This window comes from Mauremys reevesii, linkage group 9 (assembly GCF_016161935.1).
Source record: "Mauremys reevesii isolate NIE-2019 linkage group 9, ASM1616193v1, whole genome shotgun sequence".
NCBI lineage: Eukaryota > Metazoa > Chordata > Testudines > Geoemydidae > Mauremys > Mauremys reevesii.
This window is the reverse complement of record NC_052631.1, coordinates 41841285-41985463: the sequence shown is the minus strand read 5'-3', so window position 1 is coordinate 41985463 and position 144179 is coordinate 41841285. Positions and strand designations below refer to the sequence as shown.

The following is a 144179-nucleotide window of genomic DNA, read 5'->3' as shown; positions in this document are numbered from 1 at the left end:
ATTCTTTGGCATTTTTTCACCTTTTTAAAATGTGCTACCTAATGTAGAAACCAAGGAATCCATCTAACTGATTAAAGCAGTATAGGCAGCATAAGAAAGCAATCTTTAATATATCTTGAACCAGCTCAGGTTTTTTGTTTGGTTGTTTTTTATGGAGTTGTTTTTTATAGACCAGCCGTATGTATCACATGGATGCGAGAAAATGTGAATTTTAAAGCCATTAAATAATTCAGTTTTCCCATTGTGTCTCCTACAGTGGCTTCTGCTAAATGCTGTACTGTAAAAATGTGCAATGCTCAATAATCAGCTGATTGTATTCATTCATTTTACATTCCTATGATACATTGATTACACATTAGCTGGGATAGAAGACCTGTAGGGTTCCTGGTAAAGATCCATAATGCACTTTTTAAAGGAATACACACAGAGTAGAAAGTGCACCAATATTTTTGGTTTGTTCTTTGCAACATACTTACCTGTAATTAACTTGTTTAATTGGCAGAGACAGGGAAATTACCTGTAATTTAAGTATATCAAATATAGAATATAATCTCACTCCTAAATCACACCCCATTAGATTTCATGACCAGTGAGAACACACATAGTTTAATAGCCCCACATTCATTAATTTGCCTCACCAGTGGGTGGTGCAAGCCTGACCCTGCTGAAATAGTACCGTGACCCTTAATAGCTCCATTCTTTTGTGCTCCCTACCTTTGGTTCAGAAATGGAACTGATGGTTAGACACAGCAGAAGGCACAGAGTGGGGATCTATTAGCATTACATACTTAGGAGAAAATTACTTACCTGCTATTCTTAAAGGATAAGAATAGTCTCTCACTCCTGGAGACTGAAAAGATGGAGTCTGGTAGCATTGATCTTCTGCACTGCTAGATACTGGTCTCCAAATAAATGTGCCCTTAATCAGCATGGACTTTTGAGTGCTATAAACATCAAGGTTTGGAATGACCTTGAATGACCACTTCAGCTGCCTTTAAAAAGGCCTGGATAATTTTATGAGACTATGGAAATTTATATTGAAACTACAGGGCGTAAGCTGATCACCTGGATGGGACCAGAAAGAACTTTCTCCACTATGTACAACACTGTAGAGATGACCAGATGCATTATATTTGGGCCAGGCCATGAACTCCATTTTTTTGAAGCAGCATATACAAGACTTGATGCACAATGGTGTGACCCAATATAGCATTTCCTGATTTTCTTTTCTTCTTTGTTGTATTTGCTCTGCTTTCAAGCTGGCTAATGGCGAGGACCAGCAGCATTGCAATTCTGCAAGGAGGTGCTTTAGGGCTGCTATGAGTGAAAGTGACTAAGCTCAGCATGGGTAAAATGCTTCCTTACAGAACACTCTGAAGAGAGCAGGTGCATGAAACAGAATATTAGCACCGACTCTCCAGCAGTTTTTAGTTGGGGAGGAAAGACCAACCATATGGAGCCTGCAGCAGGTGATGTCCTGGTTTCCACAACCCTGGGATAGGTACTGTAGTGTTTTTACAACAGGGATGAACCCAAAAATGAGTTTGCTCCCCTTCACCGAATGGCAGATCCTGAGGAATGTCTCCAGGTTTTGTACTGCACTTAGGAGGGCTCATTCTGACATAGCAGGAAGTGGAAATTTAATTCCTCGGTACAGCTGTTAGTGGAAGTGAAGGACTATCACAAGACACCACACCAGTAGTTACTAACATACTGTAGGGGTGGAGCAGGAATCTCCAAAACCCCTCTAGCTACCTACAGCTTTGACTAGTATTAATTCATTGATCAACAATTTATAGGATTTAGGACTGTTGTTTCCCCTCTCACTACAACTGGGGGTTTAAACACACAAGCCTTTTTGTCTTCCTTCAAGTGTTTCCCTTAAATGCAACCTACTGCTGAAAGGGGAGGGATAGCTCAGTGGTTTGAGCATTGGCCTTCTAAACCCAGGGCTGTAAGCTCAATCCTTGAGGGGGCCATTTAGGGAACTGGGGTTAAAAAAAAAAGTCTGTCAGGAGATTGGTCCTGCTTTGCGCAGGGGGTTAGACTAGATGACTTCCTGAGATTTTATGATTCTAACACACCCTATATGCAATTGTGATCATTGAAATCCTGGCCAGCCTTTCAGAGATGTAATGGTCTGTTTTACTCTAATAATGAGAGCTGAACAATTGTCTGAGCATCCTCTCACGCTTTCACCTTCCTGTGAGGGAAATGATTCAGTGAACAATCTTTTCATTCAGACACTTGGAAAATTGTTTTTACCTTGTTTATTGTACCTAAACCTACTGGAAATTGGAGCACATGGGAATAATCATCAGTCCCTAAGTGCATTCTCCTAGCAACATGCAGCATTCTATACATACCAGGCACCTAATTAATAGTCAATAAGATCTGTGAATTTCATGGTTGACACAAAGTTTTCCGGGCAAAGGAGAGTCACATTTATTTATATTGTGAGCACATATCACAAAAATTCAAACAAGCTACAACCAGCAATTAGCAGAAATCAATCTAGCCCCTACCATTTAAGTGTCTCTTGGCTGACAGCCCAAATGAAATAAAATCCAGGGCAAACAAATTCAACAGCATCCTAAAAATCACCAAATTCTCATCTGGGTGGGCCACACAGCGTGAATTCCAGAACCAAGGGACCTTCACCAAGAATACCTGTCACTCACCCTCTTAAGTAGTTCATTCCTGAAGACAGCCACCAAGAGCATTCTCCAGGACACAACTTCATCTACGAGGTGAAGAGGGAGCAAGGGGCTTTGAAATTGTTGGCTTCCAAGTCACAGTAGATTATAACTACTTCCTCCACCAGTAATGATGCAGTGCCAGCTTTGAATGACCAGTCATCCCCTTCACTCTGCACTCACTTTCATGCCACCATTAAGCATGGAACCCCCTTCCCCAAACTGAACTGTAAAAATCTCTGTGCTTCCCTTCTTCAGATCCCTTCTAGAGACCCAGTGATCCCTCACTGCCTATGAGGAACTGGCCAACTGATAGGGTTAATAGGTGTAATTGCATGGTAGAGGGATTAAAATGTATTGTGATAACTCTCCCTGCAGCTTTCCTATGTAGCGTCTCTCTTCAAAAAAAATGAAACTTACAAGACATGTGCCTATCACAACGCTAACTATTTTTATGTCTGTTGTATCCTAATCCTTTCATTTGTTTTTCTCCTTGGGTCTTTTTAGACTTCAGGCTCTTTGGGGCAGAAGCTGCCTTATGGCATGTTCTTAGAACACCTATGCATAGAGGGATTTGGGGTGAGGTCTGGAACGAAACCAAGGGTGGAGTGTGGATCATGTGTGAAAAAAAGGTTGAGAGCCAGGGCACTAGAGTATGGTATCTATGGGGAAAGTAGCTATCTTGGTATCTACCCCCACCAACACCAAGTATGCAAGCTAATTGCACTGAATGAAGATTTAGACATTTGATTTTATTGAAAGTTGTGGCACAGTGCAAGGTACATCAGGCATACATTAATATTCAGATATACAGTAGTGTTTATAAACACTTTCACCTGGCACACCAGATCAAAGCCAAATTGTCACCAAAAATCTCAAAGGGGCATTCCTCAAGGAGAGCTTTGTTGGGGGGAGAGAAGCTATCAAGATTGTTTTTTATCTATAATGGCAATTACTTACCGCTCTCCTTGTTCTCAAGCAGCTGAACTATTTGTTATGCAAACTTTAAAAAAAAAATCCTTGTAGGCAAACCCCAAATTTAGGAACCGTCTCCCTGACAAGTGAACATTTTGGAAAACTGTGAGAAACTCAAAAAGAGATTAAGAATAATGGAAACACTCATGCAACCTTAACTATAAGGGTCACTAACACTCCTCTTATTTCTGTTATTTTATATCAAAGATTGTATACAAATGCGAGGAGGGTTCTGAAACTAGGCTCTGTAATTGCAAACTGGACTTATATTCCTAAGGGGAAAAGGGCAAATCTTGCAGACAGCCTCTTCAGATCCTGATGCTCTGCAGAATTCAGTCTTCAGGGACAATCTTCTAGGGCTCCATTGGCAGCCGAAAGATCTTGTATACTAATCAGATGCCTTTCAATGCAGCAGCAGTGTCTCCATCATAAATAGGCTTGGCAGAATTCAATGTTTATGTTTTTATCATTTTGACGGATAATATCGATGTTTATTTTTATCTATTTAAATTGTCATTTGTTGAAAATCCTGGGAGGGTCAGACAATAATTATGTAATGACAGTAGCCATTAAGATTGAAAAAGTTAAAGCTTGATAACCATTAAAAAACAATTTGTCAGCATCACATATCAAAATATACAAAGTAATTATCCTTCAGTCAAACTCTACTAAGTTCTCAAGCAGCATATTTCTTACTTTGTCTCCATGCAATTTTTGATTATCATAAATGGAAATATATTTTTGTTGGTTTGTGTGTATTTGTTGACGTTGACATTTACCGACAAAAATCTAATCTTTCCAAGCCTAATCATAAAGACAAGTTGTGGGAGGACGGGAAAGAACACTGGGACCCTTCTAGGCACAATCTGTTGCCAACCTGTGTTTTAAGATGACTGGCCCAAGCTCTATGACATATTGGTAATTCCTTATTGAACAGCAGGGATAGTTTCATAGTAAAATCTTCAGGTCAAGTGGAATAATACCACAGTAGTTAGTAGCCAGAAGTGCCAATACACAAACACTGAAAAAGCAATTCAATACGCTCTGTTTCAGCTAATTGAATGAGTTCTAAGAGTCAATGGATGAAACAAACAGTAATAGGCAGCGGTGTTGCCTTTTTTCCCAAACACCACTACCCTGAATTTAGCATTTCTGTGCAAAAGGAATGTATTTTACAGTTATTTTATTTAGCGTGTGCATAGTCGTCTAGCCAAGCGATGGCATCTTCAATGGTGTGATGCAGTTCTTCTAAGCCATCGCTGAACCTAGTCAGCAGGCATTCATCAACAATGTGCGTCATCATCTGTGTTACGCTGCAGCTGCACACAGGGCTGTCGTGAAGGCTCAGTGATTCTGGTTGGCTGTGCAGAGACCTTGCCAGTCCAAAACCTGTTCAACAAGGACCATTGGCAGATTGTGGGGTCGGCAACGAGGGACCAGTTGAGGATTATAACAGATACCCACTCCTCTTGCCAGAGGGTTTCCGCCCTAACATCCTGGCATGGTGCATAATGGGCAACGTGGCAGCAAATGTGCAGCTGGTGCTCTAAAAAGGTCATTGTGCAGCAGCAGGCTAGAGTTGGTGCGTGCTTTATCCAGTAACTTGCCAGTGGCCACCTCTTCTCTGATATGAAGAGGAGTAATATTGCTCAGAACTGGGAGCCATGGAAGTGGAGTTGGACGCAGGGTACCGGAGATGATACTCATGGCAGCATGTAACTGCTTATCCACCAGTTTGGTGTGTGACAATCAGCTCCATATTTTACAGTGCACAGTTTGAAATCAAATTGTCTGAAATAAAACCTTTCATTATGGGCTTATTTGACCTTTCCTCAAAATATTTTAAAAGTATAGTAGGTGGTTTAATTCAATTATAGAGAGGGAGAAGATTTAAATGCCTTGCTTGTAACTTCGATGCTTTCTGTTTGTTAAAATTCATATTTAGTGAGTAATGCCATTTTCAGGTTACTATAGCAGCAAGTTCCATTGCCTAGGTGACAGAGCACTTATGATGTCAACACTATCCCATCCCCCAGAGTATGCACATTATCTAATTTACATTTCTTGGACAATTGTCTTCAGAAGCAGATGTGTAGTTACAGATCATGGACAATCTCAATAAAAAGTGATATCACACAGTTTAATACATTTAGAAAGGATATTTTTAGTACTGTACCTAGCAATTAGTAGTAAATTCAAATTGAAAGAACTAGGCTAAGATCCCGATGACTAAAGAGAATGCTTTAAAGGGTGTAGATGTGTCTTAAGATATCTTATCTGGTTGTGGCACCTTCGGCTTCTTGTTATGCAGCCCAAATCTGTTCCAAACACAGACCTTCCTTTGGGAAAAGGCTTGGTTAGAGAGTGAAGTGCCATGATCTCTCTCCAAATGGCACACTTTACAAAAGCTGCAGACATTTCAGCATGCAGCTCCCACGGTCAACATGATAAACTTTTAAGTTATTCTAGTGTGTCCCTGTGATATCAATTGTTGTACAGCATGAACTAGTCCTAACCAAACCTTTGACTTTTACTAGCAATATTTTCACTGGTTTTAGGGTTCTCAGTGACAAATACTGTGCAGTTTATTATATAAGCTGTAGCACTACTTTCAAGTTTGTGTATCAGAATAAAGATGCCCATACTGCCTTATAAATCCTTTCACAATCTTGATCCAGGCAGCTCACCCACTGATTTGGTTGTTTTTAATGCTCACCAGCTCCTACAAGAGCCAGTCAAGATTTGGTGTAGCTTGTTTAACATTTGCCAAAAGGCCAAAGGGGCATCTTTTTGGTAATTTTCTCCTCCAACAATCTCAAAGGAGTTGCCACTTACATGCTTTTAAAGTGCCCTGTAAAATAACATTTAAAAATGTATTTGTACTCTTTTCTTTATTAAATGTGTTTGAGGAAAATTTTGGCTTTTTGAGGTTTTATTAAAATTAGAAATTCAGGCCTATTCTGTTTTCCCTGGAAGATTCTGTGGATGATCAAAGAACATTTAGTATGATAACTGACATGCCATCTAAATGAAACCTAAGTGATTTTAATATGGTTTTAGCCAGACTCACTATTTTAGTCAGTCTAATATTTTTAGACAGACTGTTTTAAAATGGTTTCTCATTTGTTTTTGCTAATGCCTATATAACTCAAATATCTGAAAAGCACTTGGGAGAAATGGTGTCTTTGTTAAAAAAATATAACATCCCATCTCTTCAATTAAAGGCTGAGAAGGCTTATGTCTGAGATTCCCAACAATTCACCAAAAACAAGGAAAACAGTCATGATTTTCCTGATATTTTCCATTGATTTGGGGTTGGGAGGCTTTTTGTTGTTTTTAAGGGCAGAAAAAAACATTCTGGTTAATGAAAAGTATTCGAGCTGCTCTTTTATGCCATAAAGAAGCTAAAAAGAGCACAAATCCATTCCTCCTCATTAAAATTAAAAGCAATGGCTCATTTATTTTCCATTTTGCTTTAAACACCTAGCCAGCACTGCAGTTCTCACTGGTATTCTACCTCTTTTGTGCAGCACCTGATGAGGAGCCATAGGAGCTGAAATTTCTCTGTTAAATGTTTCCTTTGCCCTTTCAATATAGCCCTCTTATTCAAATGCAAGAGAGCACTCTGACCTTTAAACACCACTTCTTCCTCTTGCCAGGCATGCATACTTGAAGTCCCGGTCTCTCCTTGATTATTCTCTTCTAAATGGTAAGGGATTTTTGACTTATGTTATCTAGGCACAAATGCAAAAATGCCTAGGTTCCCTCTGAGCAAATTCTCTACTCTTTTACTGTACACCCAGGTTACAGACTGGTCCAGATCCTGAGCCAGTGTAAATTGTCTTAGCTCCATTGATATCAATGGCTGTCTCTCCCCTTTGCAAATGAAAGTGGTGTTTATTGACAAGAAACAGGGTGCTCTGTTCGCAGAAGTCTTTGTTCTGAGATTTCCCACAAAGAGAAATACATATATATTTCCTTTTGCGGGAAATACACCACACACAGCATAGCTATGTCTATATATAGATCAATATATGGCAAATAGTCATTTTGAATTTTTCCAGTGGATTGAACCAAAGAGAACAGGATGTGTGTGTCTCTGTAATTAATAGGCCAAGGAACCCTCTGCATTTTGGGTGAAATAACATCTGTAATCAATAACCGTAACATTCCTCTTAAGTCAGAAGATTTCATACCCAAGGTCAGCATGTTCTTCTAGGGAACAGATTGACTTTAACTTTACTGAATTTTAAACCACAAGTGTAATTAAAATGTCTAACTTGTTTAGGTGAAACATTCAGAACTTGTGAGGCTAAGCAATGCTGCACTCAGTGCAAAGATAAACAAGATAACACTTTGCACTTGCATCGCTTCCAGGATTCAAATTATTTTAATTCCCTGCTAGTTTTATTAAATATTTAGAAATCAATCGAAACCTTGACTTATAGTTCATCTTAACTGGAAATTCCAGAACCTGTAAAAGCCGTAGCAATACAAATCTAGACATTTTGTTTTATTGGTATCATGTCTGGGGCCTTAACCCTTAGGTGCTACTGAAATATGAATGGAATATTCAACAACAACAACAATACTACCAGCCAAGTTCTCAGCAAGTATTCCTGGAGGAACACTGTTGGACAAAACAGGCTCCTTCTATCCTATATCTAAGCTCTGTGGAAGCTTTAAAATTGAATTTGCAACAGAGGGCAGCATTTCAGAAACAAAATCACATTAATTCCATTTGGTTTGTCTTTGATATGGCCCCTGCCTAACAACTCAATCTGCAAGGTGCTGAGTGCCTTCAACTCCCAAGCTATTGGAGTTGAGACTACTCAGCCCTTCACAGGATTGCACCCTAAGCAAGTACATGTTGTTTCAACTTTCATTATTATCATCCTCCACGGTAAGATTGGACAGCTGCTCATCTACTGAAAGCTGAATGAATTGGAAGAATACCTTTATGACAGAGTAAGCCAAGAAGAATCTATTTGTAGTCTGAAAGGTCAAGGTCCAGTCATGAGAAAGTCCAATAGACAGGGGTAGAACCTTCATATTTCACAGAATGACAAACAAGAGGAGGAATTTTATTCAGCTGCTATTTTGGTGAGGAAGAGTTGTAGTACAGAAAACTCCAAAGAACATAACATAATTCCTCAAATACAGCATCAAAGGTGGCCCATAAAGGAAGAAAAACAAAAACTTGGACTTGTGCCATTTTTGCTTCTTTGTGATTTATACAGCTGGCACAAAAGGTTCCAAAAAGTCTCTTCTCTCTTCCCCTCCCCACCCCCCCGCTCCCCTTCTTGTCTTTCATATTAGAAATGCAAGTCATGTCTACAATGGAAAACTCTAGCTAAGGCAAGAGTGTCAAACACACAGCATAAGACGAGATGGAGAATGTGTGCAGCCACTCTGTACAGATCATTAAAGCTGCTGCACGTAGTCATAGCAAGTTGTATATTGTACTAGCAGGGTTGTCAATTTAAAATATTAGTACATTGGGGCATTTTAATCCACAAAACACTGGGGAGCGGGTTATTGAACAAGAAAAATGTGGCAAAAATGTATCATCTTTAGAGTAATGTGCTCTAATAAAAGAAATGATGCCCTCAGGAAATTCATATTCATCCTTTGGCAAAGGGTTGCAACCCTCTGGATTTGGGATAAAACTACAGATAAATAAAAAATCTCCTTTCCATTGCCACTTACAATGGCATTACACTAATTTACACTGGCTGATAATCTGATCCGTAGTTGGACATTCATTGTGGTCTGGCCTGTGCGTAACACTTCCAGGCCTGCCTAGTGGAAACGGTCTCTCTCTCAAGGAAATAAAGAATTATTTTCTCATCCATTAGTAGCTCCTAGACTATTGGAGGAAACAAATTGGCCAGAGTGGGAGGACTGTTCACAGAAAATCCAAAGTTAACATCATGGAAAAAATATCAAATATGTATGAAGCAGAATGAAGTAGAAACAGCTATAAGGTTTTCATGTGTATGTTCATCTGCTAAAAACACTGCACTTGTTAAGTTTCTTTGAATACTAATAGGTATGACAGGTTTTTTAATGTGCTAATGTGGGTTAAGTCAGACTTGTCTGAGTTTTCAGTGGAAGATCTAGAAGTGTGGCGCTCTAGGTTGCCTAGGGAATTGCATTCTGTAATTATTGTTAGCCTGAAATATACCAGTAACTGGAGACTGTACATTGAGTTAAATGTTTCCCTAAATGAAAATGGCAAGTTTATGTTTGTAGAGCCAGATCCTCAGCTGCAAAAGTGCTCTGGAAGTCAATGAAACAACACTGATATACCCCAGCTTCCACAGCAGCTGGGGGGATTGGGTCACAAGGGCACAGCGTGGAGCCCTGGGAAGAGCATAGTGTTAAAACAGCTGGTGTACACAAAAGATTGATCTTTACACCATGGGCCTCTCTACTCTTTCTGCCCCTACCTGCACCCTGAAATGGTGTCAGGACTGGCTGGTTCCCATTTGCAGAGAGTGGAGAGGGAGGAAGAGAGGGGGCTCAGAGAGGCCTTGTTTCCTCACTTCAAATGCTGGAGCAGGCCACAGGATAGTCTGGCCTGAGAGGGTACGATGTTTACACTGCAATTAGACACCCACGACTGGCCCGTGCCAGCTGATTCGGGCTCACAGAACTCAGGCTAAGGGGCTGTTTCATTGCAGCACAGACAGCTAAATTTCTGAATTGTTTTTACTATTTCACTGCAAAAAAATAACTACGTTAAAGGACTGTTAAAATTGCACAAGTGAAACACTCAGAAGTTAGGAAATGCCAGAATGAAGGTTCCCTGTGCAACCTTAGCACCCACCCACTCGTCTGTGCATTATGATGACAGATTTCACCTAACATAACATAGGAAGCCTGTGGCAGAGCTAGGAATAGAACTGTGCTTTCCTGGGTCCCCAGGCAGTGCCTTAACATAAGAGACATCCTTTCTTTTCATGTATTACTCTCCCTCACTTGCTGCCTAGCCAGTCTGTGGAATGATGCAGTGGCGGAAAAGCTAGGGGGACAGAAGGGAGGAATAAGCTAAAAGAATAGTGACTCAATGGAAGACTAATTGGGGAGGGGAAAGAAGGGTGGACACTTACCTGTAGCCTTTTTATCCCCATTCTTTCCCCCCCCCTTGATATCCTTTTCCTCCACGGAGATTGATAGGTCACATGCCAGTTTCAATTTGACCAGATCTGTGGGAAAACTTAACACAGACAGCACCTCCAAACACACTGCCACGGCTCTTGCCTCCAGGTGTTTTCTCAGACTGTGAGAAAAATCTACTCAGGGAGACTCACCTTTCTTAGTTTAATGAGTTATTCAGTTTCAATTAATAATTATTTTTAGGCACTTAGGGCAAAACTTTGCTAGCAAGATACAAACAAGAAATTCACGGACATAACTAAAGGACGTACTTTTTGAGTATTAAAATTAATATAACCTAGCTGTCAATGTGACAGGATGGAAATACATATATAAGAGAGATCACAATTGTTACTTCACAATGAAAGCTGATATAGGAGGTGGCTGCTTTCAATTATTTTTAACAATTTATAATGACTTCCCTACCCTAGTTTAGAAAGAAAAAAATGGTGCTTTTTAAAATTAAGTTAATTAACAGGATATGAAACACTGCTCTGCATCTAATTCATCTTAATACATTTTAAAATAAAATTAAGCAAAATCACAAAACAGATGAGAAGTGTGGAAGTCCTCAGAGCCTCAGTTATTATTCGTGGCTGCTTGTTGGGTCTCCCACCTCCCCACTGTTGTGTAAAGCACAATTCTTACTCATCCAAGCCATACTCACAAATTGTTTGACTTGGTAGTGGTCAAGTGGGTGCAGATGCGGCCTCTTGGCTTGACTGCTGTTGACAGTTCTGATGTGTTTCTGCCAATTGCTGTTGCGGGCTGCTCTGTCCACTGATGTTAGCTGTATCTGATCTGTTACTATCTGTCTTCCTGGCCCATAGCTGCCAGCTCCTGTCTGGTGCATGGGCAAAGCCAGATTTAGAACGCGGGTGTTTCGGTCTCCCAGGCCTGTGTACAGTCCACTAAACGAACACTGCTTCTCAGCTGTTACCAGCTTTTGCCTGTTGATGCACTATGTGGAATTAGTAAAGTGAGTACAGTCTGGGCAAGGATTAAATAGGCATGGATGTGCACTCTTACTCTAGATCTCTTCTAGGACGCTAATAGGGAAACTTGAACTTCCAATGCCAGTGGTGTACTTGTTTTACAGTGAAGCGAAGAATTTCAGTCTGCAGGATTCTGCATCTTTCACTTAAATTCAAACCATTTACAACTATTAATTAATTATTACCCGGTTGGATCACAGAAAGCCCATTGGGAACTGCCACCTGATGTACCAAGACTACTTCTGCTCCTGCTTTCCTGCCCTGGGAGCTCAGGACTCCAGCACCCTGTCTTGTTGTGCTAGACACACCAGTCTGCTCCAACCCAGACCCAGGGTTGGAACCACATGCTTAACTGAAAGTAACCTACAGAAGTGTTCCTTTCTTTAACACTCAGATGCCCAACTTCCAATGGGGTTTGAACCCCAAATAAATCCGTTTTACCCTGTATAAAGCTTATACAGGGTAAACTCATAAATTTTTCGCCCTCTATAACAATGATAGAGATATGCACAGCTGTTTGCCCCTCCCCACCAGGTATTAATACATACTCTGGGTTAATTAATAAGTAAAAAGTGATTTTATTAAATACAGAAAATAGGATCTAAGTAGTTCCAAGTAGTAACAGACAGAACAAAGTGAATTACCAAGTGAAATAAAATAAAACATGCAAATCTAAGCCTAATACAGTAATACAACTGAGTACAGATCAAATCTCACCCTGAGAGATGTTTCAGTGAGTCTCTTTCACAGACTGGACACCTTCCTAGTCTGGGCACAGTCCTTTCCCCTGGTACAGCCCTTATTCCAGCTCAGGTGGTAGCTAGGGGATTCCTCATGATAGCTGCCTCTCTTTGTTCTGTTTCACCCCTTTATATATCTTTTCCATAAGGCGGGAATCCTTTGTCCCTCTCTGGGTCCCCACCCCCTCCTTCTCAATGGAAAGACACCAAGTTAAAGATGGATTCCAGTTCATGTGACATGATCACATGTCACTGTAAGACTTCATTACCCACTTGCCAGCACACACATATACAGGAAGATTTACAGGTAAAACAGCCATCTGCAGTCAATTGTCCTGGTTAATGGGAGTATCAAGATTCCAAACCACCATTAATGGCCCACACTTTGCATAATTACAATAGGCCCTCAGAGATATATTTCATATTTCTAGTTTCAGATATAAGTGATACATTTATACAAATAGGATGACCACACTCAGCAATTATAAGCTTTGTAATGATACCTTACAAGAGATCTTTTGCATGAAGCATATTTTAATTACATTATATTCAAACTCATTAGCAGATTTTCATAAAATCATATAGAGTGCAATGTCACACCCAAAACTAGGGCTGGTTGAAAATTGTCTATCAAAACAGTTCTTTCACAGAAAAGTGGGTTGTAAACTACAAAAATCTGTTTGTGAAAAATGCTTTCCATGGAAAATTTTAATTTTTGTTGAAAAACAAAAAACAACAAGATCAAAAAATTTGGTTACAATTTTTGGTTTTTAATTTTTCCAGCAAAAAGTCAACCTTTTCTATGAGGAGGAGAGGGAGAGAGAATCATTTTCTGGCCAAGTCTACTCAGAATAATCCAGTAAGGTAAGGAAGAATTTTTATCACCATTTTAAATAAAGGGAAACTGAGGCACAATGGTTAAATGATTTGCCCAGGCTTAAACAAGATAATTTCTGGCTCAGATGAAAACACAATCCAGATGTCCTTAAACACTAAACTATAATTTCCCTCTATGTATGTGCAATCATACTGCTGAGGAAATGGATGCAGCTCCATAGACTTTAAAGGTACTGCACTCATTTACACCAGCAGAGAATTCAGCCCATACTATTTATGGATTAAGGACTGTAGCATTTAGCCCAGAGATAGTAATTTACAAAATGTATTAGTACTTAACTACCTGTATCATCTTGTTTTCAGTGTAATCAGAATCAATGAGGCCTCTTGGTTACAAATATCAAATATTAATGACATTTTGCTCAGGCTATCTGACCTTTTGCAACAATAGATGCCATTTCACCAATTTTTGTTCACACTCTTGTATGAGCATAAACTCAAGCATAATTTTCTTTGCTCACTGAATGTAGAAATCATGATGGTATCTGGAGCAAGTACATAGACAGCAAGTACATGGACAGTGAATTTAAGAGAGAGGGAGAGATGGCGCCTTTCAAGACCTAAATTATCAAAGATAAACATGACAGAATTTTCCTTTAAGGAAACACTTCTTGAGTACTTATTGAAAAATTCCATGCAGGGTAAATTTATAACCCAGCCATGGACAAAGCACAAATAAATGGTATCTGTAATCCCAAAATTAGAAACTAATACCATTTTTAAGTGAGAGGATTAAAAGAAATTATAAAGATGTTGACATCAGGCATAATGCGGTTTGGGAAAATCTCTGCTTTTTATTTTGTTGTTGTTGTAATTTTTCAAAACATTTCAAATGTTTGTTAAAATATACAGTAATAATTTATGTTTCTGTTTTTAAACATATACATATTATCTTTGACTTGAATTATAATACTTTGTGAAACTGAAAAATTCTCAACTATGTTCTTTATTGAGCAGTTTGTTAAGTAACATTACAGTTACCCCTCTGCTTGAAAAAAATTCCAAATAGAATTATAATACAGTAGTATCTTTTCTGCAGAAGTTAAGAACTTCTGACAGGCCTAGGTTGACTTTACATTTCCAAAATCAAAGCAGAGCATGTCAAAAGTCTTTTATGTTTGACATATTGTGTATTCTGCACACAAACTACTGTTTAGCCTTTATACTAAAATGTGTGTAAATATAGCAGCACCAAATTAAGAAATTATATAATTTATCTTACATTTATTCAGATTCTTATTTTTTTTCTTATTTTCATGTTAAAACATGGTGAATGATACATTTCTAATTTACAAGATGAACTTTTACTTGTAATCTGTGTCAAGCTCTATCTGGATGAAAACGGAAATTCAATTCAAACACACAAACAGCGTTAGTTTTCATCTTTAAAAATACTACCCTAAATGTGCTTGTTACAAACTTTTTTTTACTTATCAAAACATTTTGCATTTAAAATTAACTGACTTATTAAACAAAGGAAGTATTATCTGTAGATAGTGTATTGAACTGATTGTTCTGGTTACCATGTCTGGCTAGATTGGCCTATGCGTGGAATTGAGTTTTAGTTTATGGTATGGTATATTTGTATATTGGCATCTAGGAGCCCTACTCATTGACCAGGAACCCATTGGGTAGGTGCTGTACAAATATTGAACAAAGACAGTCCCTGCCCTCAGGCACTTACAGTCTATGATGGGCCTGATTCTGATTTCACTTGTAAATCAGGAATAGCCCCACTAGATTCAATGGCATTGTAGTTGTATAAACCTGAACTAAGTGAAATCAGAATCAGGCCAATAGCATTAGAGTCTACGGATATAAACGATAGCAATGCCTGTAATCTAAATTCAAAGAGGGAATATTGTTACTAATGTGTGTACAGATCAGATTGAATAGAAAGTTGTTGAATGCAATCTTATCAAAATATTTCATTGAAAACTTTCCTGTAGGAAAAGGTTTCAATTTTCCAAAGCAACATTTCAGAGTAAACGAAGTTTCATTCTGACATGTTGATCTGGAATGAAAATACAAGTCACTGATACTGGGGGATGGCATTTTGGGAAGGGGATGTTGGTTGTTTTTTCCCCATGTTCATAAGCAATGTCCAAAATGCAGATTTCTAGAGGAGAATGAGTTTTAGTAATGTAAATAAAAAAGATAAACCCAACAGGAAACTGACTAAAAGGTTGGATTTGGAGATACCGGACCAGGTTAGGTGCCTAAATACCCTTAATCTGGCCCATCACTCTTTTTACAAATCTCTTCAGAGGTGTTCTTTTCTTGTGGTCTTTTGAAAGGACAAGCTGAAGTCACCACTACAGTTCTCAATTCTAAGAGTCTTGTTTTGCTGAATAAATGCATAGATCCTTGTTTGCCAGAAGCTGGGAATGGGCTACAGGGGTTGGATCACTTGATTATTATCTGTTCTGTTCATTCCCTCTGGGGCACCTGGCATTAGCCACTGTCAGAAGACAGGATAATGGGCTAGATGGACCTCTGGTCTGACCCAGTATGGCCATTCTTATAGATGGGATTTCTTTCTACAAAGCCCTTTGAAGCCAAAGCAATGGTGTTGATGGGCTTTGACTCACCTCCAGTAAGAGCACAATCAATTATCTAATTTCATGAAAGTCAAACACAGGAGAGCCAATGCGCATAATGGGAGGAACATTCCTTGGGGCTGTGTTGGATATTTACAAATCTTGAAAAGTTAGCTAAGAGTAAGTGATTTTAAAAAGAACACCTGTTTTTAGAAGTTAAACAATGGACTACAGCAGGCCTCAGGGTCTACTACATAAGCCTTCAGAAGGACAAGCAGACCCTAATAGCTCTGTAACGGGTTGGGGACTCACCACCGGGCACCTCCTGCTGGTGACTCTGGGAATTAGCTCTGTCCAGCAGAGCGTCCCCTCCTGGTGGTGTCCCATCCATCTTTCTGTCCTCCATTGGTGTCTCTGGACCCGCGTTGCTCTTTGCTCAGCGGCATCCTCTTTGAGGCCACTGCCCTCCAGCAGTGCCCCTCAGTCCATCTGCACCCCCTTCTGGGGGTCATTGATCAGCAGTCCTACACCCCAGCCATCATGACTAACTGCCCTGAGTCCAATCCCTCCTGTCAGGGATCTGGCGTAGTACAATGGCCGCTCCCTACGGCCAATGGCTGGGTGTGCTGCAAGGGAGGCAGGGGGGGGACCAGGCCCGCCCTCTACTCTGGGTCCTGGCCCAGGGACCCTCTGGCGGCAGCCTCACTGTCCTCCTCCTCTCCCCTCGTCTGTCTGCTTCCCTGGGCCGCTTCCCCGGGCCGCTTCCCCTACGACCCCTTGCACCCGCTAGGCCCTTCCCTTCAGGGCCTGCAGCCTGGCAGCTATGGGCTCAAGTTCTCTAGCCTCCCCAAGCCTGGCCAGCATTGCGCTGTCCGCGGTGCTAGTCTCCACCTTTGGAGACTGACCCTCCCCTGTCAAAGGCCTGGGACAGACTGACTGCTCCCTTCCTGGGCAGCCTTTATATATGGCTGAGCCTGACCCTGATTGGCTCCCTGTCTGCGCAGGCGCCCTGGCCTGCCACAGCCCATTCTCACAGGGAGGGGGCAGTCCGCCCCACTACGCACCCTCCCCCTTAAGAACCCTCTCGGGTGTGTGTGTGTGGGGGGAATTCCCTATTGCCCCTGTGCTCCTCGCAACTGGGCCCTCAGGGAATCTCTTTCATAGCGCAGGCCCTCCACCAACTGGAGCCACCTGCTTCCCTCTTCAATTGTCTGGGTCCCCACCGTAGACTTCCCTGGCCCTACGTGGGTTCCCACATCGGCCCTTTTGGCCCTTGTGTGGGTTCCCTGGTTAAGGTGGCGCCTCTCTGCCCCACCCCCCTTCTCTCTGGGGGCCTCAATCTGCACTACCCCTTCCTGGCGGCTAGTCCCAGACTGAGCCTTAGCTTCTGACACTCTCCCTCTCTGCCTCAGGGGGCAATGCCTCTGTATGTGGCCCTTGGTGTGGCAGTGGAAGCACCCTGGGTGGCTTCCCCCTGCCACGGCCACAAAGTTGCTTTCTAGAGACAGAACATCTGTGCAAAACTCAGCCTGACTCTTACAAAATAAGTACAGGGACCATAAACGAGAGGAATCTGGGAAACCTAAAGCACAGTCCAAACACAGAGGCGAGACTGAAATAACTGTTTCTATTCTCCTATCCAAAATGTGGGTATGAAATACATTAACTGAAGTTGGCAGGAATGATAAATTACTGAGAAAGTGATGAGGAAATTCTGAGTAAAACCCTGAGGGTCGGTGTAGGGGTGGGAGAGAAGAGCAGGGGCCAAAGACAGATTTTAGTTACCTCTCAGAGAGCAGCCTCTCTCTTTTTCCATTTTGGCAACACTTGGAGAGAGAGTGAGTGTGTGAGAGAGAGACTCAGCATCTGTTTAAGAAGTCCTAGCACCATCAAGTCAACACTGCCACATCAGCCTTATCTCTACTTCTCCTGGGTTTTTTTCATCCCCCTCCTTCCAGGGCTTGAGTGGGTGGCAGGGTTCCCCCTTCCACACTGTTTCATAGGGCAATTTACCACCCTCTGCCCCAGGCTTGGTGCAACTGGGGAAGAGTGGGGAAGAGTTGTGCTATTGCTCATAAGTGGCAATGGAAGCCACCCTAAACTCTGGAGTCTTTAGCTCCTCCCCTCCTGAATGGCATGAGGTTTGCTGGGGTGTGTGGTGGTGTGAGCGAGCTCTTCGTGTAGCTCTGATTGGTTGCTCAGTTCAAAGGTGCAGGCAGCCGAGCAGAGAGGGTCTCTCCCTCCCTCCTCCCCCGCCCTTAGCAAATTTGAAAGCTGAAGCTTCTCCCAGCATCATGAGACAGGCTCAAGCCCCTCACTTGCAAAAGTTGGCAACAGTGGGCCAAAAACATGTTATTACTGAACACAGCAGTACAGCACCAGTCCATAAAAGGGAACTGCAAACAGCAGACCTATTAAGACCTGTAAGCATTGAGGTTCCCACTGATTCAACTTCACGGGGAAAACAATGCTTCAAACCTCTTTCCCTCCATGCAAATCAAAGTCACTGTGTGTATAAACTTTCCATTTGTGTCCTTCAGCTTCTGCTTTTCATACAGGGGATCTATCACCTCATATTAGATTATGTGCTTTCCAAGTTTCTTATTTTTGAATATTAAGTCATAGGGGTAGAATAGTAAAACAGAAGTGCCACGCTAACACATCCCCATATATTTCAATAGGACAAAAAGCATCTGGTGCAATATAAAGGAATCATCAAATGGCAAAAACAACAACAACAATAAACCTTTCTTGGTGAACAATGAATTCAAATTTTGATCACACTGCATTAGTACAAGGTATGATACTTAACATTTTGTCTCCAGCTCTCCTATCCAAATGCCGATTCTCATTTATGTACAAAAACCTAAAGTGTATTGAAAATGTAATACCATAAAATAAATTAATTTCTGAACATTAAGAAGGAATTAATGTTGTATTATTCCCTATATTTAATTTACTTAACTACTTTTGAATTTCCCTGTGCTGGCATGCTACAGAAAATCGGGGGGGGGGGGGCTTCCCTGTTTTTTGCCACTCTTACATAGGGGCCTCACATACCAAGTGTGCAGAAATTAGTCTCTGCTTCTGCAACACTCAGGAGATCCAAAGGAGTGGAAAATCTACAGCTGACTAGAGGCCCGTGGACAGTAAACAAAGCGGCACAAAGTGACCAAATAAAGTCCCACTTGTGTGCACCTAACAAGCACAAGAAAAACTTTATACATTGATGGGGTGGTAAGTTCTGCATCTTCATTTCAAAGTCCCACTGCAGTCTGCCACCAAAACAAAAAAAAAAGTGATCGTAGAGAGCAAGAGAAAAATGAAACTTGCACCATTACAGATCAGCTAATTCCAAAGACCATAACAATAAGAAATAAAAATCACAATTAAATGTGAATCTTAGCAACTTTATTGGAATCCAGAGACAGAGTGAGTTGAGGCTAATCCTGAATTTATTAACTTTATTAAATAAATTACATTAATAGATACAGAGTTACAGAAAGTAAAATAAAGCATGATGTTTATGACAGCTGCAGTTAAACCTATGAATTTACCATGGAATATTTAAAGTTTTATCAAATAGCAATAATCAATCCTTGTTAAATCATTTCACAAGTGGCGATTTTAGCAAAATAATATTTTAAATACAGAAGAGAATTAATTACTAAAATGAAGACTCTTTTCATACAGATCACTGTTCAACACTTAACTGACTGAACTGTTTTCTGCAATTATTACACTTTGAGCTTTTTAAATGTTCAAGGGATCCCTAAAGTGCTCAGGGGCCTGTGCAGGTGCTCAACTCTTGAGGGTCTCTGTGAATATAAATTCTGCAGAGCCCTCTTCATCCCACTTTGGAATTAGTCAAAAGAGTAAGAGAGGAGGTAACCTGGCAGGCCTGGGCCCCTACTGATCTTACAGTTAAAACTCTGCCACTTTCTGAAGAGAGAAGTATAAATAGTGTGCACAATGGCAATATAGGCTCCTCAGTGCCCTCTTTAGGGTGGCCACAAGGCATCGTGGTTCTTTCTTATCCTTTCCAAATGGTTCTAGCCAACAGACTAAGATGGCTCTGAAGGAATGGTAAAGGTTACGTTTCATAAATTAAACCCAAAAGCTCTGTCCTGCTATTTTTACCAGAATGTGAAAACATGATGCACAAAGCATGCTTTATAGCAGGGGTGGGCAAACTTTTTGGGCCAAGGGCCACATCTGGATGGGGAAATTGTATGCAGGGCTGGGGCTGGGGGTTGGGGTGTGGGAGGGAGTGTGGGGTGTAGAGAAAGGGGCTCAGGGCAAGAGATTGGGGCAGAGGAGGGGTGTGGGGTATATAAGGGGGCTGAGGGCAAGGGGTTGGGGTGCAGGAGGGGGCTCAGGGCAGGGGTGCAGGAGGGGTATGGCCTGCGGAAGGGGGCTCAGGACAGGGGGTTGGGGTGCACAGGGGTGCAGGGTGCTGCAGGGGGCTCAGGGCAGGGGGTTGCAGTGCAGGAGGGGTGCGGGGTATACGAGGGAACTCAGGGCAGGGAGTTAGAGTTCAGGAGGGGTGCGTGGTGCAGGCAGGGGGCTTATGGCAGGAGTTGGGGGGTGGGGTGCAGGAGTAGTTCGGGCTGTCTGCCTGCCCTGTCCCAGGCCCCGCACCGCTACAGGAAGCGCTGCAGCCCCTGGAGAAGGGGGGGTGGAGGGCTCCGCATGTGCCACCCTTGCCACGCCTCCAGGTACCTCCCCAAAAGTTCCCATTGGCTGTTGTTCCCTGTTCCTGGCCAATGGGAGCTGCAGGGGGTGGTGCCTGGAGGCAAGGGCCTGGGGGCCGCAGGGATGTTGGGCCAGCTGCTGCTGAGAGCGGCGTGGGGCCCGTGGCGCCACGTGGGGCAATCTCGCAGGCTGGATCCAAAGCCCTGAGGGGCCGGATCCGGCCCGCAGGCTGTAGTTTGCCCACCTCTGCTTTATAAGCTGATTACAAAGACCTTTTCTTGGGAGGCCACACATACTATCAGATAAGATGTATTATCAGTGTTCTCTCACATGGCAAAGGTAGTTATAGAAACAGGGAAAGGATGCAGCAGGAAACTCTTCAATCATCGGTGCTGTGGTTCATCAACAATTTTCATTTACTATGACTAATTACTTGAGATTCAGTTTGTTATATACTACTGCCTTTTAGCAGCATTTAATAGGTGAGAGATATGAGTCACTTTGCTGAATTTATCCTTCCAATGCATTTAGGTGCTACAGTTATAAACCTGAAGAGAATAAAAAAAAGAGGGGCGGGGGGAGGTTGCTACAATACGTACAAAACTTACTAGATGAATACTTAATATTGCTTTAGAAACTCCATTAAGGAATTAAGTTAGTTTAAGTTTTATTCACTGTGTGAGATTATTGTATGAATTATGCTGGAAGTATCTCATAATTATGGGGATTTCCAATTACTCTATGCTCTCAGCATGTATTTCCCTTCTGCTTTTCCATAGTTCCTTTTCATTCTTTTTTCCTACTTTTTAGTTGGGGGTTCCATCTTGTCCAGTTGTCCCTACGATGCAGGAAAGTTTTAACAAAACTCCAAAGCATCTAAAAATTCTTGAAACAAAAGCCAGAAAGAAATGATTAAAAGCAGTAAGAACTGAATTACAAAATCAAAGGAAAAAAGGATTGTATACAGATTCATTTATTCAAATAAACCCAAGGTGGTTTAAATGCTCTGAAATGGACACAATCTCTGAAAAATAAAACTGGGGCAAAAGCAACGACTTATAGCAGCTCTAAAAATCACAGGCAACACCAAAGGAGTGCTTAGCCAGGAGCTGGCCCAGGATGTAACACCAAAAGAGTGCTTAGCCGGGAGTCGGCCCAGGACGTAAGAGACAAATGATAAATAATGACTATAATATAATGTAGAGAAAATAACTCTGACGAGCTAGTTAAATTAACACACTACCAAGAAAGATAAATCACACAATATTACCAAAACATGCTACCTCCAAGATAAGAGGTCCAAATTTCCCCATCACAACTCATACACAGCACAGTTCAAAAATATGAATACAAAACTTAGCACGACACTGTGAAAGAACTGACATATATTACAAGATCAATGGCAAAAAAGAATACTTACACTGATTGATTGATTCCAAAACTGCCAAAGGAATCTCTTTAAAAATAACCAGCAGCTGCTGCAAAATATTTTGTCTCCAACTTCAAGTGGGGAAGAAATCACAAAGCTTGGCTGCACAGTCCCAGGCAAGCTGGGAAAGAATGCAAAGGGCCAGGGCTCTGGACATAGTTTATTTGGATGGGGAGGGGGCATGAAATTCATCAACGTCATTGACTTTGGAATGCACAACACCCTTACTGGTTCTAATCAATTTTACTCCAAACTGCCAAAGGAACCTCTCTTTTGGAACTTACCAGCAACTGCTGTGGAACGTCTCGTCTCCAGCAGCGAAGCGGGGTAAAAGCCATGAGGCTTGGCTGCGGAATTTCAGACCGACCGGGACGGGAGTGCAATGGGCCGGGACTCTGGACAGAGTTTCTCGGGGGCACGACAAATAGTGACTGAGGAGGCTTGTACCCTACTTACAGGGTGTTCATCCTGACCAGTGGGTTACAGTAGCATAATGTCAAGAGACTAAAGGGTAGGAACTCGATTCCTAGTTCACAGAGGTCACTGTGCCCAAATTACTAAAATGCCCCTAATATCCCCCCTGTACAACAAGGAGGGAGGTAACCTAGACCCTGAGTTACAGGGTGAGAAGGGGCAGAGATCTTGCCCTCAATTACAGGGGGTGGGGGTGGGGGTGTCACACTGCTCAGGGTTCTAAAGAGCTCAATATCCGCCATAAACCGCAGCCAAGTGATTTACAGCCTCCTTAGAGGATAGTCACTCTCACTAGCCAGCCACAAGACCTTAATATCAAGAGACCAAAGGTGCCGACTTGAACCCTCATTACAGGGCAGTCAAACAGCTCAAGGTACCAAAGAGCTCAATATTCCTCAGAAGTGAGGGGAAGGCAACATGCAGCCTCATTACATGCTGGTCGCTCTCACTAGCCAGCCACAAGTGCATAATATTAAGAGGCCAAAAGTGCCGACCTGAACCATCATTACAGGGCGGTCATACAGCTCAAAGATATGTCCCCTGCCTAAGCAAGAGGATGGCAACTCTTACCCTAATTACAGGGTAGTCACTGTGACTAGCTGAACAAAAGAGCATAATTGCAAGATACGAAAGGAGAGAGACCTGAACCCTGGTCACAGGGTGGTCACACGGGATATGGTACAAAAGAGGCCCTAGGCCCTCATTACGAAGATGTGACCCTAGTTACAGGGTCGTCATGCTGGCTAGACTGCCAACGGGGCACAATGCCAAAAGGTCATGAAGGTGGAGACCTGAACTCAAATTACAGGCAGGTCTCAGTACCAATGGCACTAAAATATCCCTAATCCCTTATAAACAAGAGCATCTCTATTACAGGGCGCTCCATTCAGATTAGCTGGCTACAGGGGCCTAAGGCCAAGAGACCAAAGGACAGACCTTCTCCTGAATTGCAGGGAGTCAACACACCTCAAGGCACCAAAGGCCTCAATCTGTCCCATAAAAGAGAAAGAGGCTCGTGAAATGCACCCTGGCTACAGGGTTGTCATGCTGACTAGACTGCCAACAAGGCATAATGCCAAAAGGGCATGAGGGCAGAGACCTTACCCTCCAGGGTTCCAAAGAGCTCAATATCCCCCACATAAGCGACAGGAGCATGACTTGCACTCTAATTACAGGGTAACCATTCACCCTAACCAGTTAAAGGAGCATAATTCCAAGAGGCCATGAGAGCACAGAATTGAACCCTAGTTACAGAGTAGTCACACTGCTCAAGGTATTAAAAGGCTCAATAGCCCCACATGAGCCGAGCCTTAACTACAGGGAGCTCACTCTATCCAAAGTCCCTTTCCTTTTCCTCCACCTACAGTGACTTGCTTTCTTTCCTTCTATTTTCTCGCCGCTTCTTAAAGGCTTCTTTCTTCTTTTCTTTCTTGGAGGTGCTGAAAAGAGAGAGGTTAAGACCACCCTGGGACAGGGTTCAGCAGGCTCTGTGTCCCCAACACAACCTGAGTGTGAACGAGCGAGGCGGCCTTGTTTTCCCTGAGTCTGCACACAGCCTGGAAATCTGCCTCCAAGAGAGTTCCATGGCATCTTCATACTCTGCACTGGGATTCCATCACCTCCCAAGCCTCCCCTGGTGAGAACACTACCTAATAAAGTCCTACTTCAAACATAAGATCTCCAGATCTTCCTTTGACAACTACTACACTAAGCTTCTCTAAATCATTAATACAAAGTTAGTAGAGGTCAGGTGATTAAGGCAACTTTGAATTAACTGACATCTATAACTAAGTCAGTGACTAAAGCAATATTTATGCTTTCCAGCCTGAGCCTCCACTTCAGTTTTTTCTAAATTTGCCTGGTTCCCCATTCATCTCCTATGTCAGCATTTTCCTTCTTCAGCCTGGGATCCCACAATTGCTGTTGTGTTAGCATTTCCCATGCCAGCCTGGGTCTCCATCCCTTCCCCCACCTTAGAACTTCCTGACTCAATCTGGCCCTCTGCCCCTTCCCTCTCCCTCCTCACCACTAGCCCTGTTCCAAGCTGCTTCAGTGTTTCCTGCCTCAGCGTTAATCCCATTCTCCCCAACCTAAATGTGAGCCCTGTACTCCCCTGCCTCAGCGCTTCCCACCTCATTGAGTCCATATAGGGTGACCAGATGTCCCGGTTTTATAGGGACAGTCCCGATTTTGGGGGCTTTTTCTTACATAGGCACCTATTACCCCCCACCCCCGTCCTGATTTTTTATACTTGCTGTCTGGTGACCCTAAGTCTATACATCCTGCCTGCAGAAAACACTGAAGAAGAGGCTGTTGGGGTTGCTTCAAGGGGCTCTTGGCCCCCTTCTGCCCCTTCTCAGGCAGGGGAAGAGTGGAGAGGAGCGAAACTGCTCTCTCTCCACTTATGAGAAGGGCACCCCTGAGGAGCTGGGCTCATTAATTCCCTCTGAGCCCTGCCCTCTAATGGACAGAAGAGGGTCAGAGAGCTGGAGGAGCATGGCCTTGGGCAGGGGACTCCATCTATCCCCTTAGGGGATGAGGCAGGGGCTCCATGCCTGGGCCCTGGGCCAGGGTGGCAGCAGGGATAGCCCTGTGCAGAGGTGTGAGGGCAGAGCTGATCCTGATCACCACATCTCTTCCTGCAGACAACCAGGCCATCGCCTACTGCCCCAGCATAGCTGCCCACCCCACCTCTTCCTTCAGGACTAGGCCATCCCATGCTAGCCCAGCCCTCTACTTACAAGGACTGGGCCATTACCCATTGTGCCCTGGCACTGAGCCCATCCTGCATCTTCCTTCAGGGCCATGCCATCCCCTGCTGTGTCCCCTTGCAGTCCTTGATTCATTTGGGCAATGATGATGATGGATTCTGGAAAATGTCCTTCGCTGGCCGTCCTCTGGGGTCAAGTATGACAGCTATTGTAACTGTGCCCTGAAAAATCAAAAAGCTAAGTGTTGTACTCAAGGATAAAAGGTATCAAGTGTATTTAGGATATAGAGGTAAAATATAAGAATTAATGTTTTAACACAGAGCCTACAGAGCTCAGGCTTGTATAATATTTACCTTAGCCAAATTAGCATTTAGGATAAATTAGCTATATTGCAAAGATAAATTAACGTAAGTAAGTTAATAATTAAACTTGCTGCATTTGTGTCTATGTCTGTGATATGCTGATGTTTTGAAAATATCGGCTAAGTTTGGATAATAATGTCTATGAGAGATCAGTAGACACCAAAACATGACTATCGGTAGCAGGGGTGAAATGTCAGAGACTGTTACTGTGGTGATAAGGTGACATAATTGCTAATGAATAGAAGAGAAATAAGCTAGCCTATGAAAAATGGGGCACCCAAAAAGGAGTGAGGTGTGGAGGTTCAAATAAGGAAAAGGAGTTAAAACTTCATAAATATGGATGAGCCCCAGTTGGTGTCAGCGTAACACATTATAAAAGCTGAAACCTGGCCTGCATGCCTTGGTGGTGCTGATCATGGCGAGAATAAAGACAAATATGTCAGGTTTTTCCACAGGGCATGCCGTAAATAATGCAAACACAGTGGAACTTGGTTTATCTGATGTAATTGGGACCGGGGCCAGATCGGATAATCAAAAATTCAGATAATCAGCAGAATGAGCAAAGAGGTTATTTTAAGCTGAGGAGTTGCTTTAAAACTAGCTGACCCCTCCCAGGCAGCAGGGCTCAGACTGCGGTAACTTGCTACAGGGGGCCATGAAGCTGTGGGGCCCTGGGCAATTGCAACAAAAAGGATGAGAAACACTGTGCGCTGGTGGTTTGGTTAATACAGAGAGCCAGATAACGGAGGCTTGGATAAATGGGGTTCTACTGTACTAAAATAAAAGGGATAACTGGTGCAAACACACTGGTAGGGCTACAATTACACATCACAAGTGAAATCATAATTACACGTTCACCACAAATTTCAAGTAAGGGCATGGAAAAAGAGTCTTTTCCCTTCTCCTCTCCAAATATATATTAAAGGTGAAATTTTGTTTTGGCCAGAATTAGCACATCTCCACAAACATGGGCCAGTGGAGACTCGTTTCTATTTATACTAGTATAGGAAACAGCTGAAGCCCATCTGCTCCTGTTCTTTACCAGTGCTGAGCAGCAGAGAGAGAAAAGGAAAGCCTTGGCAAAATATATATATATTACTCCTACCAGGTTCCTTCAGCACAAACCCTGCTCAACTTATTCCATCTAGAAGGTTGAATGCGTCAGTCCAGAAAACCAAAGCTGCTTCTTTTCCCCTCCAACCTCACTACCAACTTGTAAGATCCTGGCTAATTTGAAGCAGTTTATTGGACTAAGCATCCCATCATGCAGATAGGGGCTGATCCTGCTCTTCTTGAAGTCAATGAAAAGACAATAAGAGCTGGATCTTACCTTCAAATAGCGCTACAAGAATGTGAGGCGCTTCCAGGAATTAATATTGTACCTTAAAACTTAATGGTATTTCTGCTGTATTTGTATGAGAGAATTTTCAAATGTTCACTGTTTTGTCACTGTAGTACTATTTTTTTTAAAAGGTACCAGAACAGATACTACACATTAAATATTAGTCACATGCCAAATTCCATGTTTCAAGATTCAGTTGTTTTGAGTTATTTCAAACATATACAAGTCACAATAATGAACAGGAAATGTATTTTCTCCTTTTCATAATTAAAAGGTCAAAATGTCTTTTTGCTCAAACTTTCCAAAATATTCACCTCTGTGCAAAGATCAAAAATGGAAAATGTGTGCCTCAAAGGTGAATATTTTAGTAAGTTAAGGCCTTTGAAAATGTTGTGTTAGCAAGGAAGTGGTTTGCAACCTTAACAATGACATTTACTTGCTTTCGTGTTTTAAAAAGAAATATGCACCACAGGTCTTAGGAACACTCATACCAATATCTGTTTAGCGATGGGCCTAGGCCACAAAGTTTAGATCTGGATCTGAACTTGTTTGGGTTGTTCCAATTCAGGGTTTTGGTTCAGTGTCCATCTCTAATTTCAGTATGTGAGTGAGTCTGTTCTCTATCAGGAAGAGATGCCATTTTGATGCTACTGTTAAGCAAGGATTCTATGTAATTGAAAGTACAGTAGGATTGAGACACAGTAGCACCATTAAAAAGCAATTTAAATCAATTCTAAATTATTTAATTTATAATTTGATTTAATCATTATTAAATCAGCCATTTTCTTTTCAATTATAGATCTTCATTTATAACTCTGAAGCTTCCTAATGTCCAGCGTCTTCACAGTTTTCTTTACACTTGTTTACAAATCTAGCTTGATATAACGCGACACGATATAACATGAATCTTGGATATAACGCAGTAAAGCAGTTCTCGGGGGGCCGGGGGAGGGAACTGCGCACTCTGGTGGATCAAAGCAAGCTCGATATAACGCGGTTTCACCTATAACACGGTAAGATTTTTTGGCTCCCAAGGACAGCATTATATGAAGGTAGAGGTGTATTTATACTGTTTGCAAGGTAGCATGACAAGCATCAGACAGGACATAACATTTTCAGATGCTGAAGCCAATTCTTTCAATTCAGCTGCGTAGGAAACAGACACCTTCCAACAACAAAGTGGGTATTCACCCACGAAAGCTCATGCTCCAATACGTTTGTTAGTCTATAAGGTGCCACAGGACTCTTTGCTGCTTTAACAGACTTGGGTAACCTAAGAAAGCTCTTTATGGGAAAAACTGAGAAGGTGCATAGCCACAGTTCATCAGGAAGTAGCCACCACACTGAGTGGTCCCTCTCACCCTTACTATCCTAAAAACAAATCAAAGCAACATGCACTTACAAGGAATGCTTACCAAATACAATGCAGTCTCTAGTGGTCAGCTAATTCCTGTCCATGCTAAACAGTAAAATAAATAAATCAGATTCAGGTACTGAAGGGAAGAACATTTTTTTGTTATTTGTTTCACTGGCAGGCAAAGCGAGAAGAGACTTTAATGCAAGGGGATAGTCTATTTCCTCTCTTCTATTTCCAGTCTGAGGCATCGGAACCAGGTATTTCTTAATTTTAACCACCTAGATTTTGGGTTAGCTGGCCACAAGATCTGGGGTTTAGCCTGCTGGTCAGAAGGAATGAGGATCTAGCATTCTGATCAGCCACACCCATACTAGCCAGCCTCACTTTATCCAATACAACTCTCAGAATAATAATAATAATAATAATTCCAGATCTGAAATATTTTGATTCTACTTAGCTCTTCAAAATGGAAGCACAGCCTGGAACACACTGAAGCCACTTTGAGGACACATGAAGAAAGTGACCAACCACCTCTTGTTTTTTAAGTGCTTCCTATGGTTTGCAGTCATAAGCAGGGCCGGCTCCAGACCCCAGTGCGCCAAGCGCACGCTTGGGGCGGCGTGCTGCGGGAGGGCGGCAGGCGGCTCCGGTGGACCTCCCGCAGGCATGCCTGCGGAGGGTCCGCTGGTCCCGCGGCTGCGGTGGACGTCCCACAGGCGTGCCTGCGGAGGGTCCGTTGGTCCCGCGGTTGCGGTGGAGCATCCGCAGGCGTGCCTGCGGAAGGTCCACCGGAGCCGCGGGACCAGCGGACCCGCTGCAGGCACGTCTGCAGGAGGTCCACCGGAGCCGCGGGACCGGTGACCACCAGAGCGCTCCCCGCGGCGTGCCGCCGTGCTTGGGGCGGCGCAATTCCTAGAGCCGCCCCTGGTCATAAGGCCAGATTGTCCTCTACACTGGAAAAGTACAGGAGACAAGTTTTTATATGCTGAGTTTTCCTATGACTTTTGCACAGCTTTGCCCCGTATGGGCAGAAATTTGGCTCCATACACCCTCAAATCCCCTACACAACAATGCATTCTGGTATCACAGCATTCATGATGAGACAGTTCCTAAAGAACAATTTTTTCTCTTAGAAATGTACTAGACTTCAATGTGTTACTTATCTTTTATAAATCTTCCCCAGAGTAGTCATTCACAGTACCCATAGATGAGCTTCATTCCCCATTTCTTCTACAAATTTCTCCATCTAAAGATCAACAAGAATAAGTTATTTTGTGTGCAGAATAAATAGTGTCTTTTCATTACCTACCAACTTAATTTAAAAAAGTCTCATAAAAGCTCTCCAATGCTTTCTTTTCATAGAAAATTTTCATAAAAATAAAGAAACTAAAATACCATTCTGCTATTCATATAGCAGATACATCAGTACAAATTTGTTCAAATTAGAAAAAAGAGATTCAAATGACCAGATTGAAGTACTATAAACTTTACTAAAAACACATAGAGGGGTTATTGCTTTGATGAGTTTGAGGAAATATTTTGCTCTGACAAGATCCTTTATTTATAAAGACTGGATCTGTGGTTAGTATAAAAAGAGATTTCAAATTTCTACAACACCATCATGTTTAATATGCAGCTAAGTAGCTGATGCAGGCACTTACCCAATTTACTGTTTCCTCAAAACCTTGAAATGTACTTTTGCAAGGGGGTGTTGTTGGAGTCAAGCTCTGAGTGAAAGAGAGATTACACGAACTCCAGAGCTACATGAAAGTCTGTTTATTTGGTAGTAGAGAGCAATATATGAGGAAAAAATGAAGCAACATTTCCATTTGGCCAAACTATTAATAATCCAAATGACAGAAATTAAAGATGAAAAAGAGCTAGCTGTTTAGTTTACCTCTTGTCAGGGCAGGATTCTTCCCAATTGCCTTTAATGTAAAACAAACAAAAGCAGCAATAGAAAAATGTATTTGGTAGTCCAGTATCTTGTGATAGTGCCAGATTTGCAAAAGCTGGTCTCCCTTTTTATGATGGCAAATATGGGAGCACTGAGTTGCACACCTAATTTGTGCCATAATTATGCATGTGTGTAATTATTTGGGCACAATCATTGTCACATGGATGTCTGAGTACCTGACCTGCAGGAGCAATTAGATATTTAGACATCCAAGTAATGTTAATGCAGGTATAAATAACTAGGCTGACAATTTTACAGGTGAAAAAAAAAAGAGGCTGGTACAAGCCAGAAAGAAAGTGCTGGTGATTATTCTTTAAAACTAACTTAAACACAGCACTAGAAAATAATAGTCCCATATTAGTAGGAGGATAGACTACATGGTTTTAACAGGTCTTTTCCATCTCTAATATATCAGACACGTCAATTTAACAACATATTTTTGGCAAATATTCATTAAAATTGTATTCTGTCTTGGTCAGTGGTGCAGTTATTAATTGAATTATATTCATTTTTTTCTGTCACTACAGCTGCTAACAGACCAACTGAATTATACTTACTATACATTAAAAAAAATAAAAATCAAACATTTGTCAGTCCAAAGGCCATGCACCAGAAAGCCTTTTAAACTCTGAAATGTCATACACCATCCTAAATACATTGTCAGTGTCTTTTGGAAAAAGAAAAACAGTTGAACACCACCATTCTAATGCCACTGCTGGAACAGACACACGATGATCTTTGTACATGGGAGACAATATAATCAAATAGAGATTCAGATAAACCATAATTTCAAATATTCATTTCAAGAGAATATTAAGAGTGCTAATGTCCACTATATTTCCATTATAGACAAAAATTATGTAAGCAGTTATGTAGTCAACCAACACAAATAGTGGTGTATCCTAGCTACTAGGGAGCACCTTAATTCAAGGCACTGATGTGCAATAATGAGTTGCAAGACAGAGCTTTATTGATCATATCTACACTAAATGAGCATGCACATGGCACTGAATACATTCCCAAACTCTTCTCCCATCATTCACTGGGCTCAATGCAACACCTGGAATAGATTTTCTGAGGGCAGACTCTTCTATGGCTTGTCAGGAACTGGAAGGAGCTACCCCCAGGGCATTATGAGTAGACAAAACAGATTTGATTTATTCAGATGTTCTCAACGGGCTAAAAATCAAACAAAAATACTTCATTAAAACCAGTCCTTATAATCATCTGCCTTGATTATTGCTGTTTGGTAAATAATGCTCATAGGAGAAAGAACACTCACCAAAACATGCCATTTTCTCTGCTACTTTGGATGAGCACAGGAAACTCTCTTACTCTCAATTTTTCAATTAGAATTTGTGGAACCAGAAATAGCCCCAGCATATTTCTGTTATGTTTGCATATAACCTACCCTTGTACAGTTTTATGAATCTCTTCACTGACCTATTTACATTTCACTGGCCTTCAATTGAGGTCCACACTGTTAGGCTGAGGAAAACATTTTAATATTTATTCTAAAGATGTTTATTAAAGCCACTGTCTTGGAATGGGTCTCTGAAGAGTGACCACTTATTTTTAAAGGAAAGTGACCTGTTTATCTGCAGCAAGACATTGATTTCTACCTTGAATTTCCAAAATCATTCTGTTCATTTAGGATTGATTTTGTTAGATCTTACATGGCAGAGTCAGGCCTGTCAACATTTATTGGAGGCCTCCAAGGAAAGCCAAAGTTGTTGCAGGAAGTGGTATTGGCAATTTAGAAGGTGTCATTCTCCTTCTAAATCAGGACTGTCCCAATGCCCAAGCACACTATAAAGAAATATTATGATGCTAGAAGTGATGCCTTGCAGATGAGAGGCAAACCCACAGTCCTGGTTATTTCTGGTTATTAAAGAGCTTACCATTTTCAGAGAGGATCTACAATGAGAATCAAGGGCTCTCAGCACCTCTCAAAAGTTGTTTGGTACCTTCCAGAATCAGTCCTCACACTAGATTTGATCAGAGGAAATACACATATTACATAAGACAAAGAAAAACTGAGGAAGTAATGGGCTTAGAAATTACATATAGGGTTTAATTTAAAAAAATATTTGTTTTTATCTTGCTGTTCTTCCCTACTGTTGTCTAAATTTATATTATCTTCAAATTCTCTAACTATTCTTATAGTTTATTGATACTTCAAGCTACTGTTTCTTTTTAACTCTCAGGTCAGCATCTGTTGATTATCACTCAATTTTAGTTCCCAGGACAGAGGAAGCATATGGAAAATGCAGAAGGGAAGGTAGGTAAAGGGGAAGGAAGGTCAAGTGATCAATAGGAACATACTGAGAACATGAAAAGAAAATTACACAAAAAGATGTATACATGATTCCGGTTGCATACCCTAATAAAAACTTTATGGACTATTAATATGCTTAACACGTGCACACAGATTTTTACTTACAAGCATTACTGGTCTTCACAAAAGCTACTGATGTGGCTTGATAATTAGGTGGTTTCTGCCAAGCTTTTGCAGATGTGGAAGATTTGGGGTGAGGATGTGCTTTCGTCTGTCTGGAATTGACACAGCCTACAGAAAGAAGGAAGTTTTGATAATTTATACCTCTAACTTCCATAATATTAACTATTAGATCGTCAAATCCACCAACCCTACAGCTGATGCTACAGCTAGAGGGCAAAATTCTCTGGTGGAACTCCCTGCGACAGATATGGCAATTTCCTGCAATATCCTTTAAAAACCTTATTGAATTAAGTTTAAGTATCTTTGGAGTCCATTGTATTAAATGCAAAGGTTATGTATTAGTGGATCAAAGGACTATGTTGAACAATGTGGTATACATCATCTTTTGGGACAATACACATAAAGTGGATTTCCTGGGAAATATCGAGGTGGTGGTGAATGGAAATTCTCCACCTCAGGTTCTGCAAAAAAACAGCCTTTTTAAGCTATGCTCTGAGGAGTGGGCCTTTGTCTGCTGATGACCTGTCACACGAGGTCAAGATCAAAGGCTCAAACTGCATAAAGAAAAGACTGATCTATTAATGTGTGTGCTTATTCTGAGCTAAGCCTGTATGAATGGGTAACCACAGAAAAAACCCTATATGAGGTTTGAAGGACTGATTTCCACCAGAGCCTTTGTGATCTCTGGTAAGTTGTAGGTTCTTTATTGTTTCAATATGTTTCTTGCTGTAATGCTGTCACCTTAAGAATAAATGTGCTTGCTTTTAACAAGCCATGTGGTAACTCATAACCATGGGCAATTGCAATGTTTGTGGCCTTCTGAAGAGAAAGCAAAGTGAAGACCTGGCCTGTTTAGGCAGTCTGACTTGCTGAGAATATCACAGTATAGGCAGGGATCTGTGCAGCCTGGAAAACCCTGGTCAGAAGGGAAAGAAACATGGGGCTCTGCCCAAGAGACATGACAGCTGAGGAACTGGGAACCTTGTGGGGGGAAACAGTTGCAGTTGTCCTGAACTGTGACACTCCCTACCACCAGAAATGGGGATGAGCCGATGGCTCAATTCTGTCAGACCAGGGGTTCTGAAACTTCATTGCACCGTGATCACCTTCTGACAAAAATTACTACACAACCCCAGGAGTGGGGACCAAAGCCTGAGCCTGCATGAGCCCCACTGCCCTCGGTGGGGGGACCAAAACCCAAGCCCAAGGGCTTTGGCCCTGGGTGGTAGGGCTCAAGCTTTGGCTTCAGCTCCAGGCCTCAATAAGGTTAATGCCAGCCCTGGCAACCCCATTAAAATGAGGTCGCAACCCACTCTGGGGTCCCGACCAACAGTTTAAGAATCGCTGTATTAGACCTTGATTAAGCAAGGTACTTAAACACATGCCTAATTTTAAGGAAACAAGTAGCCCTACTGAATTGAACCATGCTGACTAAAGACCTTACATTGCAATGCAAAGCGCATCTCTTGGCACAATCTCTCAATAAAATAGCCTCAACATGGCCAGAGAACTTTCTTCACCCAAAGATATCTTCCCCTAAAGCATTCTAAAGCACTGGGGGAGGGATAGCTCAGTGGTTTGAACATTGGCCTGCTAAACCCAGCCTTGTGAGCTCAATCCTTGAGGGGGCGCATTTAGGGATCTCGGGCTAAAATCTGTCTGGGGATTGGTCCTGCTTTGAGCAGAGGGTTGGACCAGATGACCTCCTGAGGTCCCTTCCAACCCTGATATTCTATGATTCTATGAAAAAGATGCAAACTAATGGAAGGAGAGGAGACAAATAATCAGCTACACTTTCTCTCTCCAACTAGGTTCTCAGTTGCACCCATCTTCAGAATGTCTTAGTGCCTGACTAGAGAGTAACTGTCCCTAGTCTTTGCCCAGATACTCAGCAGGTTAAAAATATCTAGGTGATAGGCACAGTAGAAATACATAGCTAGACAGCTACTAAAAATAGGATGTGGGGAAAGGGCAAAGGAATGAGACCTTTTGATCCCAAACCTGTCAGCTTACTCCTCTTTCACATTAACTAAATGAGAGAGTTATTAATATATTGTACATCTTAGATTATGATTTGCTAGGAAAGGAAGAAGCCAAATTTAAAGATCAGCCACAAGAAATATAGATTAAGAATAGCATCACATGAAACCATATACTACAGCCAAAACCAACATAGATGGACTAGGAGAAATACAGTGAAATATTAGGCCTCAGAAAATCTGTAAGTTCCTTACAGAAAGAAACACTGCTGTACTTCTTTATGAAACTGCTATTACTGAATCATTGTATGATGAGCTAAATAAGGCAAGATGGCAACTGATTGCATTTCTTGAGCATTCATCCCTTAATGACCCTGCAACATTTCTAGTAGGGACACATTTAGATTAAACACAGAGAAATGGGCTGGGTGAGCATTTTTAGCATATCACCGGCATATTTGGATTGTTAATATGGGATGGATTTCTGGCACCATACCACATTATGTAACTTATCTAAAGTGAAAGTCTAACTTGTGCACTCATTATGAGGCTATGCACTCTGTGTCCAAAAGCAAACTTTATGCAGGTATCTACTGATAGGAACATGTCTATCACAATCAGCTTTCCTGCAGACCAAAAGCCATGCAAGCAGAACAACAGGAAAGAAGTTTAACATGTAAATCCGGATATTAATATCTTAGTGAAGTCTTTCATTGAGTTACTGAGTTAACAAGAATTGATAGAAGGCTCGTGACTGGAGGAAAGCTAACGTACCAATATTTTAAAAGGATAAATGGGCCTTTATAGTTATAGGCCTATCAGTCTCACATCAATCCGGGCAAAATAATAGAACAGCTGATACAGGACTCAATAATTGATTAATGCCAATCAACCTTGGTTGATGGAAACCAGATCCTGTCAAACTAACTATCTTTTTTTTTAATGAGATTACAAGGGAATGGTGTTGATGTAATATATTTAAACTTCTATAAGGCATTTGACTTGGTACTGCACGACACTTTGATTAAAAAAATAGAAAGATATAAAATTAACATTGCACATTAACTGGATTAAAAGCTGGCTAACTGATAGGCCACAAACTAATTGTAAACAAGGAATTCTCATCGAACAGATTTGTTTCCAGCGGGGTCCTGCAAGGATCAGTTCTTGACCCTAACATTTTTATTAATGACCTGGAAGAAAACATAAAAAAGTTACAGCTAAAGTTTACAGATGACAGAAGAATTGGGGTGGTAAATCATGAAAGGGACAGGTCACCTATAGAGCGATATGGATCCCTTGGTACACTGAGTGCAAACAAACAGTATGCATTTTAATAGCACTAATATAAATGTATACATCTAGGAAGAAAGAACGTAGGCCATACTTACAGGATGGGGGACTCTATCCTGGGAAGCAGCATCTCTGAAAAAGATTTGGAGGTGTGGTGGATAATCAGCTGAGCATGAGCTCCCAGTACGATGCTGTGGCTAAAAGGGCTAATGTGACCTTTGGATGCATCAACAGGCGAATCTCAAATAGGAGAGAGGTTATTTTACCTCTGTACTTGGCAACGGTGCAACCACTCCTGGAATACTATGTCTAGTTCTGGTGTCCACAATTCAAGAAGCATATTGATAAATTGGAAAGGATTCAGAGAAGAGCCACCACAAGGATTAAATGATTAGAAAACATGCCTTATAGTGACAGACTCAGGGAGCTCAATCTATTTAACTTAACAATTACAGTTTATAAGTACCTACATGGGGAACAAACATTTAATAAAGAGAAACATGTAACAGCCAAATGGCTGGCCGCTGAAGCTAGACATATTCAGATTGGAAATAAGATGTATATTTTTAATAGAAAGAGTAATTAACTACTGGAACAATTTACCAGGGGTTGTGATGGATTTTCCATCACTGACAATTTTTAGATAAAGATGAGATATTTTTCTAAAAGATCTGCTTTAGGAATTATCAAAAGTTCTATGGCCTGTGTTGTACAGGAGGTCAGACTAGATTATCACAATAGTCCCTCTTCTGGTCTTGGAATCTATGAACCTAAGAAAGAGCAGGAAGCAGCTGGAAGAGGTTGGGGGAGAGGAGCACTGTCCTTCCTGCTGACCAGAAGAATGGAGGGGGGTAGGCAGGGGTGGCTCCAGGCCCCAGCACGCCAAGTGCGTGCTTGGGGCGGCAAGCCACGGGGGGCGCTTTGCCAGCGCCGCAAGGGCGGCAGGCAGGCTGCCTTCGGCGGCGGGTCTGCTGGTCTGCCTAGAGCCGCCCCTGGGGGTAGTAATATCCCATCCAGCCCCAAAGAACCCTCTCTTACCTGGACTGGGCTTGCACCCATTAAATTTGCAAAAGGACCAGTTTTCCTCATGACCTACTGTGGGCATTAACCTACTCACCCTTTTTCCCTGAGGGTCCGGGAAGGACATTTTTCCCTTACAGTGAAATTGATGGAGGCCAGTGGGGAGAGGAAGGTTTGCATTCCCCACAGAATGTCTTGGACTCAGGGGTTAGGTTCTAGCATTGTAACTTAGTATTTAAAACCCATGGCAGATGTCCAGTACAGGTACTTCTTATGAAAGGGATACAGTTATCAGAGAAAGTGGATCAGAAAAGGATTTGAAAGAAAGCATCTCTTAAGGGAGTTGAGGGAGGTTGGGGGCCCTACATCTGGAAGCTGACTCCCTCCTTTTAGAGCCCCTTTTTAGCTCAGACAAAGGCAGAGCAGCAGGGCACCAGCATTGGGATGGCTGGGACCAGGTTGCAGATTATGCAGAAATGATTAAGGAATGATGCTGCCCTGCACTATACAATTCATTGCCAGGTTTTCCCAGATATTTTAAGAGAATAAACTTGCAGCCTAATTAAACCACATCCATTGCCTACTGTCTTTCTTCTAGAGTGGTCAAAAAAGTTGTTCCTTCTTTGTTCATTTGTGCTCATCTCAGCGATGCACAGGGATAAAATCCTGGCACTGAGTGATCCTGCTGATAAATGGGATAAGAATAACATGTTTGCTATGTGAAATTTAAAAACCAAAAAGCACAAACAAATCATAGCTCATTCATGGATAAGGCCTTCAGCAAGAGAATATGGTATATGCCAATGAAGGTGTCCCCAAGGTGGACAAGGTGGGGAAGGGGGGAGAATGAATACATAGATGACATGCAAGGTAGTAAATAAGTAATCCATATTTCTAATTGCCTTCTAAATTTTTCTTCTAAGGTGAAACTCCCCAGGTCTAGTATGGGGCCATGGAAAGCCCTGTGTGAGTGATCCCAAAAGAAAAAATAAGCAGTGGGTTTTCAATATGGTCATGGATATATCAAAACTGTCAAAAATATCCAGAGTCTGCAGCAGCCCCCTGCATACCATGGAACTAAGCTCCATGGTGGCTCTCCCTATAGAGGGCAAATTATTGTAGGGGGATTGGGTAAGTGGTAGGGGTCAGTCGCCACTGGCCACAAATCCTGCACAGTGAGTGTGTAGAAAGCTATGTCTGCTACTAGACCACAGGATATAGTAACGGACACAGGCTGGCTAGGCAAGTGCTTCAAGTCCAGCCTCTGGGCTGGGAGAAGGGAGGATTCCATCTCAGTCCCAATATTTGTCCTCCCTGTGCAAAGCCTGTTTACTTGGGCTTTGGGGAGAGTCGTGGTGGGTACCAGAATTTCAGCCCTACTGACTATTATCCATCTAACATCACTTTTCTCACAAGGAAGAGGAGATGACGACAAAGAAAAAGGAAATGGCAGGGAAGCTCATTAAATCCCCATAATAGCAACCCATTTCTCCTTTTATTAAAGTCACCCTTTTCATCTGTTTTTAATTAAAATATAAAAAATTAGAAATAGATTTGATCCCTTAGAATAGTTACATATGCTATTTCAGAAGAAAGTTCAGTTTCTGGGGTCCAGCTAAACTCCCCATCCCATTCCGCTATCAAAAGTTACATGCTATACATGCAACAAACCGATAGTACATATTTTCATATTTAAAATATTAATTTACTTGGCATATCGTAGATCTATCTTCCCTGTAGAATCTGCAGTGCATTTAGTCTGAGAGATCCAGTCACTTTCTCTACTGGTTATTGATTCATATACCTGAAGCTGAATATTTTGAGATATATAGACCATCTTCTTGCCCACATCAGCAGAGCTTGGTCTTTGTACACATTGTGATCTAGATCAGGCAAACAAAAATTGTTGGAATAGTATATTTCTTTATTTCCACTGACCCATTCTCAGAAGCTAATATGATTTAATACTATGAACTGACAAACATACCGCATAGGTTTGTCATTACAGCTCCCAGTAAATGGAAAACAAACATTTAACTGAAATCATACCACTGATATTTTATTAAACTTTTTAGACATTTATTTAAATATATAATGTACTATATATGTGGAGACAATAGACATTCAATGAGCTGCAGAGCCATATCAAAGAACATTGAACCATGGTGATAGCCGCGTGATAAATGTTATGAACTAATTAAAAAGTTTGCAAAACCTATTACATATATCCAGGGAAGATTCTAAAAAACTCTGTCAGTTAGCTTCTCTGGGTTTAGAAATTTTGTTGTGGCTCTTCAAAAGACTGTATGCAGATTCCTCCCACTAAAGTATTATTAGAATAGCTGAATTCTCTCATGTGTGGAATCATCCCTTTCATTATTAGACATTTACATCACAAATTATTAATCAGATCACTTCCAGCTTTCCTTTGGGTAATTTGGCAAATGAAAGCAGACAGCTTGATTCAGATATTTGTTCACACCTCCTGTGTGTGCACATAAACTCAGATAACATTAGCCTTATTTTGAGAGGAGACTATTATTTCTCATTCAGTTACTGTAGAGCAAATTAACACGTACACATGGAATTATACTGCAAGTATGTAATGAATCTTTATTCCTTCAATGTTAGTATAAACGAGTACTGCTTGTCCTTGATAACGAACTGGGGAAAATACAAAGAGACACACTGTATAAAATAGATTTGTTTTAAAGCATTAATGTTCATTTAGAAGTCAATTAGGAAATACACACACACACACGTTAAAATGCAGATTTTATTAAAGCATTTGATATACTCTCTCATGCGAGGTTAAACACAAAGGTCATTCAAATTTGGGAACAGAGGACAGTCACATGGAATGAAAACAGACTGAAGGAACAAAAACAAAGGGTAAAGATAAGCACCAAACTATTGAATGGAGGGGTGCATCAGGTGGGATACAGCAGGGATACAGTACTTTGTCCTGTCATATTTAAAATGTTCTCTAATGATCCAGAAAAGGGAGTAAATTGACATTAGTAAAATTTGTAGGAAAAATTACATTTGGAGACATTGTCAACATAAGTTAGGACAGAGCAATACCACCTAGTTCTCAAGAAGACTAAAAATGTGGCAAAAAAAATACTAAAAGATTCAACTTAGAGATACAAATTAATATATTGGGTAAAATGATATGAAACATATGTTGAATGGGAGAGAGCAATATCAAAGAAAGTAATGCCAAGTAATATAGGATTTTGAATTTTTTTGTCTTCTAATAAGTCTACAATGTGACATGGCACCACAAAAAGACCAAGGCAATTTGAGCCGCCTACACAGAGGCGGCGTATGAAAACAGAACCAAGTCTCTCTCAGTATTACTCTGGCAACACCACACCTGGAGTATACACTTGGTATCACAATACCAGAAAGATATAAAATTCAAAGACTGCGTGGTATGAAATTCAGAAAAGATTAATAGGAGCCAATAGGTTCTGATTTATAAGCAAGGCTGGATTTTAATTGTCACTATCAACCAAACAATCCTTTATAAGGTGCTAGACATGTTTTCATTGCACACCTGAAGAGACAAAGAACTTCTACTCACAATGTTAGCTTGTGGGAACTTTACTTTGAACTATTTCAAAAGGCTATGTATAATTTGTGAATAACTTGCTTTTATTAAAATTGGCTGTATTTTGGAACCAGTTAAATGTTCTGGAATGGCTTCTTCAGGGAAGTTTTTGTTCACTTGGAAGTTCATTCAGTTCTAGCAATCTTCATAGACACAAATTGCCTGGTTTTACATTCCTGCAGTTATCATTTAGCAACGCAGAATAACACGAGAAGAATATTCTTGGTCTGTGGACTACCTATGCAGAAAGACACCTAAATGCAATACATTTCCAATCTGGACAATATTACGCAAGAACCTGAGAAAATAATGTTTCTCTTTTCACTGAGTCCAGCTGAGCTATTTCTTGAATTTCTTGCATATAAATTCTAAGGTATGCTTTCCATAGGACACTGTCCTGAAAGGTTGATATGCTAGAACAGATCTGATCCTCCAACTGTAAGTATATGAAGCCTTGGCAGAGTTAAAATCTCACTGCTTCAAAGAACTTTGCAGTTGGCAGATTAAAAACAACCATTCTGCTCCTGACCAAAGCTTCTGGGCACAAACACGAGGGTATTTTCTGGCTCTCTACTTAGAAGCCTTCCCTGTGATGGTTAGTAAAACAGCAAAACCCAGTATCCTGTCATTCACATGCTGAGCTTTCACTTGGTCTTCCTCATACTTCAGATGTATGATGTGCTAACTCATTAACGACGTTTGATGTTTTATGATTGGAACAATGTCACATTGTTGGATGCAGCAGTCTCTTGGCAAGAGATATAGTCAAACTGGAGGGGGGTTGGGGGAGAGGAGGAACATTCAGAGGGGCGCAATGGGGCCCGAGCCAGCCCCCACTGGGGCAAGGAGGAAGCACCGGCCAGCCTGGCTCTTCCCCCAGCTCTGTTCCGGCCTCAGCCCCTGGCCGCAGCTCCGGCCCCGGATCCCAGTCCCAGCTGTGGGCCCTGTTCCCTGCCACAGCTCTGCTCTCAGCCCAGGATCCAGCCCCTGACCACGTCTCTGCTCCCAGCTGCCAACCCTGGCTCCCAAGGGGGCGCGGACAGATTCCATTACGGGAAAGGAGGGACGCGGCAGAAACATTTTGGGGACCACGGCTTTAAGAGGTTATTGTTCAAATAGACATAAGAAATATTTTACCTTTGGATGCTAAAACCTTGAATTACAACATGCTGAAGAGCTAAAAAAGGCATGCCTACATTCCCTTTGTAGTGTCGCAAACCGGGACTGGACTGCAGCTGCAAGCTGAACCATGGCTGGGAGCAGAGCTGGGGCAGCGAGCGGAGCCAGGACCGCAACTGAGGCCAGGGCCGGGGCAGAGCTGGGGGCATAGCAGGACTGGGTGGTGCTCCCTTCCTACCCCCTGTGGGGGTTGCCCTGATGTTCCTTTACACTCCCTGTGGGGGGTGCACCCCCAGTTTGGGTTCCACTGGTCTACAATAAAGGACAACCCAGAGAAAGCAGAACATGACCTTGGCTGTGAGCCAGAATAGCAGCAGGAGAAAGTCCAGAGGAATCTCCACGCTGGAGTTCTTTCACAGGCTGCAAATTCAGAGCAAATGTACATAATGAAAAGGTTTTGGTCACTGAGGCAGTGGCAGGCGGTGGCACATACTGACCTCTGAGGGAGAGAAGACTTGCCATTTGGCTACCACTGCTCTAGAACTTCAATAAAAATAGTGAACAGCTAAGGACCAGAAAGCAGGAGACTAGAACAAAAATCCTAAGTGAGTCTAACTAGGCCTTCGTTGAAAGAGCCTTTTTTCCCCCAGTGAAGGAGTAAATACTGAAGTTTGGCTGAGGCTATGTACGACAAATGCACAAAACCACCATGTATCCAAAAACTTGGGTGACATCCGTATTAGAAAGTTTCTTACCTATGAAATAATCAGAAACAAGCTTCACATTTGTGATGTGCTCCATGCAACTTTTATTCTGATTCTTAGTGATTCCAAACGATAAAGCCAATTCATTCAATAAAAATCTGTGGAGAACACACATTTTAAATTAATACAAAAACCTCAACCTCCCGTCTTCTCCCGCCTCCTTTCGCTATCTCATCCAAATACTTAAATGGAAATTTTCATCCAGGCACCTAAGAGGACACCTGTCCATTTTTAAATGTCATTCCTTTAATTTGTGATTTTTTATCTATAAATTATTATAATATACTGTATTTTAAGGGAAAAGCTTGATCCTAAAATTGAACCAATATAACCTAAAAGGATCTTGTGTGAGTAGATTGTTGACCAAGAGTTATAACATGTTGAATAATTCTTTTAATGTGACATGAATATGCTGCACATGGAAAAAAACAATGTAAAAATAGATTTTCCAGTAATTAAAGAGAATAGCTATATATCTGCATCAAAAACCCTGCAGTTTGTATTTGTATTGCATTGATTTAGTAGACTGGGAAGTCAGCCTTCTCTAACTGTTAGTGGTAGGCATGAAAAATGGACATAATCAAAAACAAAAAAGGTTTAAGCATAGAGTGTACAAATACCAAAGAACCAACTAGGAATAAGAAGTGATGAGTTCAGTGGAAATAAACCCTAAATTGTCTCCAGGGAACACCCAAACAATATACAGAACAACATGGCTTATAATTGTTAACTCAATGCTGAAATTAACACTAAAGGCCTGGTCCAAAGCCTGAGACTCCCATTGACTTCAGTGGGCTTCAGATCAGGCCCTAAGTTTGTAACAATCAAAGGATCAGAGAAACCAGGCCGCCATTTGCAAACACAAATCAGTTATTGTGTCTTTGTACAGCACTCCTTTGCACCTTTCTCAAGAGTGGCTTTGAAAGTGCCATTTAGGATCATTCTTTTATAAGAACGCAACATAAAAATGGCCATATTGGGTCAGACCAATGGTCGGTCTAGCCCAGTATCTTGTCTTCTGACAGTGCAAACTGAAGATGCTTAAAAGCGAGTGAGCAAAACAAGGCAATTTTCAAGTGATCCATCCTCTCTCTGTCCAGCCCCAGCATCTGGCAAGGCTTAGGGACACCCAGATCCTGGGGTTACATCACTGACCATCTTAGCTAACAGCCTTTGATGGACCTATTCTCCATGAACTTAACTTGGATTCTAAAAAGAATTAGAGACAGTTTTGGCCTTCAGAACATCCCCGGTAACAAGTTCAGCAGGTTGACAGTACATTTTGGGAAGTATACTTCCTTCTGTTTAAGCCTGCTGCTTATTAATTTCATTGGGTGATGCCTGGTTCTTGTGTTATCAGCAGGAGTAAACAACACTTCCTTATTCACTTTTTCCACACCAGTCATGATTTTGTAGACCTCTGTCTCTTTTCCAAGCTGAATTGTACCAGTCTTTTAAATCTCTCCTCATATGGAAGCTGTTCCATACTCTCTTCTCTGTACCTTTTCCATTTTTTTTTGGACATGGCAGCCAGTATTCAAGGAGAGGGCATACCATGCTTTATATAGCAACATTATGATATCTTCTGTCTTACTATCTCTCTTTCCTAATGGTTCATAACATTGTTAGCTTTTTTGACTGACACGGCACACAGAGAGCACATTTTCAGAGAACAATCCACAATGACTCCAAGATCTTTCTTGAGTGGTAATAGCGAATTTAGACCCCCCTCATTTTGTACGTATATTTGAGATGTTTTTCAATGTGCATTACTTTGCATTTATCAACACTGAATTTCATCTGCCATTTTGTTGCCCAGCATCTAGTTTTATGAGATCCATTTGTAACTCTTCACAGTCTGCTTTGGATTTAACTACCTTCAGTAATTCCGTTTCATTTGCAAACTTATGAGTCAGAAGTGATGCGGCATGTACTCCTTTAAGGCACTAAAGAGGTGAGTGTTCAGGTCTACATGTAACTTGACATTTTCAAACACAATAAAGCACATAATGGATTTTCTTCAAAATTTTATTTCAATTTAAATTATGGGGCCAGCCAGATTTTCTGGTAAGAAACGCATTTTTTCTCAGAAGAAATGAAATACTTTCATGGAAGTAGAATTACAACTGTATACATCAATATTTAAAAAAAACAACAACCTCACATTAAATAACTTTTAGTAATATCTTTAAGCCTTCACACAGATGAGAAGAAACTACTTCCAGTACAGCAGAATTTTTTTTAATATGAATAGCATGTCAAATGATCTTAAATTTAAATACAACTTTTTCTTGAATGCCAACATTCAAATGCTTTCATATGTTAAAAAAGTTATCATATTCACTGTTTCCCAGTCAGAGAGAGAAAAACCAATACCCCAGTCCAAATTTCTTCACTTCTTTACATATACAAATTTTAGCATTTCTACATTTTTCTAAAGTGGAAGCCTTGTGTGTTATGGAGAATAACTTGGCAAATAATGTTTTCTTCCACTCAACTATGATAAACCAAAATATAAGACTGCTAGTGCTGAACTATAATACCATCTATTGGCCAATTTTGCCTGCCTACAGAAATGATTTTAAAAACAGAGATTCTCATTTTCAGTAAGATTAATTTGCTATTTTCCAGGAGACAATATGAATCAGTTTGCAATGGACAGATTAAGAACCTTAAAGAGATCAATGACAATATTAAGAGCCATTTTATATTACCAGAGTGAAAATACCCAATTTTCTGGAGCTATTACCTGATTTCCCTCACGATGGCTTCAAAATTAGCTAAAATGTCAATCAGGGGTTGCATCTTGCTATCCGAAAATAATTTTAATTAGTAAGAGGACAGGAAGCAATGAGCAATTTTATGGCATTCTCAATCAGGTTCAGCCATGCAGAATTTGAACGTTCCAACTCCAACTCATAAGTTGGTTGTGATTTTAGCATAATTATAAGATGAATAGATACAATTTTAATGACATTGTTTACAAATATTTAGTATATGTTTTTTGTTATGGTCACAGTAACAAAAGCCAACATGGTGCAAAATCTGTTTGTTTTTTTATAAATACTGATAGTTTGCAGCATTTAAGAACAGGACTTGACAAAATTAAATCATTTTGTTACAAGTAGGCCATCTATGAAATTATTTTTCTCGAAGTCAAGGGGAAATTATTCACTTTGATAACTATAGTACTGAGATATCTACTGCAAGAAAGCAAAGGTGGTCTCTGTAGACTCCCCAGAAGAAAAAGGAATCAATATTAGTTTATCATAATCTTGACCATTTACAGAACACAGCACTAATTTAATTGAATAAGGCCAATATTAACCATTAAGAATACAGATTAAAGGATTCCAGTTCTATATTTTAGCCTAACCTAATTGATGGCACCCCATTAGATAAGTGAATACATATAAATTGTTTTTTTCCTTTTGATGCTGCAGTATTTAAGAAATGTTAAATCAGCATTCTCAGATGATCCGAAGTATTCAGCTACATATGAGCATTCATTTTGCAGAACTCAATATTAAGTAATTGTTACAGACTAATACAATAACATTCCTCTGCTGTACAAATTAAATCATATTTTTAAAGAAATGAGCAGCCTAGGAGTTATATACAAAAGAAACCAGCAAGCATTGTTGAAATGAAATGCAAAGTGTCACTGCTAGCTCTACTGTTTGAAATACCTTCAAAGTAAAATTAACAAAACCCTTAGAACATATTTCCAAGTTTACAACTCAATTCTCAGAAAAATCATATGTCAAAAAAAATCTATAAAGCAGTGAAAGGCATATTATATACATTTTCCTTATGAACCTCAAGATTTCACTCTTTTAAAAGTTGCTAAATTGAGTTTATTTGCAAGACAACTGTTTATCCCAACAAGCTCACATCTTAGATACATTTCCCCTTTGATTACAAGTAAAGCACTGCACATTTTTTTTTTAAATCAAGGCATACAATTTTATACTACGGTGCCATGTATGCACAGGTCACATTGTGCTCATATCTCAAACAAGGTAAGTGCAAACATACAATTTAATCAGATTTGCAAGCATGCAACCTGTTGCTTAACTACATTAATATCTTCTTTCCTAAACCAAACTATCATCTATGTTTGCTTTCATGAATCTAGTATCTTTTTTTCCCAGTACTCCTAAAACAAGCAGTGTCTTTGAATTCTGAAATGACACAAATATCAAGAAAGTCCACATTGTGCAAGAAAGCAGCAGCTATGTTTTTCAACTTGGACTAAAAAAGAAGAGAAAACAAAAACCGTTCACTGAACAGCAGATTAGCAGTAATGTTCCTCATGAATTGATAAGAGTGCCTGATGCTGAATATCTAACAGCAAATGCTGAATTTGGGTTTAATATTTTAGGGGTTTATTGGAGATTAAGCTTCTTGCTGTGCTGGTCTCTTCAAATCCCTGATCTGTTTAACTAAATAGGTCTTCTCATCATTAAATTGTTCGTCCTCGGTCCTGTCATTCTGAAACTTGCTGAGGAACTCAATAAGTTTGGTCTGGTTCTTTAAGAGGATATCTAATATAGGCTGTGTCTTGTTAGGATTGGCTACAAACACCTGCAACAAAAGAAGAGGGATTTTAGCACAGATACACGAAACAGAAGGCTCAGTTAAAATTATACTTAGCTAATAAAAAGTGAGATCATGGTTTAAAATAGGGCTGTCAAATGATTAAAACGAATTGCAATTAAGTCACAAGATTAAAAAGTAGTCACAATTAATCAATTTTAATGTCACTTAATAATAGAATACCAATTTAAATGTATTATAAATATGTTGGATGTATTTCTACATTTTCAAATATATTGATTTCAATTACAAAAGAGAATACAAAGTGTACAGCACTCATTTTATATTATTTTTATTACAAATATTTGTACTGTAAAATGATAAAGATGGTATTTTTCAGTTCACCTCAGACAAGTACTGTAGTGCAATGTCTTTATTGTGAAGGTGCAACTTACAAATGTAAAATTATTATTGTTGTTTTTACATACCTGCACTCAAAAACTTTAGAGCCTACAAATCAAAGCATGAAGGAGCATGTGAATGTTTAGCATATCTGGAACATAAATACCTTGCACAGCCAGCTACAACAACAATGCCATACAAATGCCTGTTCTCACTTTCAGGTGACATTGTAAATAAGTAGGCAGCATTATCTCCAGTAAATATAAACAAACTTGTTTGTCTTAGCGATTGGCTGAACAAGAATTAGAATTGAGTGGACTTGTAGGCTCTAAAGTTTTATATTATTTTAATTTTTAATGCAATTACATAAGAAATAATAATTCTACATTTGTAAGTTGCACCTTCACAATAAAAACATTGCACTACAGTACTTGCATGAGTTGAACTGAAAAATACTCTATTTTGTTCATCTTTTTTTACAGTGCAAATGTAATAAAAAATAAAGGGAGCACTGTACACTTTGTATTTGTGTTGAAATTGAAATCAACATGTTTAAAATGCAGAATACAAAAATATATTTAAATTGGTATTCTATTATTGTTTAACAGTGCGATTAAAACTGATTAATTGTGACTTTTTAAAATCTAGTTAATTTGTTTTGTGCTCATCACTTGAGTTAACTGCAATTAATTGACAGCCCAAGTTTAAAATTATTAATGTTTTCTCTCCTAAATATCTGCACATGAAAAAACAAATGGAATATTTAAGAAGATTAATCTGAAATGAAAACTAGTTTTATATGTTACTGAGGTAGAGACTGAGGGCCCAATTCTGATGTTAATGGGAGCTGCCTGGTCATGACATCCTGAAGGAGGCACTCAGCACCTCATAGGATTGAGTTCTGTAGCAGGTGCATGATTTTATGTATCTAGCATCATCGAGAGACTAAAATTGGTTTAAAACCTTTCTGCAGGGTTTTTCCTGAATGGAACTAAGTCCCCAACCTATTACTAATCATTAGTTTATGTCTACTATTAATAAAAAGGGTAACTTGTTTTAACAGACAACCATGATTTAGATTTTTCAAAACTGATCAGTTGATTTGAAATACTAGATGTATCCTCCATAGTAATATGTAGCATGACACAGACCTGTTTAGAATCCTCAGAATGATGTTGAGTTATGCTCAGAAATCACAGCATGCATTCATCCCCTTTCATCATTCTCAATTCATACAGAATTTTAGAAGAGGAAGGTTATGCTAACAATAACCATACAAAACCATTTAGCATTTCCTGAGTAAGTACTTTTCAGCAAAAGAAAGAATCAAGTAGTTTTTCAGAGCAGACAGATCTGAGGTTTGCCATCATTATCGACTAACCTCACTACCTGTGTAAACGAGGCACACTACAGAAGCCATTCAATGGTTCTATGATTTTTGGTACCATACCTTAAAGACATGAAAGGCCTCAAACTGAATGTTGCGACTCTTGTCTCGTAGAAGGTTCATCATTAGTTTCAGATTTTCAGGTTTACTGATGTATTTTGTCATAATTGTAAAGTTGTGTCTGTCCAATAGCAATTCACCAAGCAACTAAGGGTGGAAAAATGTGATAGAACGATGAAGTATTATGGAAATCTTATGAGTTCAAATACAATTTTTATCATAGGGGTTGTGAAACACTTTGAGTAATTGACATCTGTCAATACAAGAGGCGTAACAAACTCTTGGTTCTCCTGACTCCCAGTCCAGGGTATTTTGATGTGCTGCTTTTTCCATTCTCTCTCTCAGCATGGCTGAAAAACTGCCTACCTTTCTGTCTCCCCCTTAGCCTGTGACTCCACTACCACTTTTGTCGGTCAGGGGAGTGAAAAAACACACCCTCTGACCATCACAAGTTTCACTGTCAAAAGTGCTGATGTGGACAGTGTTATGTAGGCAGAAGGGGCTCTCAGTACCCCCATAACGAATGCCCTTTGCTAGGTGATAACTAGCTACTGTACCACATTTATGCTCAATATGCCTGGTATCTGAAACGGATAATTCGATGTTGTCATAAGTCAGCTACCCACAGTCAAGGTATCATCCTCCCCCCCAGTTTTATAAATAAGGTATGCGAGGATCTGAGAGGTTGCACAAGACCCTTTCTGCCAGCTCAGTCTCTACTATAACAGCTATAAAAGAAGAGTCATCCATGCAGCCATGCTACATTGCACAAAGATCGGGCCAAATCTGTGTACTTGGCTCTGGAGTCTGTAAAACAGGATTATCCCTACATGGCCATCTCTACAAAGCACTGACACAGACAGAATAGTCTTTAATTATAAAACCTGATACTGTACGTAATGCTTTTGTGGTTAAGGCACTGGGACTGGAATATAGCAGGAACCAGGCTCTATCCAGGGCTCTACTATCCCTGTGTGATGTTGGGTAGGTACTTTTCAGGTGGTGGTCACTAATGGTTACAGTCTTTGGCTATTTTTGCATCATCTTACTTTAAAAGGTTATGTTTGCTTTTTAAAAAAGCAAACTTTAACCTAAAATAAAAAGAAAATGAAACAATATAAACACATAATTAGCACTATGACAATTATATTAGTGTGTGATGAAATGGATCAGCTCTGCTTTTTAGTCCTTTGTTCCACTTTTGAGGTTCCCAATGCACACTTAATCTTCGGAAATTGATCTTTTCTACTACATCTGGTTTTTTTTTAAACCACTCAGAAAAATATTAAAAATTCTCTAGTAAAATGATTACAAAATGAAAACACTGACCTGACCTTCTATACATATTTCAAGTCTGAAATTACCACCCAACCATGCAAACATATATAATAATGTGGGAGAAAAGGAAACTGTCTCTTATAATCTACTAACACTATACACAGTTAAAAAAATAACAAAAGAAAATTCCAAAAGAGAAAAAAATAAACAGTTATGGTTGCTTAACAGGAAACCCCCCTATTCACAGTGGTGCTGGAACACTTAATAGTGGGGTGCTGAAAGAAGTTTTTATTTTTTACCTAATGCCTCCCTTTATTCCTGTCCACGCTGCCCCACCCTTCAGTGCTGGGGCCGAGAGCAGGGCCATGTCTCTGGGAGCAGGGGATCTGGGCAGGGCTAAGGGGGCCAAGGCTGAGGCCACAAAAGGGCAGCTGGGACCCTGCATATGGGGCCCAGAAGCAGAGACCTGGGCGTGGGGATGGCAGCCAGGGACCCTAGAGTACAGCCCCGGCCACGGGGCCAGGAGCGGGAGCCTGGGAGTGGGGCCAGCAGATGGGGCCCCAGGAACAGGGACAGGGCCCAAGCCCTGGGCGCAGGGCCCCAGGAGGGCGGCTGGGGAGCGAAGTCCTAGGTGCGGAGCCAGCAGCTGGGACCCCACATAAAACTTGGGGGTTCTACAGCACCCCCAGCACTCCTCGTTCCTGCACCTATGCTGACTCAAACACTTAGAAGCAAGCATGTGTGTCCAGTTAATGTGTCTTTCTTTAAGAAATCAATCCCCACACACTGCACTGACCCCATCTATAAGCAAGTCCCATACACTCCAACATGCACTTGTAACTGATACCTGACAACTGTGCAATACCTTCACTCCAACCTCATACTTCCCTATGGAAAATTAACACATCCCACAACTGACCAGCATGGATGTTTAATAGATATTTATGCTGATGTTGCTGTGGTTAGCGATTATATCTATTTAAGTGTATTTTATTAAATTATGTACCTGGGCCCTAAGTTTTGCAGAAATAAGTCTACAACTAATCAGTGCTTATACTGGTACAACTATTCCCTCATGGAAAAGGGGATAAATTGTACCAGTATAAGGCACCTTCACATCAGTGTAACAGCATCCATGTTGCTTTACTGGTACTACATCTTTATAAAAATCACACCCCTGATGATATACATTATACCAGTGTAAAAACTGTGCGCAGACCAGTCTAAATCATTCCTTGGACAGTTTCACCCAATACCCTGACTGAAAGCTCTTTGGTACATGCGCTGTCTTCATGTGTGTTTGTACAGTGCTTTATCACAATGGGGCCCTCATCCCATTTAGGCCTTTGGGAGTTTCTGTAATATAAGAAGATTGGTTTTTGTGAAGACTGGCTATTATATTCAATGAAAGATCTCTCTTGCATCCTCAAACTGGAGAACTGTGGTTTACTGTCAGCCAGGTGTCTCCAACATCGAGTTGTTTCTAGCTACAAAATTTTCAGTCAAGAAATATCACTCTGTACAGATACCCCACAAATAGGGATGGATGTAATCCTGGGGGAGCCCTGCTGCTACCAAATCTGTGCCTCTGGGATAGGTAAGGGAGCCCCTACTGCCACATCTGGGGGAAAATGGGGGCCCCCTACCCATTGCTCCAGCCTCTTTGGTTCTGCCTGCTGTCCCTGCTTCCCTTGGGCTCCACCCCTGCAACCCTAACCTGACCACCATCACTCCAAGTGGAAGATAGGGCTATGCTCCAAGTGGCACAGGTGCCCGTGTTGCTGTGCGCCCCAGATTGCTTTGATTCAACCATGCTCCCAAGTGATGAAAATAAACTCTTCGGCAAGTCCACAAATAAAACCTTATTAAAATAGTTATTGAAATCAACTATTTTTACTGTTTTAAATTGGGATCCAAACCAGTTATTTAAATCATTGTGATTTAAATCACTTCACCCTGAAATTGAAGTAATTTTCTTGGGGGAAAAAAAGGGCACTCAAAGTAAAACTACCTTACCTTAAGTGACTGCCTTTTCGTCACATAATTTTCTGAATGAAGTAACTTCTCATACTCACTGAAGAACTGAATGGAGAATGAAGAGAAAAATCAGGAACTTTCCAAGTGGCACAAGCCCTGCTTCTGAATGAATTTAACTGGGGGAGGGATCCGTAATAGGTATGTAAATAAAAACTTAGAATTCTACTGAAACAAGGTTTGCAGTATTACATGACAGGTGTTCAAAATTCTAACAAGCTTTTTTAAAACTTAATTTCTTTGCTATTTTGGGAACTGTAAACATTTGGACTACCATATAATGAAGGAAGTTATTCTTTAAGCAATAAAATTTTGTAGACTATGAAATGATTTAAGCTTTTATTAATATCAGAATTGGCCAGCAGATGGAGCAAAACTATCAAACATACCTTTGTGACTAAGGCCTCATATAGACAACAGAAAAAATGGGGAAAGGTTCCCTCTAATGGAAAACATATTTTCACAAAGCTAGATTTTCATCTTTTCAAAATCTTAGTTCAAGTTTTTGATGTTGAAATGCTGAGAATTTTAAAACAAATTTCTATTTTAAAAATACTATGGCACAAAAAAATGCCAACCTAACTTTGATTAATGCAATACATAAACTGTCCTTGGTAATTCTTAACTAAGAATCCAAGCAATACGACACAAGGAATGAAAAAGTATTTAAACTTTTTCAATCAAATGAAAATTATTCTGTATCAAACATCAAAAAGTTCTGAGGAATTAAATATATTTACTCACCCTATCATAATGCTGTTCCAAAAATTCTGCACTCAGCAACTTGTGTCTAGTAAGCAAATCCTGAAAAAGTATGTCACGTTTAAGCAATATTTTCAGATTTTTAAAAAAAGTATTTATTCAAATAATAAATATTCATTCTGGATGCCTCTGAAGAGTCTAATCAACCCAAAGAAGGATTTTGATATACTATGGAAATAAAGAAAAAAAGTTGGAATATTGGTATAGATCCTTGATTGTGGCTGTGAAAACTCATAGCACGACTTAGGAAGGGTCTGCTATATGCTGTACTGGTTCTCAGAGAAATCAGAGCAACCTGAAGGCTCTCAACTTGTGTTGGCTTCCAACAGCTCCAAGGGCTGATACAACTGCTTGGATCACTGGGGCACAGGGAAACTCAGGCCTACTCCCTGCAACAGAAATGACACATACCACCAGAGGAACTCTAAAGCACCAAAGGGTCCACTTATACTATACATTATTTGTACAGTGTTAGCACCTAGAGGTCCCACTCATGAATCAGCACCAATCATGCAAGGCACTACACAAATAAGATAGTCCCTCCCTGCCTTGAAGAGTTTACAATCAAAGTAAAATTATTAAATTTTAGTTCTGGAATAAATGTTACCCTGAACATAGCACATATATCCGAAGCAATATCTTATCACCATGTCCTTAGAAGGAAGAAATGTTCAATTGATCCAGCCCCTTTACAGAGAATGTCACAAACTTTGTTCTCTGTCTCCCTAAGCTGACTCCATATGTGACTAACACTTGACATTTGGGATTATATATTTGTGATGCTGGAGAAATGTATGCTACTGTAACTATTTAGATATGGTATGCAAGTTACCTTGAATGTGGCAAACGCATCTGAAGCAATGTCAAACGTTGACATTTCCACATATCTGAAGAAATCATAGAACTGTTCTGACCACAAGATTATTTTAGCAAGTGGTTCATGTCTAATGCATTCTCTTAACATTATTCCACAATTTAGAGCAATTTCTGGAGATTCGTACCTGCAAAATGAGAAGTCTATATAAATACCTTTAAAATGTGGTACTGTAGTACTGCAACTTTATATATAATTAACAATATGCTATATTATGTTATCAAGTCAACTTAAACATTTCAATAATTAAAAGGCATTTATCTGCATATTAAGTTCCACTTTCGGATGTTCTACAAAATCAGATGATCAATCTGTTGCTTGTATGAATCACTTGTATAAAATGGGAGCACACGAAACATAACTTTATGTTCAGACTCAAAATCAATGCTCTCTTCTCATAACTGCAGGTGGAACTTGACTCGTATCAGGCTTTTCTAAATGTGCAGTAGATGGCTCTGCAGGTTAGGACAGCAGAAGTTTGCCCTCTAGTGGCATACACAATTCACAACTCCCAGTATACTGCCAAACTTGTTCATTTTATATGGAATACTGAGTATGACTTTTTAGGTGAACTTCATAAGTGAACAGACAGACCGTTCCATGTGGTCAAAAGAATAAGCATTTGCACTGCACGTACACTGTCAAAATTTTGATATACTATGACATACTATACTAAGTAACATCACCTGAAATCTATGGGTCTCTTGTAGGTCCACATATTTAAATCAACATGATTCTGGGAAATCATATATCTTTCAAAGCCTAAACCTCCTGCTAATGGTTGGTTCACATTCACCGTAATATCTTAAAATTATGTAAATTTGGCTATACCGGATGTAACATATGTAAGACATACAACAGATCACTAAATATTTCTATAAATTAAAACCAACACCTATTTCAAACATTTTTGCTCATGCACACACAAAAATGTTTTGTGGTGGCTGTCCTAGGTTATGCCGTCCTAAAAATCAGCAATGTGGTCCACTGAACATGATCCTGGATTTGAAGTTAGAAGATTCTGCCACTGACCAGTCTGACAGTTTGGGCAAGTTATTTTACCTCTCTGTGCCTCTGTTTCTATGCCTTCCTTTGTAAAGCACTTTGAGAAAGCATGTATAAGAATTTAGTATCATTCATTTGTTCTTACTTTTATATTATACTATGGTTAATAACAAGAGAAAGTTACTCACCTTGCAGTAACTGAGGTTCTTCGAGATGTGTGTCCCTGTGGGTGCTCCACTCTAGGTGACAGTGCGTCCCGGTGCTGTCAATCGGAGATTTTCGGTAGCAGTGCCTGGTTGGGGCACATGCACCCAGATGGTATCTCCCGTCTAGTTGGAATCTTCCTGAGTCCGTGCGCCCCAAACCCTCCTCAGTTCCTTCTCTACCGTGAAGAGTAATCTTAGTACTCCAAAGTAGAGGGGAGGAGGGCGGGGAGTGGAGCACCCACAGGGACACACATCTCGAAGAACCTCAGTTACTGCAAGGTGAGTAACTTTCTCTTCTTCTTCTTCGAGTGCTGTCCCTGTGGGTGCTCCACTCTAGGTGAATGTGTAGCAGTACCCACTACGGTTGGTGGGACTTTGGAGATACGGCAGGGAGTACTGAAGATAGTACTGTATGACCTACTATTGTATCTGCCGTGGTGTTTTGCGTTAGAGCATAGTGTTTTGCAAACATGTGTTTAGATGACCATGTAGCCGCTTTGCAGATATCAGGAATGGGAACATTGTGTAAGAAGGCAATGGATGCCGACATGGCTCTAGTGGAATGAGTTCTAACGCCTTCAGGCAGTTGAAGATTCTTCGCACGGTAACAGGATCTGATGCAGTCAGAGATCCACTTGGACAGACGTTGTTTAGAGATAGCCATATCATTTGATTTTTTCGGTAATGGAAACAAAGAGTCGCGAGACTTGCAAAATGGTTTAGTCCTGTCTAAATAAAAGGCAATTGCTCGCCTGACATCGAGAGTATGCAGGGTTGCCTCTTGTGGAGTCTTGTGAGGTTCGGGAAAGAAAATAGGTAAGTATATAGGTTGGTTGAGGTGGAAGGTAGATACCACTTTAGGAAGAAATTTAGGATGTGGTCTCAAAGTGACTTTGTCTTTGGAGAAGATTGTGTAGGGAGAGTGGGCCATCAGAGCACTCATTTCACCTACTCTCCTTGCCGATGTTATGGCAACTAAGAAAGCCACCTTCATGGATATATGGAGATGAGAGGAGGTAGCCAAGGGCTCGAATGGAGGCTTCATGAGAGCATATAGAACGAGGTTAAGATTCCATGAAGCAGCTATTGGGTGAATTTCAGGGTAGAGGTTTTGCAGGGCTGTGAGAAATCGTTTTATGGTTGGGTGAGTAAAGAGTGAATAACCTGCTAAGAGGTCATGGAAGGTGGTAAGTGCCACCAGGTGCACTTTGGTGGAGCTGAGCGAATGTCCGTCTTGTTTTAGTTCCAAGAGGTAGTCTAGAATGATAGGGAGGGTTACCATATTGGGCGCTAAGTGATTACGTAAGCACCAGAGGGCGAAATTCTTCCACTTCTGCGGGTAGGTTTTATGAGTGGAGTCTTTCCTACTGTGCAGGAAGACATATCAGACTTGCTCAGAACAGGCTAGTTCATGGGTTTGGAACCATGAAGGAACCACGCTGTGAGGTGGAGCTTGAGGAGCTCAGGGTAAAGAGCCAGTCTATTGTTCTGGAAAAGGAGATCTGGCCTGTTGGGGAGAGCCCGTGGGTGACGGGAGGACATGCAGAGTAGGTAGGGATACCACGTCTGTCTCAGCCAAGCCGGGGCAATAAGTATGACCCGGTCCTTATGGTCCACAATCTTCCGAAGAACCCCATGTAGCAGAGGGATTGGTGGAAGGTGTACAGGAGAGAGGTGTTCCACGGGATGAGGAATGCGTCTCCTGGGGATGCAGTTCTGAGTCTCACTCTGGAGCAAAACTGGGGACATTTTCGGTTCTGAGTTGTGGCAGAGAGGTCTACTGACGGGGTGCCCCAGAGGGAGAAGAGCTGTTGAAGTATTGTGGGGTGCAGTTCCTATTCGTGTTCCGTCGAGAAGTGCCTGCCGAGTGCGTTGGCAGTAGTGTTGTGGCAGTCTGGCAGGTAGGAAGCGGTGGTCTGTATTTGACATTATATACACCAATTCCCTAGACGGATGGCTTCCATGCAAAGAGAATGTGAGCATGCTCCCCCTTGTCTGTTGATGTAGTACATACATGCTATGTTGTCTGTTAAGACTCGCAGGTATTTGTTCTTTATGAGGGGAAGAAAATGAAGGCACGCTCATCTCACAGCTCTGAGCAATAAGAGATTTATGTGTAGGTGTCACTCTGATGCAGACCACTAGCCTTGTGCCCTGTGTCCCTCTAAATGTGCTCCGCAACCAATTAGGGAAGCATCCGTGGTGAGCACGAGTGCTGGGGATCAGTTCTGGAAGGAAATCTTAGTGTAGAGGTTCTCTGGTCTTGTCCACCACTGTAGGGAAGCTAGAAAGTTGGGAGGCGGAGTTAACAACATCCCTAAGGTGTGTCTGTTGGGTTTGAAATTGGAATTGAGCCAGCCCTGAAGACATCTCATGTGCAGCCTGGCGTACTGGAGTATGAAGGTAATGGCTGCCATATGACCAAGGAGCTGTAGGCAGAGTCTTGCCTGTGTCCTTGGATGAATAGAGAGCGTGCGTTTGAGCTGCGTGATAGCGAGGAATCTGTGATATGGGAGCAAGGCTCTGCTATGGATTGAGTTGAGATGAGCTCCGAGGAACTCAATCTGTTGTGTAGGTGTCAGGGTGGATTTTGGGGCGTTTATTTGGAGGCCTAGGCTGTGAAAGAGGGCGATAGTGAAAGAGTAGCTTGGAGTGTCTCGCCATAGGAGTTGCCCTTGATGAGGCAATCGTCCAGGTAGGGGAACTACGTGACCCCATGTTTGTGGAGGTGAGCCACGAGTACAGCTAGAATTTAGGGAAAAAACTCCCGGTGCTGTGGAGAGGCCGAAAGGAAGAACTCCGTATTGGAGATGGACGTGACCGATTGTGAAGCTTAGAAAGCATCTGAGAGCTGGATGAATTGATATATGAAAAGAGACGTACTGTGGGTCAAGGGCTGAAAACCAGTCCCCTTGATCTAGTGCAGGAATTAATGTGGCCAGTGTGACCATTTTGAATTTTTGTATCCTCGCCAATTTGTTCAGTTGGCGTAAGTCTAGTATAGGCCTCCAGCCCCCAGTCCTTTTCTGGGTCAGGAAGTAATGGGAGTAGAAATCTTTCCCTGGATGTAGCACTGGCACAGGCTCCACTGCGCCTAGCTGTACAAGATAAGCAACTTCTGCGCGAAGCAGGTGCTCATGAGAGGGGTCCCTGAAGACGGACGAGGAAGGGGAGGAGGATAGGATATGAATGGGCTAGAGTAACCGGACTGAACTATCTCGAGGACTCAGCGGTCCTGTGTAATTTGCTGACAGGCATGTTGGAAACTCTGGAGGCGGTGGCGAAATGGGCAAATAGGCTGTGGAATCAAGGAGTGCTCGCACAGACCCTGAACCAATCTTTTAAAATTGTTGTTTATTCCCAAATGGATGAGAAGTGGTTGCTTGAGCTTGATTTTGTCTGCGCTTAGGGGGTCTAGCGCGATTCCTATTTATGTGGTAAGGTTTGGGTTGATATCGTTGACCCCTGGGAAGAGATGGGTGAATGCCCAGGGTGCGCAGTGTCGCTCTAGAATTTTTCATTGTATGAAGTAGTTCATCAGGTGTTTGTTTTCTTTAAAAAAAAAAAAAGTTTATGTTTATCAAAGGGGAGGTCCTCCACTTTGTTCTGCAGGTCTTTAGGGATGCCAGATGCAGAAAGCCATGAAGATCTGCGCATAACCACAGCCGGTGCAGTTGTACGGGCTGCTGTGTCTGTCGTGTCTAAAGAGGCTTGTAGGGCTGTTCTGGAAATCAATTGGCAATCAGAATTGATTTAAAGCCCGCTGTCCTGTCCTCTGGAACGCAAGAGGCGAATTCAAAAGTTTATTGTAGTTATCAAAGTCATGCCTGGCAAGGAGTGCAAGGTAGCTTGCGATCCAGAATTGTAGAGTGGAGGATGTGTGAACCTTCCAACACAAGACGTCAAGGCGTTTAAGGTTCACGTCTTGCGGGGTGGACTGATATTGTGGCTGTTTCGTTCTTTGTGCGACTGCATTGATAATGAAAGAGTTCAGTTGTGAAAAAAAAAATAGGAAGTCAGCGTCCGTAGCAGGAACATAGTATCTATGTTCGGCTTTTCTGCAGGTTGGTAATAAAGAAGCTGGAGTTTGCAGAGAGCGTCAGCTGGTTCCAAGAGTGCCTCATTTATAGGGAGCGAAGTAGGGAAACTGAGGCTGGAGGCTGCGGACCTTAGCCTGAGGTGGAAAAAGGCTCCAGTGGGGAAGGAGAAGGAGGTGCGAAGAACTCTGCTTGCCGTTGTAGATCAGGTTCGCGCTCAGTGAAGGTAGCCAGTTCAGGTGGTGGGACTGCGCTGTGTCATGTTCAGAAGCGAAAGTGAAAGTGTGAGCGGTGCAGTGGGTCGGCTGGAGGTGCCCTGCAGGGGGTCTGCTGTTGGTGCAGGGGCGGAAGGCAGGCTTGGTGCCGACGTCCTTCCTGGCACCGGGGCAGAGCACGTGGTCGGAGCCGCGGCTTTCCCCCCCCGCCTCCTCCTCCTTCTTCCGCCCTGAGGCTTGCGGTGCCAATGGCTTTGTCGGCACCGGGGCAGAACGCATAGCCGGCTCCGTGGCTATTTTTAGCGCTGAGGCTTGCGGTGCCGACAGCTTTGTCGGCACCGGGGCAGAGCCATAGCCGGCTCCGCGGCTATTTTTAGTCCTTAGGCTTGCGGTGCCGACGTCCTTGTCTGCACCAGGGCAGAGCGCGCAGCCGGCTTCGCGGCTATTTTTAGCCCTGAGGCTTGCAGTGCCGACATCCTTGTCGGCACCGGGACAGAGCGCGCAGTCGGCTTCCCGGCTGTTTTTAGCGCTGAGGCGCTTGGTGCCGCGGAATCCTTCTGTGTTCGGGAGGTTGAATTTCTGCCTCAACGGTCTGTGGGAGCCGTTGTTGAGGCGTGATCCGGGGCTGAGGCGCCTAGCTTTGGCGCTGTCAGCACAGAGGGTAGGGATCTCGCAGGAGACCCCTTACCCTTGTTAGAGTCTCTCCTATGAGACTGCTCTGCTTCTTGCCTCCGCTCCAGGGAGGGTGAAGCAACGCTCCCCAACGGTTTCGATGTGGCTGGGGAGGATGTGGGAGTGGGTTTAACTTTCCCCATCTCCGAAAGTGGCTGCGGGGATTTCTCCATGAGAAGTATTTCAAGCTGCAGGTCTCTGTCGTGCCGAGCCCTCGACTCGAGGCTCATACAGTAGAGGCACTTTGCGGGGATGTAGTCTTCCGCGAGGCACTTCACACAATGTGAGTGCCCATCCAACCTTGGTATGGAGTCATGCCAGAAAAACACACCTCTTGAATCCTGAAGCCCCTGGCATTGTAAGTTAGAAATGGCAGGGGAGAGTGTCTCAGTGAGAGACAAGTCTGAAGTGATTTTTTTTTTAAACTAAGTAACTAACTATGTAACTATACTAAAGGAAGGGAAACAACTGGGAAGTAATTAATAATTATTTCTATGTTCTTTGTTACTGTTTCCTATAGATACCAGGGAAGAGAAGGCAGCACTGCTCCGAGTCCTGTCTTCAGCCGAGGACGGTTGAGAAGGAACTGAGGAGGGTGTGGGGCGCACGCACTCAGGAAGATTCCAACTAGACGGGAGATACCATCTGGGTGCATGAGCCCCAACCAGGCACTGCTACCGAAAATCTCCGATGACAGCGCCGGGACGCACCGTCACCTAGAGTGGAGCACCCACAGGGACAGCACTCGAAGAAGAACCTTGCCTTTTGAATGTTTAAGATATCTTGGGTTCTGTCAAAATGAGACTATAGAATAGGAAAAGTTAAAAGTACTCTGTGGAACACTGCATTTCTTTACAATCGCAAAGATACATTTTGTTGCTCCTCTAGACGGCTAGGGGGTTCTTTGTGTTCATGAGGAAGCCAGGGATTAAAATGTGCAAAGTTCCTGCTCTAGTTGTAAAACAATTTTTTTTTGTATGTATCAATACTCTGCTGGCTCAGACAAGTGGCACAGATAAAGAGAATGAAGATACAATGTGACATAAGCATGACACCACACATTTGGTAGGTTTCAGACTTGGCAACATCTCTAATTACTATGTAATGCAAAAACTTTAAGGAAAAACTAAAGAGCAGATCTTTTGTTTAAATATCCAGAAAACCTGTTATTTTTAACATCTTATTGCTGTCGTCATGATGTGGCAAACAGCTATTCCAAGGGATTAACTATTTAATCTAATTCTTTATCTTTTCTATAGAATCTTATACCATACCAATAACTGTAGCATTTGAGTACAAATGCAGTATACCCCCATTTACCCAAACCTCATTATCCAAATCCCTTTCTTGCCCCTGAGCATGAGATACCTGCCCTCTGCAGCACGTATCTCATGCTGGGGGACAAGGAAGGGATTCAGATAACATGGAGATTTGTAAAATAGAGCAGAGACCCCTGGCCAGTACTGTGAGGAGCAAGATGAGCCCCCAGTTGTGGAGGAGGGAATCCCACTGCTCAATGGCTGAATTGTTCCTGTTCTCCTGATTATCCAAACTCCCAATTATCCAAATAAAATCAGTGTCCCTCAGTCTATTTGGATAATCAGGAGTATACTGTACATCATGATGCATGAGAGCTTATTTGAACAATATCCATCAGTATACATGCTACAGCTACTGATACAAAATTAGTGTTTGAAATGTTAACATTTTAAAAATGGTTTTATGCAAGACATTAGTGAACTTTCCCACCCCAAAATGATAAAATGGTATTGCAACCTCTAATATTTTCTGTTATTCATAGCACAGAATAATAGAAATGTAAACAGTCCATTTTAAATTAGGGATGTTTGTTCCCTAATTTAAAAAACAAAGGCTTTTTACTTAAATATCTGTTTACACGAGCACCTCTATTTTGGTATGCAGCTGCAGACTTGCTACAGCATAATTGATTTGGCATGATTCCATGATGTAACAATGCAGGTAATATAAAATAGAGGTGGAAACAGCAATCTGGCATGCAGTGAATACACTGAATCATATCTAGAAAAGTTGGAGCTGCTTGATGTCTCTGTAGTTGTATTACCCAATAACTATGAAGCAGGAGCTGCACAGTAACTCAGAGGATGGGACAGCAAGTTCATTTAGCAAGAGGTTAGAACAATTATTCAAACACTTGGTAAATAACTAAGATCAGGAATAACAGTTTAAACTCTGGACAACCAAGTTCAGTGAAAAGGAACAGATTTTATTGTTACATTACCCCAACAAGAATGTTTTTAGCGCAGTATAGTTTTCAGTTCTCACCCTGTCACCCTTCACATTAAAGGATTCATATTTTGATGTTCTATTGCTTAAATTATCCACTTGACTTAAGTTACTTTAAGGGAAGTTACAGGCCCCGTGGCAAAATTATTTAAACAAATTGCAAAGGAAGAAGGGACATTTCACCACTCTCACTATCCTGCTTTTACCTGAAAAAACCACTCCAATACTTTGTATAAAACTATTTACACCGAATACCGTACATACCCTTTTAATAACATGAACAATATATTCTGTTGAGTGCAGATGTATTCCACTGTGGGAGTTCTTGTACCAATTTGCCTTCTGAGAATGTTGTTGAAAATTTGAGCAACATCTTTTTTGCCCTGTCAAAAACGTAACCAATTAAGCATATAACATTTAGTACCAGAATGTATAGCAAGAGTTAATACATACATTAATATACATACACATAAACATGACCATTTCACAAAAAAGTTCCCCAAATACTTTGTTTCTCTACATCTATTTCAAATCTGTCACAGCATTCAATACATCATTGTATCAACTTACATTTGGATAGCTTGAATAACCTACTGATAATGTTTAAAACAATAAAAACCCTTTTCTACTTCATCTGATATTCCTAGAGTTTCTCTGGATTCATTTTGTACTAAAATTATGTTAATACTATGCCCATTTTTAACAATGCCACGGCCCTGAGTAAGATGGAATTCTTCAATGTTCCACTCTGTCACCTCTCATTTTCAATGTGCATGTGTTCAGGTCCTTCTACTAGGGAAGACTGAGACACATCTTGGGCTGCAATACCAACAACATGTGTTTTCATTTATGATGGAAAACAACAACAATTATAAATAAAGTCAAAGGCAAGTATAACAAAGACATATTCCTCATATCATATGATCTAGGATAACAGTCCCCCAGTTTTCTCAATACTTGATAGAAGTGTGGATATGGGTAAGAGCACTATGCTCAAATTCAACCTAGATTATCTTAAATTAAGCTGGTTGATAGCAGTAAGCACTGGAAAGAAAGACAGTAGCTCTGCATGCACCCTATATTGGATGCATGTATCTACCATTTGCCAATACTGTCTGTATCTTTGGAATTAGGGGGAGGTTTAGGTTGGACATTAGGAAAAACTTTTTCACTAGTAGGGTGGTGAAGAACTGGAATGGGTTACCTAGGGAGGTAGTGGAATCTCCTTCCTTAGAGGTTTTTAAGGTCAGGCTTGACAAAGCCCTGGCTGGGATGATTTAGTTGGGCGTGGTCCTGCTTTGAGCAGAGGGTTGGACTAGATGACCTCCTGAGGTCCCTTCCAACCCTGAGATTCTATGATTCTATGAATCATATTCAGTTGATCATTACTTCGGGCCAGTTAGCAGGAGTGCCTAACAGTGCGTGTGAACATTACTTGGAATTACCCTGGAAGAGGACTTGGAAGTTATTTGTTTCTATATGCAGCTCAAGGAGCTGGTTACCACCTTGGGCAGAACAGGATCTAGCTACAGGTCCTGACTTGGCAGTAAAGATCTGTTAAGTAACTCTTAATCATGGTTACTTGAATTTTATAAATCTGAGACCAGAAGCAAACCATTATTATTGATGAGCCTTGTTTGTGGAATGAACTTATTCTGGCACCACCTGAATCAGTGTGTAGCAAGCTTTAAGGTAAAGAAATAGACCCCACACTTTATGGAGACTGCCAACAAATATGGCAGAACGACAGCTTATTATTTTAGATTTGTTTTAATTATAGTATTGGACTCCTGACGCTGTGACAATGGATGCTGCATGAGTAGAAAATAAACCATTTTTTTTAGAAAATCCCAGGAAGATCATAGTCTTTAAAAAATGACATTTCTGTTTGTTAATTAGCATGGAGAGTTTGCTGCAGTATTGTTGTCAGGATATAAGTGTTAGTTTGTTTTGTAAATGCTTGTTTTCTGATTTATAATTCTATTGAAAGCCTGCCCAAAGCAGCATCAGAACCCTTTGTTCTGGTAATGAGTAGAGCAGTGTTTTGAGAAATATAGCCATCAAGTCTCATCCACTAACACTGACAATTTTGCTCAGGATCTCATTATTCCCCCTTTACCGCCAGCAACAGCTCTCCCTCTTTATTCATATAGTTGAGCTGGTGGTGGTACACAGTAATTCCAAATATAGTTATTGTTAGAAGCATCTATTACTTCCAAGTGATGTAATGGTCTATTTAACAAGGACACATACAAATTCCCATGTCAACAGCCAGGATTCCCAGAGGTGAAGAGTAAAAGTGTGCCAGCATTGTCGGATTCTACCTCCCTGATGCAAAAAGATTTTGTTTTGTTTTTCTGTCTTTTTTTTTTTAAACTTTTCAAAGGATGCAATTACTCCCACTAACAGATACTTTAATACAAGTCAGCAGGAAACTGATTGACAAATTATTGCTCTTTGAACAGTTTTGTTGATTTCCTTACATGGAAAAATGATTCTACATATAGACACAATTCCAAACAAATGTTAATATTAGAGTAAGGATTGGATGTTTCAGGGCAATTTCTTAATGAGGATCTAAAATAATTTCATTTACGTTAGGGGGCCCATCACCGTGGTATTTAGATTCAAATAGATTGTAGACAGAGTGCAACAGTCAGAAAAAAAATCCCTCTCTATCATCCCAATTTATAAAGATAACGCCCTCAGGAACGATCCATAGTCAAACAAATACTTAGTCAAAAATGTGCACTGATCCATGCACAAATGACTTCAGGTTCTGTCATACCGCCAGAAGGAGCCAAGAAACATCAGCAAAAGCATCTCATCTGTTTTCAGCTCTGGACATAGTTGTCTCAAAAAAATAGTAAGGTCCAATCCACACAGTGCTTAAGAGACTAAAACCAAGATTTTGAATCGTGCTCAGTAACTGATGGGAATTTAGTGCACGTGGTGGTGCATAGGTGTGCTGACATCAGCCCACAACATTAGGTAAGCAAATTGCCACATTCTGCATTAAAGAGTATTGCTTTAGTCCAAGATGAATGGCTCTTAACATGACCTGAAAAAGAGCTCTGGAAAGCTTGTCTCTCTCACCAACAAAAGTTGGTCCAATAACAGGCATTACCTCACCCACCTTGTCTCTCTAATATTCATCTCAGCAAGGAAAAGCCACATCCTTCTCAGGTAACAGAGCAGTTGGGAGTCCAAAATAGAAGGCTATTACCAACCATCAGCAGCCCCCTCAGACTGAAATGTACAGCTACCTTTAATACAGAACAATCCTACGCAATCCCATGCCATTACAGATCTAATAAAATCAATTTGTACACAACCATTTTCCATCACCAGAAAAATGCTTCCCAAATAACCAGAAAGACTAAAAACTGGACTGATAAAGATCTTGAAAGTCAGCAGAATCCAGATGTAATTTCTCAGTATCTTATCCTCAATAACCAGGGGCCATCTCAATTGCTTTCACTCTGAATTTCCTTGGGTTTTTGTTATATAGAGACATGTATGTGGTGAGAAAAAAAATTCCCATCAGTTTTTATTTTCAAAACCCTTTTTTATGGGGTACAATTTCTAGTTAAGACTTTTCTTGTTAGAAACGCTGACAAGTCACTTTTAAAACAACTACTTGCAGACTCTCATAGCTTGAAAACTCGGGTTCAGGTTTCTGTAGGACGTGTTAAGTTTTATCTCTGCATTAATCTACTCTGGAATGTACCTTATAGGAAATTCAGTATATGACAGATATAAAGGATCAAATGGTAACAGAATCAAACAATATTCTGGGGTGTTGGGGAAGAAAGTTAACTTAATTCTGGAATGTAACGCTACAACATCCCTTTAGACTGTTGTGTTTGCTTCATGGCCAATTTTTTTATGCACAGGACAATTGTATAGCAATCATAATTAGCAGGATAGCCTAGTCAAGACACTAGAATTCTGAGCTCTGTTTCTAGCTCTGCCATAGACTTCTTATGCAACTTGTAGGAAAGTTAGTATTGGCTTGTCTACACAGCAGAGAGGCGTGAGTGTGTCACCAGAAGGGTCTACATGGAGCAGTCAGAGCACAACACATTAGTGCACTCTACAATTCACATCTCATAGTCCGCACTCTGCTACCACGTAGACAAGCCCTAAATCGGACTGTGCCTCAGTTCCCTAGCCATAAAATGAGGATGATGATAATACTTCCACACTTCAAAGTGGTGTTGTGAAGACATTAATTATTGTGTATGAAGTGCTCAAATAAATACTGTTGAGCAACAAATGAAAACTTACAGAAAGATAAAATTAATGTTCATATTTTGGAGTGATCAATAAAATCTGACTTTCCTGTCAAAACAGAAAAATGATTAGGGAGAATGTAAAAAAATATACATTTGTTTCCTATAGGGAGAGGAGTATTAAAGATTTAAAAAATGGCTAATTAGTGGCAGATTAATGAAAACTTTTTAATTAATTGATAAATGAGAATAGTCATATGACTCAGTATTATACTGTAATAACTCAAAAGGGATTTAAATAAGATTATGGGCATTATGGCATTAATACAATCTAGGATTTTAATCTCTGAACACAGCAATTAAATTACATTAAAGATTAAGCATCACCTCTGTTAGAGTTCTAGGATAAAGATTTGAGATATTCATCTACTTTTCATTTTTTATGTGATCTATCCTTCCAAACTCCTCAGAAATTTAGTCTCACACATCTGGTTAATTTACCAAGTAGTTCGTATTAATGTTTCCCAATTAAACCTTAAAATACAACGGCTATCATTAGCAGCATTGAAAAAATAAAAATTGTGCAGCTAGGAAGTGAACCTCTTACTTCAATTAAATAGGAATTCTGATGGTCAGAATGCAACTTTACCATGTGTGTGGCTCATGAAGTTTTGTAACTATTTTCTTACCTCAAAATCAATCAGTTGTAAGTCAGCTACTAGGGTGCTAAGAAGACCACTGTTGTACAGTTCTTGAGCAAGCTGTGCCACAGCTTCTGTTTGTGGCTCTTTTTCATTTGTGCCATATAATATCTCCTTCATGGCAACAAGATTTTTCGAAACTTCTTCAGTGGCCTGAAGAAACAAAATAAAGAGTAGATATATATATAATCTGACCTAGAAGCAAGATGCAAGAGACAGTTGACAATACAGTAATTGTTATCTACAATGAAAACATCTTCCCTTTCCTCATCCTCTCAACCTTGAACTTACAGAAACCATTTCAGTAATAATATAGAGAAGATAAGGAAGAGCAAAATTGTTACCAATCTGTAAAATGGATTTGTACATGTGATCAACCCAGAAAACATTACCTGGAAACATTCCCATCACTAATAAATTGCTCAGGTAAATACATTTCTATAAACTGTGTGCCTATCGAGTCTCCTTTATGCTGTTAGGCTTCCATTCCAGTCAACAGGAAAAGAACATTTCCATTTCTGTTGATACAAATCTGAAGAAGCAAAGTGCTTTCCTTCCAGCAAATTTCTTGCACTAGCAAATCTCATCACCAATATTCAGGGCAGTCCTCAAGTAACAGAGATGTCTTCAACTGCTGGGACACGTAAGCTTGTGTCTTTGTAGTGCAGCATGCCCGACTGCATCTCTGAGGTCTACAAGGATGGCTTTGAACAGTTTACAAACCAAGCAAAGGTAGGGTAGGCAGGTTACTGTCTGTTCTCCAGTGGGCTCTACAGTCACTCAAGTGATGGAAGGACCTGACCAAAATGCATCAGGTATTGTTCAAGAGGGGGTCTTGACCCCAATCCCTAGGAGTTGCTTTTATCATCTCATGGATGAAGGGTCTTGTGTATGTGTATCCATTGACACCATTACTGTTAAAGGTTCTCAACAAGATCAAACAAGAATTGGCCAGAGTACTACTGATTGCACCAACATGGCCAGGACGAGTTTGGTCTCCTTATCTAATCAGGATTCTCTTCTCACCCTCTGGTCAGTCCTCTTTTACTGATTCAAGATGTCAGTTGAATATGTCACCCCAACCTACATATTCTAAGTTTCCAAGAATGGTTCCTCTACAGTTGTCAGGACTAGAGATATCTTGTTTGTCAGAGGTACAACACGTTTTATGAAACAGTAGAAAAGAATCTACAAGAAATATCTCCAGAAATGCAAACATCATCATCTTTGGTGTAGCAGTCAGATTTCGCTGACTCACTCTCCTCTTCCTACGGTATTGGATTACCAGTTGGAATTGAAAACATTGGGTCTTTCTACGAATTTCATTAGGGTTCACTTAGTGGCAATAACAGCTCTTCCTTCACTCACCCATACGAGGTTTTTCCACTCTTCCCTCATCCAACTATGGCAAGATTCCTAAGAGGTTCATCAAATCGCTTCCCATAGATCAGAGACCCTACACCTAGCTGGGACCTGAACCTAGTCCTTAATTGCCTTATGAAACTTCCTTTTGAGCCACTAGCTACATGGTCTTTAATAGATTTATCAATGGAGAATTGGGGGCTTTAATGTCAGACCCCCGCATTTGTAGCATTCACCACAGAGTAAGTGTCACTGTGGGCCTATCCAAGATTTTTACATAAGGTGTCCCCAGAATTTCATGTTAATCAAACCATTTATCTCTTCTTTGCCCACCCCGCAAAAAAACCAACATTGGACTAGTCAAGAAGCCATATTCCATTCCCTAGATGTCAAGAGGGCATTAGCCTTTTGCCTAGATAGGAACAACCCATTTAGAAGCTCTCCTAGACTATTTGTATCCATAGCAGACACAAGGGTTCAGTAATTTTGAAACAAAGTTTAGAGGGCATCTCCAGTTGTATTTAGATCTGTTGCAACAGAACTTGGGGTTTGAGAGTAATAGCATTCTACAATAGCACTGTCTGCATCTATAACCTTACTTAAGGGTATATCAACTGCAGACATCTGTAGAGTGCCAAATCGGTCCTCTGTTCATACTTCTGCTAGTTATGCATTGGTAGACATGGCAAGATCAGATCCTGCTGCAGGCAATGCAGTTGTCTCTTCCATACTGAACACTGCTCCGAAACTTCCACTTCCTTAGGTGGGTACTTCTCGGGAGTCACCTGATGTGAAGCACCCACAGCGACACTACTCAAAGGAGCAGTTACTTACCTCTGCAGTAACTGGACTTTTGATATTCATACCTCTGTGGATGCTCCACTACTTCCCCTCCTCCTGCTCTGCTTCAGTGTCTCCCATGTGGGACTTTGCGATAGAGGAGCTGAGGCCTGTTCACCTGTGCAGCCCTATACAGCCTTGGTGCGGTGCAAAAGATGTGTGGAGACATGTGCAGGCTGAACAGACACTGCTACCAAAAATCTCTGATCAAAGGTGAAGGGTGCTGGTGCACGTGAAGTAGAGCACGCACAGGGGGACACATCTTGAACTCCAGTTACTGCACAAGATGAGTTACCTCTTCATCAATGTACTACAGACAATTGTAGTTCTTGGTGTTCTAAGAAGAGCCTTCCCCTAGGTTATGGTATACGTAATGATGATCTTAAGTCAAACAGTCAGATCAACAAATTCTAGACCTTGCTGCTCACCAGTCAGAGGGAACACACGATTGCATTTGCTTGCAGACTGGAGGTGTTTGTTTTAGGGAGTGAGGGAAAATTAGGGACAGTCTTACACACAGCTTTTGTATCACCAGAATATCTATAGAGAAACAGACATATTTAAAGCAGTACAACTCTCTAGTAAATGATTTTTTCAGACAAAGGAAATGCAGATGATCTAATCTACCTGGATTTCGGTAAGGCATCTGATACAGTTGCACATGGGAAATTAGTTAAATTGGAGAAGATGGGGGATTAATAAGAGAACTGAAAGGTGGATAAACTGGTTAGAGGGGAGACTACAACGGGTCATACTGAGAGGTGAACTGTAGGCTGGAGGGTGGTTACCAGTGGAGTTCCTGAGGCATCAGTCTTGGGACCAATCTTATTTAATATTTTTATTACTGAACTTGGCACAAAATTTGGGAGTGTGCTAATAAAATTCGCAGATGACACAAAGTTGGGAGGTATTGCCAATATGGAGGAGGACCAGACTATCATACAAGATGATCTGCACGACCTTGTAAACTGGAGTAATAGAAATGGAATGAAATTTGATAGTCCCTACCCTGCATGACCTTCCTATTTTCATTAGCAAGAATTTCTGCTATAAGCTGGGGACTCATCAGTGACAGTGGATGAAAAAGACCTTGGATACATTGGTGTTGATCATAGGATGTCTGAGCTGTCATGTGATGTGGCTGTGAAAAAGGCTAATGCAGTCCCAGGAAGTGGGAAGTTCTGGTCTCCCATGTTTAAGAAAGAAGAATTCAAACTGGAACAGGTACAGAGAAGGGCTACTAGGAAAAAACCTACCTTATGTCAGGTGACTCAGAGTTTGGCTTGTTCAGCCTAACTAAAAGAAGGCTGAGGGGAGATATGATTGCTCTCTATAAATGCATATCTATTTAGACACCTGAGGTCTAAAATTGGCCTCCACCCTCTATTCTTTTTGAGTGTATAGAATCCCCTTCCCCTGTGCTGGTTCTATTTCTCCTAAAAGGAGAAGTGAGGTCACCACTTGTGCCAGCAATTGATCATGAAAGGGATCCCTGAAAAGGGATGGGGAGAGAGAATGGGTAGAAGGGACAGATTTGAAATGGATAGCATAACCAATTGTTATGGCTTCCCAAACCTATTTGTCCAATGTTATGTTCTTCCATGCAGCCTAAAAATAAGAAAGGTGACATCCAAAAGGACGAAGGAGGGTAAGGTGTTGCAGCTGTAAAACCTTATTGATTGGATGATTGAGACTCTTTACTAAGCCATCAAAACTGTGGCTTGGAGGACACAGATAGCTGAGATGTAGATGCAGCTGAAGTATTTTGTGCCATTTATGGTGGGGCTCCTATGTAAATCTATCTGCCTGCTGCAGACACAAACATTTAGCCTAGTCTATCACAAGCCCTAGACACAGCAACTCAAGTTTGCTTGCTCAGGGTCATATCAGTATGCACTACTGATGTTTGTGACAAATTATCAAAACAGAAACTGAACACTAGGACTGACTAAAGTCTGGATAAAGGATATTAAAGGATCCCTGAACAGAAGCTGTCACGCTGTATGGAGTGGCTCATTACTATGACTGCCTATCTCAGGGCTGACTATCAGGGAAAAAAAAGAGTAGACACCACAAACTGATGGTATGTTCTGTAATTAAATTTAACCAAGCTAGTAACCAATGTGAACTCCTGGATCACTATACCAGTCTTACCACGGAGTCACAGAGAGTCCTCCAGTCCTTTTTGCCACCCAGACAAACTGAACTTTGTGATAAAAGGTTATTAAAACAAAAAAAGCACACCACATCAGGTTTCTCCCAGTCCCAAGGGGCTAGTCCCTTATCCCAGATCTTACACCAAAGACAATGCTGGCAACCAAATCTATAATAAACTAAAGATTTATTAGTAAAGAAAAGAGACTTAATGAGAGGTTAAAGCGGATAAAATATAACAGATAAATCACAGTTTGTAACTCCATATGATGGCAGAGATGTAAAACTGCCAATTTCCCAAAGTCCTTCTGGGTCACCCAGAATAATTCTGGGAATCTTCATCTTCTCGTTCACGTATTCTACCCTGTTAGAATCCAAACAGTCCAGATATAAAGGATCTTTCTTTGAATCCATATTTACAGTATCTTCACACAGAAAGCAAACTGACAGTGTCTCTACCCACATGGGCTTTTCCTTTGAGGAGTGTGGAATGCACTTTGAGTCTTTGACCACAATGCCCATTTTCTTTGGAATTTGCACCTTTTCTGATAAAGTCCTTCATTAGCATTCCCAAGGCTTCTTTCATGTCTGATGAGTTATTTAGTTACAGCGGTATTTACAATGTAAATGTTTGCTATTACATTATGACAAGAACAGATAAGTGAAAATAATGCAAAGAATGTTCCATTAGTTTTCATTAAGTTTAAACACCCAAACTTTTTGCACTGGCAACCCATTTCATAAAGCAGGCCGCTGAGTTCAATCCCCCTCTCGACTCCCAATTTGAAAACCCCTGACCAATACACTCTCATACAACTAACCATTACTTTGAGCTACACAAGTGAATTGACCTGAATATACTTTAGCATGACCTGGTCAGCCAGCGACACAGAAGCTACAACCAATAAAACTGTGTCAATTAGAATCATTAGATATCTCCTGTAGGTAGCTCCTTCGCTGACAGTGAACAGAAAATAATTAGCTGGAACGTTCTGGGATCCCTGAGGCTGGTGCATGCTTAGGTGAGACAGACTTCGACCCAAGGTACAGATGCCACAAAAATATTGAGATTAATAACTTTTTCACTATACTCAGAGACACAATGGACACTCCTATTTCCCAGTCACGAGAAGATGGTAGTTGCAGAGAGAATTTGTTTTCATTCATCATTATCTTTTCAGGGTATGCTTGCTCTCCAGAGTAATGAGAGTCTCTTTACACAAGTTGTTTTTATCGGAGCCACTAAAGGAGTAGCCTACGAGGCTTTACATGACATTCTAAGACCAAGCAGTTTGACATTTAAAAAACCAGGTGGACAAGGTTTTGTGGTTTTTTCCTTCTGAAACAAACAGAACAAAGGGTTTCAGAATTAAATTATTTTAAAAAATATTAAACCTGATGATTTAGGCTACATTTTCATAGAAAAATCTAAATCCTGAGGAAAAACTGCCTATTATGAAACAAGTCTGAAGAATAGTCTGCTCCTCAGAAGAACTGTCATGAGAAACTACTCCAATTTATCAGTGCACCTTGCTTGTTTTAAAAATCTTTTCCTCAAGAATATAATATAATATAATAAATATAATATAATATAATATATGGAGATACACACCTCTGCCTCAATATAACACTACCCGATATAACACGAATTCGGATATAATGAGGTAAAGCAGAGCTCCGAGGGGGCGGGGCTGCGCACTCTGGTGGATCAAAGCAAATGCGATACAATACCGTTTCACCTATAACACGGTAAGATTTTTTTGGCTCCCGAGGACAGCGTTATATCAAGGTAGAGGTGTACCTATCTCATAGAACTGGAAGGGACCCCAAAGGTCATCGAGTCCAGCCCCCTGCTTTCCCTGAAAGGTCATCGAGTCCAGCCCCCTGCCTTCACTAACAGGACCAAGTACTGATTTTGCCCCAGATCCCTAAGTGGCCCCCTCAAGGATTTAACTCACAACTCTGGGTTTAGCAGGCCAATGCTCAAGCCACTGAGCGATCCCTCGAGCCACATAGTTAAATACAAACACAACAACATGACTTTATAAAAGCTCACTGCCCTACTTAAAGTAGGAGGGATATTTTGTGGAACAATTACTGTTTTAAGCATGTTTAACTAGCATTAGCTTGCTGACAAATTATTGAAAAATGAACATTTTACAAATCCAGTTACAATCTAATTATTTGTACACATGGTTTGCCTGTAGGGTCTTCAACAAGCACAATGCTTCATAAGCACACCGAGGCATAATGATTACCTGATCTGAGCCAATGAAGTTCATGTACACTCCAGGTTTAATTACACTTGTATTATTGGTAGTACATGAAATAATAAAATAATACATTAATAAAAAGGGAGAATGATTGCTTTCAGAACACTATTTATCTAATAAGCAGTTTGCTAAGAAGGTTCCTTTTTGTGGCTTATAAAGCTGTAGAGAAGCCTAAAAGTCAGCAAAACCAATGTACAACTACAGAATAAGACAGTCTAGTTTTGAAATAGGCAAAAAGCAGGGACTACTGTGAACTGTAACATCTCCATATTGGTTTTAGCTCTTCAGTTAGCTCTTTTATATTGCCTCAGATTCCCTTTGATTTTTGTTCCAAATCCCAGATGTCTCCCTATTGATAAAAATTTCACAATATTTGCAATGTGACCTTAGTATGGCAACAAGAAATATAGACTGGACATTAACTCTACAGGTCACAAATGAATATTCCAAATAAATATAGCACACAAACAATACACGACCGTTTTATTCTTTTACATTGAAGGGGATGTAATTTTAGGGGGAAGAAAGTGGAAAAAAATTTCAAGTCCCCTCCTGAGACAAAATTGCTGTTAGAAAATAAGGCTGGGTTCACCAGGCCCAATGACATGAAGATAAGAGAGAGCTGTTGCATCTCCCACTCAACTCTAAATTGTGCAATGGGGTAAGTACATTTCTTATAGTCCTTTAAACATTCAGAAATGTCTTCAGGAAAAATCCCGTTCAGTGGGGATTTCATTTTTTTTTTTTGAGGGGTGAATGTAAGGTGGCAGGAAGGAGGGAGAGAAGCTGCACTATCTATCAAGAGGAGGGTATTGACAGTCTCTCCTGAGACCACCGCTGGCACAGCCACTGAAGCCAAGTCCACATATCAGAAAGGAGTAACCAACAATGAAGATTCAAACAGTGCCTGTCCTCCTTAAGGATGATTTAGGGATAAGGGTAAAAAGGAAAAAGAGATATCAACAGCTTTGGGTGACCAGGGTTAGCAGGTGCCGTTTTGGGCAAGACTGCTGGTGATAAGAATGACTGGGGCTCTCACTTTTTTCCTCCTCCTTTGGGAAAAAACGTGAGAGGACTGCCATAGCAATCAGGTATACCTGAAGGCTCTCTTGCAAGGAAGAGGACTAGAGATTTAAGCTATTACACAGAAAGAAAAAAAAAGGTTGTGTTTCTACCAAACATTTAATATCTTTCAAAAAGCCTATGGAATTCTTGACAAGCCACTCTCATGTTAATATAAAAGTGAATAACTTCCCAAATAGGCCTTTCCATGACTTGATAGTTTTCCATGCTCTCAGAGCTTGCAGAGACCTTTTGAATAAGCCTCATTCAAAGTCCTTAGGAGAAGCTGTTTTTGAGATAAGACATGGCCAAAAAAAACCAACCAAACAAACAAAAAAACACCCAAGCCTTAGAATTTTCAAAACATGATTAGCAAAATAAATAAATAAATAGCTGGCATGTTCCATATCTCATTTCATATCTCAACAATTATTTGTCTGAATCACAACTGTGGACCAAAAAATTAGTCTCTGGCCATGTACTACAGATACAAAATCTGAAGTATGTTTTCTGAGGATTTTAGAGAAAGAAGCAAAAATTGATCTTATAACGGAAAGCAAGTCTCAACCTTGACTACTAAGAGACTCTTACTTCTTCATAAGTTCCTCTTGATCTAACTCTCATAAGCAACAGGGACAGAAAGCAAGCTCATTCTAGAATCCTGCTATGTCCTCCTACATGTCATATGCTAGAGGAACTGACCGTTCATGATGATCAGTGCCATTTTTAGATGGATTATGGTCAGAGTGAACCCTAGGCAAAACATTACCTGAAAAAAAAAAATGACTTGGGGAACTTTCAGTCTAAAGCGACTATATTCCCACACATACCAAGTGCAATTTTGCTTCACCTTTACTAGAAAGCAGTAAGATTGTCTTAACCTTAACTATATTCATGCTACTCTCTGACTTATTTTTGCTGCTAATTTGTGTGGTCATTGAAGATCAGTTTCATTGTATTTAAAGCTACTACTAGAGTAAGGCTGATTCAACTACAGGGATCAAGGAAGAGCTCTATTACAGTATTGTGGAATTTCTCTTAATAGACACTAACAGGTTTATAGTGTAAGCTAAATAACTACACTAGAGTGCTAAGTGAAAATAAAATTAACAAAGTTATTAGTAAAAAGAAAAGGAATTGCCACCTACAAAGGTACTGGCAAGATTTTCCTATGTAACAGAAAGGGCTATGTTCAAATGTTCAACATTCATGGCTCCCTGCTTTGGGTAAAGAGTCCCCAGTGTAAGTTCAAAGATACAAAGAAACTGATCTGAAAACTGAAGAAAGTCAAGTGGAAAGTAAGATTAACTTTCAGCCATCAGAAAATCTGTCATTTTTCTCAGCATAAGCCAGGTACACTTTTCTAACTAAATGCTGGCAAAGAGTGAGCACAGATCATTGTTTGACAAAAAAAGTTGGGAAAAACTGACCATGTTTGGGAATAAATGTCCAAAACTAAAATATAAATAAAGGAAAAGAAATTTAAGAAACAAATAACATGTTCACTTCAATAAATTAGCGCATCAATTAAAATACAGGTTATGAAATCACTTATTATACCAGAACAGGTTGCATGTCTTTCAATATCCACAAACATCCCTATGGTTTACTCCCAAAATAGCACTAGACACACATAAGCCTATTTTACATAGACACACACAGCCCTTAAAGTTTCCTCCACAGTTAAGCAATGCAAATCCCAAATATTTTGTTTAGAGGGTTCGTATAGCTAAAGTTCTTGAGCTGCAAAATCTTTCATAAAGAAATAGGGCTTAAAAGCACCATCTTAACTAATATAAATGGTAGGAAAAGATTCAGGGTGAAAATTCACATTAAATATCTAAGCTAAGGATAAAATACATTGTCTTTGCACTTTTATGCTATAAAATCATCACAAATGCTAACAAGCTGTAGCTCAGAATCTGCATTTACTACACCTCTACCCCAATATAACACTGTCCTCAGGAGCCAAAAAAATCTAACCATGTTATAGGTGAACTTGCTTTGATCCACCGGAGTGCGCAGCCCCGGCCCCCTGGAGTGCTGCTTTACTGCGTTATATCAAAATTTGTGTTATATTGGGTCGTGTTATATTGGGGTAGAGGTATATTTGTTATCTCAAAAGAACGCATTCTACACAGCAGCATCCAACGGGTAGAAAATACTGAGGTTATTTAATATTTTATTTTAGGTTCTTAATATTATAGTATTATAAATGTGTGTTTTGGAAATACTACTAAAATGTATGCATTTCTGCACAATATCCCATTACAACCACCAATCTGGATCAGCATTATTAATCTATATTTTAAGGTAAAAATTACACCAATTTTTCAGTAGAGACTCATTTGTAAAGGCAACATTAAAGAGCCTGATTCCCTTAGTGTAGGTGCATACTCTCTAACTTATTACTTCAAACAATTTGTATAACGTACCAATTAAGTAGTTAATTTTTAATTTTCCTTCAGCTGTGAACAGGCTTTATACATTTGCATTACACAGTGATTCAGTGTAAAGTAAAAAGTTAGCTCACTGAATGAAACTACAATAAAAGCTTTATTTATGACTTGTTGTCAATATGACATCATATTTCACTTTGAAAATTAGGATCCAATACAACAGCACCCTACACTGTACATATATACAGTACAGACCATTTTAAGGAGTCATTAGCTGAAGAAGGGAAGGTTTTTATTTTAAGGTCTTCGATAGGAAGTTACATTCCCCCTCCCTCTTCAGTGATATGGACTACACATGCAGTGTAGTAACAATGTTGGTCCTAGGATATTGGAGACACAAGGTGGGTGGGGTACTATCTTTTATTGGACCAACTTCAGTTGGTGGGGGAAACAAGCTTTCAAACTCAATCAGAAGAGCTCCATGTAAGATCGAAAGCTTGTCTCTCTCACCAATAGAAGTTGGTCCAATAAAATATATTACCTCTTAATCAACAATCTAGACAAACAGTTCCCAAATGACGAGTCAAGGCAAGTGGAAGGGCCAAGACTGGAGCCATAGAGTAGATTGATACAAAGTCAGAAGTAGGGAAGAGCAAGTCTAACAAGTTTATTACATGAATAAATATTTACCTTCACAACAGCAATCACGTGCGCCACAAACCAAATAAATTGGCAGTATAAAAATAAATGCTGAGGCAAACCAAAAAGGGGGAAAAGATAAAAATAAATACAAATTAATGTTCTAATTCAGAGTTAAGTCTGATTTATATTAAAGGAACTGTTTGAACATGGAACCAAACATATGGAAAAAGTTTTCTCCTCATCCAAACATCTTCTGAAGAGACTCTTCCTCCTTGCCCTTCTCACGCCCTCCAATAACTATCAACATCAGCAGGCTGCTGCCTCTGACTGAAAGAAGTGAGTGGATTGCATTTCAGTAAAGTGGCACAAGCATATGTAATCAGAGTAGACAAAAACCAAATAAAGTGTCGAGAGGTAGTGTCAGCTTCCTTTTCAAAAGATTTAGTGTCTAATTAGCTAATTTTCAGTCTTCTAGTATGTACTGCAAATCTATAAAACATTCAGAAATAAATTGTGGAGAAATAAATTGTTACACCCCAAAAAAAAAATCATTGAACTCTGAGCTGTAATGAAACAAATTTTGTTCAGGTACTAGGGAGGCTACCTCTTGTATAATTGAAAAAGATGTGCCATAATCTCTAACATCTCATGTGTTTGTATCTCACAAAATTTCTTCCATGCTGATCATGTAGCACATGCTTTGTGTGAATGTGTGCATACACTGTCCAGCATCTTATAATCTGTCTCTTTCCATCTTCTGAGAGTGAAAGAAAGGCAAAATGTGTAATAAAGATAAATCACCCTCCTAATGGAATGTCAGGGTTATCTTTTAAAGTTGAAAAAACTTCTATTCAAATTTTCTCTTTACAATTCTACATTCCAAGAGCAACCATTTATTAAATGGTGTATCAGAATAGTAACAGAATTATATGATGTCATAGTAACAGTAATATAATTTTCTGCTATTGCTCCATGGGAAATATTATAAGCTACATATTAAATACAAAAACTATGCTAATGCAGTGCTATAGTAGAAATGTTCAAACTTGTGTGTTTGGAGTCTCAGCCATAAGAGTTGAAGAGAATAAGTGCATTAACAGTGGAATTCTTTTGTACTGCAAAAACTTTTCTTCCAAAGAATTTCCCTATAAGCATAGGTTCATTTTAACCAAAACTGAAATTTTCATACTGCAATCCATTAAAAAGGCAGGGCTACCCTTCATCTTCACAATAAATCAGTTCTATTGTACTGCATTGTGTAATCTTAGATCACATATTTTAAATTACACATGGCCAAGTGTAGGCAAAATATGAAATTCCACGTACTTAATTTTAAGAAAGGTAAACAATTGCAGAAAAAGTAAGTATTTAAAAACAAACAATATTGGAGGAATAAGAATATCCTTTACATCACAAATAATCAACACTAATACAATGGACACACTGCTCAACTTGTGTTCATTATAGCTATTTGGCAGGTTATTTATACAGGTCCCTAAAAGGAGCAAGAAGAGTAAAAAGTGGAGCAGAAGACGAGATAAACACAGAGAAAGAGGGTAAAAATAGTACTAGCTTTGAAATCTGGAAGAGATATGTTATTTTGCTACCCCTTTGGTAGCATAGAATTATGAGCTATGATATGGTAAACTACCTTTCAGAAATAACTAAGGGGGAAAAAATAAGCCTTTTTTTCTTCTTGATAGGCCAATCTTCCATGATATGTGTTGAGATAACCAGCTTCCATTCATCTTGAGGTAGGGATGTTGATCTTTTAAAAGGGTAATTGGAAGATTATGTTGCAGAGAGGATGAAAATTTCAGTCTAGGCCTTACAAATGAAGATGAGTAAGTAAGATGTAGATGTGCACAAACACTTTTTTCAATACAGGCTGACTTAGGCAAACACAAAAAAGAAGCATATTGTCCATATGTAGGGCTGGGTCAAAAGTTTTCCATCAAAACTGGTCTTCTATGGAAAACTGCGTTTTCAACCAAATTATTATTATTATTATTATTTAACAAAAAGTAACTGTTTTCTGCAAAAAAAATCTATTTTTCATTGAAAACCCAAATATTTCCATTTGGAAATGCTGCTGTAGTGCTTCATGTGCCCAGTTCTCCTCTATAAGCATGATTCCCTAGCCAGACTACATCTCTTACGATGCACCATTGGAGTCCCTGGCCATGGTACACCGCCCTCGCTTCTCCAGGACGACAGAGGAAACAGCTCTAGAACTGTTTCCCATTTGGGGATACAATTATTTGGGAAGTATAATCTAACACAAATCCACAGGGACCTGACTCTTTAGATTTTCAAATGTCTTGTTTTCAAACCAAGCATGATTAGTCTCCGATTCAGAGGCGAGAGTGGGCTTTCAAGATCATTAGCTTCTATGTTTGTTCCAGGTGGGCCCACAGGATAAAGCTAGCCTATTCTGAGAAGTCTCTTGGTGAATGCTCGTCCCAGACATTTCAGACAGTAAATGTGCATTCATCAACTTTTGTCCACTGGACAGGAAGCATAATGCTTGAATACATATGGCATCTACAAGAAATCAACCAAACTGTGATGTTTGGGTTGTGCAACAAAGTACCTACATGTTTATATGAGTCACCTATGTAACTTTAAAGTATGCCTTCCGCAGTTTCCTTCTAATGTTTGTTACCGGCCTTGTCTTACTTCATTTCAGATTAGATTGGAAGGTCTTTGAGGCAATTTCAGTTGTGATCCACCACACTGCAGATCCGTAAGTTTATCATCATAGTTTCTCAGTTACACTAAGCAAATTGCCAATAAAATATATATTTTTTAAAAAGTTAGACTAAATCACTAAAAAATTAAGCTAAAACTACCAAAAGGGAAAAGGCATAGTAATGAGAAAGCAGCAAAGAGTCCTGTGGCACCTTATAGACTAACACACGTTTTGGAGCATGAGCTTTCATGGGTGAATACCCACTTCGTTGGATGCATGTAGAAAATTCCACTACATGCATCCGACAAAGTGGGTATTCACCCACGAAAGCTCATGCTCCAAAACGTCTGTTAGTCTATAAGGTGCCACAGGACTCTTTGCTGCTTTTACAGATCCAGACTAACACGGCTACCCCTCTAATATTAATGAGAGAATAAGTAAAGGAGTGTGCTTGTGGCTTTTATATCCCCACTTTGAATATTTAGATGTGAGTGACTGACCTCAAGAACTACAGCAATATGTTGCAGGAGAAAAGTGTGTCTTGGTGTCACTGAGTCCAGAGAGGGAATTTTGCAGAGGAAGGGCAATTATCTGTTTAGTATAGTGTGGATTTGAAAGTCAGTATTTTATATCCTGAAAAACATGCAAAATTTAAAATAATCTGAGTGATGAATGCCCTTATTTTTCAATCTTTTTTTTTTTCCAAATTCAGTGTACTACACATTCTATATTCAGAGATATAGTATGTATGCATCAAGGCTTTGATTCTGTGAGCATTTAAGGCAGCATATATACAACTTTAAACAAATATTTTTACACCTCAGTCCCACTGAAGAGGCCCCATGTTTAGAGTTTCACCTCCAAACAATTTTTTGTTTCTACCTGAAAATGTTTATACTCTGGTTATAGGAAGTTTAAATAAACCCATAGTACTAGTGACTGAGGTAAATTGTAATCACAATCTTTTTTTTAGGTTACCATTGAGAAATTAATGTTCATCCATTATATGAGTTTAAAGGCTCTCTATGAATCATTCTAATGAAAGATCAGTCAGCATTTATCTCTACTATGTGCTTGAGGGACTTCCACTACCTGGAATATTATTTGTACACAGAACAAATTTACTTTTTTTTTTTTTAATTAAAATATCTGGCATTTGAAAGTATGGATGCTCTGAGCAAATATATTCTGAGATCTATCAATCAACAAAGAATATCCAACCACTACATCCTCTGTAAAAATTTCCAGATTTACTTCGCACTTCCTATCAAGAATGTACCACAATATCCTGTATTAGCCAAGATAACAACATGTGTATTTTCATGTACAGAGCAGTAAAAACTGCATGCTGATTTACATCTTTGTTTGCAAGCTGGCTTACAAAACATTTTAAATTTCATCTTTAGTTATGGCTTTGGGATTTGTGAGTTTTACTGTTTTTAAATGCTGGTTCCCTTTGCACAATATTACCCACTCACTTACTGCCTCTTTCAAGTTGAGGTTTTTGCAGATGAACTTCTTGCACCAGCATTATATAGGGAAGGCTAAATAGTTCTTGTGCCTTCCTTTAGAGTAATTTCTTAAGCAGTTATTTAGGTGGCTGATGGCTCATCCATATTTTCCCACATAGCCTTGTCCTTTGGCAGTTTATGGGGGGAAGCCGACTGCTGCAGAGGAGCGTGTGGATCGGACACAGACTTCTCTTAGGGGAGAGTCTGATGATAGAGAATCTCCAGGTTATAGTCAGGAGCAGAGGACTGAAAAGTATAATGTAAGGGCCGGAACAGATGATAAATAGTCACATAAAAAAAGAATCTGGCACATCAGAAAAAGGCAGGCTAATAAACAGGGACAAGTTTTTAAAGTGCTTGTACACAAATGCCAGAAGTCTAAATAATAAGATGGGTGAACTAGAGTGCCTTGTGATAAAGGAGGATATAGATATAATAGGCATCACAGAAACCTGGTGGACTGAGAGCAACCAATGGGACACAATCATTCCGGGGTACAAAATATATCGGAAGGACAGAACAGGTCGTGCAGGGGGAGGAGTGGCACTATATGTGAAAGAAAGTGTAGATTCAAATGAAGTAAAAATCGTAAGCGAATCCACATGTTCCATAGAGTCTCTATGCATAGAAATTTCATGCTCTAGTAAAAATATAACATTAGGGATCTATTATCGACCACCTGACCAGGACAGTAATAGTGATGATGAAATGCTAAGGGAAATTAGAGAGGCTATCAAAATTAAGAACACAATAATAGTGGGGGATTTCAATTATCCCCATATTGACTGGGAACATTTCACTTCAGGACGAAATGCAGAGATAAAATTTCTCGATACTTTAAATGACTGCTTCATGGAGCAGCTGGTACGGGAACCCACAAGGGGAGAGGCAACTCTAGATTTAATCCTGAGTGGAGCGCAGGAGCTGGTCCAAGAGGTAACTATAGCAGGACCGCTTGGAAATAGTGACCATAATACAATAGCATTCAACATCCCTGTGGTGGGAAGAACACAACTGCCCAACACTGTGGTATTTAATTTCAAAAGGGGGAACTATACAAAAATGAGGGGGTTAGTTAGACAAAAAGTTTAAAGGTACAGTGACTAAAGTGAAATCCCTGCAAGTTGCATGGGCCCTTTTTAAAGGCACCATAATAGAGGCCCAACTTCAATGTATACCCCAAATTAAGAAAAACAGTAAAAGAACTAAAAAGAGCCACCGTGGCTTAACAACCATGTAAAAGAAGCAGTGAGAGATAAAAAGACTTCCTTTAAAAAGTGGAAGTCAAATCCTAGTGAGGCAAATAGAAAGGAGCACAAACACTGCCAACTTAAGTGCAAGAGTGTAATAAGAAAAGCCAAAGAGGAGTTTGAAGAACGGCTAGCCAAAAACTCCAAAGGTAATAACAAAATGTTTTTTAAGTACATCAGAAGCAGGAAGCCTGCTAAACAACCAGTGGGGCCCCTTGATGATCAAAATACAAAAGGAGCGCTTAAAGACGATAAAGTCATTGCGGAGAAACTAAATGGATTCTTTGCTTCAGTCTTCACGGCTGAGGATGTTAGGGAGATTCCCAAACCTGAACTGGCTTTTGTAGGTGACAAATCTGAGGAACTGTCACAGATTGAAGTGTCACTAGAGGAGGTTTTGGAATTAATTGATAAACTCAACATTAACAAGTCACCGGGACCAGATGGCATTCACCCAAGAGTTCTGAAAGAACTCAAATGTGAAGTTGCGGAACTATTAACTAAGGTTTGTAACCTGTCCTTTAAATCGGCTTCGGTACCCAATGACTGGAAGTTAGCTAATGTAACGCCAATATTTAAAAAGGGCTCTAGTTTGCAGATGATACTAAACTGCTCAAGATAGTTAAGACCAAAGCAGATTGTGAAGAACTTCAAAAAGATCTCACAAAACTAAGTGATTGGGCAACAAAATGGCAAATGAAATTTAATGTGGATAAATGTAAAGTAATGCACATTGGAAAATATAACCCCAACTATACATACAACATGATGGGGGCTAATTTAGCTACAACGAGTCAGGAAAAAGATCTTGGCGTCATCGTGGATAGTTCTCTGAAGATGTCCACGCAGTGTGCAGAGGAGGTCAAAAAAAGCAAACAGGATGTTAAGAATCATTAAAAAGGGGATAGAGAATAAGACTGAGAATATATTATTGCCCTTATATAAATCCATGGTACACCCACATCTCGAATACTGTGTACAGATGTGGTCTCCTCACCTCAAAAAAGATATTCTAGCACTAGAAAAGATTCAGAAAAGGGCAACTAAAATGATTAGGGGTTTAGAGAGGGTCACATACGAGGAAAGATTAAAGAGACTAGGACTCTTCAGCTTGGAAAAGAGAAGACTAATGGGGGACATGATAGAGGTATATAAAATCATGAGTGATGTTGAGAAAGTGGATAAGGAAAAGTTATTTACTTATTCCCATAATACAAGAACTAGGGGCCACCAAATGAAATTAATAGGCAGCAGGTTTAAAACAAATAAAAGGAAGTTCTTCTTCAAGCAGCGCACAGTCAACTTGTGGAACTCCTTACCTGAGGAGGTTGTGAAGGCTAGGACTATAACAATGTTTAAAAGGGGACTGGATAAATTCATGGTGGCTAAGTCCATAAATGGCTATTAGCCAGAATTGGTAAGAATGGTGTCCCTAGCCTCTGTTCGTCAGAGGATGGAGATGGATGGCAGGAGAGAGATCACTTGATCATTGCCTGTTAGATTCACTCCCTCTGGGGCACCTGGCATTGGCCACTGTCGGTAGACAGATACTGGGCTAGATGGACCTTTGGTCTGACCCGGTACGGCCTTTCTTATGTTCTTATTATGTTCTTAGTTGTTTTGGAAAAAAGAAAATTCTCAAACAATGCAGGCTGAAGATTAATTAGGAAAACACACTAATCCTTCTCTTACATTATGATGAAATTTTTAATTAACACTTCATTCCATCCACTATTGAATTGTATGTGCCTCCCATACTATTCATCTCGCCAAGAGACCTGCAGATACTTTTTACCATCGTTTATTATTAACTTATTGGCACTGAAGTAGCACCCCAAAGGCTCCAAAAATAAGGATTAGAAACCCACTGTGTTTGGTGTTGTACAAACATATGGCTCCTGCACCAAAATGTTCACAATATAATCTGAAACAAGATGTAATAAGTAATGAGAAACATGGAAAGAGGACAAGAGTAATGATAAAGATCAGGTCACTACATGGGTCAGAGTTATTACATAACTTGATCAGTCCTGACAGTTCTAAATCACAACAAACTTTATTTGAAACAAATAAAATATACTACTGCAGACTGATGCACAACATAACCATTACTTGTTGGCTGATTTCTTGTAGGAGACATGGGTCTTAGGGAGGATCTTCCACAGGAGTCATTTAATAAAGAAGATGCAATGAAACTTGTCTTATGTGATAAGCTCAAAGAACTAACAACTGGTTGCTTAAGGAAGGTAATCTTATTATAAAATTGTAGAATTGTATTTCATATGTAGGGGGTTACTTTGGAACAGTTTCTTAACACAGAAGGTTGCCTAACAAAGATTCTCATGTAGAGGTATTGGTGTACTTCTAGACTAAACATTCACTACGTCAACTGAAGTTTTCTTTAATATCCAGGCCATTATTATTATTTGTATTCTGGTACCATATGCGTATTCCTCGAGTGGCTTCAGGGTAATGGTCATTGCTCAATGTCCACGGGCGTTAGGTCACTAATATGGAATTTTCCCCTTATGTACAAGGATTGCTATTGACAGTCAACAGCTGTATATCTTTTTTCCATTAAAATTAGATCCATAGAGAATTAATTCCTTCTCTGTAAGCAACCAACTTAGAAGTTAATTCTAAACATATCAGTGGCCAAAGGCAGAAGGACCCAAGGTCAACAAAGATCAAAGCACCAGTTTAACAAAATATAAAACTTTTCTTCATCTTTAGTGTGTGAAGGGAAATCAAAATACTTCTATTTAGTTTACATATGTTAATTTATAAATCCTGTAAATTCTGTTTTCCCTCCCAAAATTAAAGTTTAATATTTCACTAGCAAAAGATTAAATCCCATAGAAAGTGCCATAAATATACCTTTTCTGCCTTTTTGTCAGAGATATCTTGCTTTTCTAGAACTGCCATACTCTCCTTCAGATTCTTCACTATGTCTGCAGGAGACTTGTGGGACTTGCCAAAGGGGAATGGCATTATTGCAAGCTATACAGGTCTTCCTTCTGCAGCTCCTACTTCACCTGGAAACAGAAAATAAAAGAATATCAGAGGCAGAAATAGTGGGTCCACAGTGATAGCATATATGAAGAGCTAGAAAGCGTTATAAAGGCATCAGTATGCAGTGTAATCACTTAAACTAGAACACAAAACCATCTCTAAATTGTACACTATTTGAGTTTCTAATTTTCTAGAACATGGAATAAAGAATCCAAGAAATCAAACTGAAATCATTATCTAGCGTTTCAGACAGATATTAAAAATTATACCCAGGACCACGGTACTGTACAAATAGCACAGTTCAAAGTCACATGCTAGCCAGATAAAAATAGAGAGGTTATTCCAATTTATGCTGGCAAGAAAAATCAAATCACTAACAATAGGATTTGTCCTGCCTTATTGTTGCTGAGTACTGAAACTTATTTTCAAATGAATGCATAGATGGCTGCTAGCAACGGAATTTTATTACCAGTACCAAGGATTAAACAAAGCATTTAGGGTCAGACTCTGTCAGACTGAAGATCACATTAACAGAGACAGTTCTTTCAAAGATGAGGTATGCCCTCTGCCCTAAGTCAGCAGACTTTTCCAAGGGATAGTTAGCACTTGCATTAAATATATTCATACCTTTGTCTAAATTAAATAGGAAGTCGAAAGATTTTCTAGTGCATAAGTAAAAAAAACTTTTACCAGTATAAATGCTTCAATACCAGAGCTTTAGTTCCTAAACTTGTTTATCTTCATTCACACAATATAGTTTCCCCTGAAACGATTTCACAAATTGCACTTCTAGAACTCTAGACCAGCTACAAGTGAACAGAAAATCCCACACTGAAAAATGCTGATGGGTTACTTCTGCAGGAGACAAAAGACATTTGAAGCTGACAAAGCAGAGGTCACAATGTCATTACAAAAAAAGGATGTCACCCTGAACTTCAGTTATTTTCTATCTCTACCTGCCAATGAGAACGATAACCAGTCAGCATGGATCAGCATAAAAAACTAGCATCTAATTTATAGCAAAGCTTCTTATCTAATATAATACAAACACTAGTTACATGTCACTTAAATAAAAGTTCCTCCCATAGGTCACTAAGCTAGAATACTGAAATTTTGTACATTCACTCATTATGGACTCCAAACATTTTAGTTTGATCTTTCCATCACAGGTCACTAAAAGCTTTTCAGTTTTAAGATTTCAACCATTCAAGTGCCTTTAGTTGTAAATTAGAAGTATTAATTTGCAAAAGTTTAGCTTTTTACATGAGCCAGTTATGTCAGGTATGAGGCCAAAAATTTGAAGAACTGAATGTCATAGGATACCAGATCTATTTAAGATTTTAGCCAAGAAAATTCCCATAAATATGTAAATCGAGTATGTAATTATAAAACTTACTATAACTGATGCATGCTGCTGTATAAGAAATAATACAGCTGCTCATGAAGAGATGCATTCCTGCAGTAAGTAGTATTTAAATCAGTCTACTCTTGAAGAGAAAGTAGCAAAACATCAGTATAATGGAAGTGACCAGACCTCTCTCACTTCCAAATACAGTATTTTCACTTTTTAATTTATGCAAGCAATATGTCCAATATTTAGATGTGGTGAAATTACACCTTTTCCACCATATCTCAAAACATCTTAATCAGCACTGATAAAAGGCTGAAAAATTGAGTATCTATGAACAGAGAATTGATAACTTGAGATAATAGCATACCCGTTATTGATGAAAAATTACTTTAAGACAATAAAATTAAATAATGTCTCAATATTTTACCAAATGTAAGTGCAATGCAGTACCATCTTCAGCGAAAACATGACTATCAACTATTATTTAATAAAAATGATGCTATTTTCAAACAGGGATTTACAGGTATTCCAGGATTTTTTAGAGGCAAGAGAGGGGCAGGATGACACTCCTTTTAGAAATTACATGTGGCATTTAAAGTGTTCCCATAAAGTATGATTCCACTCTGAAAACTGCTTCTGTACAAAGTGGAATCAAGGCTTTCCATATCTGTCTCAATCACTTCCAGACAGAATCTGCTCAGTTTACCAGTTTAAAAGATTTTTTCCCCCAAATCACTAGCCCTGCCAACACAAACTGGGATCTAAAAGTCAAGTTGAATTTTTTATAGTTTGCTTATCACTATTGGTAATAAATACAATAAAAGCCAAATTGTCCACCAGTTACACCTGTATAACCCCTTTATCTTCAATTAAGATTGGACAGGTGTAAATGAAGGTAGAATTTGGTCCAAACTGTTTTGTTGAAGATGTGAGAGCAAGAGTAGAAATCAAGCTCCAGAACCAAGAGAGCTATGGGGAATAAATGTTACTAAATGTAGAGTAGAAAAAAATATTTTATTATGAAACAAACATCTATGACAGAACACAATGTAGGGAGCAGATCTATTGATATTCTGCCCACAATTACACTGCTTTCAGAATAAAAATTCTTGCAAAGAACTACACTAACTCATTTAACTATAGGCAATCAGATAAATCCAATTTCTAGGTTTACAAGTTTTATAAACTTCCCTCTAGAGGATAGTGCCTTCACCTATTTAAAATCGTCTAGCCTCTACATTTGCAGGAAGGCCTGTGAATTGACTTGCCTGTCATAGTTTTATGAGCTCCATATCAGTAATACGGTACATGGACATATACATGATTTTGGGGTATATTTGCAATAATTTTAATTTGAAGATTTGAGGATAAAAAATTAATAGAATTCAATACATTCCCAAAAATGTCACTTATTCATATTTGACTATACTCTATCCGTAAATAGAGAAGTTTCATTGTGAGTTTTTGATAAGCAATTTATAAAAATAAGCCAACTGGCAATAGCAAGCAAATCCAAGTCCTGAGTCACAGCAGATGCAGGGAGAGATCACTGCTGCAAGGTGCTTTATGTATTATATAAAACTAAGCAAATGAGTTATTTGTGCTATTTCTGTTGAAGAAATAGAGTGACACTAGTGGGAACCTCATTTGTGTCTCCTGAGACTGAAATTCCTACTAAAAAGCCAGTGCTGCATCTTGCTAAAGAAGCTGGGGTATCCCTCTATATTCTAGAACAGGGGTAGACAACTTGCAGCACATGAGCTGATTTTCAGTGGCACTCACACTGCCCAGGTCCTGGCCACCAGTCTGGGGGGGGCTCTGCATTTTAATTTAATTTTAAATGACTCTTCTTAAACATTTTTAAAACCATATTTACTTTACATACAACAATGGTTTGGTTATATATTATAGACTTATAGAAAGATACCTTCTAAAAATGTTAAAATGTATTACTGGCACACGAAACCTTAAATTAGAGTGAATAAATGAAGACTCAGCACACCACTTCTCAAAGGTTGCCGACCCGTTCTAGAAACATAATGGATACAGCTGTGAAGGGGGAAAAAACATATGAAGTGTGACAGACTGACATCCTAAAATACCCTGAATAAACCTTTTGGAATTAAGATAAACTTCACTGAATAAGGGTTAGTACCTTTGGGGTACATTGTATTAAAAATGTAATTGCGTATGTGTTGCTGTGGAATTGTATGTACCTCCTCTAGCATGGAGGTGATGCTCATGAATTTCCTCAGTTATCAGCCTTTGAATCCACACCTCTGGGGAGATATGCATATACTAGTTCAAACTTCATTCTCCAGAGACCAACAGACAAAGAAAAGACTTTTGGATAAAAGCTTGGGGTTTAAACTGACTCAGGGCCTTCTGCCTGATCCAGCAAATGGACAGGACCTCTGGTTCACGGACGGCCCCAATCCTTAGAGAATTGGAAGTACTTGGCCTACTGAGGCCTCATAAGACTGTGTAACTGTTCTGAGCTGAAGCTCTGATGAACATGTAACCACAAAGAAACCCATAGGGTGGGCTGATGCCTAGTAAACTTATTAGCATGCATGTTCTTTTATTGTTTTTAATGTTTTCTCTGTAATGTTTTTTACCTTAAGAATAAAGTAAGCTTGCTTAGAAAGAACTATGGGGTAGCTTCCATTTATAGCAAGACTCAAGTATTAAGGCCAGAAGGGACCATTACGATCATGTAGTCTGACCTTTTGCAAATTGCAAGCCACAGAACCTCACCTCAAGCAGGTATGTTTAGAGAGACTGTCTTTACTGGGAAATGCACAGTGAAGGCAAGAAATTGTTCAGCCTAGACGTACCCTTGCCAGAAGGAAGTGAGACGTGGGTCTCCACCCAAGAGAGGCATCAGCTGGGAAGCTGGAAGCCTGAAAGTGGGTGTCCTTGCTGGACCACTGAGGAGGAATACAAGTCCAGTTGCCCTCAATTGTAACATGAAGCACTTAAACAAGGAGTCCAGTGGCATCTTAAAGACTAACAGATTTACTTGGGCATAAGCTTTTGTGGATAAAAAACCCACTTCTTCAGATGCATGCAGAAGAAGAAGTGGTTTTTTATCCACAAAAGATTATGCCCAAGTAAATCTGTTAGTCTTTAAGGTGCCACTGGACTCCTTAGGGACACAGGCTACCCCCGATACATGAATCGCTTAGGATCTCTCTCTCTTGCTAACCTGGGGAAACTTCTCTAAAAGGCAAGCTACAATACATGACATGAGAGAGGTTGGGAAAAACTGCAACATACCACATCTGTCTAATAAAAAAGGGAAAGTCCAAAGGAAGTGCCATGTGATATTCATCCAAAAATCAGCCCATTGAACCATATCAAATTATAACAATTTTCCCAGTATCAGCATCTGAGTTGTGGTTTTTTGTTTGTTTTTGCAGACTAAAGGTAATAATTGGAGATATACCAATCTCCTAGAACTGGAAGGGACCTCGAAGGGTCATCGAGTCCAGCCCCCTGCCTTCACTAGCAGGACCAATTTTTTTGCCCCAGATCCCTAAGCGGCCCCCTCAAGGATTGAACTCTCAACCCTGGGTTTAGCAGGCCAATGCTCAAACCACTGAGCTATCCCTCCCTACTTAAACAGCTTTGTTTGCCACTTTAAAAATTACCTTGAGACCTTTTTCAAAAAGTTAGTCTGCTAATAAGCACCTGGACAGCTTTATCTTTTGAATTAGCATGTTTCTTTGCTTCGTCCCTCATTCTCAGTAATCATTATTCATTAATCATTATTCATTTGTGAATTGAGGCCACAAATAACCTTCCACTGAGCACTTATCACAGAATCATAAGCACACTTTACTGTCTGCACTAACCTAACGGGATCTGGTAGAAAGAGAAAAGTTTGACCCAGCCTAATGAAAACCAAGATGTTTAAAGTATCACTATTGTGTTCAAATTTGGAAAACAGAGAATGTAACTTTTTTTTGTTTAGTGCAAGTGGATATCAAAAACAAGAACACGGCACAGTCAATTCTCCAAAAGCTAAACAGGGCACTAAGAATGTGATATAGTATCTTTTTCCTCTAAGACTTAGACTTAATTTCAAACCAATGACTTAGAGTCTAAGTCATTGGTTTGAAATTAACACATAAATAATGTCTATAAACAGTTGCCACAGAATGGCTACATATGAAATGCATTGGTGTTTTTGGCCCAGTTCCTACTGGACGAGCATCCACATGATAAAGCCTACTATCAATTGATAGTCTTACTGTAAGGCTCAGCAGAGATGCCAAATGGTGGATGTGTACAGAAATTAAAGGTAATCCCCCTAGTTCAGTGTTGAGGTACCTCCTGAAACAAGTACAATCAACCCTTAGAGTTCAACAAAATCAGATCTTCCTTTCCCTCCAAAACCAAGAGTATATTAAAAAGCTACATTACATTTTTTGTCTAACTTCTGGTTTATTTATTAACCTTCAAGGAAAAGCTCCCCATTTCCAATTTCATTATTTCAGGGTAAAAATATAACTTTAAATACAGACAAAGATGCAGGCCTCCCTCCTAGCTACTTAAAGGAGACTTCACTTGTACCCTCTCTTACAGCTTGAGGTGGGAAACTGCCATTCTATCCTTTTCCTACTCTCAACCTTACCCCACCATCCTTGTTTCTTTTTACAAATAGCATCTTGCTTACATGGAACTACATTTTGGATTTTACTTATGCATGCCATGTTCTGAAGGGGTCCCACAGATGGCAGACAGGGTCAATACTAACAAAGTGAACATCCAGACATTTGGGGTAACAGGACATGGTGACTCATTGTGTCAGATTGTACAGAATTTCTAATTGTGCCAAGGTCTGATCTGGCTGTGCAAAATTTGCTTGATAAACATTACTTTAAATCAACAGTTCTCAAACTATGGGGTGGGCCTCCCAAGGAAGCATGGGAATGTGTGCTGCCTTTAAAAAAAAAAAAAAAAAGAACTCTGGCTATCAGCCCCGGGCTCATGCAGAAGGGCTGTGCACACCCAGGAGGTGGGGGATAAAGGGGCAGCTGGATACCCACCACCCGGGCTCAAACTCACCCTTCCCCTCCACCAGGAGGCAGCCCAGGCTCCCTAACCCTTTCCTCCTCCTCCTATCCCCGCAGTCCCTCATCTGGAGGTGGTGGGGTTCTGGCTGTCAATCCCGGGATGGCAGCAGTAGCACAAGAGTAAAGGCAGCAGTGGGGCACTAAGTCTTCTGTGAAAAGTGATATTGATGAACATCACTTTTCACACTGACACCCTTATTTCTGTGCTGCTGCTGGCATGGCATTGCCTTCATATCTGGGCACCCAGCCAGCAGATGCTGCTCTACACTTTGCCTTTAGAGCTGAGTAGCAGGGTGCATAAACAACTACTGACACAAAGAAGGGGAGCCCAATCAAATAAGTTTGAGAACCATGTCTTTAAATCATAAATAGTTTGTAACGGCTGTATGGAATATGGGTTAAATTGTAACCAATTTTAAACTACTACGGTTAACAAATGATAACCTTTAAGATTGCCTTGCTGCTTTAAAAAATAATAATAATAATAATAGATAAAGCTTGAAAAAGTTAATCTACAGGGACACTTGTTTCTCTTGCTCAAGAAAAACTAGAACAAATGCAAGAACACTGACATGCAGTTTCTTCCTTGTGATCAATTTAATATACTAAGGAACAAGATTTCTACTTCTCATTTGAAATGTCAGAAAGTGCACTCTCCTACAGGCTAATTCAAATACGGGTTAGAAAGAGATACACTGAAACAGTATAATCATCCAATAAGGGAAGTTATTTAAGCAAGGAGTGACGAAATTAAAAATAAGTTGATTGCATGACTATTACTAAGAAAAACATTCTGAGAACAAAGTACAAATAGTAGTACAGTACATCTTCACTTACTGGCATCTCTATTAAATTACTCCATAGAGGGCTGGAATACAGGCACTCAAACTTCACTAGCGTGGACCTCAACAACTCTCTTGAAGCTAGAACAAAGTTCAAGGAACACTGAAGAACAGAGGAAGGCAGAGAAAATATCGTCTTCCTATGACATTTTTACAAAACTATGAAAACATTTGTACAAAGTATCCCTTTGTGAGGTATCATTTGAAAACTCATAATTCACTGATCATTATTGTCCTTGTAAAGTATGCATGGCAACATTGTATGTAAAGTTACAAGATTCTACCGTATGATGTTACAGTAGCCCAAATCAGTTCCTCAGAGACAAAATGCTAGTCAGCACCTCAGCCAGGTTTCAGCATAATCAAATGGACTATCACCTGATTAAGGGGACATTTTTGGCAGGAAGAAAGGCATAAGTGAGAAATTTACATATTGGCAAATAAACAGCTGGGGTTCCCGTTCAAAACAGACTTGCTGCCACCTGAACTCTAGCTGGAGTGGATACTCCAAAAAGAGAAAGGCTATAAGAGGGGGAACAGAGGACAGAAATCACCTCTCCCCCCTCATTTTTACTCACTGCATCAACATTTGAAAGATAAAGGAAGCATCAATGAACTGAGTGAGTGGTCCTGATTGAAGGAGTTCAGCCAGGAAAAGCATGTGATGAGAAAAAACTTTGCTTTGAATTCAATTAGCTTGTTCAGTTAAGTATTAGTTTACATTTTACACCTTTTATTTCTTCGTAGCCAATTCTGACTTTTATGTCTCATTACTTGTCATCACTTAAATTCTTTCTGTGGTTAATAAATTTGTTTTATTGTTTTATCTAAACGAATGCATGTTTGAAGTATCTGGAGCCTCCATTTGAGATAACAGGGTTTGTGCATATCATTTTCTATTAATGAAATGATGGACTTTCTGTGAGTTTGTACTTCACAGAAGGAAAGAACTGGGCAGTACAAGATGCACATTTCTGAGGACAAGACTGGCACTGGGAATTTGCTGGTGCCACTCTGCAATATAATTTAGAAGTGGCTGGCTAGAAGTATTCATATCATTTAGTTGGGAGTGATTTTGCATGCGATAGGCTGTGTGTGACTATGCTGTGTCTGAACAGGTCAGGAGCGGTTGTTCTCACAGCAAAGCAGTGTGAAAGCTGGAGGGTTGAAGGGACACAGCTGTTCAATTGTCCAGACTGTACTCTGGTGAATGTCACACTTCCATTTCTGGTTATGTATTAGATCAGAAATCCCGGACTGCCCTGCTCTGGCGGAAAAAAAGTTCTCTCAGACTTGTCAAATTTTCCTGTGACTTCTAGAAATTAATTATATTAAGATATAGTTGCACAGAATTCCTACTTTCACACATTTGGCAAGTAATCAGCTACAACAGTCAAATTCTAATGCCGCCTACAACTTTATTCTTTCAATTGTAGGGCTTCTAATTTAACAATGTCTTTTTTGTCTGTCACTTTTTAAAAATGTACCATAGACCAAAACAGTGTCAAATACTCAAATGTATGTTGACTCATTTAGAAGTACAGAGGTTGAGATGAAATGGTTGTATTCCATTTAATATGTAATGGATGAGGGAAGCAGGCCAAGAAAAACAAGTTATCTCTTGGTAGCTATAATGAAAAAGCACCTTTTGATAACAATTGCACAGATATGTTAAGACCTAACGCCTAATGAGCAAGCACAGAAAATGTTCTGCTATTGTGCGAGCAGATAAGATGTAGCAACTTGTTAAAAATTAAACAAAATCAGCATAATTTAAATAAGGCAGAACTACTAATATCAAGTCAATTATTTAGAAACAATGTTAAAAATGTACAGATTGACTTAAACACAAGAAAAGATGACAATAATGAGTAAAAGGATACATTTTGTTTTATTGTTAAGCCAATATTAAAAACAGAACAATCATTTACAATCTTGCATCTAATCACACCAGTTTCAATTATTTTAGGGATTTATTTCAAAATACCTGTCAGCAAGTCTGATTGGCAGAAGCCCTGGGGAGGGGGGTTCACCTTCCTCTGCAGTGTGGGGCACAGGTCACTTGTTGGAAGATTCTCTGCACCTTGAAGTCTTTAAACCATGATTTGAGGACTTCAATGGCTCAGACACAGGTTTGATCCAGGAGTGGGTAAGTAAAATTCCGTGGCCTGCACTGTGCAGGAGGTCAGACAAGATGATCATAATGGTCCCTTCTGACCTTAAAGTCTATGATTCTATGTCTGTAACAATACAGACACACACAAAAACTTCCCTGGAAGAAGAGTGTTAAAGAAATCCCTATGACAAACCAGTTCCTGTTTCTCTGCCCCCCACCCCCAAAGCCCAGCCATGGGGTACCCCCCCCCAGTCCAGACAAACGCACTCACTACCCCTCAAGAGCCCCAGTTATGGCCCCCTGCCAGCCCAGACATTCGCATCCTCTTCCTCCTAGAGCCAAGGGATCCAGAGGGAGAAACAGCCTGATGTTGGGTCCCAGGTTTGTGAGGAGTTTCCTGCACGCCATCTTCTTTCTTCAGGGTATGCTGGGAAATGGAACCCTCCATGCTCCACCCACCTCCCCCCAGCAGTCTCTTCTATTTGCAATCTGTGCTCTGCTGGGTCCAGCAGCCCCTGGTGGCAACCAGCAGCTCTGCAGCCCGTTTCTGGGTGGGAAAAAGGAAATTCCGCACACAACATTATTTTTTGCGCAAATTCTGCATTGTGCAGTGGCACAGAATTCCCCAAGGAGTAACAGGCCTTATGGCCAGAAGGGACCATTAGATCATCTAGTCTGACCTGTGTAAGACAGACCATAGGATTTCACCCAATTACTCCTGTATGGAGCCCAATAACTTAGGTTTGACTAAATCCCATATCTACCAGAAAGGCATCCAGCCTTGATCTGAAGATATCAAGAGATGGAGAATCCACCACATCTTCTGGTACCTGATCTCAGCAGTTAATCACCTACACTATTACAAATTTGTGCTGGATGTTTAATTTGACTTAGTCTGGCTTTAACTTGCAGCCACTGGTTCTTGTTACATCTTTCTCCACTAGAGTAAAGAGCCCTTTGGTACCCAGTACTTTCTCCCCTGGAACGTTTTATAAACAGTTATCAAGTCATCTCTCAATCTTTTGATAAGCAAAATTGATTTAACTCTTTAAAGTTCTCACTGTAATACAACAGGAGGATTTTGTCAGCATAGGTATATTTGCAATCCCCAATAGCGTTGAGTATAAGTACAGTTATATTGGTATAACTGAATCTACATTAGGACTTTTACCAGCATCGCTATGTCAACAACAAGAAAGTCAGATGCACACCCCCAATAGGTGTATCTACGCCAGTGTAACTTGTGTGTCTAGATCATGCCGAGGTCATTTTTCTTCTAAACCTCAAATAATTTTTGTGGCTTCTCTCTGTACCCTCTCCAGTCTTTCAGCAGTCTTTAAATATTGTTACCAGACCATACACAGTATTTCAGAATGTCTTGCCAATGCCTTATGTAGATAAAATCACCTCCTTTCCTAGTCTCTATTCTCCCCGTCTATACATCCAAATATTGCATTGATCCTTTTTGCCACAGCACCACATTGGGCATTCATGTTGAGTTACAATGACCCTTAAATCTTTTTCAGATTTACTGACCTGAAGAGCTCTGTGTAAGCGTGACAGCTTGTCTCTTTCTAACTTCACTAACAGAAGTTGGTCCAATAAAAGATACTACTTCACTCACCTTTTCTCTCTGCTATGCAGGATAAAGTCTCCAATTCTGTAATCAAAGACTACGTTCTTTGTTCTTAGATGTACAACCTTGCATTTTTGAATGAACCCAGTTTACCAAGCAATCCAGATCACTGTGTATGAAACTGCCCTATCCTCATCATTTGTCATTATGCCAATCTTTGGCATCCAAAAATTTTATCAGCAGTGATTTTATATTTACTTCCAGATCACAGATAAAAATATTAAACAGCATCAGACATAGAATCAATCCATGCAGAAACACTAGCATGCAAAAGTAAACAACATTAAAAGCAGCAAATACTCCACTATAATGCTTGGCATGAATTAACTGTATACAGTTATCTGTATACAGTTTATAAATGATACTTCTTATAAGTCACTACAAATTTTTTCATCTATATCAGTCAAGAAAGGCATATAGAGTGGCTGTTAGGGCTGGAAGTGCCTACTTTTTTCATCAAGATTATTGTACTCCATCCAATGCGCAATATTAGCATCCTGCTTGTAAGGTAGAAACACTATCATCAATTATTGATCATGCAGTAGCACCCAAAGGTCTCAATCAGGACTTTTTTTTAAACTGTTCCAGCTATTATTGCTTACCACTTTGCTTCATGCAGAAATGAATTATTTGCAGTGTTACCAATTTAAAGGTGGAAAATTTAAAAAAAACCCTCTTTTCTAACCAAAGAACAGTTTTTAAATGAAAAATGGTAAGTGACAGCTATTAAGGGCTTTTCTACACAACAAAATTGGTTGACTTAATTTAGGTTGACCTACAGACACTACAGTAATTCAATCAGCTGTTGGTGTCCACACTATCCTCCTTCTGCCGGTGCAGTGTGTCCTCACCAGGAGCGCTTGCAACAACTAAAGTGGGGCATTGACAGCTCAGTGCGGGGCACTGACAGTCACCAAGGGCTCACAACTGGAGCCCCCCATCTAGCCCAGGGTGACAGCCCCAGCTGTGAGCCCCACGCAGGCTCACTTTCACAGCACAGAGCCTACCAGCAGTGAAACTGACATTCTTTTCATTTTTACACTGCTACTGTTTCTGTTCAGGGGAGCTCCGTGGGGAGCTGGGGCTCTCAGTGCCAGCAGCCAGGCTCGGAGTGGGGAGCCCAGGCAGCAGCCTGCTGGGAAGTGGGAGCCCGTGGGGCAGCAGGGTTCCCAGCAATGTGAGGGGAGCCTAGACAGCAGCCCGCTGGGAGCAGGTAGCCGAGAGTCCGAGGGCAGCCAGGCTCTAGCTGGAGCCTCCCACTCACCCTGGGGTGACAGCCCTAGTTGTGAGCCAGGCACAGGGTTAACAGTAGGGAACCTACCAACCTTTCTTGTCAATATCACGGCTCCACCAGGGAGCCATGAAATTGACAGGAATTTTAGCCACTAGCCAATGTAAGTACCGCAGTGTCTACAGGGACACAACATCACCCTAACTACATTAACATAAGTCCTATGCCTCTCGTGAAGATGGAGTTATTATGTCAGTCTAGTACGGCACTTACATCAGTGGGAGCAAGATTGTAGTGTAGACACTGACAGTTAGGGCGACATCAGCTGCCTTATGTCGACCTAACTCTGTAGTGAAAACCAACCCTAAGAAAGCCATTGTACTGGACAGAATGTGAAATGGAACTGTATATATACACTATGCAATTCAGTTAATAAGTATTAATTCCTCAAACACAGAAATGTGCAAAACTGTGTATTGTTCAAAATAATTAGCTTGCTATGCGATATGTAATTCCCAAATACTTCAGTCTACTAATTACTTAGACCTATTATTTTTTCATATTCTCTCTCAAATACCAATACACTTATCAATATTTATGCTTTTATTTATTTATAAAACACCTACCCTAGAAAGAAGTTTCAAACAAAACAATAAGAATGGGCTAAAACACTGATTCCACCTTCCATGATTATACTTGCACAATATTCTAGCAGTGAATTATGACAACCCCATTTCCTTAAAGTGCTCATCTTGTGCTACATTTAAGATGATGTTAGCATCAAAGGATTTCAGTCTTTGCTTTTCAGCTGATTGAACAACAATCACCAACTCATCTTTGCCATTTTTGGGATAACAGAGATTGCTCCTGCATGAAACTCATGTTGAAGAGTATAATCACAGGTGCATTTTGGTGCTAATCACTGAAAATGTCTCATAGGATCAAATTCATCAATGTTCTTCTATTCTACTTTTACAGTGAAAGTTTTGTTCAGTGGCATATTTGATCTCTGAGAACCAAATCAAATGCTTTCAGCACTTGTTGAAATGAGCACAAATCCTTTTTTTCACACTAACTTGCTTGACAATGTTTACATTTCACTTTAGAACAATCTGTTTTCATTACTTTAATCTAGTCTGTAGTTTCCTACCTCTGTTTTAGGCATGTTGAGTGAGGTGAATTCATACTCAGATGTTTGACAACCACTGATCACCTACTTGCATTATTTACCAACATATTTCACATTTACTACAGTCAGTCTAAAAAACAACATAGTAAATTCAACACAAGACTGAATAATCAGATTAGCAATGCAGCTCATAACCATACCTACATTTCCCACTAGCCACACTCCTCTCTCCAATCACCAAAGACTCTAAGATTCTACTTGTCTGACAGATGAGGAACAAGATCACCTACACCATGATGCAGAAGATTCACAGATTTTTATTAGGCTTCATTAGCTCAGTGTCAGAGGTTCCCCTACCGAACAAATATAACCCACATTTTGCCCATAGCAACTGAATAAACACACAAGCACATTTTTATAGACACTTAGTTCACTAAAAAGATAGATCACAACTTTTGAGGGATTTTATGGATGACTTTCAAACTCAAATACTACTATTATTCTTAATATTTAAAAACCAAATCCCAAAACTTTGTAAATGTTCTAGAAAAATATCACAGATTTATGACTTAGCTTCTCTTCCTGGTGTGCAGTTTAAAGTCACTCCACCCATTCATTTGCCCAAAAACCTTTATGCTGTACTACATACGGTATACAGATAGGCACATAAAGGCCTCACTCATTCCCTGGTAAATATGAAAAGCAAACTGGCAATTCAAAAATCTCAGCATGAAAGATGACCAGCATCTACAATACACCACACAATTTGAAAAGTTTACTTCAAACCTTTAATACTGTAATGCAAGTCACAGTAAAAGAAACTGTAAATTAGCTGTTCCAGGCAATTTATAACCTTGAAGCTCTTTAATTTAGAAAATGTATCTGATTGTATCAGGAAAAAGCTTTGAGAATCAAAAGTCCCAATCTAAGAAAGAAAGTATTAAGGCTAAAAACATCCTCAAATGTGTTATGTTTTTTATGATGTTTGGGAGCCTATAAACTAGTAAGAGCAGCTTCTTTTGGCTACAGTAACCAAAGACTAGTCCTAGAAGCCTTCACAATTCCCTTAAGACGGGAGTCACAAAATCAGTGACATTAGGAATGGAAAAGATGTATTAGAACTCTTAGCCCATCCCATTGCTAAATACAGGTATCTACCTACAGTTAGGGGTTCCATTTTTTGCTATTCTTTTCCTTGAATTATATGTTTATTTTATGCACATTTTCAAGTTGTATGTTCTGGGTATTATTGTTTAATTTTCTTTTTAAGAATTCCACAGCATTTCAGTCAACATTTTCCTTTCAGATATCATTTTAATTTCAAAGACTGCTCTTCCACTAACACAGGAAAAGCTATATGCAACAAAACATTTTCAGTTCCCATCTTTAAGTGAGGGACATAATACCATAGCCAAAGTTGAAAAAAGGAAATTTAAAAAAAAAATGTTACTGTGAAAACTGACTTTGTGGTTATCAGTTAAATCCTAAACCCAAGTATCAGAGAGGTAGCCGTGTAACGATGCTCAGAGGGGTGGATTTTCCACACCCCTGAGCGACACAGTTATACCAACATAAGTTTGTAGTATAGACCAGGGCTTAGTATCAACGATGTAAGTGAGACAACTCTGTGGCAAACCAGTCATGAAAAAACTTATTATAGAGCTGAAGATGCTGCACGAACACTAACGCACGCTAGCTGAGACAGCAGATATGTTACAGCTGATATGTTAAAGCATAGTTTAATGCCTCCAGTTCTGACTACTTTTGTGCTTTTGCAAGAAAACAGTCCCAGGGTATGTCTATGCTACAGTGGCATAGACATGTGAAAATATAATGTAAAAATTAAAATAGCCATTCTGCAATTAACTTGTCTCATCAACCCAAGATGTAGTTGACACTTGTAATGTGAAATTGACAAACTGACTGAGCTTAGTACATAATTTAAGGATGACATATTTCCTTTGAAAGGAACATTTTCATTGGAAGTTATATACTGATTCATATAGGAAGCAAGAGACAGTAGTTGACATACAAGTTTCTATTCTCAGACTTGGGAGTCATGGCCCTGTCAATACCATGAAATCCTTCCACCCACTTTGTCATGGCCCTTGCTCAGTGAAGAGAGCAGAAATGGCAAACTGGTCAATTAAATTTTGCTTGGTTTTTAAGCACAGTTCCTTATCCAAAATTAGGAGCAGCTGTACAGGCATTGCTTGCTGAATCTACCCTTGGGATCATATCATATCTCAGGTAGCATCTTTGCTTTCCAGCAAATCTTGTATTTTTGCCTCACATCCTAGATCCAAAAATATAGTATCCCACATCTTCCATAAACCAGTTACTAGCGGATCCATTATATTATGAAAATGGAGTTATCCATCTCACTTGTCCTCAAATAGAAATACCAATTCCTCGGCCAATCCTAGAGGAAGGACACAAGAATGATGAAGGAGGCGGGAGCAAAATTTCCAGCAGGTGAGAAGACGTGATGAGATCAACTTTCTGCTCAGATCAGCAGAGCTCAGACACTGGTAATAGGTAACTGTATCTCTGCCCTGAGACCTCTTATAGATAAGGTCCTAAAAGATGCAACTTTACGTCCCTCTATTCATCAACATCTGCACAATGAGAGAGTATGACACTCACAAGAGCCACTGCCAACATTATACCTATGACACTCGGTTCTGTATCTCATTTTCCAAAGATGCAACTAATGCCATTAAAATGTTATAATACTTACAAGAAATCACCTCCTGGATGAAAAGCAACTGTTTCAAATGGAATCCAAACAAGATTGAAGTGATACTGATCAGATAGAAGAACACAAACCAAACAACTAGCCAGGAGGCTACCCACTCCTCCCACTAAAGCTCTGTGCCCGACTTGCCTCATCACTGAGCCTAGACCCCTAGACAATTAGCAGGCTAAGAAGAATACAGTTTTTTTTCTAATTCAGATTTTTATCTATTTTTATTTTTAAGATTTTGGTTTTTTAACAATTTTGATGGGTAGGGTTTGGGTTAGGGTGGGTGCAGTCTTGAGTGCGGGAGGCTCCCTGTATAGCTGAGGGACCCAAGACAACACGATGCAAGGTGTAGGAGAGGCAGTGGTAGACTTGACCAAGCAGAGCAGAGACCCCCTGCCAGGACTGTAAAGAGGGTGAACCCTTGACTGTGAGGGGGAGGCCATCCCACTGCTGAACAGTTCCTGCCCAGAGATGGCTCCCACACTTCTGGCTAGTGAGTGAGCGAGCAGGGCCATGATAGCACAGCTGAAGAGTGCTCCTTGCACAGCTGCAGGGCCAATGATGCCGAATCCTTGCAGGTGCAACGTGTGAGAAAGGTTGCAGACCTGGTGGGACAAAGCAGATATCTCTGGCACCCTTAGCTGATGAGTGACAGAGTGGGGTCTGCAACAGTGGGGCTGAAAAGGGCTTCCTGCACAGCCAGTGACACCTGATCCCTGCAGGAAGGACAACTATTACCAAATGATTTTTTTTCCCCAGGGATTTCAGTGTGTCAGCTGAAATCTATGTTTACAGGCAGTTACTGATTAAACTCAAATCCTGCCAAGCCTACTTATCAGCTAGTGTGCCAATGACAAAAAAAATGCCTTCTTTCACCTCCATTTTGCTAAGAAACTTTGCTCTTTTTTCCCCTATTAGGACCTGGCCACAGTGATCCATATAGTTGTCACCTGCAGGCTAGATTACTGTAATTCTCTGTATCTAAAGGCGATATGAAAACAATGCAAAAACACCAGCTTATACAGAATGTGCCCTATATTCTAGTCCCTCAACTGTCTTGCAGTATGCTTCCACTATCATTTCAAATCCTTCTCCTCAAAGACACTGCAACAGGGCCAATTGCCTCCCAAGAACCCTCCTGTGATCAGGGTACCCTGCCTCAGTTTCCTCTACAATTCAAAAACTCACAAAAAGCTTTCATGAGTTCAAAATAATTCAAGCAGCTGTTCCTAGGCCTACCCTAGCCGGATTCTGCAAGATCAAGCTTTTGTAGTAAATGTTCTGGTCATGGTTTAAAAAAAAAAAAAAATCGTACCCAAAGCAGAGCTTCCTGTAACCAGGGACAGGAAAAAGGCTGAAGACTTCACAAAGTCCACTAGGGACCTTGTCACACCAATCAATCTGGAAGTCACCCCGATACTCACTGATGGGACCACTACAAACACTTGAAATGGACTGATAGATATCTTTTAGTGTAAACTTTCTGGAATGTCAGATATTTTACTAAAACCACAAAAGAAATATTTCCTTTTCTTCTGACAAAATCTGTTGGAGACTGAATCTCTTCCTCGCAGAGTCTTTTACTGGACAAAGCTTCCTTTCATATTCCTCTGAGCACTATGGGTCCTGTCCGGTTGAGAAATTGTTGTATTACAATTTAGTAGGCAGAGTTTGTTAAAATGCCATTTTGGCTGACATGTGGATCCACACCAACAACCTATTCAGAGTGGCTAACTGGAATTCAGAAGAGAGTTTCACAAGTTACATTATCTTACCTTCTAGAATACTGAATATCATCAGAGTCAGAACTGAAATGAATCAGCCAACTCTATGGTGGAAGGGGAGAGAAAATATTATTTGATTCTATTGTAAATTCTCAGGGTAAGTGAAATGGAAGCAGGAAAGGCACAGCAAAGGTAGAGATGGCTATGGTGGGCTGCATACACGAGTAATTCTAAATCTGTTCTACCCTTACACCACTCTTTTCTCTTCTGAGACCAATAAACTTCCTTGCTATGAACCACCATCACTGGAAAAGATGCTGCTCTGTCTCTGATAAAGACAGAAACATTTAGGAAAGACCAAAAGAGTAGATCTCAGAAAAATGCCACACACCAAAAGCTGAGAACTCCAACTTCATGTCAGATCACCCTAGAGTTCCCAAAAAGTTCACCATACCCAAGTATTTACTGCAAAATAACTGCACACCTTGTATCTTAAAGAGCATTCCATTCATTGTAGAATGGTAGTTTGAAGGAAGGACTGACATCAACAGATAATGTAAAAAAAATTGCCTTTCAACTGATTACTTATATCGGGTGTGCTGAGTCTTCATTTATTTTCTCTAATTTAAAGTTTCACGTGCCAGTAATACATTTTAACAGGTCTCTTTCTATGTCTATAATATACAAACTATTGTTGTATATAAAGTAAATAAGGTTTAAGAAGCTTCATTTAAAATTAAATTAAAATACAGAGCCCCCCGGACAGGTGGCCAGGACCCGGGCAGTGTGAGTGCCACTGAAAATCAGCTCACGTGCCGCCTTTGGCATGTGTGCCATAGGTTACCTATCCCTGACTTATATACACATCAGGCATCATGAAAGAACTTCAGCAACTCTCTGTTTCGCCAATCTCTTAGTTTTCGTAGGGCCATATTTCTTTCTTCAAATCCTTTAAGCAGAATTACCCGAGATGAGACACATACAAGTTGGCAAAAGTGGGCTTTTGTTCTGTTCGCTCTTGATGATCCGTTGGCAAGAACAAATGGTACAAATGCCCAGTTTTGCAAAAAAGTTGGGATGTCCAGGGCAGGGCTTAAAAACAGGATATATGGTCACCCCAGGTTGTTTCAAGAGCTGCCCTGGCAGCTCTTACCACAGCTCAGCTTCCGGCCAGGCCAGGCCAGGCAGCAGAGTCTTGGGGGAAGGGGAGGGGCATGGGGCAAATGTTCCACCTCTGGAAGTTAAATCAGTCTTGGAACCCCAGTAACTTCCCAGCTGCTGATGAAGCTGGCTCATTACAGTAGAAGATCTACAATAACTTCTCTCCCATTTAACAACATACATTTTCCAAAGTTTACTTCCCTTCAGCAATGATTTATGTGCAGAAAATCTGAGGTCTATCAGGGTTCTCTCTCTTATGGAAGAGGTTGCAGGGAAAAGGATACCTAAAAGCCTTAAAATCTCAAATAGTGATTTTTTTTCAGTTTATACTTAATTTCTAGGCATAGCCTAACTTCACCAAACTATCTTAACAATCTTTGTGTTTACTAGAGTGGTTTTAAAGTCATAGCAAATGAAAACTAGATGCAACGTTAAATATAAAGTGCTCGCATGGCTCTAATATAGCCTCCACTTACAAAATTTAATAGATTTTAGATACTACTCAATTTCAATTATAGGTTAATATTGGATATTGATGTTTCAATGTAGTGCTTTTCTAAGAGATTATAAATCTGAATAATTTTTAGAGCAACACCTGTTTACAAAGCTCTAGCATATTTTTAAGAAGGTACTTCAAGTTTAGGTCAGTAGAAACGACAGATCAGTGCTGTGTTCGAAAGGCACAAATTTAGGATCTTGAGTCCAACAATTGCTATCATTTCTTCACTCGCCACCATCTCTGTCCCTGAAGGCTTACCTCAGTTCTCTCAAGTCACTAAAAGAGCTTTCATCTGATAATTTGCACAGTATGCCTCAAAATACATTCTAGAAATAAGTCTTCTCAAAACCCATTTTTAAAGAACTCCACAAGCCTTATTCTATTCTGCTTACAGATTTCATGACGGAATTGTATCTGTGCAAATACTTACGTTGTATGCAATTAATAGTTTATTCTTCCTAAAAGAAATTCTGTATCTGACAGACAGCTTCCATTGTAATTTGAGGAAAAGGTAACTCATGGAAAGGAAAATAGTTAAATACAATGGTAGCCATTAGTTTTATTAATGGAACCTGCAGATACTTGTATGATAGGACAAGTTATCTAAATAGTTAGGACTAACGGTAAAATAAACACGTATCACCTATATATTTAAGAAGGATGTCTATGCATTTAAAAATCATCAGTAAACAGAAGCATGGAGCTTTAATTTCAGTTTAGTCCATCAATTTCTTGTTTAACTGTAAATTTCATTCTGTTTCTGCCGCTAAAAATAAGCTTGGGTAAGAGCAGAGACAATATTGCACTAATAAGGATTTTGCATGACTTTCTTGCTAAGGCGAGGCAGCATGTGTGGAATACCACATGAAAGTGCAAGTTTAGAGGAATCTTACACCTAATTTGAACACTCGCAAAAATCGAGGAGAATTGACAGAACCAGAAAGTGACATGCACTACCTAATCTACAAACCTTCAATCTAAAATATTAATTTCAGCCTTCATTTCTAGCAATCACCCTACCACAGAAAGATATTTTGATCAGCTCCAACATTCCAGACAGATAAACATGAAAAATTAGCAGCATTTTCGTTAGCTGCATCTCCAAACGACTTCTGTTCTATCACATCATTTGAAATCTGCTATTGCAATTATTTGATAGGCAATTTTCAACACTGGAAACCAAGTGTTATTATATTATGGTGAAGATTGGCTGTAAGACTTTCTGTAAGACAGTGTTTTCACTAGAGACGGTTTCAGGCCGAATAAGCACAAGGGGGGTTGAATTAAGATTGCACAGGCAACACCGCTTCTGCCATTTGCTAACTTCTGAGGGCTTGGCTACACTTACAAGTTGCAGCGCTGGTGGAGGCTTTCCAGCGCTGCAATTACACCCCATCCACACTTGCAGGGCACAACCAGCGCTGCAACTCCCTGGTTGCAGCGCTGGCTGAAAACCCATCCCGGCAGGGGTATAAGGAGTGCAGCGCTGGTGATCCAGCGCTGCTCAGCAGGTGTGGACACTCACCAGCGCTTTAATTGTCCTCCAGGGAATAAGGAGTTATCCCAGAATTCCTGTTCAGCCACTCTGCTCATCAGTTTGCACTCTACTGCTCTTGCCTCAGGTGACCCGCCCTTTAAATGCCCCAGGAATTTTAAAAATCTCCTTCCTGTTTGCTGCAGCCAGGTGTGTGTGGAGTGCAATCAGTTAATCTTTACAGGTGACCATGCCTCCACGCGGCAAACGAGCCTCAGCATGGAGCAATGGCGAGCTGATGGACCTCATCAGTGTTTGGGGGGAGGAATCTGTGCAGGCACAGCTGCGCTCCAGCCGTAGGAATTACGATATCTTTGAGCAGGTATCAAGGTCCATGCTGGATAGGGGCCATGATCGGGACGCACTACAATGCAGGGTGAAAGTTAAAGAGCTGCGGAGTGCCTATTACAAAGCCTGCGAGGGGAATCGCCGATCCGGAGCTGCCCCCACGACCTGCCGTTTTTACAGGGAGATGGACGCGATACTTGGGGATGACCCCACTGCCAATCCCAGGACAACGATGGACACTTCTGAGCAGGCTGGGGGACAGGAGGAGGAGGAGGCGGAGGCGGCGGGGGGGGGAGGAAACCGCGAGTGAAGCTCCTGGGATGGGGGAAGACACCCCAGATTTCCAGGAGGCATGCAGCCAGGAGCTCTTCTCAAGCCAGGAGGAAAGTACCCAATCGCAGCAGCCAGCAGTTGCAGAAGGACAAGCAGAGGAGCGGGTTACCGGTAAGCGGCTTTTATTTTCTGGGTGGAAATGTTTCTGGAGAGGAAGGGGGGTTATGGCTGCATGCATGCCAGACTAGTAGATGTCGAATAGCCCGTTGATGTGGTCTATCACGTCGCGGTAATCTGCTTCAGTTATCTCAGCAAAAGTTTCATCCAGAGCGTGGGCAATATGCCTGCGCAGGTTTATAGGCAGAGCCACTGTGTTCCTTGTCCCAGTCACGCTGACGCGTCCGCGCCACTGTGCTGCGAGTGGTGGGGGGACCATTTCTGAACACAGGCAAGCCGCATAGGGTCCCGGGCGGAATCCACATTGCTCTAAAAGAGCCTCCCGCTGTTCCCTAGTGACTCGTAGCAGGGAGACATCTTCCAGGATTAACTCCTGTGAAAAATGTTGGGAGACTCTTTAGTGAAGAGATAGGGAGATAGTGAAGATCACCCCTGCAGCTGCATCTTCACTCAACCCCTCTATCACTCCAGATTACCCGAAGCAACCAGCTCCCCTCTATCAATCAAGCCCCATTTCTCCCTTTATAAGCACCCCTCACTCACCATTTCGTGGCTTCTGTCGTGTTATGCATGTGGTAAAAGAATGCTGAAGTGAGAACTCCCTCAGTGTAACAATTCATGTCTGGAGATAGTGGATACAATGCTGCCCCTGTTAAATGTTGTCATTTCTGGGTTTCTACAGTGACCTTGACTACTGGACTGAGCAGATGTTCCACAGCACAAAGGCTTCAAAATTTGAGAAAAAATCCCCGAAAGAGCAAAGAGGACATGCTGAAAACTGTTCTTCATCACTCTGCTAGAGAGAGTAAGGAATTGAAGGAGTGGAGAGAGAAGGAAAGCAAGATCCGCCAGAGGGAAAGCAGGAACCGGCAGAGAAATGCAGTGGCCAAAAGGAAAAGCACAGAGCGGCTGCTAAGCATCCTGTCGCGCCAAGCGGACTCTATCGAGTCACTTGTTGCCATGCAAGCAGAGCACTACCGTGCTACTCCCCCACCCCCACCCCCCCGTCCCAAAGCTTTTTGCCTTGTGCCCCAATGTCAGCTCAAACCACCTTTCCCCAGCATTCAGGTTCTTACCACCACCAGCTGCCTCCAACACCTGTACGTTCCCCAACCAGCCCTGATACCTACCACCACCCTTACCCTCTGCACTCAACCCCCATCACCATGCAGTATATGCACCCTGAAGTGCAGGATTCATTAAACAGCACTCCAGACAGGACATATGCAAACTTGTGACTGTACAGTTCACCAACCCACACCCCTGCCCTCTTGTGTTCATGAAATCTTGTGTGTCTGTCTGTCAAGGAAGTTTTTTTCTTTTCAATAAAACAATTCTTGGCTTTGAAAACAGTCTTTATTATAGCAGATAGTGAAAGATACCTTAGCCCAGTAAAGAAAGAGGCACTGCAAATCATTTTAGGGATAATAGAACAATAGTGTAAACAGTGCAATTCACTCCCATGCAAGGCAGCAAACATTACTGTTGGCTTTCAGCCTCAAATTCTTCCCTCAAGGCATCCCTAATCCTTGAAGCCCTGTGCTGGGCCTCTCTATTAGCCCTGCTCTCTGGCTGTGCATATTCAGCCTCCAGGACTTGAACCTCGGTGGTCCATGCCTGACTGAATGTTTCACCCTTCCCTTCACAAATATTATGGAGGGTACAGCAAGCGGATATAACCGCGGGGATGCTGCTTTCCCCCAAGTCTAGCTTCCCATACAAGGAAAGCCAGCATGCCTTTAAACGGCCAAAAGCACACTCCACAGTCATTCGGCACCGGCTCAGCCTGTAGTTGAACCGGTCCTTGCTCCTGTCAAGCTTCCCTGTATAGGGTTTCATGAGCCAAGGCAGTAACGGGTAAGCGGGGTCTCCAAGGATCACAATGGGCATTTCGACGTCCCCTACTGTGATCTTCCTGTCTGGGAAAAAAGTCCCTGCCTGCATCTTCCTGAACAGGCCACTGTTCCGAAAGATGCGTGCATCATGCACCTTTCCAGGCCAGCCTGTGTAAATGTCAATGAAACGCCCGCGGTGATCCACAAGCGCCTGGAGAACCATAGATAAATACCCCTTTCGATTAACGTACTCTGATGCCAGGTGGGGGGGGGGGGGCAGAATAGGAATATGCGTCCCATCTATCGCCCCTCCACAGTTAGGGAAACCCATTTGTGCAAAGCCATCCACAATGTCCTGCACGCTCCCCAGAGTCACGGTCTTTCTTAGCAGGATGCGATTAATTGCCTTGAAAACTTGCATCAAAACGATTCCAACGGTCGACTTTCCCACTCCAAACTGGTTCCCGACCGACCGGTAGCTGTCTGGAGTTGCCAGCTTCCAGATTGCAATAGCCACCCGCTTTTCCACCGTCAGGGCAGCTCTCAATCTTGTGTCCTTGCGCCGCAGAGTGGGGGCGAGCTCAGCATACAGTCCCATGAAAGTGGCTTTTCTCATACGAAAGTTCTGCAGCCACTGCTCGTCATCCCAGACTTCCATGACGATGTGATCCCACCACTCAGTGCTTGTTTCCCGAGCCCAAAAGCAGCGTTCAACGGTGCTGAGCATTTCCGTGAATGCCACAAGCACTTTAGTGTCACACGCGGCAGGAGAATCGATATTGATATCATCGTCAGACTCCTCACTGTCACTTTGGAGCTGAAGGAATAGCTCGACTGCCAAACGTGTTGTGCTGGCGACACTCATCAGCACAGTCCTCAGCAGCTCGGGCTCCATTTACCACAGAAATCGCGATTCACACAGAGAGTAAAACAGAAAGACACTCACAATGGCGCCAAACGTTGCCGGAAAGAGTGAATGCTGGGATGTGAAGCGATGCACCACGGGGCGTTGGCACACAGGAAGCGGAATGACCCGCACACTTCCTTCCCCTTCCCACAATACTCAGCGCCAAAATGGGACGAGGTGCTCTGTGGGATAGCTGCCCACAATGCACCTCTCAATACAGCGCTGGAAAGTGCTGCAAGTGTGGCCACACTGCAGCGCTGGTAGCTGTCAGTGTGGCCACACTCCAGCGCTGGCCCTACACAGCTGCATGACCAGCGCTGTAACTCCCAGCGCTGCAACTTGTAAGTGTAGCCAAGCCCTGAGTGCTTGTCTTTGCATCCATAATGTTCTTTTGATGCAGCTCTGTATGTCAAGTACAAAATGTGTTAGTCTTGATCATATCCCCTATGGACATTACCTACAGTTCCCCATAAACAATTCTGAATTATTGCCAAGCTCTGCTCAAGAAAAGTTTAGGACTGGAATGGCAGGTGTTGCAGGTTTGGAGTGCAATGCATTGGTAAGGTGTGTTGAAAAGCTTCTCAATGCCAGTTTGTGTTTTACTCAGTTTAAGACAATGTTAATTCCTTACTTAAAAGCAGAGGCGATGCCTGGGGGGTGGGGGGAAATGCAGGGTCATGTGCCCCACCCCACCCCAGATTTGCTACTTGGCTTGTATTGAGCATGCTCAGTAACACTGCTGAAGCTGGCTGCCCTCACTCTGCCCTGCCCCACTCCCACTATCAGAAGACTTGGGTTGTCTCTGCTTAAAAGAGAAAATCACCCACATTTTAGAAACAAATCTGAATTATATTCTGTAAGTGAAGCATATTTTATCAAGGGTGATATTCCATAAGGTACAGATATTAAATACGATATATTTTATAAGCTATAACAGGTTATTAGCTTTTCCTTACTGTAGGCTTTGATGCCTTCCTTTAAGGAAAGAGAACTAGTACGTGGAGGGGAACATGTTTTGTTTTCTTCCGATTATATCACTGCATTTTAGTTCCTATATACAATTGCAGCAGCAACTATATAGAAACTGCTTAGTCACATCTACAGTCAGAGATTCCATCACAGCAGGATGTACTGAAGTACTGTCAGCACATGTATCTGCATAGTAATCACTGTATGAAGCCTTACTAATAGTTCCATTTCAGGGGGGTTTGGCGGGGGAATGGTGGGGGGAGAGGGAGAGGATTTTTTTTTGTCTCCTCTGCACTTCCAAACATGAATACTAGAAAGAAGCTATTAGCCGAAGGACCAGGGCTTGAAAAATCCATTCACCTACAGAAAGTAGCAAGCATTCTCAGGTGAGCTACTGGATCAAATTAGTAAAGAAAAAAGCAATACTGAAGATGACTGAAGACTTGGGAAGACAGAAAAGTATCCTTTTATATTTGAAAGGTTCTCCATATAAAGACTAAAATACTTTTTTCTTTTAAAAAGTGTAAATAAGTTCTGCAGAAATGTATTTTGTTAGATTTAAATTGATTGTGTAGGCCCCACTACTGGCCAGAGAAAGATTTCTACTCACCAATGGCAATTGGAGATTTCATGCTCTACCTTTTCAAGAATATTTGTTTTCATAATTATCACTTTTGGTAATTTGCCTTAATATAGGTATCAATAGAGATTTACATTTCTACCCACTAAACAAATCTGTGAAGACGTGAAACTGGTTGAACTTGTATGGAAATAAATGTATTATTTACCCACAAATATTCATCCTCAACACACCAGAAAAGTATACATTTTAAGCCCTTGATTGAGTCTCAGTTCTACTGTTTCCTAATTATGCTCCTTTATTAAGAGTTTGAAATCTGTTTTTCCATTAGTTAACTAATAAACCGCTGGTCACACTTCCTTTAGTAACAAAATGAACTACTTTAATATTTGTTAGCAATGCTGATAAGAAGTGATATATAACAGGGCGGTAACCAAAAGCACTAAAGTTGCACTTCATTTTACATATGAAGTAATTTGTGTACAGAACACGTAGAGAAAAATGCACTCAAAAACATTTTAAGATTAATTTAAAGGATTCAATCTAGCCAAAGAAGGTAGTTTTTTTACACTTAGAAAAATCTCTTACTATTCTGTTCCCTGAGTTCCACTGCTCTCAACTGATATGTTTAAATATCTTTGCACCAAATATAACTTTTCAGTTTTCTGAAACAGATAAAAAATGCTAAATTAAACTTTTCAGCAGAGACTTTTATGGGGGGGAAAACAGCATAACACACTTAATGTGCTTTTAAAAATAACTCGCCATCAAAGCTGACATTTTATTGGAAGCATTATAATGTTACCATTACATGGACAGGTAAGCTACTGTGTTAGGTATTTCCTCGAAAAAATGTCATTCCCTTTTTACAGGTTTTCAAGAGGTATCTAAGTTTGAATTATATCCAAAGAACACACACTTTTTTGCATGTTTAAAATCTATCAGTCAGGACACTTTTATAATGCTCTGTGAACACACAGGGTACTAGCTAAAACACTCAAAACTGTGGAATCTGAATGTAGGTTGAAGTATTTATTTAAAATAAAAAAATTACTTCCTGAATTGATGTTTCTTTAAAAAAAGTCACAACTGTTTCTGAGGAATGAACATGATTATTCCTGGACACACTGAATGTGTATCTGCTTCCTGTTTGGTTCATTTCTAAATTCATCTCTTTATACAAGATATCTGAATAGGTGATAAGTTAATACATTATTTCATTATGAGGTAATATAAAGAGAGAGTGCAAATGTGTTTGGATACAGAAGGACCCAACTCAAATGACTCCAATTTAAGTTATTGGATTCTCAGTAACTTTTTAAATTTAGGCCATTTATTTAAGTATCTAAATACAGCAAGCTAACTTTAAGCACCCATTTATTAAACAGTTGGCCAAGGTTGTTAAGGCAAACCAATACAATATAACCTCACCTTTATTTTTGGTGTGTTTCTTATTATGCTCTCCTCCTTCCTATTAGAGTAGAACTAACTTTCATTAACACACAAACAACTCTTAGTGTGCAACAGGTACAACATAAATGTTACTATGAGGTGTGAAGAGACAGTGGGGGCAATTAAAACATGTAAAAAAAATCATAATGTGCACAGAGAGTTAGGTGCCTAACCAAATAGGTAATTTTCAAAAATAATTCTCTCACTCAAATAGTGCATGCTCTGGTGCATCTAAGAAAAATATCAAGCTTTGCATGCATATATATATGTTTTATCCACAGCAACGTTTGGTGGAAGATAATATAGCAGGGGAAAAATAGGGGGTTTTAATGGATTCAAGCTAGATACAAAGGACACCCACACTAAAATCAAACCAAGGTTTCACTCCTGGATAGCAAATCCTGTAGTCTGGATTGCTAATATATCTGGTATCAAAAGGTAAATTAGTGAGAAGAGTGATTAAGCATGACATCACTTGGTCCATATTCATTCTGCAATTTCCTTATAGAAAGTTAAAAGATTTTTTTAACTCGATCATTAGCCTATTCGTTTATAAGCTGACCTCCCGCCCCTAAGATGGATAAGTAAAAATGGAAAAATTTTAATGACCCGTTCATAAGCCGACCCTATAATTCAGGGGTCAGCAAACTTTGGCTCCCGGGCCATCAGGATAAGCCACTGGTGGGCCGAGATGGTCTGTTTACCTTGAGCGTCCACAGGCACAGAGGTAAACCTAAGTAAACAAAGTGTCCTGGCATGCCAGCTGCTTACCCTGATGGGCCAGGACAGCAACTGGTGGGGAAATTTTTTTGGGGGGGGGAGAACCTGGGGGTCAGGGGAGTAACCCCTGTGACCACCCCCGACATGACCCCACCCTAGCCTGGGACCCCCACACTTTCCCCATCCCATCCCTTCCCGCCTTATCTGGGGAGGATGTCTCTGGCCTGGCCACAGCCTGCTCCTGTAGCCCAGACCGGGCGGCGCGGCCGCAGCCTGCTCTGGGGGGCTGGGCAGCGCAGCCACAGCCTGCTCTGGGGGGCTGGGCAGCGCAGCCACAGCCTGCAGCTTGCCAGCCCCGGAGCTACAGCTGCAGCTGCTTCGGAGGCTGCGGGGAGAGCAGCATGGCCAGAAGCAGAGAGTTTCTGGCTCCACCTCTTCCCTTCTGGCTCTGCTGCCTCTCCTTGCTCCCTCTGTTGGGGGAGGGGCTGTGTCCCACCTCTCCCTCTCTATACTCGTTCATAAGCCGACCCCCTTCTCTGGTGCTTCCCTTTTTTACTAAAAATATTCGGCTTATGAATGAGTATACGCGGCATTCTATATTTGAAAGTCAAGATGTGATTTTGCTTTGTACATACACCACACAAAATTAAAGTTCTGGAATCTGAGCACAGCTGACAATGTTACTGGCTTCTCTGCAACTGTTACTATTAATTTTGTAGTGTGGACAGTGATAAAACCTTATTTTTGTTGTTAGAACAGCAGAGAAGTCTTGGAAAAGATCCTCAGAATAAATACGTGCAATCATAATGTGTTCTCAATAATCACTCTTAACCTTAACCACATTAAAATGTCATTACCAGAATCCTACTTATGGCGGAAAATTCTCTTAATTTACCTACATTTTATGAAACCCAAAAGCGTACTACAGAGATTACTAAGTTTTAAAGAGAGGATCCTAAATAAAAGTTTAGCTGCAAGCCCCCAATATGCTTAAAACGTAAGTTATTCAGCTCTGCATATAATTCTATTATACATAAATAGTAACCTCCCCCCCCCCAAAAAAAAACACCTCTCATGATTCAGAATGAACTCTGTGGAAGGGTTACAGCCTAGTACTTTTAGCCTTCAAAAAGAACTTGAAGAACCAAACAGACAGTGCACAATACACAGCACCATAAAACTAAGGTCTAGTTTGACTAGCACCAGTTACCCAATGAGAAGCTACAGAATAACTCTGATGACAATGTGAAAGATCAATGTCATTCCCCTCCTGAATAAACATTTTACAATAGCAATCAGAGAATTCCAAGAGGTGGAGTTTTCTTGACATATTTACACCTCACTGGGAATACACTTTTGTCAGGGCCTAGTTTATAATGTTACCAGAAATTTAAGATAAGATACAATCTCATTTTATGCTGGGGTACTTTATCGTCTAAGGAAGAAATCATGCTATCAACAAGATTACAGTACAGCTCACAAAAAAAATCTTAAAACAACTGTATGTGGCTGACAGGCTCAATCACTTCTCATGTGACAAGACTACTACTCAACTAAATGTAAAAAACAATTCTCTTATAATAGCAAGTTAATGACAGATAATCTTACAAGCACAAGTAGGGCTGTAGGACATCTTTTTTGTGATTTTTATTTTTAAAGATCAGGTAAGTTTTGTACCATTACACAGGAAGACTAAAACTGTCAAATGGTACTTCTGATACTAATAACTAATTTGCTTATTCTAATTTACACATTATTATTTTGTTAAACCCCTTTAACTAGAAAAGCCATGCATAAATACACATCAATATGTATTATAATGCAAATATACATTATTTTGATCTCATCTGTTAAATGAGAAACTTTCTGTATTTAAAAGTGAACTAAAGAATATTTTTGGCTCTGAATAGCTCAGAGTATTGCATTTCCTCTGTAACAGCATATGACCTCAAACACCTAAACACTATAAAGAGATGCATTTCCTGATGATACCCTAAACTGCTGTAAGGAAAAACATAGGACTCTGCACTGGAGTTTTTGAAAAGTAAGTAAAAATATTAATAATTTTCAAATATTTTGTTGTAAATGGCAGTTCCTTTTTAGATCCACATTTTACATAATTATTTTTAAAAGACTGTATGTCTCTTGCCTTAAAGAAGTTGAAAAGTGGCAAGGTCACAGTTTAATCTTTTTCCTTGCACTGGATGTGCTAATTAATTCATGTCATTTTCTTAAGATAAAATATAGGTTTAAAATAAATTTGCAACTAGGTTACCATTTTTTATAGAAATAAAAATTAGTTTAAAAAGCCAAAATGTACCCTTAGACAAAACTAGAGAAAAAAATTCCCTTCCACAAAAATGTTAGGTCACATCAGATTTTGGGGGAGCCCTTTGGAAAGTAAAGACCCAGTCCTGCCAAGTTACTCTCACTCAGAGTTATTCCTGCATAGAGTCCTACTATGACTATACATGTAGTGAAATTTGTAGGATCAGGCCCTAGTGCTAGAAATTGTGTCACAGTAGAAGATTTTACTATATATATACACACACATACACGTACACACAAGTCAGTTTCCTGTAATATAAAGATATAAATAAATATCAGAAAGGTGAATACTGTGGTGTCCTAACCAAATTCTAACTTAGGTAATTAGTTTGCCTACCTAAAATTCTCCCTGTGGTTTCATTTGGAAACAGTATTCTTCTTCAGTTCCATCCTAAAATGTTGTGCAGTGTTGCTGTGCGTTGTTAAACAGTAGCCGTTTTACATCCCAGAAGTGGCTCCATTTCAGTGATGGATGAAGTGGTCCCTGTTATAGTTTGTATATCAATTCGTTAAGTTTGTAAAGCATTTGAGGAACCTTCAGGATGAAAGGCACCATACAAATTAAATATAAACATTAGTTCTCATTCATCCTCTTCAGAATAGGCCTAAAACCAATCTACACATACAAAGCAATTCAAGATGTGCACAGAGCTAGACCACCAGTAAAAGCTAAAAACCTCTCAATTAATAACTTCTTTATAAATTTGTTTTAAGATTTTAGCAATGTCCGAGATTCAGATCTGTTCATTTGAAAGGGAGTGAGCATTCTAAGTAAAGGTGATTATCAGCCTCAATCATGGGTTCCACTTGGGGCTGAACTCTTAAAAAATTACCAAACATTTCCCTAAATTTTACTGAATAATATCTGCTTTGTGAGTTAACAAACAGCAATTCTGCAGCCTACAAAGTGATTAAACAAGCAAGTAATAATTACTTTAAATGTATTCACTGAAACTGTTAATGGACATTTGCTGTGATTTCATGGCACTTAATTTTTCATTTATTTTCTCAGTGTCCAAGAACTCAACTAAGTCAGTTTCACAAGCAGGAAGGAGCAAACAGTCCTATCAGTCCAGGAAAAACATTCTACCGAATGTGTCAGGATGCAAGGGGGCTTCGCCCCTTTCTATCACCCGCCCTTGTGGCATTCCCAAGCTCAACCCCATTATTTACTTTATTTCAGTACAAAGCAACTAAAAAAAAAAGGCACTGGGCTTGTTAGCTATACCTATTAGAACAGCCCAATTACTGAAAGTCCTTATTTATCTTTTGTATATTGGCCTTCTCTGGGCCTCTGTGTGGTGCACTTTTGCAAAGGTGAAGTCACTTATACTGTTCTTTTTCCTCATCATTACTGCCCTGGGAGATCAACTCACTAGCAAGACCACTAATTTCTCTTCACTTAGACAACAATTCATACTCCTAATTAATTCCTAATCCACAGCCAAAAACGTGAAGCATATCCTGGTCTCATTAAGACAGATCATTTTCTCACAAGACACTGACAAGCAGATTTTTGTCTCCACTGGTTTTGTAACAGGAAGTTTGTTCAAACCCCAGATCTGAAGAGGAAACAATGCGTGTCAACATCAAGCCAAGACAGAAGGAGCAGCAGCTAGTGAGGCATGGAGACCCTCCCCCCGATATTTGTCCTCAAACTGAAGACACAGAACTGGCTCTCTGGGCCTGCCCCTACAGAGGAGAGGGCCCACGCTGAGTTGGGGGAGGCGAGAGGAGAGGCCGTGCCCAGATCACCTGGCTCTGCCCAAACGGGAAGTTCCTCACTCAGATACTCAGGAAGGAAAAGACCAGAGACCTTCACAACCAGCCTCCCCCTCTCCCCACCACGGGGCCTAGGGTGGGGAGGAGCAGAGCTTCACAGGAGCCTCCCCCTTTCCCCAACCCCCGCAGGGCCTAAGGGGGGGGGCGCTCCACACCAGCCTCCCCCCTCCGCGGGGCCTACGGGGCGGCGGAAAGGCGCCAGACACCCCTGCCCTCAGGGGCCAGGGGCTCCAACAGCCCCCATCCGCCGCCTCTCCCGGCCCGGGCCCGGCTCGGCGGCAGAGCCCAGCCGGGGCGGAGCAGCTAGCGGCGGCGTGACGGTACCTTCGCTCGGCTGCCGATGGGGCGGCGCGGACGGGGCCTGGCGGCAGCTGCCTCCCTCCTCTCGCCGTCGGGTCCGCGGCCGCTCGTTAGCGTCTCCGGCAGTGCCTGCTCCCACCCTGGCGGCTCTGGAGGAGGCGCACGACGCGAGGCGCTGCCTGACGGTCTCTCGCTCGCCCCCTCCCCCGCCCCGCGGTGCGGCGCAGCGGCCCTTCCCGCCCTGCAGCTGCGGCGGCGGCGGCGGCCTGCGCCCAGCTCCCGGCCTCGGCCGCTCTGCTGCCCCCGGCGGCGCGGCGGGATCAGCACCGCCACCGCCCTCCGGCTCCTGCGGCCGCTCCCGGCTCCCACCCCAGCCCCGCGGCTGCTCGGCTCGGCCCAGCCCGGCCCTCGGAAACGGCAACAGACGCCGCCAGCCCAGCTGGGAGCGGCCGAGCGCGCCTCGCTCCCCGCGCCCAGAGCGACCCTTGGACCCGCTCCCTGCCCCCCCCCCCCGACGTTACACAGACCCCAGCCCCGCCCCACACTAACCCCCAGCCACAGCCATAGAACACACTAACCCCCACACACCGGCCCGTACCCCCAGCCACAGCGCCACCCCAGCCACAGCACACACTCACCCCCAGCACCATCCCACATTAACCCCCACCCCATAGCTCCCAGCCACAGCACACACTAACCACCCCCGCACCGCCCCACACCACCCCAGACAAACACCCCCAACACCACCCCATAGCCACAGCCATTGAACACACTAACCCCCACACCGGCCCATAGCCCCCAGCCACAGCACACACTAACCCCCCAGCGCCACCCCAGCCACAGACACACTCACCCCCAGCACCATCCCACATTAACCCCCCCCACCCCATAGCTCCCAGCCACAGCACACACTAACCCCCCAGGCACAGCACACACCAACACCCCCAGCACCACCCCATAGCTCCCAGCCACAGCACACACTAACCCACCAGCGCCACCCCAGCCACAGCACACACTCACCCCCAGCACCATCCCACATTAACCCTCCCACCCCATAGCTCCCAGCCACAGCACACACTAACCCCCCAGCGCCACCCCACACCAACACCTCCAGCACCACCCCATAGCTCCCAGCCACAGCACACACTAACCACCCCAGCACCGCCCCACACCACCCCTGACTAACACCCCCAGCACCACCCCATAGCCACAGCCACAGAACACACTAACCCCCACACACCGGCCCATAGCCCCCAGCCACAGCACACACTAACCCCCCAGCACCACCCCATACCCCAGCCACAGCACACACTCACCCCCCGAGCACCACCCCATACCCCAGCCACAGCACACACTAACCCCCCTGCACCACCCATACCCCAGCCACAGCACACACTCACCCCCCGAGCACCACCCTCATAGCCCCCCAGCACCACCCCCCACCACCAGCCACAGCACACATTAACCCCCCGCACCGCCCCCAACCCCAGCCACAGCACACACTAGCCCCCCAGCACCACCCCATACCCCAGCCACAGCACACACTCACCCCCAGCACCATCCCACACTAACCGCCCCGCCCCATAGCCCCAGTCACAGCACACACTAACCCCCCTGCACCGCCCCAGAGCTCCCCAGCACCACCCCATACCCCCAGCCACAGCACACGCTAACCCCTTGCACCGCCCCATAGCCCCCCAGCCACAGCACACACTAACTCCCCAGCCACAGCACACACTAACCCCTCGCACCGCCCCATAGCCCCCAGCCACAGCACACACTAACCCCCCCAGCACCACCACATACCCCTCAGCCAAAGCACACACTAACCCCCCAGCACCACGCCATACCCCAGCCACAGCACACACTAAACCCCCCAGCACCACCCCATACCCCCAGCCACAGCACACACTAGACCCCCGCACCGCCCCATAGCCCCCAGCACCACCCCATATCCCAGGCACAGCACACACTAACCCCCCCAGCACCACCCCATACCCCCAGCACCACCCCATAGCTCCCAGCCACAGCACACACTAACCCCCAGCACCACCCCATACCCCAGCACCACCCCATACCCCCAGCCACAGCACATTAACCTCCCCAGCACCACCCGCATACCCCCAGCACCCCATACCACCCAGCCACAGCACACACTAACCCCAGCACCACCCCATACCCCCAGCCACAGCACACATTAACCCCCCAGCACCACCCCATACCCCCAGCCAGAGCACACACTAAATTCCCCCAGCACTGCCCTCATACTCCCCAGCCACAGCATTCCCCCATGTCCCCCCACCCCGAACCCACACTAAACCCCGCACAGCACCACCCTCATACCCCCAGCACTGCCCCCATATGCCCTAGCCAGAGCACCACTCCTGCACCCCCAGCCACAACATGCACTAACCCCCCCAGTACCACCCCCATACCCTCGAGCCACAGCACTCCCCCATAACTCCCCTAGCCACAACACACACTGACCCCCTCACAGCACCACTCCTATACCCTCCAGCCACAACACAAGCAAAACCTCCCACAACACCGCCCCCATATGCCACAGCACCACTCCCATACCCCCCGGCACAGTACTATTCTCATACCCCCCAGCCACAACATACACTAACCGCCCCACAGCACAACCCCATTCCCCCTATAGCCACAGCACCGCCTCCATACTCCCCGAGCCACAGCACACACTATCCCCCCCACAGCACTGCCCCCATGCCACAGCCACAGCACACACTTTCTCCCCAGCCAGAGCACTTCCCCCATACACCCTACAGCCACGGCACCCCCCCCATGCCTCCCAATACACATTGCCCCCCTCATGCCCATACCCCCAACAACATCTCCCATGCCCCACGGTACACATTCCCCTCCTCACCACCACCCCATGTCCCCCACAGCACCACCCCATGCCCTCATTGCCCTCCTCACCACCACCACCCACATCCCCCACAGCCACAGCACCCCCCCCCACAGCATCACCACCATACCCTTGCCAGCCACAGCACACACTGTCCCCCCCCCCAGCACCATCCCCATACCCCCCCCCCCGTCTCCAGTCCAAACAGCTACAGGGGCAACAGAGTTAGCAAGGTTGCACAGAGGTTTTGAGGGCTCTTGATGCAAAATCTGAAACTGAAGCCACCCACCCTTCTAAAAAAAAAAGTGTGGAAACACAGAGGGGAGGACCGGGGTGGAGTGGGGTGGGGTGGGGTGGAGGGGAAGCAGGAGGAACAGGGGTTGGAGAGCCCAGAGCAAACTGCCCCTTTTGCCCCTCCCCCCATCTTTTGGGGTGGTCCTGGTTAGTAGCAACATCAGCAAACTATTTTGTAGCATCCTCAGTATGTCCATAATATACTATCTGATCAGCAGTAACGTAACCCATTAAAGTAAAATTTGATTCCTGTCTTAGACATGAACTGTGAACCACACCATTGCCTTACAGTTTCTTGGTAACAAGTACCGGTATATAAAAAACAAAACACAGGACAAGATAGCATCCTGCTTTATGGATTTTTTTTTTTTAATCCCACAAACTTTTTGAATCTATTTGGCAGCCAGGATTTACCTTTACCTTGCTACAAAATGGAATTGGGGAGAAAACACTTGACTCATTTGACTCATTTGAACCCATGTACTAATCCATGAATTCACAGTAAAAATAAACAACATGCAAACCAAAATCTTCAAGCAAGAAAGGGGAGCAAAACAAAGATATAACCTCAGTTGACTCTTTTCATCATATATCAATTACCTGCTGTATCAATCCTATTGGAGTACTCTCCAACCCCAGGATTCTCACTGAACTACTTTGAGATAAAGTGCATACTACATATTGCTAAACTAGTCATATTATCATTTACATAAAATAATCTTGACAGGAATGTACACCTTATTGCAGAGATATAGATATGGAATATGACCTAAATTATACATATCTGAGCCTCAAAATAAATGCATCAGGAAGATTCAGATTGAAGAAAAAGCTCTGTGAACCTTCTGTGCCATAAATAACCCATAGACTCCAAGGCCAGAAGATACCATTGTGGTCATCTAATCTGACCTGTATAACATAGGCTATAGAACTTCCACATAATAATTGCTAGAGCACATCTTTCACCAAAACATCCAATCTTGATTTGAAAATTGTCAGTGATAGAGAAACCACTAGATAGATACAATCCTCCAGTAAAACTCCAGTTAAAGTTATTCAAGTTATCCCATTCCGCTATGTGGGCAGGAAGTCTGCCCCAAACATAAAAGCCAGTTTTAACATCTGGAACAAAATCTCACATCTGGAGTTCTGCTAACAAACACTCCATGTGCCCAGAACTCCAGCAATAATGGAGGAGCAGAACTGTCATTTCCTCCTATTCAACCCATATCATCCCACTAAACTCCTGGTGCCTTCTCACCCAAAGCAGCTAACACAACCTCCACTGTAAGGGATCAAAAATTAAATCCAACTGAAAGCCTGATTCACTCCTATTTATCAGCATTCCCTGAATTCAGCAACACTAACCTTCCAATTTATGCAGCAAGTAATTTTCCTAAAGGGGCTCAGCTTTCAAAAGTTTTGGAAATGCTGCTCTAGGCTAACACCTGAAACACCCGATGTATGAATCGCTGGGACGAACAATTAAAAAATAACACCCTAGACCGCTACAGAACGCTGCACAGAAGTATCACACTAACAGATTCCTTCACTACTATGGCTAATGCAGACTTTCACCCAATGCAGAATCAACAATTACTGTAAACTCGAGGTGGAGACTAAAGACAGACCAAGCAGAGTTCAAGCCCTGAGAGAAGAATCTGGAAAAAAGAGCGAGACTTTCTATTTCGATGTCCAAACCACACAAGAAAATGTAACAAAGATATTTCCTTAGATTATCAAGAATGATAAGAAACTTTTCATCAAAAATCAATGAATGCCTAACCCACACAAAATTGTATCTGTGTACTAAAGTTGATATTTGATTATATCCCACCAACCACACTCATTGTGTTTTTCGATTGTAAGGTCTTTGTGCTAGATAAAGACTGATTTAGTTTATGTTTGAACAGAATCAAGCATTAGGGGATCCTGACCATGATTGGAGCCACTTGGCATTACTGTAACAAAAAATAATAATCGTAACAGGGAAAGGAGAGATGCCAGTGATGGCACCACACTGCTTCGCAATCTGCCATCTGATCAGGAAGGGACGTTGATAATAGTTGAACATGACATAAGACCTTGATCACAGGATCAAGAATTGTCTCATCCTTTTGATTACACTAGTACAGGTTGCCATATCAATAAGTATTGAACTTAACTGATACCCATCCCACAAACTACATCACACATGCATACCGTATACACAGTGCTTGGGTGTTTGGCTCGGGGATCTGGTTCAGGTTAATCTCTGCTTCTTAAACATAAGCTGTGTCTAAACAAGCCTTTTTTTCACAGAAATTTCCCACCTTGGTTATAAGTACAGTTCCACTGGCCATCAGCATTTTAATCACTGAAGTGATCTTATGCTGTTCAGGGGAAGTAAGGATAACATAGTGGTTAAAATGTCACAACCCCAGGGCCTTATCTACATTGGGATTACTACCACTGTTGGAACTGCACTGAAGGTGGCAATACACTTTTCAGCCAACATATGCAAAGCTCTTATCAAACAATCAACATTTCCCCCTGGTTTAATTCTCTGGTGAAAACATGCTCTTTCATAAATCACATTTCTCTGTGATATAAAGTATGCATTAAACATAACCAGAATCCTTTCATAGTCACCTTTGTGACTGTCTTCAGTAAAGTCAAAGAATGTAAAGCTATGTTCTGCTTGCTTCTCCATACCATAAATTAAAGAAGGTCTCTGTATAATATCAGTTTCCTTGTGGAGCTTGGTAGCAATGTGAAATCTTGCAAAATAGTGTTCCAGCCTGTCCACTCTGAAGCTTTGTCAAAGCTGAAGTTCACTGGGGCATTGAAGAGTGGCATGTTGATGAGATCCTGCAAGCTTTGTTGCTTTGTTCCTTCTGTGCGCAACCTTTGTTGCTGTTTCCCTTCTATTTCTGTTCTTTGTTTTCTCCTGACACCATGCGATGTTCCTCTACCAGATAGGGACTGGCTACCAAGCTTGCTTATACATACCGATGTGTTCCTTATAGGATCCTTTAATGCTCTGCTGGTATGGCTGAGGTTTGTTTCAATAAGGTATTTTTCACACAGTGTCACCCAGTGGCTGAACAGTATAATACAGTTTAGCAGTCCATTACAGAGTTAAGCTGAGCTCTTGGGGAACCAAATGGAAAAGTTCTCAGGGAAACCCCAACAAAAGTACATGAAAGTTGCATGTTTGCATGTTAGCTACATGCTGCTGTATTTGCATAGCCCCTTGAGAATCAGGACACCATAGTCAGATCTCTGGTGGCTCTCCCCTCTTCTCCTCCACCACATAGATCTTGGCAAAGGAGAGAATCTGGCCCTCAAAATCAGGGCCCACTTAAGATAATACCCCAAAAACAATGGCAAGAATGGAAATGCTGAATTATAATAACCTGAACAACCATAATTCTGCACATGGCACTGCCTGGCAAATAACCAAAAGTTCTGAGACAAATCTATCCATTCATTGAATGGGTTCAGCGGAGCTACACTGTCTGACACCAGCTGAGGGTCTGATGAGCCATTGTGTTCTACTACATTCTACTCATTTTATATTTTCAGTTCTGTTTGCTATCACTTGTGTTGTAACTGTACCTCCACCTGTCTACCAACAACTCTATTATTTCACCGTCTGAGTTGTATCTTTTGAACCCTTAAATAGTTATTAATGCTCTGATCCCTTTATGCATTATTTATATACAATCTTTTCCTTTGACCATCTACCTCCATTCCTCGTTCTCTTCGTTGATTCCCAAAGTTAAATTTCCCTGGGTTTTATTGGTATGTGTTGAGAGAAATAGTAAAAGTATTCTTAACAATGGAAATTGACAACAAGGAGAACATTAATGTGGGTCAAGGAGCGGGAAAATAAAGATGAAGTAACTATTTCAACCTCCCTTAGGCTTTCTCAACAGCAGCAAGGGTGTTTCCTAGTAGTCAAGCTGATTAAGACAAGAGATTTCTGACACTGGTTTTGATGTTGAAAGATCTCATGCAATATGTGTGAGGTGTTTGACAAAGCAGTCTTTTCCACGTGTTTCATCCTACTTAAGAATCAACCTGACTGAGCAGCAAAGAATCCTGTGGTATTCACCCACGAAAGCTCATGCTGCAAAACGTCTGTTAGTCTATAAGGTGCCACAGGATTCTTTGCTGCTTCTACAGAACCAGACTAACATGGCTACCCCTCTGAAATCTGATTGAGGAGTCATGCATTCTGCCTCTGATTCAGGAAAACAGTTCAGATCATCCATATTTAGGACAGCACTTTAATCCCATTTACTTTAAAATTAAGCACATGCTTAAATACTCTCCTGGCTAGAGATGCTTTTCTGCATCATAGCCTGAGTTCCATTTCAAATGGAAGGGTCAGATCCTGTCAGGTGCTGGATGCCACCTGTGAGGTTGTTCCCTCTCACTTCAGTAGGTGCTGAGTATACTGGGCACCTCTCAGGACTGGGTCATCAGTGGTGAGTAGAGTATGACTGGTCATAGTGGTCATATCTGAAGAAGTGAGGTTTTTTACCCACGAAAGCTTATGCCCAAATAAATCTGTCTTTAAGGTGCCACCAGACTCCTTGTTGTTTTTGTGGATACAGACTAATACGGCTACCCCCTGATACTTGACATAGTGGAAATGAAGCTGGAGCATAGAGCAGAAAAGCATGTAATTCACTTTGGTTTTTCAGCTTCCGTACACAAAAGAATCCAACAAATGAGGCAAAGAGAAGCAGTACAGTGACATTGTGGGCCAGCATGGCTTCACTTTAGAGAGAGTCTGCAAAGCTTTTCCAGCCCCATATGTCACAGAACTAAAGCCGTGGCTCCATGCTAGCAGTCTGTATGCCCTACTTGTGAGATGGAAGTAATTGCTTTCAAAGCACAAGTGGTAAGGGTGTATATGTTTGATTTAAACTTGCTAGCTTATAATCAGTGGTGAGCTGGAGCGGGTTCCCACCAGTTCCCAAGAACCGGTTGCTAAAATTAGACCACCATGGAGAACCGGTTGTTAAAGGGCCAGGGGGTGGGCAAAGAACTCCAGTCCATGGGCTGGACCATCCTGTTGCTCCCAGGATCCCCAGCTGGGAAGGCTGAGGTTCCCCTGGCCCCTCCCCCATTTCCCCCCAAGCTGTAGTGTGGCCAGCCGCCAGCACCAGCTGGGCGGCTCAGCTGAGCTCCTGAGTCATCCTGCTGCTTTGAGCTGCAGACAAGGTAAGGGGGGGCTGCAAGCTCCAGGGCCGCTGGCGGGGGGGCAATTTTCCCCAGGCCCTGCAGGAGCTCCTGGTCCCACGAGTATGTCTCCCCCCCAGCCCCTCCCCCGCTTCCTCCCCCCCTTAAATCAGAACTTTTTATAGGGAACCGGTTGTTAAGATTTTGGCAGCTCATGACTGCTTATAATTATGCTAAAATGTTCAAGTTTAAGCAGATAATATACATAGTACTAAGAAGTAAGTATTAGAGATAGGCACAAGGCAGGATAATTTACTTTTAGACCCTTATAATGGGAAATAAAGACACTACTGCTTTATCAATGACCATTTAAAAAAATGAGAAGTATTGCATTACCTATGTCATTACAGTCATTGTGCATCATAGGTTTGGGTAGCCGAATAGCCTGAGCACACTTTTTCCCCAAGCCCCTTGCATTAGAAATCAAATTCAACATACAAGAAACATCAAAGTACAGTGGAAACTCACTAATTCATACTGATGGCCAAGAGATCCATTGTGAATTACTTAATTGCAAATTAGTAATTGACTAAAAATTATTTAAAAAACCCACAAGATACTGCACTGTAAAATGTATTTTGTTCAGTATTTTGGGCAATTTTTATTTAGTTGTAATTGTATTACAACTTTAATTGTAATTGTAATTGAAGTGTATATACAGTAAATTGTATACTACTGAAGTGATAAATGTACAGGGGTTCATGTTATTAAAATAATTCAATCTTAGTAATGAGACATTGTTACAGCATCTGTCTTTAAATCTTTGCTGAGAGGTGGGGAAACACTACCAATTTTTTCTGCATTGGCTAGCCCTTTTACCTGGTGTAAAAAAGCCAGAACGGGGTGAGGATCTCACTCTAAAAGCTAGAGGGAGTCTAAAGATTTGCCTACATTAAGGAAATTCACAGCAGGGCATCTATACCAGTTCAAATGCCTAATGTAAACATGCTGCCCTAATGTAAATTTGGGTTTATACCAGTGTAACTTAATTCCGTATACTACCAATTTAAGCTACACTGGTTTACGCCCCATTTTTCACCTATGCAGCCTCTCTAAATTGGAGATTCGCACTAGCATAATTAACTTGATTTAACAATACCACTGCAAATGTTCTTAATGTAGAAAAGTCCTAAGTCGAGATGAAACAGACCCTTTCTTTGTGTTCCCTCTGAGTTTGATTTTTCATAACCTTGCATTTTGTTCAGTCACTTATGCTTGTGCATAGCTAGAATGAGTGGAGCAGTCTGATTTGGTAGCGTTTCACAGCACCACAGCCTTCATTTTACACAGGTGAAAATTTATCTTTTGTTTCATCCTGCTCTTGCGAATTGTTTCATTTAGTTATAATATGGGGTATAAATGAGGACTAAGGAGCCACAATTCTTTGATTCACCTCAGAATCATTCTGTGATTAAACACAGTGTTTTGACTCAATCCTGAACATCTACAAACTATGGGCCTTACTGAAGCAGAACTCCTGTTGCAATGATTATGGATGGATGGATTTTGTTCCCTGTCTACTAGGTGCTACAAGCACATAAAGCCTAATTACTCTGATTTTATGCAGGTGACAGGAATGTCACCTCTTGGAACCTCTTAGCTTGATGCCATCTCCCCTTAGCACAATGCAAAATCAAATCCTAAATGAATTTATCATATGGCTCATTGGCTCACTACCCGGATTGGCGGGTAGTGATCGATCTATCAGGGATGGATTTATCGCATCTAGTGTAGACGCAATAAAATCGATCCCCGATCACTCTGCCGTCGACTCCGGAACTCCACCGTGGCAAGAAGCAGAAGCAGAGTCGACGGGGGAGTGGTAGCGGTCGACTCGACACCGTCCTCACAGCCAGGTAAATCAACCTAAGATACGCTGACGGCTGAAGTTGCATATCTTAGGTTGACCCCCCCTGCAGGCCGGGACTTTGAGACCCCTGCTTTGGAGGGTTCTATTACATTCTGTAACTCATGGGAACACCCTACACCTCCATGTTCATCCTTATAAGATAATTGTGTGGTATCCAATGCAAAGTTTGTCATGTTCGGGTGTCTTCAGAAGGCTCATGATGCACTGAGCATTGTTGTTATAGTGATGTTATAGTAATTGTTGTTACATTAATGCTATAGTAATGTTATAGGTTATAATTTCATGTATATAGTTATGATGCTAAAAATGTATCTTCATGGCTTAAAATAAGCCCAGGCAAAAACTCTCCAAGAGCAGTTCACACCTCATCAGGGCATGTATGGGACAAACCCAGCCCAGCCTCACAGGAACAAAAGACACTGGCCTAGGCAGAAACAAAAGGATCTGTTGGACCTTCAAGGAGTCACCCCTCTTCCCTTGGTCAGTTTGGGACTGCGATGAGGTAATGCTCACCTGACTCTGAAGTGGGGGGCAAAGCCAAGAGGGAAGACAGAACATGATAAAAGGGAGAGATGTTTGCCATGCTCTTCCTCTTTCTTCCCCCTACATCTACAGACACTACACCAAGCGACTGAAGTGCTGATCAAAGGGGAGAGCCTGGCTGAAGAGCAACCAGCCAGCCTGTGGTGAGAAGCATCTAAGGGTTTGGCTACACTTGCAAGTGTGCAGCACTGGGAGTTAAAGCTGTCTTCGTGCAGCTGTGTAGGGAAAACGCTGGAGTGTGGCCACACTGACAGCTACCAGCGCTGCAGTGTGGCCACATTTGCAGCATTTGCAGCAGTGTTGCGAGTGGTGCATTATGGGCAGCTATCCCACAGAGCACCTCGTCCCTTTTTAGCGCCGTGGGTTGTGGGAAGGGGGCGGAGGGTGCGGGTCATTCTGCTTCCTGTCCCAACGCCCCATGATGCATCGCTTCACATCCCAGCAATCCCCTTTTCCGTCCACGTTTGGCGCCATCGTGACTCTCTCAACGGTTTCTACACAGCGCGATTTCTGTGGGAAATGGAGCGCGAACTGCTGAGGAGTATGCTGACGAGTCTCGCCAGCACATCACGTTTGGCAGTTGAGCTATTCCTTAAGATCCAACGTGATGAGGAGTCTGACAATGATAGCGAGTCGCCTGACGCGTATGACACTAAAGTGCTTCTGGCATTCACGGAAATGCTCAGCACCATGGAACGCCACTTTTGGGCTCGGGAAACAAGCACTGAGTGGTGGGATCACATCGTCATGGAAGTCTGGGATGACGAGCAGTGGCTGCAGAACTTTCAGATGAGAAAAGGCACTTTCATGGGACTGTGTGAGGAGCTTGACCCCCACCCTGCGGTGCAAGGACATGAGATTGAGAGCTGCCCTGCCGGTGGAGAAGCGGGTGGCTATTGAAATCTGGAAGCTGGCAACTCCAGACAGCTACTGATCGGTCGGGAACCTGTTTGGAGTGGGAAAGTAGATCATTGGAATCATGTTGATGCAAGTTTGCAGGGCCATTAATCACATCCTGCTAAGAAGAACCGTGACTCTGGGGAAAGTGCAGGACATTGTGGATGGTTTTGCACAAATGGGTTTGCCTAACTGTGGAGGGGCGATAGATGGGACGCATATTCCTATTCTGGCACCACCCCACCTAGCATCCGAGTACGTTCATCGGAAGGGGTATTTCTCTATGGTTCTCCAGGCGCTTGTGGATCACCGTGGGCATTTCATTGACCTTAACACAGGCTGGCCTGGAAAGGTGCATGATGCACACATCTTTCGGAACACTGGCCTGTTCAAGAAGCTGCAGGCAAGGACTTTTTTCCCAGACCGGAAGATCACAGTAGGGGACATCGAAATGCCCATTGTGATCCTTGGAGACCCCGCTTACCCGTTAATGCCTTGGCTCATGAAACCGTATACAGGGAAGCTTGACAGGAGCAAGGACCAGTTCAACTACAGGCTGAGCCGGTGCCGAATGACTGTGGAGTGTGCTTTTGGCCGTTTAAAGGGGCGCTGGTGCTCTCTGTATGGGAAGCTAGACTTGGGGGAAAGCAGCATCCCCGCGGTTACATCCGCGTGCTGTACCCTCCATAATATTTGTGAAGGGAAGGGTGAAAGATTCAGTCAGGCATGGACCTCTGAGGTTCAATGCCTGGAGGCTGAATTTGCACAGCCAGAGAGCAGGGCTACTAGAGAGGCCCAGCACAGGGCTGCAAGAATTAGGGATGCCTTGAGGGAGGAATTTGAGGCTGAAAACCAACAGTAATGTTTGGTGCCTTGCACGGGAGTGAAGTGCAGTGGTTACAATGTTAGTAGGAATCTGTGTTTCCTAAGCTGATTTGCAGTGCCTGTTTCTTTCCTGGGCTAAGGTATCTTTGACTTTCTGCAATAATAAAGACTGTTTTCAAAGCCAAAAATTCATTTATTGAAAAGAAAATAACTTTATTGACAGACACACAACATTTTGACAACCTAAAAGGGCAGGGGAGTGGGGTGGGGAACTGTACAGTCACAGGTTTGAATATGTCCTGTCTGGAGTGCTGTGCAATGAATGCTGCACTTCAGGATGGCTATACTGCATGGTGATGGGGGTTGAGTGCAGAGGGTAAGGGTCGTAGTTCTCAGGGCTGGTTGGTGAACGTACAGGTGTTGGAGGCAGCTGGTGGTGGTAAGAACCTGGATGCTGGGGAAGGGGGTTTTGAGCTGACATTGGGGCACAAGGGAAAGAGCTTTGGGACGGGGGTGGGGAGCCTGGTGTGGTAGTGCTCTGCCTGCATGGCTACGAGCGCCTGGATAGAGTCCGCTTGGCGCGCCAAGATGCTTATCAGCTGCTTTGTGCTTTTCTTCCTGGCCGCTGCGTTTTTCTGGCGGATCCTGCTTTCCCTTTCCCTCCAGTCCTGCACTTTTTGATTCCCTGTGACAGAGTGATCCATAACTGCTTGCAGCAGGTCTTCTTTGCTTTTTCGTGGCTTCTTCCGGAGGTTTTGGAGTCTTTGAGCTGTTGATAACCCAGACAGCCGAAATCTCAAGGTTGCTTGTGGAAAGGCAAAAAAGGCAACACTTAACAGAGGCAGCATTGTTTATATCAGACAGTTATTCCCACACAGTGAAGGAGTTTATAGTCTTCTCAATAGCATAATTTTCCGATACCAAAGAGAGCGCACATAACCCACAGGAGCCCCGAAATGGTGAGTAAGGGGGACTGATTGCTTCAGGGCTGTACTGGGGTTTCTGTGCATTGGGGAAAGCAAACAGCTGCAGGGGGCACCTACACTGAACACTCTCCCAACATATTCCACAGGAGTTGATCCTGGAAGATATCTCGCTGCTGTGGGTCACCTGGGAAGAGCAGGAGGGTCTTCTACAGCAATGCGGATTCCGCCCTGGCCCCTATGCAGCTTGCCTGTGTCTTGCAATGGTCCCCCCACCCCTCGCGGCACAGTGGCGCGGACACGTTAGCCTGACTGGGACAAGGACCACAGTGGCGCTCCCAATAAACTTGCGCAAGCGCATTGCCCATGCTCTGGCTGAAGAGATTACCGAGGCCGATTACCGCAACGTGATAGACCACATCAATGCGCTATTCCGCATCTAGGCATGCATGCATGCAGCCCTAACCCTCCTGAAAAATTTCCATCCTGAAAATAAAAGCCGCTTACCGGGAACCCGCTCCTCTGTTTGTCCTCCACCAAGTACCGGCTGCTGCAACTGGCTACCTTCCTCCTGGCTTGAGAAGAGCTCCTGGCTGCATGCCTCCAGGGACTCTGGGGTGTCTCCCCCCACCCCAGTACCCTCACTCTCGGTTTCCTCCTCCCTCTCCCCGCTCTGAAGTGTCCATCGTGGTCCTCGGATTGGTGGTGGGATCACCCCCAAGTATTGCGTCCAGCTCTTTGTAAAAATGGCAGGTCATGGGAGCAGCGCTGGAGCAGCGGTTTCTCTTGCGGGCTTTGCAATAGGCACTCCGCAGCTCCTTCACTTTAACCCTGCACTGCAGCACGTCCCGGTCATGGCCCCTTTCCAGCATGGCCCTTGATATCTGCCCATAGGTATCGTAATTCCTATGGCTGGAGCGCAGCTGGGACTGCACAGCTTCCTCCCCCCAAACACTGATGAGGTCCAGCAACTCGCCATTGCTCCATGCTGGGGCTCGTTTGGCGCGTGGAGGCATGGTCACCTGGAAAGATTCACTGATTGCACTCCACACCTGGCTGAGCAAACAGGAAGGGGATTTTTAAAATTCCCGGGGCATTTAAAGGGCGGGTCACCTGAGGCCAGGGCAGTAGAGTTCGAACTGATGAGCAGAGTGGCTGAACAGGCATTCTGGGATACCTCCGAATACCTCTGGAGGCCAATAACAGCACTTTTGGTGGCCACACTGGCGGAGCAGCGCTGCATCACCAGCGCTGCAGTCGTTGTACTCCACCTCAGCCTGGGGAATAACCAACGCTGTAGCCAGGGAGATACAGCGCTGTATGTGCCTTGCAAGTGTGGCCGGTGAGTTGCAGCGCTGTAAATCCACCACCAGCGCTGCAACTCTCCAGTGTAGCCAAGGCCTAAGTTTGTAAGAGCATTGAAAGGATTAAGATCAACTTAGAATGCATTTTGCTTTTATTTCATTTGATCAAATTTGACTTGTTATGCTTTGACTTATAATCACTACAAATTTTTCTTTGTAGTTAATAAATCTGTTTGTTTATGCTACCTGAAGCAGTGCATTTGGTTTGAAGCATGTCAAAGACTTCCCTCGGGATACAAGCCGGGTACATATCAATTTATTTGTTAAATTGATGAACTCATATAAGCTTGCAGTGTCCAGTGGACATAACTGGACACTTCAAGACGGAGGTTCGTAGGGTTGTGTCTGGAACCAGAGATATTGGCTAGTGTCATTCACTTGCACAATCCAAGGAGCAGCTTACATGCCAGGGGCTGTGCATGAACAGCATGAACAGTGGGGGTTCTCACAGCAGAGCAGGGTAAGGCTGGCTCCCAGAGTCAAGGATTGGGGTGACCTAGCAGATCACCGGTCCAGATAACACCAGAGGGGAACATCACAGGTTCAGACATGTGTTAGGAGCTCTCTCAGCTCTTAATAGAAGGGGCATCCTCCAATTATCCATAGAATCCAGGCAGACAGTATCAGAATTTCTTATGTTAAAAATAAGCAGGGGGGAAATCTTTTAAATTAAGGGTTTTAAATAACTTCTTTATAATGAAGCTTTAATAAAAATAAATAAATAAACTAGCTCAATCTTTTTCCAGATGGTCTTTGAAAAGTTCGTGCAAACTGTCCATTAGCCTGAGACCATCTCATCACCACTTTATGCCACCCTAAGAAGTTATGTATAATTCTCTCAGGTCAGCTTCATGATGCCTTGAAGGTTTGGGACTTCATTAAACTCTGTTCTGTAAGTATCAGTAGATAATTTAGCAATGTTAATTCTCCCTCCTCCCCCCATGCAACGTGATGACAAGTCTTGTAGATACATTTGGGAGAAGTGAGAAAATTTTTAAAAAACAAACTGGAAGCATATTGGGAGACACGAAGAGAGAGAAGTAGCTAAAAGCCAGACATTATTTGTATAACACAACAAAAGCAGATGGGTATGAAATTCCAGTATGTCAAGCTTTGTAGTTTTGCCCTTCTTCCATCCATAAAATATGGACATAAACTACTTTGAAGAGCAGACTGTGAACCTATTGTTGAGATTCTTTTATGTACAATCCATTCTGTATCTGGATTTCAAAGGTTACCTTGTTTCTTTCCAGGAAAGACATTGGGCTAACTTCATTCCTGGTGTAATTCCACTGAAGTTAATTGTGAGAAAATGAGCTAAGTGCTTCTATTTCTTTAGTTTTTCTGGGGCCCCACCATTCTAAGCTCTATAGAAGAGAAACAAGAAGAGTCTAATTCATGCCATTTCTAAACATATTGCACTGGTGGCCCCCTTCTACACACAGCTGATGAATCCTCTGTAGAGAGGCTGAGGACAGGGCCTTCATCTGTATGCAGAAAAGTAAAGCACAGAATTCATGATGACCAGTGCACAGCATATTTCATGCAGACAACATATTCTATTTCTGGATCAGACACTGCACCAACACACACAAATGTTTAAGAAAGGAAAACAGTACTGACATGTGCCCAAGCCAGGATACATTTGTCTCATATAACATATAATTTGTACAGTGTCTTACTCACACAATTTAAAAGGCAGCATTCATCCTCCAAAACTATTTTCCCAAGACATTGAGAAACCAAGAATGAATTGGAAGTTTAGCATGTGCCCAAGGCCTTAGGAATGTTGATTACATTCTCCTGGTTGCACTGATGAAGGTAGAGTCATAGGACAGGTGCATAGGACTCACTGGGAAAGGGAAGCTAAATGTATAAAACCATAAGTATTAGTTGCAGGATGCGTGAGGCACATTACTAGATGGCACCTGGCAATAGTGCACACATGGGACACGTGAGAAGGTTTAGAGCTGCCAAGTTAGGATAAGTAAATGCTGTGAGACCTTGTGAAAAAAATCCAAGAAATGCTTTAAATACTCTCCCTAATCCTCCAATATACCATATTCTCTTATTATGTGTGCTTAGCAGACAAGGGTCTCTTCAGCTCACTCAACCACTTCACTTGGCCTTTCCCTCTACCCCCTGACTGGGAAAACACACCATGACTCCATTTAAAAAGCATTTACTTTAACTCAGTCACCAGACCCCATGTTGCAACCATCATCTTTCTGGGTGAGGAGGACTGGATGGGACTTCCTCTAGGGCCTGTGAGCTCTGCCATACAACTGGCTAGACAGGTCACTGTTGAGCAATGTCAGCAAAGACAGATGTTCCTCAACCCAAAGGGCTGAGTGTAGTAGGTGTGTGATTCTCTCTCTCTCGCTCGCTCTCTCACACACACACACACAACAAAGTACTTCAGGATTTTTAAAAGCTGAAAATTACACTATAAATGTATAGGTATTACAATTATTTTTAACTGGAGTCCATTCCTGAAACTGGTGTAACCAACTGATGCTAAGTGGCTTTGGATCCAGAGAATAGAAGAAATTGAAATATCTGCAGCTACCTTCCATCAAACAGTGCAATATAGGTGTACTGAGCTATTAGTCTGTCTAGCCTCATCTCCAGGGAATTGCATTTCCAGGAGTATCATAGTAGGAGACTTTCTGATGCTTTTCTTTCTTAATGTTGAAAGTACTGCTCCTAGGAACGGCATGAGGTTCCTTTTCTTCAGTAGTCAGAGCCCCCAGTTATGAATTGTGATACTCTGACTTGGTTTAGTTGCATCTTATTCCACAAATGCCTCACTAATTTCAATGAGACTATTCATGGAGTACAGTACTGTTCAGTGCAAGTGAAGCTATCACAATCTGGCACCAGGTTAGGGTACACGTTTTAAAATTGCACTTTGTTCTACCGGAGTATGAACAGCCGTCCCAAAACATACACTGGGTCACATCCTCAGAGGCCATAAACCAGCACCGCTACAATTATGCTGATTACACCAGCTGAAAATCTGACCCACGGTTGCTAACCAGAACTGCTCTGCTTTTGGACACACACTGCCAAGTGCCTGTGTGTGGAGGGATCTTTATAGCTTATTGAACATTATTGGTTATCGCTTGTGAACATACAATAGCTTCAGAAATACATCAAACACCACTCTGCAGAGCTTCTGGGAGTTAGCAACATAGACACAACCCATGAGTGTTTGTGAATTCTCGCATACCCAGTTCGGAGCACTATTCATGAGCCCCTCAACTCTTTCTCTGTTCCCAACACTGTCACAACTGTGCTTCTCTCTGAAGATGCAGCAATGTGCAACTCCAAGTCACCTTCTCTTCTAATTTGTGACAAGTTTTAGTGCCTTGCTTGGTGCAGTTGGTACCTTTACCTTTTCTTTTTCATAGACAATGTTAGACTAGGGTGTTACAGAGATGGCATTTTCCTGGACAAACCTTTTTGAATTAAGTTTTTCTTATTGACTGTATGTATCACTGTGGACCATGGATTGTATGTAATTCCATGGGGGAGAGGGATCACATCCTTCCAGGAACTAAAAGCAGTGTTGGGGCGGGGGGGGGGAGGGTGGAAGGGAAGGGTAGGCAAACTCAATCAGGTTGTAACACCACCAGAGAGCTACCCACCCCCTGGAGACAGGCCCACATATATTGAGTCAAACTGGATTCCCCAAGGACTAACAGACAAAGAAAGGATGCTGTTTAAACAGTCCAAGTTAAATCTGACTCAGGGCCTTCTTTCTGATCCAGCAAACAGACAGGTCCTTCTGTCTAAGGGAAGGGACGGAAGGACATGGCCCAGTCTGTGTTCTGGTTCTGAGCAAAAGGAGTTATGAAAAACCCTTGGATAGGGCTTGAAGGGCTGTTCACTGGCTGGAGGCCCAGTTGAAGTCAAGGGGACCATCTCTAGTAAGCTTGTTAGAATGTGTGTAGGGTTTTTTTTTATTGTTTTTAAGGTTTTCTCTGTAACGCTTTTACCGTAAGAATAAATGTGCTTGCTTAGAAAGAGCTGTGTGGTAGCTTAACTGTGACAATTATACTGTTATCCATCTCTGAGGATGTAGGAAGGAAGCTGTGCAGCCTGGAAATACCACAGTCAAGAGGGAAAGAATGTTGGAGTCACCATCCAAGCGAGAGGACAGTTGAGGAACCAGGAGCCTAGAGGTGGTATACTTGGTGGACCATGGAGTGGGAACTACAGGCGCAGTGGCCCTGACCTGTGACAAAGGGAAGCCACATTTTTAAACTTGGATGCTAATAAGACACACGGTTCTGCATTTGGGTGCTCTGATCAGCACATGGGCACCTAACAAGATATTTGGATACATAAGTGACCATTTGAACACCCAACTGCAGATATGGGTGTCCTAAATTAGGCTCACACGTTTGAAAACTAGGATCTCGGTACCTGTCTCCTACATTGACATACCTACAGATGTGGAATACTAGCTAAAAATACCATATGTCCATCTCTCTGTTTTGGAAAAAAACTGCTTAAAAATAAAGTTACAAAATGCCAGTTTGCAATTAACAAATACAGTGGCATAGGTAGCAAATGACTCACCCTATGTGTAAACCATTGGGCTGCCCGGTTTCTTGTGTAATACCACACATTTTAGAAGTGGAACACGCTCTGCAGCTCTTTTTAAGATATAGATCTTCTACTGTAGGCATCAATTATGTTAATTGTAACAGATGCAGCTCTCTCCTGCCCTCTCCCTTCCTCAGTCTTTCCATTTACATAGTTCCTTAAAAAAAAACACTCAAAGGATTTAAATAAAACAAATGAAAATTGTGGTCCTAGCATGATGTTTACAAACCATCACTCTGCTAATATGTTCTATCTCTTTCTCCTACCCTTTGTTTGTCTTGTCTATAAGTTACCAGGGGTAGGGCAAGACTGTCTCTTATTCTATGTTTTTACGGTGGCTAGCACAAGGAGGCCCCATTCTCAAGCTGGCTGCAGGTACCACCATTATAAACATTATTATTAATAATATTTTTGTTAATAACAGACTCCAAATCTAATTATTTTCACCAAGTATACTTAGACCATCCCTGACAAGTGATTATCTAACCTGTTCTTAAACACCTACAGAGACAGGGATTCCACAACCTCCGTTAGACGCATATTCCATGGCTAATAGCTAGGAAGTTTTTCCTAATATCTAACTTAAATCTCCCTTGTTGTCATAGGCAGCGACTCTGTGGGTGCTCTGGGGCTGGAGCACACGCAGGAAAAAATTAGTGGGTGCTCAGCACCCACCAGCAGCCAAGCTCCTCTTGATATACCCCAGAATGATATTAGCCTTTTTACCAACTGCTTCCCATTGTTGACTCACATTCAATTTATGATCTACCATAACCCTCAGATATTCTTCAGAAGTACTACTGTCTGGCCAGTTATTCCTCATTTTGTATTTGTGCATTTGATTTGTTTATTCTTATGTGTAGTGCTTTGTACTTGTATTTATTGAATTTCATCTTGTTGGTTTCAGACCAATTTTCCAATTTGTCAAGATTGTTTTGATTTCCAGTCCTGTTCTCCTAAGTGCTTGCAACTCCTCCCAGTTTGGTGTCATCCACCAACTTTATAAGCATACTCTCCTTGCCATTAAGAACATAAGAATGGCCGTACCGGGTCAGACCAAAGGTCCATCTAGCCCAGTATCTGTCTACCGACAGTGGCCAATGCCAGGTGCCCCAGAGGGAGTGAACCTAACAGGCAATGATCAAGTGATCTCTCTCCTGCCATCCATCTCCATCCTCTGACGAACAGAGGCTAGGGACACCATTCTTACCCATCCTAGCTAATAGCCATTTATGGACTTAGCCACCATGAATTTATCCACCTCCTCAGGTAAGGAGTTCCACAAGTTGACTGTGTGCTGCGTGAAGAAGAACTTCCTTTTATTTGTTTTAAACCTGCTGCCTATTAATTTCATTTGGTGACCCCTAGTTCTTGTATTATGGGAATAAGTAAATAACTTTTCCTTAAAAAGAACAGGAGTACTTGTGGCACCTTAAAGACTAACAAATTTATTTTAGCATGAGCTTTCGTGAGCTACAGCTCACTTCTTCGGATGCATAGAATGGAACATACAGACAGGAGATATTTATACATACAGAGAACATGAAAAGGTGGAAGTATGCATAACAACAGGAAAAGTCTAATCAATTGAGCTCATCTCAATTGATTAGACTTTTCCTGTTGTTATGCATACTTCCACCTTTTCATGTTCTCTGTATGTATAAATATCTCCTGTCTGTATGTTCCATTCTATGCATCCGAAGAAGTGAGCTGTAGCTCACGAAAGCTCATGCTAAAATAAATTTGTTAGTCTTTAAGGTGCCACAAGTACTCTTGTTCTTTTTGCGGATACAGACTAACACGGCTGCTACTCTGAAACCTAACTTTTCCTTATCCACTTTCTCAACATCACTCATGATTTTATATACCTCTATCATATCCCCACTTAGTCTTCTCTTTTCCAAGCTGAAGAGTCCTAGCCTCTTTAATCTTTCCTCGTATGGGACCCTCTCCAAACCCCTAATCATTTTAGTTGCCCTTTTCTGAACCTTTTCTAGTGCTAGAATATCTTTTTTGAGGTGAGGAGACCACATCTGTACACAGTATTCGAGATGTGGGCGTACCATGGATTTATATAAGGGCAATAATATATTCTCAGTCTTATTTTCTATCCCCTTTTTAATGATTCCTAACATCCTGTTTGCTTTTTTGACCGCCTCTGCACACTGCGTGGACATCTTCAGAGAACTATCCACGATGACTCCAAGATCTTTTTCCTGACTCGTTGTAGCTAAATTAGCCCCCATCATATTGTATGTATAATTGGGGTTATTTTTTCCGATGTGCATGACTTTACATTTATCCACATTAAATTTCATTTGCCATTTTGTTGCCCAATCACTTAGTTTTGTGAGATCTTTTTGAAGTTCTTCACAATCTGCTTTGGTCTTAACTATCTTGAGCAGTTTAGTATCATCTGCAAACTTTGCCACTTCACTGTTTACCCCTTTCTCCAGATCATTTATGAATAAATTGAATAGGATTGGTCCTAGGACTGACCCCTGGGGAACACCACTAGTTACCCCTCTCCATTCTGAGAATTTACCATTAATTCCTACCCTTTGTTCCCTTCCTTTAACCATTTCTCAATCCATGAAAGGACCTTCCCTTTTATCCCATGACAGCTTAATTTACATAAGAGCCTTTGGTGAGGGACCTTGTCAAAGGCTTTCTGGAAATCTAAGTACACTATGTCCACCGGATCCCCCTTGTCCACATGTTTGTTGACCCCTTCAAAGAACTCTAATAGATTAGTAAGACACGATTTCCCTTTACAGAAACCATGTTGACTATTGCTCAACAGTTTATGTTTTTCTACGTGTCTGACAATTTTATTCTTAACTATTGTTTCATTAGTTCATTATCTAAGTCATTAATTAAAATATTGACTATTACTGGACCGAGGACAGACCGATGCAAGACAACACTAGATACATCCTCCTTGCCCCTCCCCACCCAGTAGGGCTGTGTCAAAAGCCTTACTAAAATAAAGATCTATCACATCTACTACTTACCCCCATCCACTAGGTCAGTAACCCTGTCAAAGAAGGAAATTATGTTGGTTTGGCATGCTTTGTTCTTGACAAATTCATGCTCGCTATTCCTTATACCCCTATTAAACTATACGTGCTTACAAATTGATTAATAATTTGTTCCAGTATATTTCCAGGTATGAAAGTTAGGCTGACTGGTCTATAATTCCTTGGATCCTCTTTATTAACCTTTTTAAAAAATAGGTACTATGTTTGCCCTTCTCCAGTCCACTGTGACCAGACCCCTCCTCCAGAGTTCTCAAAGATAATCACTAGCAGTTCAGAGATTGTTTCAACTAGTTTCTAGGTACCTAGGGTGCCTTTCATTGGGACCTGCCACCTGAAGACATCTAACATATTCTGTCTAATTATTCTTTAACTTGTTCTTTCCCTATTTTGGCTTGTGTTTCTTTCCCTTGTTGTGTTAAGTATGTGGTCACAATTTACCTTTTTAGGGAAAACTGAAGCAGAATACGCATTGAACACCTCAGCCTTCTTCATGTCAACTTTTATTAACTCCCTTCCCTGCTAAGTAGAGGACCTACACTTTTCATCATCTTTCTGTTGCTCCTAACATAGTTATAGAACCTCTTCTTATAGCCTTTTATGCCCCTTGCTAGGTGTTAGTCATTTCATGCCTTAGCCTTCCTGATTTTGTCCCTACATGTTTGTGCTATTCTTTTGTACTCATCCCTAGCAATTTGTCCATTTTTCTATTTTTGTAGGATTTCTTTTTGATTTTCAAATAATTAAAGAGCTCCTGATGGAGCCATATTGACCTCTTACTACTCTTCCTACCTTTCTTTCTGTGACGTTTTGGGGAACATTGTGACCAGAAAGAGGTTCCGTCACTGCCTGCCTTGTAACCGTGGGTGCTTTAATGCTACGCTGCTATGGGTCAGAACTCTGACACTAGTAGCCAGCCTACAAGTATAAAGGTCTCACACTGGCATCCACTCACTTAGCTACTCCTTGCAGGGTGACCCCAATATCCCTTCTGTCTCCCCAATCCAATGCCCAAATTCTCAACTACCAGACACACAGACTTTTTCCTCTGGTTCGCCATCCCCACAGGAGTAAAACCTGCTCCCCATTATCAGTTCACTTGGGGTCACACACTCCATCCAGTTTGCACAAAAAAGACCTGCTAAGGGTAAAAGTAAGAAGTTGATTTAATAGAAAAATCACAGATTCAGAGGTGAAATAATAAGAAAAAACAAGTTACACAGAAAATAAATATAGAGATGCAACCTCTGGCTCTACACTTCTATATTAGCTAAATTCCCTTTTCTAATACAACTACTGGCTTTGAATAGTTTCCCAGTGTGCCACCTGTCATAGAAGAGATCCAGTGCTGTACAGATAGCATCCCGCTTAGACGCTGACTCTCCATTTCCGGATCGCTTTCACTTCAACCTGTGCCCTTTTAACAGGCTTTGCAGTATTTTTTTTCTCTCTCTCCGGGTTGGTCTACACTGAAGAGTTACACTGGCATAGCTAGGTTTCTCAGGCCTGGTCTACACTGGGAGGGGGGGGCGAACTAAGTCGGTCTAAGTTACGCAACTTCAGCTACGAAAATAGCGTAGCTGAAGTTGACGTACTTAGAGCTACTTACCACGGTGTCTTCACTGTGGTAGGTCAACTGTTGACGCTCCCCTGTCGACTCTGGCTACGCTTCTCGCTCCGGTGGAGTACCAGAGTTGAAGGGAGAGCGCTCGGCAGTCGATTTATTGCATCTTTACTAGACACAATAAATCGACCCCTGCTGGATCGATCGCTCTGGAGGTAAGTGTAGACATGGCCTCAGGGGTGTGAAAAATCCACATGCTTAAGAGACATAGTTAAACCAACCTGTAGACAGCGGTAGGTCAACAGAAGAATTCTTCTGTCAACCTAGCTACCACCTCTTGGAAAGCTGGAGTACCTACGCAAATGGGAGAAGCCCTCCTGTTACTGCAGCAAGTGTCTATACTGAAAAGCTCCAGTGGTGCAGTTGTAGCAGCGCCCCTGTAGCGTTTTGCATGGCCATCTTGCCACCACAAAATTACATCTACCTAACTTATGCCAGCACACTGCCAGTGCAATTATTAAATTGCTTGTGTGTGTGCACATTTGGCTCCTTGTGCTGGCAGTGTGCATGCTCACAAGGAGCTGTTGTGTTGATTGTATTGTCAGTGGGTGGCACTGTGGGACACCTCCTGAAAGCCAGTAACAGTCGACATAAGCAATGCAGGGTCTACACTGACATTTCATCAACCTAATTACATCAACCCTGGCTCTACGCTGCCCGGGGACGTGGTGTTACTAAATCGGTGCAGAGAGGTAGTTATTTCGGCGAGAGCCAAATTTAAGTGAAGACACTTCCGCAGGTAGGTCAACACAGGGCAGCTTACATCGCCCTAACCATGCAGTATAGACAAGGCTTTACACTATGATAATTCATGATTACAAAGCATGGGGAAATGTCCTTCTCCCTTAGCTTTCCAATTACTGGGGTTTTCTTTTCAATTTCAATGTCTTTCCATAAACTTTATTTAATGGTCCACCATTGTCTTTCCCTGGACATAGTTAAGTGGACCTAACCTACAGCGTAGACA

At 41.6% G+C, this 144179-nt stretch overlaps 1 protein-coding gene and 1 long non-coding RNA gene across 7 annotated transcripts; one reads left to right on the top strand and one right to left on the bottom strand.

Annotated features, from left to right (window-relative positions):
* Positions 1-44808: 44808 nt before the first annotated feature.
* CAB39 (calcium binding protein 39) lies at positions 44809-119360 on the bottom strand. Of its 6 annotated transcripts, none has more exons than XM_039488395.1 (10): positions 119138-119360; positions 117369-117566; positions 86318-86475; positions 67244-67408; positions 62584-62702; positions 53878-54046; positions 53028-53087; positions 52266-52331; positions 48975-49118; positions 44809-47170 (listed from the first exon to the last, which is right to left on the bottom strand). In XM_039488395.1, the coding sequence occupies exons 3-10, from the start codon at positions 86429-86431 to the stop codon at positions 46982-46984; spliced, it is 1026 nt and encodes a 341-aa protein (XP_039344329.1). In that variant the 5' UTR covers positions 86432-86475; positions 117369-117566; positions 119138-119360; the 3' UTR covers positions 44809-46981. The 6 variants fall into 6 exon arrangements, with proteins under 6 accessions (XP_039344329.1, XP_039344328.1, XP_039344330.1 ...); XM_039488394.1 differs by having other exon boundaries at positions 117369-117515; XM_039488396.1 differs by lacking the exon at positions 119138-119360 and adding an exon at positions 118787-118907 and having other exon boundaries at positions 117369-117515.
* LOC120371922 lies at positions 61816-93848 on the top strand. Its single transcript, XR_005584652.1, has 5 exons — positions 61816-62205; positions 79691-79741; positions 80677-80733; positions 85574-85686; positions 93749-93848. It is a non-coding gene; the product is annotated as an uncharacterized LOC120371922 (long non-coding RNA).
* Positions 119361-144179: the final 24819 nt, after the last annotated feature.

Coding starts and splice junctions, on each gene's coding strand:
- CAB39 (XM_039488395.1), bottom strand. CDS start 86,431: ATGCCATTCCCCTTTGGCAAGTCCCACAAGTCTCCTGCAGACATAGTG. Junction 52,332..53,027: donor TGGAACAGCATTATGATAGG/GTGAGTAAATAT, acceptor TTCTCCATTCAG/TTCTTCAGTGAGTATGAGAA. Junction 49,119..52,265: donor CGAAAAGGCAGTCACTTAAG/GTAAGGTAGTTT, acceptor TTCCACCCTTAG/TTGCTTGGTGAATTGCTATT.